We start from the raw sequence: 112,154 nt of genomic DNA, 5'->3' as shown, positions 1-112,154 counted from the left end.
AGAAATGAAGATGTCACAGACCAGTTCCAGGATCTGCAGCTCCTCCCACTAATCAAAGAGCGCTCAGACATGCAGAAGGTCACCTGACCCCAGAGAGCAAGTTACAGACCTAGAGGGAGAAAGTGAGGGGTGTCTCTATAGGGTACCCCAATATTACACACTGTAGACCAGGGGGCGGGGACTGCCACTCTCCACACCTTCCGCCATACATTCCCGACAAATCGCCATCCGCAGGATCACCATCAGAGAAGCTCCGCCTCTTATCAGTAATAATCCATCCTTCAGCTCCAGTCCAAACTTTGCCTAGGCTGAGATGATGTCTTCAGTCTGCTGCAGGCAGCATTTCCTCAGTCTCCCCTCCCCCAGTGATCAGACTGTACATTGTAACTTTGTAGAAGGAGGAGGGGTCATTTCCTCAGTCTCCCCTCCTCCAGTGAGCATACTGTACATTGTAACTTTGTGGAAGGGGGAGGAGTCATTTCCTCAGTCTCCCCTCCTCCAGTGAGCATACTGTACATTGTAACTTTGTAGAAGGAGGAGGAGTCATTTCTCAGTCTCCCCTCCCCCAGTGATCAGACTGTACATTGTAACTTTGTAACTTTGTAGAAGGAGGAGGAGTCATTTCCTCAGTCTCCCCTCCCCCAGTGACAGTTCCCCTTTAATGAAAGCAATCAGTATGTTGTGGACGGTGCAGACAGTCAGGCGGTGCGCTGAGAAATGTCCTCCCCCTCCCCCCCTGTACATTTCTGAGAAGTTACATTTGTTTCCATGACAGTAATAAAAATATAAAACGTTACATAATATCATCTTCTGGAGTCGGAGGATTATGGATCCGTCATACTAAAGTGGACCTGTCACAGCAGCTTGGGGCGCACATCAACAGCAATCAATATTTCAACCGATCCGAAGAGCTGACAATCTAAAAGGCAGGAGGCCAGCAGCTCTAATTTCACAGGAAATAAAGGGGATCCATCAGAGCAGAGGTGGCGAATCTGTCAGTTTCAGACCAGAGGCCCCCCCTACACGCTTATATAGGTGACCCCCCCACACACACACACACACCTATACAGGTGACACTCCCCCCCCAATACACACCTATACAGGTGACACTCACCCCCCCCCAATACACACCTATACAGGTGACACCCCCCCCAATACACACCTATACAGGTGACACTCTCCCCCCCAATACACACCTATACAGGTGACACTCCCCCCCCCCCCAATACACACCTATACAGGTGACACTCCCCCCCCCCAATACACACCTATACAGGTGACACTCCCCCCCCCCCAATACACACCTATACAGGTGACACTCCCCCCCCCCCAATACACACCTATACAGGTGACACTCCCCACCCCAATACACACCTATACAGGTGACACTCCACCCCCCCAATACACACCTATACAGTGACACTCCCCCCCAATACACACCTATACAGGTGACACTCCCCCCAATACACACCTATACAGGTGACACTCCCCCCCCAATACACACCTATACAGGTGACACTCCCCCCCCAATACACACCTATACAGGTGACACTCCCCCCCCAATACACACCTATACAGGTGACACTCCCCCCCCAATACACACCTATACAGGTGACACTCCCCCCCCCAATACACACCTATACAGGTGACACTCCCCCCCCCCCCAATACACACCTATACAGGTGACACTCCCCCCCCAATACACACCTATACAGGTGACACCCCCCCCAATACACACCTATACAGGTGACACCCCCCCCCCCAATACACACCTATACAGGTGACACTCCCCCCCAATACACACCTATACAGGTGGACACCCCCCCCAATACACACCTATACAGGGACACCCCCCCCCAATACACACCTATACAGGTGACACCCCCCCCAATACACACCTATACAGGTGACACTCCCCCCCAATACACACCTATACAGGTGACACTCCCCCCCAATACACACCTATACAGGTGACACTCCCCCCAATACACACCTATACAGGTGACACCCCCCCAATACACACCTATACAGGTGACACTCCCCCCCCAATACACACCTATACAGGTGACACTCCCCCCCCAATACACACCTATACAGGTGACACTCCCCCCCCAATACACACCTATACAGGTGACACTCCCCCCCCAATACACTCCTATACAGGTGACACTCCCCCCCCCCCCAATACACACCTATACAGGTGACACTCCCCCCCCAATACACACCTATACAGGTGACACTCCCCACCCAATACCACACCTATACAGGTGACACTCCCCACCCAATACACACCTATACAGGTGACACTCCCCCCCCAATACACACCTATACAGGTGACACTCCCCCCCCCAATACACACCTATACAGGTGACACTCCCCCCCAATACACACCTATACAGGTGACACTCCCCCCCCCCCCAATACACACCTATACAGGTGACACCTTCCCCCCCCCAATACACACTCTATACAGGTGACACTCCCCCCCCAATACACACCTATACAGGTGACACTCCCCCCCAATACACACCTATACAGGTGACACTCCCCCCAATACACACCTATACAGGTGACACTCCCCCCAACAGGTGATCCCCCAATACACACCTATACAGGTGACACTCCCCCCCCCCAATACACACCTATACAGGTGACACTCCCCCCCAATACACACCTATACAGGTGACACTCCCCCCCAATACACACCTATACAGGTGACACTCCCCCCCAATACACACCTATACAGGTGACACTCCCCCCCAATACAGGTGATCCCCCAATACACACCTATACAGGTGACACTCCCCCCCCCCAATACACACCTATACAGGTGACACTCCCCCCCAATACACACCTATACAGGTGACACTCCCCCCCAATACACACCTATACAGGTGACACTCCCCCCCAATACACACCTATACAGGTGACACTCCCCCCCCCAATACACACCTATACAGGTGACACTCCCCCCCCCCAATACACACCTATACAGGTGACACTCCCCCCCCCAATACACACCTATACAGGTGACACTCCCCCCCAATACACACCTATACAGGTGACACTCCCCCCCCAATACACACCTATACAGGTGACACTCCCCCCCCAATACACACCTATACAGGTGACACTCCCCCCCAATACACACCTATACAGGTGACACTCCCCCCCCCAATACACACCTATACAGGTGACACTCCCCCCCAATACACACCTATACAGGTGACACTCCCCCCCAATACACACCTATACAGGTGACACTCCCTCCCAATTACACACCTATACAGGTGACACTCCCCCCCAATTACACACCTATACAGGTGACACTCCCCCCCAATTACACACCTATACAGGTGACACTCCCCCCCATACAGGTGACACTCCCCCCCATACACAACTATACAGGTGACACTCCCCCCAATACACACCTATACAGGTGACACTCCCCCCCAATACACACCTATACAGGTGACCCACTACACACCGGTGACCCCCCCCTCCATACACACAGGCGACCCCCCTCCATACACACAGACGACCCCCCCTCCCTCCATACACACAGACGACCCCCCCTCCCTCCATACACACAGGTGACCCCCCTCCCTCCATACACACAGGTGACCCCCCCTCCCTCCATACACACAGGTGACCCCCCCTCCATACACACAGGTGACCCCCCCCTCCATACACACAGGTGACCCCCCCTCCATACACACAGGTGACCCCCCCTCCATACACACAGGTGACCCCCCCCTCCATACACACAGGTGACCCCCCCTCCATACACACAGGTGACCCTCCCTCCATACACACAGGTGACCCCCCCCTCCATACACACAGGTGACCCTCCCTCCATACACACAGGTGACCCCCCCCCCTCCATACACACAGGTGACCCCCCCCCCTCCATACACACAGGTGACCCCCCTCCATACACACAGGTGACCCCCCCTCCCTCCATACACACAGGTGACCCCCCCCCATACACACAGGTGACCCCCCCTCCCTCCATACACACAGGTGACCCCCCCCCTCCATACACACAGGTGACCCCCCCTCCCTCCATACACACAGGTGACCCCCCCTCCCTCCATACACACAGGTGACCCCCCCCCTCCATACACACAGGTGACCCCCCCCTCCATACACACAGGTGATCCCCCCCCTCCATACACACAGGTGACCCCCCCCTCCATACACACAGGTGACCCCCCCTCTCCATACACACAGGTGACCCCCCCTCTCCATACACACAGGTGACCCCCCCTCTCCATACACACAGGTGACCCCCCCTCTCCATACACACAGGTGACCCCCCCTCTCCATACACACAGGTGACCCCCCCTCCATACACACAGGTGACCCCCCTCCATACACACAGGTGACCCCCCCTCCCTCCATACACACAGGTGACCCCCCCTCCCTCCATACACACAGGTGACCCCCCTCCCTCCATACACACAGGTGACCCCCCTCCCTCCATACACACAGGTGACCCCCCCCCCCTCCATACACACAGGTGACCCCCCCCTCCATACACACAGGTGACCCCCCCCCTCCATACACACAGGTGACCCCCCTCCCTCCATACACACAGGTGACCCCCCTCCCTCCATACACACAGGTGACCCCCCCCTCCATACACACAGGTGACCCTCCCTCCATACACACAGGTGACCCCCCCCTCCATACACACAGGTGACCCCCCCTCCATACACACAGGTGACCCCCCCTCCCTCCATACACACAGGTGACCCCCCCTCCCTCCATACACACAGGTGACCCCCCCTCCCTCCATACACACAGGTGACCCCCCCTCCCTCCATACACACAGGTGACCCCCCCTCCCTCCATACACACAGGTGACCCCCCCTCCCTCCATACACACAGGTGACCCCCCTCCCTCCATACACACAGGTGACCCCCCTCCCTCCATACACACAGGTGACCCCCCTCCCTCCATACACACAGGTGACCCCCCCCTCCATACACACAGGTGACCCCCCCCTCCATACACACAGGTGACCCCCCCCTCCATACACACAGGTGACCCCCCCCCTCCATACACACAGGTGACCCCCCCCTCCATACACACAGGTGACCCCCCCTCCATACACACAGGTGACCCCCCCCTCCATACACACAGGTGACCCCCCCCTCCATACACACAGGTGATCCCCCCTCCATACACACAGGTGACCCCCCCCCTCCATACACACAGGTGACCCCCCCTCCATACACACAGGTGACCCCCCCTCCATACACACAGGTGACCCCCCCCCTCCATACACACAGGTGACCCCCCCTCCATACACACAGGTGACCCCCCCCTCCATACACACAGGTGACCCCCCCTCCATACACACAGGTGACCCCCCCTCCATACACACAGGTGACCCCCCCTCCATACACACAGGTGACCCCCCCTCCATACACACAGGTGACCCCCCCCCTCCATACACACAGGTGACCCCCCCCCTCCATACACACAGGTGACCCCCCCCCTCCATACACACAGGTGACCCCCCCCCTCCATACACACAGGTGACCCCCCCCTCCATACACACAGGTGACCCCCCCCCTCCATACACACAGGTGACCCCCCCCCCTCCATACACACAGGTGACCCCCCCTCCATACACACAGGTGACCCCCCCCTCCATACACACAGGTGACCCCCCCCCTCCATACACACAGGTGACCCCCCCTCCCTCCATACACACAGGTGACCCCCCCCTCCATACACACAGGTGACCCCCCCTCCATACACACAGGTGACCCCCCCCCTCCATACACACAGGTGACCCCCCCCCCTCCATACACACAGGTGACCCCCCCCCTCCATACACACAGGTGACCCCCCCTCCATACACACAGGTGACCCCCCCCCTCCATACACACAGGTGACCCCCCCCCTCCATACACACAGGTGACCCCCCCCCTCCATACACACAGGTGACCCCCCCTCCATACACACAGGTGACCCCCCCCTCCATACACACAGGTGACCCCCCCCCTCCATACACACAGGTGACCCCCCCCCTCCATACACACAGGTGACCCCCCCCTCCATACACACAGGTGACCCCCCTCCATACACACAGGTGACCCCCCCCTCCATACACACAGGTGACCCCCCCCCTCCATACACACAGGTGACCCCCCCTCCATACACACAGGTGACCCCCCCCTCCATACACACAGGTGACGAGTCCTCTGTAGATGGACGCACACGGAGTTTCCTCACCCGGATGACACGGCTGCCAGTAATGTGTGTGAGCCAATCAGGATTTCACCATGGGGGGGGGGGGGGGGGGGCAGTGATCACCCTGGGGTGTAAAAGGGGCCCCAGAATACAACAAACACCTCTGGGGGCCCCTCAATGATGGGAGTGTTACAGGATAAAGACTGCGGGGCCCCAACACCACTACTACTCTTGGGGGCCCCAACACCACTGCACCCCATATACTGAGAGCAGAGCCAGAGGGGCCCCGGATAATGCATAGAAGAGCAGCACAGTGTGGCCCCCAGGGGCCCCAGCATACAATATAGTAAGACAAAGTTAGAGTGGCCCCCAGGGGCCCCAGCATACAATATAGTAAGACAAAGTTAGAGTGGCCCCCAGGGGCCCCAGCATACAGTACAGAGGAGAAGCACAGTGTGGCTCCCAGGGGCCCCAGCATACAGTACAGAGGAGAAGCACAGTGTGGCTCCCAGGGGCCCCAGCATACAGTACAGAGGAGAAGCACAGTGTGGCCCCCAGGGGCCCCAGCATACAGTACAGAGGAGAAGCACAGTGTGGCTCCCAGGGGCCCCAGCATACAGTACAGAGGAGAAGCACAGTGTGGCCCCCAGGGGCCCCAGCATACAGTACAGTGAAGCACAGTGTGGCCCCCAGCATACAGTACAGAGGAGAAGCACAGTGTGGCTCCCAGGGGCCCTAGCATACAGTACAGAGGAGAAGCACACTGTGGCTCCCAGGGGCCCCAGCATACAGTAGAGTGGAGAAGCACAGTGTGGCCCCCAGGGGCCCCAGCATACAGTACAGAGGAGAAGCACAGTGTGGCTCCCAGGGGCCCCAGCATACAGTACAGAGGAGAAGCACAGTGTGGCTCCCAGGGGCCCCAGCATACAGTACAGAGGAGAAGCACAGTGTGGCCCCCAGGGGCCCCAGCATACAGTACAGAGGAGAAGCACAGTGTGGCTCCCAGGGGCCCCAGCATACAGTACAGAGGAGAAGCACAGTGTGGCCCCCAGGGGCCCCAGCATACAGTACAGAGGAGAAGCACAGTGTGGCCCCCAGGGGCCCCAGCATACAGTACAGAGGAGAAGCACAGTGTGGCCCCCAGGGGCCCCAGCATACAGTACAGTGAAGCACAGTGTGGCCCCCAGGGGCCCCAGCATACAGTACAGAGGAGAAGCACAGTGTGGCCCCCAGCATACAGTACAGAGGAGAAGCACAGTGTGACTCCCAGGGGCCCCAGCATACAGTAGAGTAGAGAAGCACAGTGTGGCCCCCAGGGGCCCCATAATCTGCCCCTCCCCCCACATTCCAGCACTGTCAGTCTCACCTGGATGAATTGTATGGTGAGGGCGGACTTCCCCACCCCGCCTCCTCCCACCACCACCAGCCGGTACTTCTCCTGCACGGCGCCGTCCCTCCCTCCGGACATCCCGCCGACCGACCGACCGACCGGAGCCTCACCGACTGAGCTGGGCCGCTCCGGGGGCGGGGCCTCACTGCGGGCTGGAGAGCGGAGCAGGGCGGGGCCTACAGCTTTGAGTGAGTGTGAAGGCGGAGCGGGACCGCCTACTTGGTGCCAGTCTATAACTGGAGGGGAGTGTGAGGGCGGGGCGGAAGCTGGCCACATAAGGCCAGTAAGCAACGGGAGGCGGAGTGTAAGTGCGAAGGAGGGGCTTGCCACCTCCGATATATAAAAAGGAGGCGGGACTTTCGCCTAACTTAGAACTAGGGAAGGATCATGGGCGGAGCGGGAAGGGAATAGAGGCGGAGCTGGAAGAGGAAATATTTGGGTCCCTCCCTCCTGTCACCACAGCCTGTGGGGCATCAAGGGGGCGGAGTCGGTGAGTGAAAACAACCAGTCACATTCCAGCTGTCACTCCAGCCAGGAGGGGCGGGGCTTGTGTGTTCCCATAGCAACCCAAGGCAGCTCCTCAGGCCGCTCACTGATTGGTTGCCAGGAGAAGATCCAAGGCTGACCGAACCCGGAAATAAATCCCCTCCCCCCCACACTGACTGCACCCCAAAATAAAACCCCCTCCCCCCACACTGACCACACCCCAAAATAAATCCCCTCCCCCCACACTGACTGCACCCCAAAATAAATCCCCTCCCCCCACACTGACCACACCCCAAAATAAATCCCCTCCCCCCACACTGACTACACCCCAAAATAGATCCCCTCCCCCCACACTGACCACACCCCAAAATAAATCCCCTCCCCCCACACTGACTACACCCCAAAATAAATCCCCTCCCCCCACACTGACCACACCCCAAAATAAATCCCCTCCCCCCACACTGACTACACCCCAAAATAAATCCCCTCCCCCCACACTGACCGCACCCCATAATTAATCCCCTCCCCCCACACTGACCACACCCCAAAATAAATTCCCTCCCCCCACACTGACCACACCCCAAAATAAATCCCCTCCCCCCACACTGACCACACCCCAAAATAAATCCCCTCCCCCCACACTGACCGCACCCCATAATTAATCCCCTCCCCCCACACTGACCACACCCCAAAATAAATCCCCTCCCCCCACACTGACCACACCCCAAAATAAATTCCCTCCCCCCACACTGACCACACCCCAAAATAAATCCCCTCCCCCCACACTGACCACACCCCAAAATAAATTCCCTCCCCCCACACTGACCACACCCCAAAATAAATTCCCTCCCCCCACACTGACCACACCCCAAAATAAATCCCCTCCCCCCACACTGACTACACCCAAAAATAAATCCCCTCCCCCCACACTGACTGCACCCCAAAATACATCACCCCTCCCCCTACACTGACTGCTCCTCCCCCTCCATATATACTGTATATAATGTAGCTCCTCCCCCTCCATATATAATGTCAGCAGTTGCTGTACTGATTGCGGGAATATTCCATCATCTCCATCTTTTATCTGATGGCGCCATGCAGTGGCCGCTCTGTATTACAGCACCTCTCATCATCCTTATATGGAGGTGGGAGGGGCCTCGTCACACCAAATCATCATTTTCGGAAATTCTCCGCCCATACCTGAAAATAAACCCCACCCCCCACATGGTATCCTCATTGCCCCTGCTGAGGACATGTGCAGAAAGTTTAATGTTCTCTCATCTGAGGGGGGGGGGTGTCCTATAACCCGACCCTCCAGGATGCACATATAGGGTAGGAGGGGACCCCGAATAAAGTAAAGGTAGTGGGGACGGGTCCTCACCCTGGGGGGGTCTTATAACTGGACCCCCCAGAGAGCACATATAGGGTAAGAGGGGTCCCCAAATAAAGCCGAGGTGTGAGGAACAGATGGCGGTGGGGATGGGTCCTGACCCTGGGGGGGTCCTATAACTGGTCCCCTCAGAACACACATATAGGGTAGGATGTGAGGAAGGGTGTGAGGAACAGACGGCGGTGGGGACGAGTCCTGACCCTGGGGGGTCCTATAACTGGACCCCTCAGAACACACATATAGGGTAGGATGTGAGGAAGGGTGTGAGGAACAGACGGCGGTGGGGACGGGTCCTGACCCTGGGGGGTCCTATAACTGGACCCCTCAGAACACACATATAGGGTAGGATGTGAGGAAGGGTGTGAGGAACAGACGGTGGTGGGGACGGGTCCTGACCCTGGGGGGGTCCTATAACTGGACCCCCCAGAGAGCACATATAGGGTAGGATGTGAGGAAGGGTGTGAGGAACAGACGGTGGTGGGGACGGGTCCTGACCCTGGGGGGTCCTATAACTGGACCCCTCAGAACACACATATAGGGTAGGATGTGAGGAAGGGTGTGAGGAACAGACGGTGGTGGGGACGGGTCCTGACCCTGGGGGGGTCCTATAACTGGACCCCCCAGAGAGCACATATAGGGTAGGATGTGAGGAAGGGTGTGAGGAACAGACGGTGGTGGGGACGGGTCCTGACCCTGGGGGGTCCTATAACTGGACCCCCCAGAACACACATATAGGGTAGGATGTGAGGAAGGGTGTGAGGAACAGACGGCGGTGGGGACGGGTCCTGACCCTGGGGGGGTCCTATAACTGGACCCCTCAGAACACACATATAGGGTAGGATGTGAGGAAGGGTGTGAGGAACAGACGGCGATGGGGACGAGTCTTCTTAGCACAGACCCCTTCTCTGACATCTTGGACTCATTAGAGAGTGGTGGGGGAGGGGGAGCCCCCTGTCAGTGACCCCCCACACACAGGACAGATGTGTCCGCACTCCCGGGAGCCCCCCAGCTCTCTCTCCGCAGTATTCTGAGTCATTCTGGAGGGGCGCTTTGCCTGGCGGAGGGTGACTCATGGAATAATTGGATGATTGAGTCATGAGCCCGGCCAGCGACGTGCTAAGGGGGGGGGGGGGGGGGGGCGTCATCAGTGAGGGGGGGGGGCACTCTTTATGTTGTTACAATGGCGGATTAATCAGCGACACATTATTACACACCTGTCCGATCGATGGCGGCCATGACTCCTCCGACCGTTGCTGGAGGAACCACAGTACTGCCGGGACCTTGAAGAAGAAGACGCACCCCAAAAACTTGTCCTGAAAAATAGTTTATTATGTTCGTGCAAATCAAAAAGTATCACGATTGTCTCTGAACCGAGAAAGGGCGACTCGTCCTGACCGCACACCGAGGGGGGGGGATGGTAATAGGGGACAGTCTGTATATGGGGGGGCGTCAGGGGACAGGAAAACAGAATCTGATTGGTTGTTATCTGCAACACAGACAGTGAGATGTCCTCTGATCCCACCAATCGGCCAATCTGCTGACCATAGAAAGGCTTGTGTCAGATCAGTGATGGTCAATTTTTTTGATATAAGGGACATTAAGGGGTTGATTTACTAAAGGCAATAGACTGTGCACTTTGCAAAGTGCAGTTTCCCTCTGCAAGAGCAGTTGCTCCAGACTTTAGTAAATGAGCAAAAGCTCCGCTGACCTCCATCATCCAATCACGTGCAAATAAAAATGCTGTTTTTTTTTTTTTTTTATCTTCCTTGCATGTGATTGGGCATTCTTTGCAAAGGGAATCTTTGCCTCATTTACTAAGCTCTGGAACAACTGCACTTTGCACAGTCTATTTGCCTTTAGTAAATCAATCCCTAAGTGTGGCCCCTGAGAGCCCTGATAGGGCCACACATAGTATGCAGTAAATGTAATTCTACAGAAAGCTGGAAGAGACTGCAAACATGCAACAGGAGATGACTGGAGACTGGGGACATGCTATAGGAGGTGTTCTAGACTGGGGACATGCTATGGGAGGTGTTCTAGACTGAGGACATGCTATAGGAGGTGTTCTAGACTGGGGACATGCTATAGGAGGTGTTGGAGACTGGGGACATGCTATAGGAGGTGTTCTAGACTGGGGACATGCTATAGGAGGTGTTGGAGACTGGGGACATGCTATAGGAGGTGTTCTAGACTGGGGACATGCTATAGGAGGTGTTCTAGACTGGGGACATGCTATGGGGGTTGATGGTGACTGGGGACATGCTATGGGGGTTGTTGGAGACTGGGGACATGCTATGGGGGTTGATGGTGACTGGGGACATGCTATAGGAGGTGTTGGAGACTGGGGACATGCTATAGGAGGTGTTCTAGACTGGGGACATGCTATAGGAGGTGTTCTAGACTGGGGACATGCTATGGGATTTGATGGTGACTGGGGACATGCTATGGGGGTTGATGGTGACTGGGGACATGCTATAGGAGGTGTTGGAGACTGGGGACAAGCAACAGGAGATGACTGGAGACTGGAGACATGCTATAGGAGGTGTACAAGACTGTGGACATGCTGTAGGTGTTGTTGGAGACTGGGCATGTTCTGAGGTGTTGTTGGAGACTGGGGACAAGCTGGAGGTGTTGTTGGAGACTGGGGACATGCTGTAGGAGTTGTTGGAGAGTGGGGACATGCCATGGGAGTTTTTGGAGACTGGGGACATGCTACAGGAGTTGTTGGAGACTGGGGACATGCTATGGGAGTTGTTGGAGACTGGGGACATGCTGTAGGAGTTGTTGGAGAGTGGGGACATGCCATGGGAGTTTTTGGAGACTGGGGACATGCTGTAGGAGTTGTTGGAGAGTGGGGACATGCCATGGGAGTTTTTGGAGACTGGGGACATGCTACAGGAGTTGTTGGAGACTAGGGACATGCTATGGGAGTTGTTGGAGACTGGGGACATGCTGTAGGAGTTGTTGGAGAGTGGGGACATGTTATAGGAGTTGGAGACTGGGGACATGCTATAGGAGTTGTTGGAGACTGGGGACACACTGTAGGAGTTGTTGGAGACTGGGGACATGCTATAGGAGTTGTTGGAGACTGGGGACATGCTACAGGAGTTGTTGGAGACTGGGGACATGATATAGGTGTTGGAGACTGGGGACATGCTATGGGAGTTGTTGGAGACTGGGGACATGCTATAGGAGTTGTTGGAGACTGTGGACATGCTATGGGAGTTGTTGGAGACTGGGGACATGCTGTAGGAGTTGTTGGAGACTAGGGACATGCTATAGGAGTTGTTGGAGACTGGGGACATGCTATAGGAGTTGTTGGAGACTGAGGACATGCTATAGGAGGTGTTGGAGACTGGGGACATGCTATGGGAGTTGTTGGAGATTGGGGACATGCTATAGGAGGTGTTGGAGAATGGGGACATGCTATGGGGGTTGATGGAGACTGGGGACATGCTGTAGGAGTTGTTGGAGACTGGGGGCATGCTATAGGAGGTGTTGGAGACTGGGGACATGCTATAGGAGTTGTTGGAGACTGGGGACATGCTATGGGAGGTGTTGGAGACTGGGGACATGCTATGGGAGTTGTTGGAGATTGGGGACATGCTATAGGAGGTGTTGGAGAATGGGGACATGCTATGGGGGTTGATGGAGACTGGGGACATGCCATGGGAGTTGTTGGAGACTGGGGACATGCCATGGGAGTTGTTGGAGACTGGGGACATGCCATGGGAGTTGTTGGAGACTGGGGACATGCCATGGGAGTTGTTGGAGACTGGGGACATGCTATAGGTGTTGGAGACTGGGGACATGCTATAGGTGTTGGAGACTGGGGATATGCTATAGGTGTTGTTAGAGACTGGGCACATGCTATAGCAGTTGTTGGAGACTGGGGACATGCTATAGGAGGTTTTGGAGGCTGGGGACATGCTATGGGATTTGTTGAAGACTGGGGACATGCTATAGGAGGTGGTCATAGACTGGAGACACATTACATGAGACTGCTAGAGACTAATGCTTTTATTGGATAATATCCAATCTGTCTGGACAGTGTGATCACCTGCTGACTTGGCGACATCCACAAGCAGCTTAACTCTCCAATAAGACAGAAATTAAATTTAATGCATTTTTACTTCTGCTAATCGCAGTACAGAGGATTGATTTTCAGTCTTTTGAAGCGTAGGAAGAAGTTTCCTTAGCCCCGTCTCTGTGAATAATGAACATGGAAGAAACATAGAGGGCCTAGCTACAACTAAACTAACTAGCACTAAACAGGGAGGAGAACAGAGGAAGATACAAAAAACATATTACTAAACAGGTTGCAGTTGCCCAAAACCACCACTAGATGTCAGCATACTACAGAGAAATGATAACCTCATGCAGTTCAATACAAGCCGTAAAAAAATAGAAGGCTGTTTGTTCTCTTTTTATATACATTTTATTTTATCTTTTTTGTGTCTGTTTATTATGTTCCTTTCTGTGACAAGAGCATTAAAAAATACCGGGACGTTTTTTGGCAAAAGATCAGGTCCAGGAGAGGTTAAAGGTCTGTAACCTTCAGGAGACATTTACAGCCCATTATACCCTTTAAAACACAAAAACCACCTAAATCTCACCTTCCCCATTGACTCTCAGGACTTTCAGGTAATTTAGGATCATCATTTTCGCTGGCCCCTGTTGGAAACTGGCTGGTTGCATTTTGTCAGATAGAGAGCCAATCAGAAAAGGAGAATTTCTGGCATCTACAGGGATTTGGCTAAAAGGACAGCCAGGTGCCACCTGCGGCTGTCAAAACACAATAGCTGTCATCCGCTGCTTTAGTGTGCATGTATCATGGAAGTGGTTGTAGGCCAAAGTGGTGAGTCGCTCCCCCCCCCCCTTCCCGTTGCTCTGGTTCAAACAACCCCGGAAGTGATGACAGCACAAAAAAGGGTGCTGAGAGTCCTGTCTGCTGGTGGCTGCACCAGAAGATGCTTTGAGGTGAAGAACTGGAGGAGAGCGGTGCCAAGGTCAAAGGCCAAGCTGAGGTTGTAGACGCATTATTGGTTGGATGTAGGAGGGGTAGTAGGAGTTGGAAGTCAAGGTCATACATGGGTGGTCAGTAGGAAAGAAGATGGTGAAGTGTTCATGAGCCAAGCCAAGGTCATACACAGGTGGTCAGTAGGAAAGAAGATGGTGAGCCAAGACAAGGTCATACACAGGTGGTCAGTAGAGTTGAAGATAATGGACTGGTCTGGAGCCAAGTCAAGGTCATACACAAATGGTCAGTATGATAGAAGATGGTGGAGTGGTCAGGAGCCAAGCCAAGGTCATACACAGGTGATCAGAAAGATAGAAGATGGTGGAGTGCTCAGGAGCCAAGCTGGGTCATACATAGGGGGTCAGTGGAGTTGAAGAGACTGGAGTGGTCAGGAGCCAAGCCAAGGCTTTTTACACTGATGGTTAGTAGGATAGAAGACAGGGGAGTGGTCAAGAGCCAAGCCAAAGTCATACACGGGTGGTCAGTAGGATAGAAGATGGTGGCGTGGTCAGGAGCCAAGCCAAGGTCAAACACTGGTGGTCAGTAGAATTGAAGACAGTGGAGTGGTCAAGAGCCAAGCCAAAGTCATACACCGGTGGTCAGTAGGATAGAAGATGGTGGAGTGGTCATGAGCCAAGCCAAGGTCATACACAGGTGGTCAGTAGAGTTGAAGAGAGTGGAGTTGTCAAGAGCCAAGACAAAGTCATACACCAGTGATCAGTAGGATAGAAGATATTGCAGTGGTCAGGAGCCCAGCCAAGGTCATACACAGGTGGTCAGTAGTATAGAAACAGTGGAGTGGTCAGGAGCCAAAGTCATACACCGGTGGTCAGTAGGATAGATGGTGGAGTGGTCAGGAGCCAAGCCAAGGTCATACATGGATGGTTAGTAGAGTTGAGGATGTTGGAGTGGTCAGGCCAAGGTCATACACTGGTGGTCAGTAGAAACAAGTCCTTAACAAGCCAGGGTCAAAACCAGGAATGAGACTTAAATGAATCTAAGGGCAAGTCAAACCAGTAATAGGAATCCAGGAGACACGGAGATGAGGTCCTCAGACAAGCTGAAGATCATCTGGCAACCATCAGTCCTTACTCCACACACACTGCTGCTGGCCTCTATGGTTACCGGGGTTTCCTGTGCCGCCAGGGACAGCAGTAAATACATTCAGGATGGAGAGTGGGAGCGGCTCAGAAACATCCTTCTCTCATCACCTGTCACCTGCGGGTTCAGAGCCATCATTTTCTGGGTACTGTAAACAGGGAAGCAGCAAATCAAGCATTATCTGCCCTCATTAGCTGCAGTGGTAGACTGGGGATACATTGGAGGCCAGGTGTCTTTATAAAAAGAACCTGTCACCTACCTTTACATCACCAACATCACCTACCTTACTGGAATATCCAAAGTAGTGATGAGCTGAAGTGCCCTAGGTTCGGTTTGAGGCAAGTAGTGTTCAGATGCTGAACCCGAACTCTGAGTGTCCCCTTAATGTTAAAGGGGGCTTTCAGATTCCGAATAGCCCACCGGCCAGGGTTGTGGGGAAGAGGCCCTTGTCCACATTAATTGGAGTGCTTTGCCAGGATGGTTTGGAGGGGGCACCTGCTCATTCCCCAATTCCTAGCTGGCCAAGCTGCATGCTTGGATTGAGGATCTGGTGTAGATTTTTAGGGGGGTCCCTGTGCTTTTTTTTTTGTGAGGTCATCTTTGATCTGTATCAGACCCAAAGGAGGCCTCATGCTTTCTTTCTTGTTTTTTTTTTGCATGTGGAACCCCCTTAAAATCAAAACCAAATTCAATGGACCTGCTATGAAAAAATTAGGGAACCCCACGCCGTCTTTTTTTTGTTAAAATATCCCACCCTCTTTGCTTCCATACATTCTATACATGATGTTCGGCTCCCGTCAAACATCCGAAATGCCAAAGCCAAAGATGTGTTCGGTTAGAACCTTGAGCTCATCCCTAATCCAAAGTTACCACCATTCCCCCCCCCCCCCATGCAGAGCAAAGCAACAGGTTAGTACTAAATTGTCCCCTGTAAGCAGTGGCGGCCCATCCATTAGGGGCACACAGGGGCCACCCCCCCCCCCATCCATGTGTCCAGCCCCCTAATCTATATGCGGGGCACCGGAAGCATGGATTTCAATCTGGGTTTTTTGGTTTTTTTTAAGCACGTGATTAGAGCCAGAGGCTCTAATAGGCTTCAAAAAAGGATGGGCTCGAGGCGCAGAGCACTGCGCACCAAGTCCACCCAGCTGTGTGACAATAGCGAATGAATATTTGCTATTATAACACTGATTCTCCTCCCGAGGCTCGTCACCCGATTGGCTGAAAGGAGATCCAATCGGATTGGCCATAAGGAAGAGGAGGGAGGAGATGCAGGTGAAGCAGCTGGAGAGAACAGCCCGGAGAGAAGCCGCCCGCCGCGCTGCTCGTGTTATGGGGTAAGTGCGATGCCCCGACTACTGACTGACTGACCTGGGGGGGGGGGGTGCTGCCCGTGGCCCCCCTGACCTGACCGGATGCCACTGCCCGTAAGTTCCCCATCGCAGCAACCAATCAGATCCACAGCTGCCCTGGAAGTTTGGATATGATTGGTGTTCCAGAAATAAGAGAGGCTGGGAGTCACACAACACAGAATTCATTGGCTGCTCTGTAAAATGCCCAAAATCTGTTTAGAAAACAAAACATTTAGTGGATGATCGGTGGAGTGACTCCCATGTAAAGTCACCATCTCTGCTACATTGTTTCCATCCAATTGTATGACCTGGGTTTTTTTCAGAGGTAATGTGGGGGGGAACGAAGCACCTCCAGCATTGAATGTATGGAAAGGCAAGGGGGCAAGGGGTGCTGGGTCTATTGCTGGGTCTATTAAAGCTAGCTGCTGGGGGATCTATTGTTGGAGGGGATCTATTTTTGCAGGGGGGGTTATTATTGCTGGATGTGGGTCTTCTGTTGCTGGGGGGGGTCAGTTGTTGCTGGGAGCAATCTACTGTTGAGGGAGGGGTCTATTGATGCTGGCTGCAGTGAGATCTGTTGGGGGGGTCTATGGTTCCTGGGGGTATTTTGTAGCGGGTGGTCCATTGTTGCTGGCTGCTGGAGAGCCTATTGTTGCTGACTGCTGGAGAGTTTATTGTTGCTGGCTGCTGGAGAGTCTATTGTTGCTGGCTGCTGGAGAGTCTATTGTTGCTGGCTGCTGGAGAGTCTATTGTTGCTGGCGGCTGGAGAGCCTATTGTTGCTGGCTGCTGGAGAGTCTATTGTTGCTGGCTGCTGGAGAGTCTATTGTTGCTGGCTGCTGGAGAGTCTATTGTTGCTGGCTGCTGGAGAGTCTATTGTTGCTGGCTCCTCGAGAGTCTATTGTTGCTGGCTGCTGAAGAGCCTTTTGTTGCTGGCTGCTGGAGAGTCTATTGTTGCTGGCTGCTGGAGAGTCTATTGTTGCTGGCTGCTGGAGAGTCTATTGTTGCTGGCGGCTGGAGAGCCTATTGTTGCTGGCTGCTGGAGAGTCTATTGTTGCTGGCTGCTGGAGAGTATATTGTTGCTGGCTGCTGGAGAGCCTATTGTTGCTGGCTGCTGGAGAGTCTATTGTTGCTGGCGGCTGGAGAGCCTATTGTTGCTGGCTGCTGGAGAGTCTATTGTTGCTGGCTGCTGGAGAGTCTATTGTTGCTGGCGGCTGGAGAGTCTATTGTTGCTGGCGGCTGGAGAGTCTATTGTTGCTGGCTGCTGGAGAGTCTATTGTTGCTGGCGGCTGGAGAGTCTATTGTTGCTGGCGGCTGGAGAGTCTATTGATGCTGGCTGCAGGGAGATTTGCTATTGCTGCTGGGGATCTTTTCTTACTGGGGGAGGGGGTATCTTGCTGTGGGTGGTCCACTGTTGCTGGGGGGGAACTATTGTTGTTGGCTGCATGGGATATATTCTGATTTCCATACAAATTACTTAGTACCATAATTGTTACTTGGTTCTGTAATCTCTAAAAGGGGCAGTACTGGGAGGTATGTAAGGGGTGACTTGGAAAGGGTGACCTATTGTCAGAGAAAAAAAGCCCTGAAGATGACATGTATCAGTTAAAGGGAGCAGAACATTCCATGTGGGCGGAGCCTGAATACAGTGTAGGTGTCAAAAAAGGATTTCGTCAATCACTGCAGACTATGTGATCTGAGACAAAAATGGGCCCCGCCCACCTTCACCCCAGATAATCTGCATGGCAGCGGCTGGACGCGGTCGGGAATGCCGCAGCTCGCCATGTGCACCAAACCAGAAACTATGGCGGCTTCCGCCCTTCTATGGTCCTCATGGAGGGTCATCTCCGGAATTCACTGGAGGATGTTTTGTTGTATCTGAAGGAAAGTTTTCGCCTGAGGCCTAAAGTCTTCCAGGAGAGGATCCGCTCCTCAGACATGAGGGGGAGTTGGAGGATAAAAATAAAAAGACGTTCCGAAAGCGGGAAATGTCATATTTTCTCCTCTAATTGTTGACATTTTAAGCAAAATTGGTTTTGTCCTGTTCCCATAGCAACCTTCTGTTTCATGGCTTCGTTTTCCAGCGACCGCTAGACACATCAGGAGCCCAGCTGTCTGTCCAGCCAATTAGTCGCTGCGTCCGGTGACAGCGCGGTCATTGTCCGACTGTATAGATGACTGGATATAAGATTGTATGTTATAACATGATGATGTATTGTACTGTGTATTACAATATGAGGATACATTGTATATTATAATATGACGATACATTGTATATTATAATATGACGATACATTGTATACTATAATATGAGAATACATTGTATATTATTTTATGAGGATACATTGTATATTAAAATATGAGGATACATTGTATATTATATTATGAGGATACATTGTATATTATAATATGAGGATACATTGTATATTATAATATGAGAATACATTGTATATTATAATATGAGGATACATTGTATATTATAATATGAGGATACATTGTATATTAAAATATGAGAATACATTGTATATTATAATATGAGAATACATTGTATATTATAATATGAGGATACATTGTATATTATATTATGAGGATACATTGTATATTATAATATGAGGATACATTGTATATTATAATATGAGAATACATTGTATATTATAATATGAGGATACATTGTATATTATAATATGAGAATACATTGTATATTATAATATGAGGATACATTGTATATTATAATATGAGGATACATTGTATATTATAATATGAGGATACATTGTATATTATAATATGAGGATACATTGTATATTGTAAAGAAGGAAAAAACACAATGTGGGAGCCCCCAAAGCTGCATAACCCAAATGTATACAAAAAAATAGGAAGTTCCCCCAGGGGGTTTTTTAGCAGCAGAGAATTTGTACAAAAGTAGTTGATATAAAAAATCATTTATTAACAGACAATGATAATTTCAAATGAACAATGATAAATCAATATAGGTGGTGCGACACAAAACCAAACATGGAACATCAATCATAGCAAGGAACACCCTATGTACAAGCATGGTTCGCCAATTGTATTTAAGACGTATGTATCCACATGAAAAACCCCCGATGCATTTCGACCCTTGTGATTTTTCAGTCTCTTCAGGGGGATTTATATTCTAGGAAAATATCAAAGTTTCTAATTAAAGTCATTGGACAATATAAAGAATGTGAGTATAGCATTTTGAATTGAGCAAATTGATATCTCCATCCACATAGAGGTCTAGTTACCAATGGGTGGATGAAGACATGAAGATGTATCACACAGATCAGCATTGCAGGATTGTAGTTGTCCAAAGATCCCATCGCTGCCGCACCCTCCCCTCCGCGCGTCCCCCGGGTGGGCTCATATCAAGCGTTAATAGCCTATATAGAAAGGCACCTGCAATTGGCTCAGACATGTGGAATCACTGTTTGAGTATAGGAGCAAATCCTTTTTCTTGGGGTGCAAAAAGCTATTTTCTTCCCCCCCCCCCACACTTTTTTTATTTGATGGCACTGTATATGCCCTTGGCTCTTCCGACCAACCATATACTTATATATAATATATGAATATTTGTAAATCATTTTATTTTGTTCATCACTTTGCATGCATTGCAGTGCTTCACTTTGTCCATCCTCCCGGTGCGGGCCGCTGTGTTCAGCCCTGCGACATTGGGTGGGTGCCTCCTTTCCGCCCCGCTTCCCGGCACGGGGGGGGGGGGGATGCGGATGCCTTCTGCGATTCTCCTCAATGCGTGTTTCCCTACAGTTGAGTCCCCCCCTGGGCCACTGTGGGGAGCCCCTCCCATGCCGGCGGCGTCCAGTGATCGCCACCGAACTGTCAATGACGTCGCGCTTTTGCTTCGGAGGCGACGGCTCATGCCGGGGCCATGCCTTCCGGAACGCCGAGGGGACCACGCGGACCACGCCTTTTTTGGCGCGGCAGACCCATTGGGAGGGTGGATGGGGAGGGGCCTGACACCTGCAGACAATGGACAATCATGCAGACACTTTAAGACCCCCCAGCTCCCAGGAGATCCTGAGGTGTTCCCTGGTAATGCTGTTATATACTAATACAAAACTGATGGAGTGCTTGGTAAGTGCAGCTTTTTGGAATGCTGTTTGACTGGCTAATCTATGTACTTGTGTTATACCCATTTATTTTCATTTTCCAACATCGTGATTTTTTTTACCTTACACCATCATCCCTATGTAGTAAAAACCTTAATCATATCCTCTTACCTTACGTACCGTATATACTATTCAGGGTCACATCACTTTTTTTGGCACCTACATCTATCTCACTTTCATCATTTTATCTTCTCACTCCACATATACAATTGTTTACACTTTTAACACTTGTTTTTCAGTGTTTTTTTTTTTTTGTTTTTTCACTTTTACACTTTTTTTGCCCCATCATCAGTCAATCCCACATCATGCACTTTCACTTCACTAATCACATAACTGCACACCATCCCCCACCCAACCTTTCTTCACTGCTTTCCAACCCTTTTTATAACCAATCCAACTAACGAACAAACTACGCTATGTTATGTATAACTTAATTAATTTTTCTATAACATGAATCCACTAGTGACCAAATAACAACCAGCCTACATTCGCCAAGCACTTCTATACACTCCTCCTATATTATCTAAACGACTCTTTACAAAAAGTCTTTGCATGTCCATCTGCAGGCGTTTTACCCCCCATACTCCTCTCCGGGTCCTAGAAGGTGGCCCCCTGCAAGCTCAGTGGACTATGAGCCCACCCGGAGGACACGGGGGGGGGGGGGGGGATGTGCGGCAGCGATGGGATCTTTGGACAACTACAATCCTGCAATGCTGATCTGTGTGATACATCTTCATGTCTTCATCCACCCATTGGTAACTAGACCTCTATGTGGATGGAGATATCAATTTGCTCAATTCAAAATGCTATACTCACATTCTTTATATTGTCCAATGACTTTAATTAGATACTTTGATATTTTCCTAGAATATAAATCCCCCTGAAGAGACCGAAAAATCGCAAGGGTCGAAATGCATCGGGGCTTTTCATGTGGATACATACGTCATAAATACAATTGGCAAACCATGCTTGTACATAGGGTGTTCCGTGTTTGTTTTTGTGTCGCACCCCCTATATTGATTTATCATTGTTCATTTGAAATTGTCATTGTCTGTTAATGATTTTTTATATCAACTACTTTTGTACAAATTCTCTGCTGCTAGAAAAACCCCCGGGGGAAACTTCCTATTTTTTTACATTGCATATTATAATATGAGGATACATTGTATGGATACATTGTATATTATAATATGATCAGGGATAGGCATGGACCAGGGCTGTGGTGGACATTTTCCAAAGTACAGACCTGAGTGAAGGACACCGAGGTACATTTCAAATTAAAACCATCAAAAAACACTCTGTCTGTATATTTCCCAGGTTTTCCTGCAGCAGACTCCAGGCTCTTCCCCTGCAAAGAATATATACAGGCATACCCCACTTTTAGGTACACCATGGGACCAGAACATGTATGTAAAATGAAAATGTACTTACATTTGAAGCAATACCTTTTTTCCCTTCTCAATGCATACAAATACACTGGCTTTATGGGAAATCTTGGCGAGCTTGACCTAGCACTGCTCCCAGTATTTAAAATTTAACATTGGTGTCCATGGGAAATCTTGGTCAAATTGACATGGCACTGCTCCTGAACCATAAGTGACAGGGACACCAAACTTAGGGAGCACGTAAAGGGACCCAGGACTATGACTGGGTCCCCAAAGTCTGGATATGTTGTAGTCCTTGGTCCCCTCTCAGTGCTCCCCAAGTTTGGTGTCCCTGTCACTTATGGTTCAGGAGCAGTGCCATGCCAAGCTGACCAAGATTTTCCATAGATGCCAATGCTAGAAACTGGGAGGAGGGCTATGCCAAGCTGATCGCGTTTTAAGAACCGCTCATGGACACCAGTGTCTGTGTATGGACACCTTGCCGATCCCTGAATATAATGATACATTGTATATTATAATATGAGGACACAGATTGTGAATTATCATTTGGTAATGCATTGTATATTAGAATTTGATGCATTGTATATTATATGACAATACATTGTATATTATATTATAGGATATTTTTAACATGAGGGCATGTTGTATATTATAATATGATGATGCAATGGGGTTTATTTACTAAAACTGGAGCATACAGAATCTGGTGCAGCTGTGCATGGTAGCCAATCGGCATCTATCTTCAGCTTGTTCAATTAAAGTGATTGTAAAGGCAGAAGGTGCATTCTATGCAGTGAGATAAAAAGCCTTCTGTGTCCCCCCCCCCCCTCAGCCCCCCCTAAACTTTACCTGAGCCCCCTATTTATCCATCGATGTTGCACGAGAGTCTCGGCTTCCCAGGACTCTCCCTCCTCATTGGCTGAGACAGCAGTGGGGCACCATTGGCTCCCGCTGCTGTCAATCAAACTCTGTGAGCCAATGAGGCGAGAGAGAGGCGGGGCCAAACCACGGCTTCGTGTCTTAATGAACACACCGAGCAGCGGCTCGGCTCAGGGGCCCTCATAGCAGCTTGCTGTGGGGGCACGAGGGAGGGGCCAGGAGCTCTGGCAAGGGATCCGAGAAGAGGAGGATCAGGGCTGCTCTGTGCAAAATCATTACAGAGGAAGTAAGTATAACATGTTCGTTATTTTTAAATATATATAAAAAAAGAGACTTTAGTATCACTTTAAGCTTTGGCAATAAAACCTGGAAGCTGATTGGCGGCCATGCACAGCTGCACCATATTTTGTACTCCAGATTTAGTAAATCATCTGTATATTATATTATGAGGATACATTGTATATTATAATATGAGGATACATTGTATATTATAATATGAGGATACATTGTATATTATAATATGAGGATACATTGTATATTATAATATGAGGATACATTGTATATTATATTATGAGGATACATTGTATATTATAATATGAGGATACATTGTATATTATAATATGAGGATACATTGTATATTATAATATGAGGATACATTGTATATTATATTATGAGGATACATTGTATATTATAATATGAGGATACATTGTATATTATAATATGAGGATACATTGTATATTATAATATGAGGATACATTGTATATTATATTATGAGGATACATTGTATATTATATTATGAGGATACATTGTATATTATAATATGAGGATACATTGTATATTATAATATGAGGATACATTGTATATTATATTATGAGGATACATTGTATATTATAATATGAGGATACATTGTATATTATAATATGAGGATACATTGTATATTATAATATGAGGATACATTGTATATTATAATATGAGAATACATTGTATATTATGAGGATACATTGTATATTATATTATGAGGATACATTGTATATTATATTATGAGGATACATTGTATATTATAATATGAGGATACATTGTATATTATAATATGAGGATACATTGTATATTATAATATGATGATGCATTGTATATTATAATATGAGGATACATTGTATATTATAATATGAGAATACATTGTATATTATGAGGATACATTGTATATTATAATATGAGGATACATTGTATATTATATTATGAGGATACATTGTATATTATAATATGAGGATACATTGTATATTATAATATGAGGATACATTGTATATTATAATATGAGGATACATTGTATATTATGAAGATACATTAGGAGCCCAGCTGTCTGTCCAGCCAATGAATCGCTGTGTTCAGGTCTCAGCGCAATTATAGCACAAATTGATCTGGTTGTTATATGTGGACATTTATAATGTATGAGGACACATTGTATATCATATGAGGGCAGAAAGGTCTTATCTATACAGTATATACTAATGATGGAAAGGATTGTATCTTTTCTTTATTTATCATCTGATTGTCGTTACGTTACGTCACAGCGCCATGTTTATCGATTGTGGGGGCAGAAAATGGCCAATATATTACCTTCTGGGAATAAAGAATTCCCTACTAACCCCCAAAAAGGTAATCAATACTCTGATCGAAAAAGTTCCACAATATCTTTGGATAAATCTAAAGAGATTCAGCTTTTTTTTCATTGTTGGGGGTCACGAGGGATGATGGCGGATACACAACAACGGTGTATCATCATCGCAGTGTAACCGCACGCCGCGTTTCCCTCCAGAGGTCATGTGACAAACACAAACTGTTGGCAGATGTGGAGAGAGCCGCGGTCAGCTGGCGTGCCGTCACTCTGCGGGAACAATAAGTACATTGTAAGTGACGCTGTGCCAGTCTCCGAGCCCCCGCCGGGACCGTCGATCGCCGCGCACTGAGCCATTGGACATAAACCATATTTTAGGGGTGAATGTTTGCAGCTGAGACTTCTGGGTGTTATGAAAAAAAAAAAAGGTTCTCAAACCTTGTCAATGCTCGTTTAGAACTTTAACGTTCATATAGAGTATCTGACAAAAGTAAGTACACCCCTCAGTCACATTTCTGTAAATCTTTTCTTCTATCTTTTCATGTGACAACACTGAAGAAATGACACTTGTCTACAATGTAAAGTAGTGAGTGTACAGCTTGTATAACAGTGTAAATTTGCTGTCCCCTCAAAATAACTCAACACACAGCCATTAATGTCTAAACCACTGGCAACAAAAGTCAGTACACCCCTAATGCCCCGTACACACGGTCGGACATTGATCGGACATTCCGACAACAAAATCCATGGATTTTTTCGGACGGATGTTGGCTCAAACTTGTCATGCATACACATGGTCACACAAAGTTGTCGGAAAATCCGATCGTCCTGAACGCGGTGACGTAAAACACGTACGTCGGGACTATAAACGGGGCAGTAGCCAATAGCTTTAGTCTCTTAGTTTATTCTGAGCATGCGTGCCACTTTGTGTGTCGGATTTGTGTACACACGATCGGAATTTCCGACAACAAATTTTGTTGTCGGAAAATTTTATAGCCTGCTCTCAAACTTTGTGTGTCGGAAATTCCTATGGATAGTGTGTGATGGAGCCTACACACGGCCAGAATTTCCGACAACAAGGTCCTATCACACATTTTCCATCGGAAAATCCGACCATGTGTACAGGGCATAAGTGAAAATGTCCAAATTGGGGACAATAAGACATTTTCCCTCCCCGGCGTCATGTGACTCGTTAGTATTACAAGGTCTCAGGTGTGAATGGGGAGCAGGTGTGTTAAATTTGGAGTTATCGCTCTCACTCTCTCATACTAGTCACTGGAAGTACAACATGGCACCTCATGGCAAAGAACTCTCTGAGGATGTGAGAAAAAAGAATTATTGCTCTACATAAAGATGGCCTAGGCTATAAGAAGATTGTCAAGACCTTGAAACTGAGCTGCAGCACGGTGGCCAAGACCATACAGCGGTATAACTTTAGATTAGGGAAGTAAACAAGTGGCTGAAGAGCTGGTGCAGTAAGGAGGGGTTTGGGTTCCTGGAGGACTGGGCCGACTTCGGTAACTGGTACTATGAAAGGGACGGACTGCACCTAAATGAGGAGGGTGCAGATCAGCTGAGAATGAAGATGGCTAAAAAGTTAGAGGGGTTTTTAAAACTAGGCGATGGGGGGGGGGGGTCCAGAGGTAGAGGTATACAGCACAGAACATATTCCAGAGGGTAGTATTGGGGGCATTAGTGGTAGGTTGGACAAAGAACATAAACCTGAGGTAAGTATAGTAGCAAGTCCTAGTTGCAATCTCGGAACACCCAATAAGAGGATAGTATGCGACCGGTCTAAACTATGTGGCATGTTCACCAATGCCAGGAGCATGGCGGACAAGATGGGTGAACTAGAGATACTGTTGTACAAGGAGGATTTGGATTTTGTGGGAATTTCAGAGACCTGGTTTAACAGCTCTCATGATTGGCTGGCAAACATTCAAAGGTATACCCTATACCGCAAGGATAGAGAGGGTAAAAAAGGGGGAGGGGTATGCCTATATATCAAGAATAATGTACAAGTGAATGTGAGAGATGACATCACTGAGGGAGCTAGGGAGGAGGTGGAATCCTTATGGGTAGAGCTCCAAAGGGATGAAGCTAAGGGGAAAATAATACTGGGAGTATGCTATAGGCCCCCTAACCTGAGGGAGGAAGTGAAGACGGACCTCCTATCACAAATTGGATTAGCAGCAAGGATGGGAAGTGTTATCATAATGGGGGATTTTAATTATCCAGACATAGACTGGGCGGAGGGAACCGCACATTCATTTAAGGCTCGCCAGTTCCTTAATGTCTTGCAGGACAATTTTACGGGTCAGATGGTAGACGCACCAACTAGAAATAAAACATTACTAGATCTACTGATTACCAACAATACAGACCTGATAACAGATGTGGAAATACGGGGCAATTTAGGTAACAGCGATCACAGGTCAATTAGTTTCAGTATAAATCACACAAATAGGAAACATGAAGGGAATACAAAGACACTGAATTTCAAAAGAGCCAACTTCCCTAAACTACAAACCTTGCTAAAAGGCATAAATTGGGGTAAAATCTTAGGAACAAAGAATACAGAGGAGAGATGGGTTTGCTTTAAGAGCATATTAAATAAGGGCATTAGCCAATGTATCCCATTGGGAAATAAATTTAAAAGAGCGAACAAAAATCCTGGATGGCTTAACTCCAATGTAAAAATGCATATAAAAGCAAAGGAGAAGGCCTTCAAAAAATACAAGGTTGAGGGATCATCCTCAGCATTCAGACTTTATAAAGAATGCAATAAGAAATGTAATGGTGTAAAAAGGACGGCTAAGATAGAACACGAAAGATACATAGCGGAGGAGAGCAAAAAAAAAACCCCAAGAAATTTTTTAAGTATGTAAACAGTAAAAAAGGGAGGACAGACCATATTGGCCCCATAAAGAATGAGGAAGGACATCTGGTTACAAAGGATGGGGGGATGGCGAAGGTATTGAATTTATTCTTCTCCTCAGTCTTCACGAGTGAATCGGGGGGCTTCAGTAACCAAAACTGCAGTGTTTATCCTCAGGACACAACACAGGAAGCACCTCCATGGTTAACAGAGGACAGAATTAAAATTAGACTTGGGAAACTTAAAGTGGTGTTCCGGCCGAAATTATACTTTTTAAATAAAAATACCCCTATAATACACAAGCTTAATGTATTCTAGTAAAGTTAGTCTGTAAACTAAGGTCTGTTTTGTTAGTTTATAGCAGTAGTTTGTTATTTTATAAACTTACAGCAGGCCGTGGCCATCTTAAGTGTGGGCATCTGAAGCCAGACTGTATTTCTTCCTGGATCTCATCCTTGCAGATCTCGCACATGCTCAGTGTAACACAAGCAGTGTAATAGGTTTCAGGTCAGGTTTCCATAGCAACGGCAGTTTCAGAGGAAGTTGCCGCCCCTTCCCAGAAGGCATTGCTAACAGGAAATGATGCGATGGGCCGCGGCCAGGGAGGAGGAAGTGAAAAATGAATACAGCAAATATACAGTAGGTGCTGAGAAAAAAAATAAAAAATATCCAATTTGTTTACAGTGCACAGTTTAGTGAGGGATGCTGAAGAGTTGTAAAAGTGGGTGGAACAAATCACCGTGACCAGATGTCTTGCACCCGAGGGTACTTAGGGAGCTCAAGTCAAGTAATTGCCAGACCATTGTTCCTAATTTTTACTGACAGTCTACTGACTGGAATGGTACCCTATTTTGAAGCCTATTACAGCCTATGGCTCTAATCAGGTGCTTAAAAAACACCCCCCGCAGCTGTAATTCAGGCGCCCGGCATCCTGAAAGGGGCCGGACGCATGAATAGGGGGTGGCCACGGCGGCCACGGATAGATTCATGCTATGCATGAATCTATCCAATAAGCATATAGAGGGGTGGCGTGGATAGAGAGGATGGCGCCCCTGCGCCCTTAATGGATGGGCTGCCCATGGTGCAAAGTCTGTTTTCTTTGGAAGACAGTCTGAGTAGAGAAGCCTGTCTCCTGCCAGCAGTCTGTAGGGAAGGACCCTGGCTCTTTGTGTGGAAGCAGTGATCTCTCTGAATAAATGAATAATTTGTACAGCGCTACATATGCAAACTAAATCGCCTCGGGGCACTTTTGCCGCCAGTGTCCATATGGGTCTTCAGAAGAGATGGGTCTTGAGCTTCTTCCTGAAGGCCAGATGGTTTTCTTCCGAGCGGATGTCCGCGGGTAGAGCGTTCCATAGCCGTGGTTCTAGGACTGCGAACCTTCGTTTGCCTTTTGATTTATAACGGGTCTCTGGGATGTGGAGGAGGTTCTGGTTAGTTGACCGGAGGGGGTGACCTGGGGTGTAGTGCTTTATTTTGTCGCAGAGGTATTGCGGGGCTTTTCCTTGTGTACGTTTGTGAGTGAGGCAGAAGGTCTTGAATGTAACCCGGTCCTTCACGGCTAGCCAATGGAGGGTCCTCAGGGACGGGGTGATCGATTCCCAGGGTTTTTTTTCCAGTTACCAGTCAGGCTGCTGTGTTCTGGACGACTTGTAGATGTGAAATTTGGTATTTGGAAAGTCCTAGGTAGAGGGAATTTGCGTAGTCGAGTCGGGAATTGATAACTGTTCCAACTACTGCTGCTGTATCTCCTTCCGATGGGCGAAGAAGGTGGCGGGATCCACTGACTACTGATCCTATTTGTGCATCCATCGTCATGTCTGAGTCAAAGATGACTCCGAGGCTTTTGGCTTTAGTGCTGGGGGCGATGGGTTGTCCAAGGATGGTGAGTGGTGTGGATGTCTGACGCCCTTGGGAGGTGTTATGCAAATATCAAAATGCCTTGATGGGCGGTTGTCAGTCTGGAGGAATGGGCATCCCTAGGCGGGCTGTTTTTGAATACAGAACACCCCCCCATGTGATGCTGAGCCTCCATGATAAAAATAACTGAAATCCAATGAAAGGGGCGGGGAGGGGCAGGCTGGGGAGGAAACCACTAGATCAGGGGTTCTCAACTCCTGTCCTCAGGACCCACTAATGCCTCGTTTCCACTGAGCAGATCGGTTTGGTTCGGTACGCTATTTTGAGTGTTTCCATTATGAAAGCGGCCCATACAACCGAACCGAACCGCACCATTCTGGGTCCTGCTTCAGATGTGGGGCCATAGAATATGGTACGGTTCGGTTAGGGCGGAGCTACGATACATTCCACTGATTGGCAGACGTGTGACGCCATGCTAGGCATTTTTTCTGAACCCACGTATGGCCCCTGGCGGTCCCACTTGCAGTGGAAACGCTCACCTGAATAGGCCGGACCTTTCTAGGCCTTCCAGACAGTACCGACCCAAACCGATCCGCTCAGTGGAAACGAGGCATTACAGGCCAGATTTTAAGTATTACTTTGGGGGAGATGCAGACTAGAATACTGCAATCACTGAGCAGCATATCATATCACCTGTCATGTATTTCAGTTATCTTGCAAACCTGGCCTGTTAGTGGGTCCTGAGGACAGGAGTCGAGAACCGCTGCGCTAGACGATACTGTACATCCTCCAGCCAGGAAATGGGGAGGAGCTCTATCTGACTTGCTGCAGCTTCTAATGCACATGGTGAGAAGCTCACAGTGTGCAGTGAAATCGGGGGAAGCCGTTTCAGCCCAGAAGAGGAGCCGGTACACCTGTGCAAGACTGAAGGGAGGGCTGGAGGTCAGATATAAGTATTACATTGGCTGTACAGGAAACTTTCACGTTCTTGTTTCAGATGTTTTTACAGATTCTTCCAAAAAGGGGGAAATCAGCTGATATAAATCTGGGCAGAATTGGAGTAAAATATTCTATGCAGTATTTATAGACCCTGCAGTACAGGTTTTGTATTTTAGGGTTTCCAGTGGTGACAAATGACTGGATGTGATTAAACCTCATTGGAGGAATGGTGATGGATCGGCGGACGGCCGTCGGGACTTTCTCTGTCGGCTGGCGGTGAGTAATGACCCCCACTAATGTGATTCTGTGTCTGGGGACGGAGCTACGGGGAGTCTAAGTGATTCTTTTCTTTAATATAATGTGTATGAGGTAATGAGCGCCGGGGGGGATCATCATTCAAGATGCGGTAAGTGCGTAGAGTCATCTGACAAAGAGTCACAGTGGGTTTAGTATGGGTGGAGCTGTGACCACAGCAGGAGAATTCATCATTAAATTGATCTGGACGCCTTCACAAAAGTGCAAGAACATTAAATTATATATATATATACACTTAGCAATCAGTCAAAATATTATGACCACCCACCTAATGCTGATTAGGTCCCCCTTTCCTGACCCACCCAGACATGGACTCCACTAGACCTCTGAAGGTATTATGTGGCACCAAGCCGTCACTAGCAGATCCTTTTTGTCCTGTAAGTTGGGAGGTGGGGCCTCCATGGATCAGAATTGTTTCTCCAGCACATCCCACAGATGCTCTGTTGTATTGCGATCTGGAGAACTTGGAGGTCGAGTCAACACCTCAAACTCGTTGTGTTCTTCAAACCATTCTTGAACCATTTTTGCAGCGTGGCAGGGCGCATTATCCTGCTGAAAGAGGCCACTGCCATCAGGGAATACCGTTTCCATGAAGGGGTGTACTTGATCACCAACAATGTTTAGGTAGGTGGTACATGTCAATTAACATCCACATGAATGGGAGGAGCCAAGGTTTCCCAGCAGAACCTTGTCCAAAGCATCACACTGCCTCTGCCGGCTTGTCTTCTTCCCAGCCTGGTGCCATCTTTTCCCCAGGTGACGCACACGCACCCAGCCACCCACATGATGGAAAAGAGAACGTTCCTCAGACCAACCATCTTCTTCCATTGCTCTGTGGTCCAGTTCTGATGCTCACATGCCCATTGTAGGCACTTTTGGCTGTGGACATGGGTCAGTATGGACACCCTGACCGGTCTGACACTACACAACCCCATACACAACAAACTGTGATGCTTTGTGTGTTCTGACACCTTTCTATCACAACCAGCATTACCTTTACCAGCAATATAAGATCCAGTAGCTCTTCTATTGGATTGGACTACATGGACCAGCCTTCCCTCCCCCACCTCCATCAATAACCCTTCACCCCGTTCATCAATGAGCCTTCCCTCCCCCACCTCCATCAATGAGCCCCCACCTCCATCAATGTGCCTCCCCCCCTCCATCAATGTGCCTCCCCCCTCCATCAATGTGCCTTCCCTCTCCACCTCCATTAATGAGCCTTCCTTCCCCACCTCCATCAATGTGCCTTCCCTCTCCACCAATGTGCCTTCCCTCTCCACCAATGAGCCTTCCCTCCCCACCTCCATCAATGTGCCTTTCCTCCCCCCCTCCATCAATGAGCCTTCCCCCCTCTATCAATGTGCCTTCCATCTCCACCTCCATCAATGAGCCTTCCCTCCCCACCTCTATCAATGAGTCCCCCCCTATCAATGGTGCCTTCCCTCTCCGCCTCCATCAATGTGCCTTCCCCCCCCTCCATCAATGAGCCTTCCCTCGCCACCTCCATCAATGAGCCTCCCCCCCCACCCATCAATGTGCCTTCCCTCCCCGCCTCCATCAATGTGCCTTCCCTCCCCGCCTCCATCAATGTGCCTTCCCTCCCCCCCTCCATCAATGAGCCTTCCCTCCCCACCTCCATCAATGAGCCTTACCTCCCCACCTCTATCAATGGGCCTTCCCTCCCCACCTCCATCAATGAGCCTTCCCTCGCCACCTCCATCAATGAGCCTCCCCCCCCACCCATCAATGTGCCTTCCCTCCCCGCCTCCATCAATGTGCCTTCCCTCCCCCCCTCCATCAATGAGCCTTCCCTCCCTACCTCCATCAATGAGCCTTCCCTCTCCACCACCATCAATGTGCCTTCCCCCCCCCCCTCCATCAATGTGCCTTCTTCACCCTCCCTATCAATGTGCCTTCCCTCCCCACCTCCATCAATGAGCCTTCCCTCCCCCCCATCAATGAGCCTTCCCTATCCACCTCCATCAATGAGCCTCCCCCCCCCCAATCAATGTGCCTTCCCTCCCCCCTCCATCAATGAGCCTTCCCTCCCTCCTCCATCAATGAGCCTTCCCTCTCCACCTCCATCAATGAGGTTTCCCTCCCCCCCTCCATCAATAAACCTTCTCCCTCCACCTCTTTTAATCAGCTTTCTTTCCCCACCTCCATTAATGAACCTCCCTCCTTACCTCCATCAATAAGCCTTCTCCCCCTACCTTCATCAATGAACCTCCCCTCCTTATTCAATGAGGCCCCCCCCCCCCCCTCCATCAATGGGTATTCCCTTCCCACCTCCATCAATGTGCCTTGGCTGCCCATGACCCTGTCCCGTTAGCCAGTTCTCCTTCGTTGGACCACTGCAGACCGGGAACATCCCACAAGAGTTGCAGTTTTGGAGTTGCTCTGACCCAGTCGTCTAAACATTACAATTTGGTCCTAGTCGAAGTCCTACAAATCCTTTACACTTGTCCATTTTTTCTGCTTTCACCACATCAAATTTAGAGACAACATTTTCACTTGCTGCTTAATATATCCCATCCACTTTCAGATTTCATTGAAAACAAATAAAGTTATTAACTTTAGCTGCCAGTGGTCATAAAGTTATGGCTGATTGGTGTATAAAAAAAATCAAGAATATAAGGCAGCACTTATGGGGCTTGAAAAGTGAAGATTTAGTGACCCATAAGATGGAAATCAACTGAACTGTAATAATGTTACATTTAACTGATGCAATCAGGGTTAAAAACATCAGCTTTATTTAACCCAGAGATAGATGTCCTCATGAGCACGCTACTCATACAACCCCAACAGAGAGTGGGTGTATGCAATCCTGATAAAGAGGTTCGCCTGGAGGTAGCTATAAAGTACCTGGTGCCATTTAGCCACCTATTGTTGGGGCCCTTCTGTAAAGTGGTGCACACAGAGATGTCCCTTTAGGAGTGTGCAATGGATGGCTGATGGCCTGTTAAGTAAGGAGCAGTTTCTATTACATTACCTGTGTGCAGCAAGGGATGAGGCTTTGTAGTTCCTCTCATCACTCCTGGCATGCAACAGGTTTGGTCCCTCTTGGTGGTCAGTTGTCCCAGAAGTCTTAGCCCTCACAATCAGGTCGGCGCACACAGCAACGGGTCCCAGCACAGCAAGAGGACTTTCAGCATCTCAGTCCTTTGGTCTTTGGTGTGGGCACAGACACACCAGCAATAGGTCTGCACTCTCTCAGGCCCCCTTGGCAAAGACTACTATGGCCCCTGGTCTGCACAGTCCCAGCAAAGGCCTTGACTTCCTCCCGTGGAAAACCCTGACCTCTCTAGAATTGCTTGGAAAAAAGTTCGGCCTCTACGCTTTTCGTCAGCAGGGAGTCCTGGTGGCTGTAGTTTTTCACTGTATTCATTCCCACTCCAGGACTACATCTCCCAGGATCTCAGACTTAATGGCATCATCAGTTGGGAGGGGAGATGAGCAGTTGCTTCAAGTCTCACCCCGCTGAATGTGACCGTTGTCACCTCCAAGCAGAGGGAGGAGAGATCACATACACAGCCAACAGAGGAAGGGGAGGGAAGCTGACTGAAGTACACAGCCCGCTCTGCAGAACAACAGTGGTGAGGGGGGGAAGGGAGAGCGGGCACAGAGCGCACAGCCCGCTCACCTACCTGGCTACACATTGCTCACCAACCAGGCCCATTTTTTTCTCCGGGAAACCTGTGCAGTTACAACCACTGGGCTATACATTTCCACTCCCATGTCTGCAGACAGTACAGGCGCTCCAGCTGGCCAAATTAACAAACTTTTTTTTTTTTTTAACAAAATTATACCATTCCGAAATATTTATAAGTTGGAGAAAAATGGAGGAGATTTGATCACCCGCAGGCTGCATTTCTTTATATATTATCGCAATCAGAATACGCGCACCAACACTGACCGTTCCATAGGGTCAGCTCAGAACCTTTTCCTGGTAGGGAAATCGTTTTTGGGAAATGTTGGACGTCTTTGCGGTGGGAAGGTCTCTGGCCCCCTGCGGAGAGTGAACTTTAGAAAGAAAGGTGACAATCACGATGGATATCGAGGCAGACAACATGAAATGTAACGGGACGAAACCACATGGGGGAGTCTGTTTTTTTTTTTTCCTCAAATAAACTACAGGTGAGTTTTTCCCACCAATGTTCTTCCCCCTGTAGTCAGTAAACCACGAGAATGTACATCTGCCCCTCCAGCATTACAAGCCATATACTGGATATTTTAGGTATAGGTGGAGGTGGAGTCTGCTGGGCTGAGGCATCAATTTGCTCCCAACAGATCTTGCTGAGGTGATTTAATGGAAAAGTCATCAATAAAAATCAGAAACCACAAAAAAGTCTGGGGTACAATATTGGGCAGTTGTAGAGGGATAGGTGGATGGGGGGGGGGGTACAGTACAGGGGCCGCTGTGGAGGGACAAAAGGGTCTGGGGTAAAATACAGGGACAGCTGTGGAGAGAAGAGAAAGAATTCTTGGGTACAATATATGGGCAGTTGTGTTAGGACAGAGGCTCTGGGGTATAATACGGGGCTGTGATGGAAGGATGGAGGCTCTGGGGTATAATACGGGGCTGTGATGGAAGGATGGAGGCTCTGGAGTACAATACAAGGACAGTTGTGTCTAGAGCACAATACATGGATCTTTGTGGAGAGACAGGGGGTATGGGGTACAATACAAGGGGCAGTTGAGGAGGGACAGAGATTCTGAGATACAATACAGGGGCAGTTGAGGAGGAACTCTGGGGTACAATACAGAGGGGCAGTTGTGTCTAGGGCACAATACAGGAAACGCTGTGGAGAGACAGAGGGTATGGGGTACAATACAAGGGGAAGTTGAGGAGGGACAGAGGTTCTGAGATACAATACAAGGGGCAGTTGAGGAGGGACAGAGGCTCAAGGGTATAATACAAGGACAGTTGAGGAGGAACTCAGGGGTACAATACAGAGGGGCAGTTGTGTCTAGGGCACAATACAGGAAACGCTGTGGAGAGACAGGGGGTATGGGGCACAATACAAGGGGAAGTTGAGGAGGGACAGAGGTTCTGAGATACAATACAGGTGCCAGTTGAGGAACAGGGGCACAATACAGGGGACAGTGGAAGAGGAACTCTGGGGTACAATACAGAGGGGCAGTTGTGTCTAGGGCACAATACAGGAAACGCTGTGGAGAGACAGGGGGTATGGGGCACAATACAAGGGGAAGTTGAGGAGGGACAGAGGTTCTGAGATACAATACAGGTGCCAGTTGAGGAACAGGGGCACAATACAGGGGACAGTGGAGGAGGAACTCTGGGGTACAATACAGAGGGGTGTTTGTGTCTAGGGCTCAATACAGGGAATGTTGTGGAGAGACAGGGAGTATGGGGTACAATACAAGGGGAAGTTGAGGAGGGACAGAGGTTCTGAGATACAATACAGGGGGCAATTGAGGAGGGACAGAGGCTCAAGGGTATAATACAGGGACAGTGGAGGAGGAACTCTGGGGTACAATACAGAGGGGCAGTTGTGTCTAGGGCACAATACAGGGAATGTTGTGGAGAGACAGGGGGTATGGAGGAGGGACAGAGGTTCTGAGATACAATACAGGGGGCAGTTGAGGAGGGACAGAGGCTCAGGGGTACAATACAGGGACAGTTGTGTCTAAGGCACAATGCAGGGAGAGATAGAGGGTATAGGGTACAATACAGGGGGCAGTTGAGAAGGAACAGAGGCTCTGGGGCACAATATAAGGGGGGGGGAGAGTCATGGAGAGACAGCGTGTGGGGTAAGATACTAGGGGCAGTTGCAGAGGGATGGAGGCTCTGGGGTACAATACAAAATGGGCTGTAGAGGGATGGAGGCTCTAGGGTAGAAACCAGGGGTAGCTGTGGATAGATTAAGGACCGAGTACAGTACGGGGACAGTTATATAGGCATGGAGGATCTAGGGTTCAGTACAGGGGTAGCGGAGGAAAGATTTAAGGACCCGGGGGCAGTTTTGGGGGGACAGAGGCTCTAGCATACAATAAAAGGGGCAGTTGATGGGGTATGAATGGTTCGGGGAGAGAGAGACTTTGATGTACAATAAGTGGATAATACGGGGCGTGCACCGCGCGGTGTTCTGGATTATTCAGACATTCTGCGGTGGGTGGAGGAAGACATATAGAAGTTTTGTTCTGTTTTATGTCACTGAACAGGAAATGCTTCAGCTGTTACATTGTTACTTCTCAGCAGATGTTGTGGAAGAGAAGAGAAGAAATTTCCATAATAAATGTGATTTATGGAAGGACAGAAAACATTTCTCTAATAGAGAATATAAACATATAACAATAATAATAGTGTGTGATCTCTGTACAGCACTGCAGTATATGTCAGAGCTATATGAATGTATAATAAGTGTGTGACTGTGGGGGGAGGGGACATTAGAGTGTAAGCTCCTCTGTACAGAGACTGATGTGACTGTGGGGGAGGGGACATTAGAGTGTAAGCTCCTCTGGTACAGAGACTGATGTGATTGGCTCAGTGATCTCTGTACAGCACTGCAGTATATGTCAGAGCTATATGAATGTATAATAAGTGTGTGACTGTGGGGGGAGGGGACATTAGAATGTAAGCTCCTCTGGTACAGAGACTGATGTGACTGTGGGGGAAGGGGACATTAGAGTGTAAGCTCCTCTGTACAGAGACTGATGTGACTGTGGGGGGAGGGGACATTAGAGTGTAAGCTCCTCTGTACAGAGACTGATGTGACTGTGGGGGAAGGGGACATTAGAGTGTAAGCTCCTCTGTACAGAGACTGATGTGATTGGCTCAGTGATCTCTGTACAGCACTGCGGTATATGTCAGAGCTATACAGAGAACATTTTGTCAGTGTGGTGCGGTTGTCTTTCCTTGTATATCTATAGAAGGAGACAGCTGTCCATCTTTAAGAGAACCTGTCACTATTTATTCAGGGACAAGAGTCTCTTTAAAAGCCCATCCCCCATCCCAGTTATACTTACCTTCTCAAAGACCCCCTCCTCCGCTCCTTCCTGTCTCTGCATTGGTATCAGAGCTTACAGGGAGCCAAGACCCCGCACCCAGCATCATGTGATAGTGATAAGGCCTAGCGATTGGTCACTAGACCGCGGGGAATATATAATGGTTCTCATACAGAAATGCGATCGGCTCCACCAATCACAGAATGTGAGAATCGCACAGATCCCAGGGGGGCGGAGCCGCTTCAGCTGAGAGTTTGTTGAGGGTGGCAGACACACCGCACTCCACCGGCCTGCTGACGCTTCCCTCCCCCACCGCCCCCCGGGAGTCACACATCCACTCCACTATTAATCAAAAGAGAGATTTATTGTTGAAGTCGGTTAGTGAACTGATAAAACACAAAAAGAGAAAAATTTGGGAATGACGAGGAATTCTCCGCCAGGAACTCTACACTCTATGAAGCACACGGGTGGAGCACAGCGGGGCCCGAATCATGATGGATGATGATTGGTGGCTGGAGTCAGAGAGGAGGATTCTGGGTACGGCTCCACCTATACTGTCGGCTTCTTCTGAGACAGATTGATCTTATCGCCGAGGCTCAGCGCCATCCCCTGCAGGGAAGACAAAACTCGTTACACATACCGCCTGCTTTTACTGCCCCCCGCCCCCCCCGACCACCAATGTGAATGACAAGATGGAGAAGCATCATTGCAGGAGAGATGTGTACGCGGCCCAGTGGCCCCTCACCTGGCTCTTGGCTCTGATCCGTATGTGACCAGTAACTGGAGCGTCGGGTCCGAGGTGGATTGGCTTCTCTATGCTGACGTTGGCAAGGGCGTCCTCACCGAATATGGAGCGGGCGTAGAGATTGGCGGCCATGAAACCACATGACCCGGACAAGGCCTGTAGGCGGAGCAAACAAAACAGATGAGTTTATCCACCAAACACATTCATACACCCGGTACCGGCACCCGATACACAGCGGCAGCAGAGTGTCATGTGACCCCCCACCCCCCCCAAGGAGCATCAGGTGCAGAATTTACAGACTTTAGGTAACTCACAGCCTGTGAGGCCTGAGCACACGACTGTCCGAGACCACGCCCCCCCCCCCCCCCCCACACCACCAGCCCAGGACTGTCCGAGACCCCCTCTATCCCCCTCTCCAGCCCAGCCTGGGACTGTCCGAGACCCCCCTATCCCCCCTCTCCAGCCCAGCCTGGGACTGTCCAAGACCCCCCTATCCCCCCTCTCCAGCCCAGCCTGGGACTGTCCGAGAGCCCCCTATCCCCCCTCTTCAGCCCAGCCTGGGACTGTCCGAGAGCCCCCTATCCCCCCTCTTCAGCCCAGCCTGGGACTGTCCGAGAGCCCCCTATCCCCCCTCTCCAGCCCAGCCCGAGAGTCCTAAATACACAACTGTCAGAAAACACCCCTCCCCCACTCGGGGACCATCAGCCCAGCCCAGGAGCCCTGAACACACGACTGTCCGAGACCCCACAACCAGCCCAGCCTGGGAGCCCTGAGAACGTGACTGAGACATGAATGAGCTAATTTGCATACACTTCCCAGGGAGCATTGCATGAAGCAGAACTCTGCCTGTGTGGGGGGAGGGGGGGGGGTCACTCACCTTCTCGGGCGTCAGACATCTCATATTTGTGGACTTCTGGATGTGAAGCAAATACTCGTTTAGATCCAGGATATTCGTGTTCACCGTCACCTGAAGGGAGAGCGGAGTCAGTGAGCGGGAGGATTATTACAAGAACAGAGAAAGGAGGAGCAAACTGGCAAAACCCGCCTCAGCCAATCAGATATCAGCATTAAGGAGACAGAAAGATGGATTCTAACATGAGAGATCGGAGCGGCTGCAACTCGGAATGGAAATTATTTGCAGTTTTATTTCAACAGAGAAAAGGAGATTGGAGGGAATCTGAGAAACTGCAGCCGTCTGTCTTCATACAAATATCGGGGTGCAAATATAACACCCCAAATCAGTCCATCCAGGGGAATCCCCCCCAACATGACACCTTCCCAATCCATGCCATTTGTTATCACCGTTATCTGACTGCCAGATTCCACCCACAACACAGAAACGGCTTAGATATGCCCAGATCCCGCCCACAATAGACCCAACACTCCCAAACCCCGCCCACAATAGACCCGACACTCCCAGACCCCGCCCACAATAGACCCAACACTCCCAGATCCTGCCCACAACAGACCCACTACTCCCAAATCCCGCCCACAATATACCCAACACTCCCAGATCCCGCCCACAATAGACCCAACACTCCCAGATCCCGCCCACAATAGACCCAACACTCCCAGATCCCGCCCACAATAGACCCAACACTCCCAGATCCCGCCCACAATAGACCCAACACTCCCAGATCCCGCCCACAATAGACCCAACACTCCCAGATCCCGCCCACAATATACCCAACACTCCCAGATCCCGCCCACAATAGACCCAACACTCCCAGATCCCGCCCACAATAGACCCAACACTCCCAGATCCCGCCCACAATAGACCCAACACTCCCAGATCCCACCCACAATAGACCCAACACTCGCAGATCCCGCCCACAATAGACCCAACACTCCCAGATCCCGCCCACAATAGACCCAACACTCCCAGATCCCGCCCACAATAGACCCAACACTCCTAGATCCCGCCCACAATAGACCCAACACTCCTAGATCCCGCCCACAATATACCCAAAACTCCCAGATCCCGCCCACAATAGACCCAACACTCCCAGATCCCGCCCACAATAGACCCAACACTCCCAGATCCCGCCCACAATAGACCCAACACTCCCAGATCCCACCCACTAGGGACCTGACATGCTCAGTTCCCACCAAACATGGACCTCTATAAAAAACCCAAACCCCGGCCTACAAAGATCTCCCACTATAGACCCAACGTGTCCAGATCCCGCCCTCCAAAAGACCTCTCTGACACCTCCAGATGCCACCCACCATAGACCAGACATGCCCAAATCCCACCCACCATAGACCCGAAATGCCCAGATGCTACCCACCATAGACAAGAAACGCCCAAATCTTACCCATCATAAACATGAAATGCCCAATCCCTACTCACCGTAGACCTGAAATGCCCAATTTCTACCCACCATAGTCCTGAAATGCCCAAATCCTACCCACCATAGTCCTGAAATGTCCAATTCCTACCCACCATAGACCTGAAATGCCCAAATCCTATCCACCATAGATCTCTCTGACACACCCAGATACCGAACACCAGATCTTGTCCACTACTGAGGTCTCGCTATCACCAGATCCCACTTATAGGCTTCTATAGGACACACCCAGATCCCCCCCAGACATGTCTTATAGTGGTCTGATGGGCAGAATATGGATGTCCGATATGCCACCTTCCCATAAGTACGAGTATCTGACTATCACGTGAAGGGCCTCACAAGTGGTAAGTACATCTGGCACAATTCAGGCAGAAGAGACGCCACTTACAGGCGGCTCCACACTGCAGGGCTGGTGGAGGGAAGTTACAGATCACAGCCCGCTTCATTCCTAATCTACATCCTCCAGCTGCAGCACAAAGACGGTTGATATTGGAGGACACAGAAATGGACGCTGTGGGATTTCTCTGTGCAGTGAATAGCAGTGGGAATGGCGCCCCCATGTGGAGAGTACACAGAGACACACACTAACCTTGTTCTCCCACTCAAACTCCGCCCACATTTGCCTGAACTCTGTGTCTGTGCAGGCGGCGGGCTGGATGTAATCCATGATGTCGATGTGGATATCGCTGAGGACCACACAGTTCCGGTCACTGGCGGCTCCCGACACGTCGTACACTGCGGGGACACAAAGTCACAAATCAGATTGTACGACACAGCGCATCACTTAGACATGGCGGCTGCCTTAGTTTTCACCTGGTGATCCTGCCAGTTACAGACTTCCTGTCCCCGGGTGACAAGGCTCCTCCCATCCACACGATACGCGCAAGTCAAAGAGAAGGCGGTGTCACCAAGACATTAACCTTTACCTGTCCACCATGGCTCTCTGTCCCTGAGGGGTGGAGTCTCATTGGACGGGTGAAGACGATGTCTGAGGGACCTTGCTTGTTCTTTGGCTTGTCATGTTTGCTGTCGATAAAGTGTATTGGAATTTGAATACACTGTGGGGGAGGAAGCGGCAACCCCCCGAGAAACTGGGCACCTGCAGCCAGTTACTGCATTGTACTGGGTTGGCCCTGGTACCATGTGATCGCTGTGACCAATCACACGTCAATAGTACAGAAAGGCTTTCATTTATAGGCATTCATTGTGTATTATTGTGATCTGTTATTCGTCACAGTGATCCTATGGTACAGGGGCCAATGACAGCAGACCTGTATCATGTGATGGCTGTGGCCAATCACAGCTATCATAATTGTACACAATGGCGCATGAATGGATGGCCATTCATAAAAATGATTGCTTATACAGAGGACTCATTACACAAACCCCTCTGATGGCGGACCACACCCACCTATATTCCCGAATATGATGCCGTTCTCTGTGGAGGCCACCTTCACGTTGGCCTTGATGTTGGCGAAGTCGTGCGGAGCGAGAGTGAGAGGAGACGGCTTCTCCACCAGCTTCAGATCACCTGGAATTAGAAGATCAGTTGTTATATTGTCGCTTTTATCGGGAGCTGAGGAAACTCAACAGCAACCAATGAGATGTCAGGATTCGCCATCTAACTCCAGTGCAGAGGTGAAGGTTTAACCTCATTGGCTACGTCTACAAGCGGCACAGAAGCTTTCACCTGCCAATTGTGACTAAGCTTCATAATGTGTAATGTGTGCAAAAGGACGCTACCGCCACCTGGTGTCAGCACAGAGGAACTACAACTACTGAGATGCAGAAAAACAGATTAGATCTACAGACCCCTTCACTGTACTGAACCATTCCGCCCACAACTGACAATTCAATGATTACTGGGTAATGGAATGCTAAACCCCCTGGCAGATCTGCTACCTTGAAATCAGGATGGACGTGTCTACTGACATTTATAGACAATTCTTTCCGAAGATCTCTGGTTGGACATTCTGAGCAGCCAAGCCTTGCCCATCCCCTAACCTAACCCACAAGCCAGGGGCGGCACCCCCCTTCCCACTAGCCAGGGCCCCCCCCTGCCCACAAGCCAGGGGCCCCGGGGCTCGCCCCCCACTGCCCACTAGTGGTCATCCTCACCCAGTGTAGCGAGTTCCAGCGTACAGTTCTGTAGAGTGTCGTTGGTCTGATTGACGACTAACACATCCAGGACAATGTCGTACTGGTTAACATGTACATAGGCCTCTGCGTACACGGGATCTGAGAAGCCGGTCAGCTGTGTCACCTGGAACAAAGCACAGAACATTCATCACCTTTATAAAAAAAAAAAAAAAAAAAGAAAAAAAAAAAAAAACGGTATACACACACAATGGCTACCTCCTCAAAATTTAAAAACCCCTATCCAGTCCAGCCTATTGTAAAATGACGGCTGAGCGAGAGCACGGTCATTCTCCGGCGTGATCAGTCACCATATCCACCAGACACAGCCGATAACAGATCACATTGTGCCAGCCTGCTGCCGGTACCATGTGATCGCTGTGGCCAATCACAGCAGATCACAATGAAAGGGATTCATGCAATTCATTGTATTCTATTGTGATGATCTCTGTGATTGATCACAGTCATCACATGGTACAAACAGGGCCAACCACAGCCCATCTGTACCATGTCATTAGCTGTGGCCAATCACAATAGTAAACACTGAATGAGTAGTTTTTATTCAGCAAAAAAAAAATGGCTGCTTTTAACGGTAAATTTCACAGTTATAAGCAATCACCGTGTGAAAAAAAAAAAAAAAATCTGGATCCCCTCCCCATAGTACAGTGTTACTGTGGTAACATATTGCTCTGGTCACTGTATGTAAAAATATAATAATAATAATAACAACAATAAAAAAGTAATAAATAAAAATAAATAGTAAAACTTTTTTTTAAATTATATACATACTGTCACCAGTGTCCCTGATCTGCCACACCAGTCATAAGACGATGCTGTACTGCCCTGGTGACAGTATGTAAAAAATTTCATTTTTTAAATTTTTTTATTTCATTTTCCAAAAAATTGTGAAAAATAAATAAATAAATAAATTACGACTTAAAAAAAAAAAAAAAACTCGCCACACCTCTTACTAAATCCCTTAGACTGTCTACTTTCCAAAAAGGGGTCATTTGTACTGTTGTGGCGTTTTCGGGCCTCAAGAAATTAGATCGGCCGTCAGGACATCAGGATTGACCAATTTTCAGACATATAGTTAGGTCCGGATATATTTGGACAAAGGCACAATTTTAAGTTTTTTTCAGGTATTTACCAAAAACATATTCAAGCTATAGTTATATAATGGATATGGGGTGAAAGGTAATTGAGGGTATGTACATACAAATCGGAGGAAGGGTTTAGGAATTACAGCTCTTAAAAATAGCGCCCCCCCCTTTTTCAAGGGACCAAAAGTAAAAGTAATTGGACAATTGAATCAAAAAGCAGTTGTGGGAGACTCCTTTGTTATTTCTTCATCAATTAAGCAGGTAAAAAAAAAAAAAAAAAAAAAGGGTCTGGAGTTGATTCGAATTCCTTGTACACACGATCCGAACATCGGACGACAGATCGTCTGTTTTTTTTTTTTGCACGCTAGTCGCATAGCAAAAAAGGGAGGTTACTAAAGTACGACAGAATAAAAAGAAAAAAAAAAAAAAACAAAAAAAACAACCAGAAGTGATGTGATGTGTTGTAATGTATTTCTATTGTAGTTTTGGACGACAACTGTACTGATTAAATGAAAATCATACGATCTGATATCGTACGTGAATAATTGCCGCTTTTCTCCGATCGGATAATACCGGATGAACTGTCGTGATCGGCTCTCAAAACCTCTCTACTAACGATCCGATTATCATACAATAGCTTTGGAAGCGATATTTTTTGTCCGATTTTCGGATTGTGTGTACGGACCATTAGTGTGGTATTTGCATTTGGAATCTGTTGCTGTGAACCTACATCATGCGTTTAAAAGGAGCTGTCCATGCAAGTGAAACAGGCCATTGTAAGGCTTCAAAAACAAAACCAAGCCATCAGAGAGATGGCAGCAACATTAGGAGTGGCCAAATCAACAGTCTGGTACATTGTGAGGAAAGAAGAATGCACTGGTGAGCTCAGCAACATAAAAAATAGACTGGACGTCCACGGAAGATGATGATCGCAGGGGTCCTATCTCTATGGTAAAGAAAAACCCAGTCACAACATCCAGACAAGTAAAGGACCCACTCCAGGAGGTGGAGACAAAGTGAAGGACCCACTCCAGGAGGTGGAGACAAGTAAAGGACCCTCTCGAGGAAGTGGAGACAAGTGAAGGACACACTCCAGGAGGTGGAGACAAGTGAAGGACAGACTCCGGGAAGTGGAGACAAGTGAAGGACAGACTCCGGGAAGTGGAGACAAGTGAAGGACGCACTCCAGGAGGTGGAGACAAGTGAAGGACACACTCCAGGAGGTGGAGACAAGTGAAGGACCCACTCCAGGAGGTGGAGACAAGTGAAGGACACACTCCAGGAAGTGGAGACAAGTGAAGAACACACTCCAGGAGGTGGAGACAAGTGAAGGACACACTCCAGGAGGTGGAGACAAGTGAAGGACACACTCCAGGAGGTGGAGACAAGTGAAGGACACACTCCAGGAGGTGGAGACAAGTGAAGGACACTCTCCAGGAGGTGGAGACAAGTGAAGGACACTCTCCAGGAAGTGGAGACAAGTGAAGGACACACTCCAGGAGGTGGAGACAAGTGAAGGACACACTCCAGGAGGTGGAGACAAGTGAAGGACACACTCCAGGAGGTGGAGACAAGTGAAGGACACTCTCCAGGAAGTGGAGACAAGTGAAGGACACTCTCCAGGAAGTGGAGACAAGTGAAGGACACACTCCAGGAGGTGGAGACAAGTGAAGGACACTCTCCAGGAAGTGGAGACAAGTGAAGGACAGACTCCGGGAAGTGGAGACAAGGGAAGGACACACTCCAGGAAGCGGAGACAAGGGAAGGACACACTCCAGGAGGTGGAGACAAGTGAAGGACCCACTCCAGGAGGTGGAGACAAGTGAAGGACACACTCCAGGAAGTGGAGACAAGTGAAGAACACACTCCAGGAGGTGGAGACAAGTGAAGGACACACTCCAGGAGGTGGAGACAAGTGAAGGACACACTCCAGGAGGTGGAGACAAGTGAAGGACACTCTCCAGGAGGTGGAGACAAGTGAAGGACACTCTCCAGGAAGTGGAGACAAGTGAAGGACACACTCCAGGAGGTGGAGACAAGTGAAGGACACACTCCAGGAGGTGGAGACAAGTGAAGGACACACTCCAGGAGGTGGAGACAAGTGAAGGACACACTCCAGGAGGTGGAGACAAGTGAAGGACACTCTCCAGGAAGTGGAGACAAGTGAAGGACACTCTCCAGGAAGTGGAGACAAGTGAAGGACACACTCCAGGAAGTGGAGACAAGTGAAGGACACTCTCCAGGAAGTGGAGACAAGTGAAGGACACACTCCAGGAAGCGGAGACAAGGGAAGGACACACTCCAGGAAGCGGAGACAAGGGAAGGACACACTCCAGGAAGCGGAGACAAGGGAAGGACACACTCCAGGAAGTGGAGACAAGGGAAGGACACACTCCAGGAAGCGGAGAAAAGTGAAGGACACACTCCAGGAAGCGGAGACAAGTGAAGGACACACTCCAGGAGGTGGAGACAAGTGAAGGACACACTCCAGGAAGCGGAGACAAGTGAAGGACACACTCCAGGAAGCGGAGACAAGTGAAGGACACACTCCAGGAAGCGGAGACAAGTGAAGGACACACTCCAGGAAGCGGAGACAAGTGAAGGACACTCTCCAGGAAGCGGAGACAAGTGAAGGACACTCTCCAGGAAGCGGAGACAAGTGAAGGACACTCTCCAGGAGGTGGGTGTATCGTTGTCAAAGTCTACAATCAAGAGAAGACTTCACAAGAGCAAATACAGAGGGTTCACCACAAGGTGCAAACCATTCAAAAGCCTGAAGAACAGAAAAGCCAGATTAGACTTCGCCAAAAAACAAAAAAACACATCTAAAAAAGCCAGACCAGTTCTGGAAAAGCATTCATTGGACAGCTAAAACTAAGATTAATCTGTAGCAGAATGACGGGAAGAAAAAAGTGTGGAGGAAGCTTGGAAGAGCTCATTATCCAAAGCACACAACGTCATGTGTGGTCACATGGTGGAGCTTGCAGTGTGATGGCATGGGCATGCATGGCTTCCAGTGGCACTGGGTCATTGGTTATTGATGATGTGACAGATGACAGAAGCAGCCGGATGAATTCTGCAGTTTAGAGATATACTATCAGCCCAGATTCAGCCAATGATTGGACAGCGCTTCACAGTACAGATGGACAATGATCCAAAACACACTGCAAAAGCAACCCAGGAGCTTTTGAAGGAAAAGAAGCGGAATATTCTGCAATGGCCGAGTCAATCATCTGATCTCAACCCACTTGAGCATTTCACTCGCTTTACTGGCAAAAATTTGCCAGTAAAGGATTCTCAACAAAATATTAAAAATGAACAACATTTAGTATTATATTCATTTGTCCAATTACATTTGAGCCCTTGAAAATGGGAGGGGCCGTGTATAAAAATGGTTGCAGTTCCTAAAATTTGTACTCGATATTCATGTTCAACCCCTTGAAGTAAATCTGAAAGTCTTCACTTTAAATTCATTTGGATTGTTTCCTTTTAAATTTTATTCTGGTGGCATACAGAGCCAAAAGTATGAAAATTGTGCCCGTGTCCAAATATATATGGACCTAGCTGTATATCCCATGGTTTGTGAACTCTATAACTTTCCTACACACTAAATAATATACACTGATTTGGGTAATTTTCAACAAAAAAAATGCAGAATACATTTTGGCCTAAATTTATGAAGAAAGATTTTTTTTTATGAAAAAGAGAAAACCTCAAAAGGTGGGATTTTACGGGCAATTATTAAAAAAAAAAAAAAAAAAAAAATGAAAAATTAGATAAAATATTAAAATTTATTGATACAAAAAGTTCATAAAACCATAATTTCAATGGAAACAACCACATTCATATAAACAACAATAATAATACATTCAAAGTTGACAGAGGTGGTAAAAATCCCACTTTTTGTATCAATAAATTTAATATTTTATCTAATTTTTCATATATTTTTTTCTAATAATTGCCTGTAAAATCCCACCTTTGAGGTTTTCTTTTTCAAAATTTTGAGGGATGTTGGCAATTTACACGCCAACCTCTTAATTTCAAAAGTTATTTATTTTTATTGGCAAATTTTTAAAACAGAAACAAAGAAACAAAGAAAAACGCGTTTCTTTAAAAAAAAAAAATTCCTTTATTTAGCAAAAAAATAAAAAACTCCAGGTGGTGATTAAATACCACCAAGAGAAAACTATTTGTGTGAAAAAAATGATAAAGACTTCATGTGTACAGTGTAGCATGACCACGCAATTGTCAAAGTGCGACAGCGCTGAAAGCTGGCCTGGGCAGGAAGGGGGTGAAACTGCCCGGAATTTAAGGGGTTAATGGATTGGCCCCCTCTTGTTTATCCCGCACTTGTATTTGAATATAAAGATGAGATAAGGAGGCGGGGTCATTATCAGGTGGACCGTTTTCCAGGATGAGCCCCACATAGAACTAAACTTTGAAGACTAACTGCCAATGTACAGGTCAGTCATGTGACCGTCATTCCCCATCCAGACACAAGGCGGGGCACTTACTTTATTCAGTTTGGATGCCAGAGGGTCAGCCGCCTCCTTCCTCTGGGTGGTCCCCATAGCGGCCAGCAGACTCAGCTGGAACTGATCCTCCTTAGACGACATCTCGCTCTTGGCGGTGAGCTGCATGAAGGAGATGGGATCGTCCGCCTGAACCGTCACATTGCGCTTCTCTGACTCCTTCTGTGGAGAGTAAAGGGGACAAAGGTGAGACAACCATGTCAAGTCTTCTCCTACATACCTCCTCCAGCTGAGCCTAGACCCCCAACAGAAGTCCCTGGGAAAGGGGACCTGTCAGGAGGGATGGAATCCAAAACAGAGGTCCATGGACACCCATAAAGGGGACCTGTCAGGAGGGATGGACCCGCATAAAGGGGACCTGTCAGGAGGGATGGACCCCAACAGAAGTCCATGGACACCCATAAAGGGGACCTGTCAGGAGGGATGGACCCCAACAGAAGTCCATGGACACCCATAAAGGGGACCTGTCAGGAGGGATGGACCCCAACAGAAGTCCATGGACACGCATAAAGGGGACCTGTCAGGAGGGATGGACCCCAACAGAAGTCCACGGATACACATAACGGGACCTGTCAGGAGGGATGGACCCCAAACAGAGGTCCATGGACACCCATAAAGAGGACCTGTCAGGAGGGATGGACCCCAACAGAAGTCCATGGACATGCATAAAGGGGACCTGTCAGGAGGGATGGACCCCAACAGAAGTCCATGGACACACATAAAGGGGACCTGTCAGGAGGGATGGACCCCAAATAGAGGTCCATAAACACGCATAAAGGGGACCTGTCAGGAGGGATGGACCCCAACAGAAGTCCATGGATACACATAACGAGACCTGTCAGGAAGGATAGACCCCAAACAGAGGACCATGGACACGCATAAAATGGACCTGTCAGGAGATCACCTTCTGGGAGAGCTTCTCCTCCTCCAGCTTGGCATGCAGCATGTTGGAGAGTGACTGACGGCACTCTTTGTTGAAGATTTCGCTCATCAAGGGAGAACATTCGGAAAGAACCTTCAGACACAGAGAAATCCGGTCCACATCGTCGTCTGTAATTTGCTTCTTGGGCAGGGAGGATTTCCCCACGTGCAAGATGGTCGCCATCAACAACATGGCTTCTGATACAAAGGACTGCGGGAGGAGAGAAGCAATTATAGAGTGTGAGAGACCAGGATAGAATTTAGACATGGGATTAGATCATGTTCTATGAAGACTTCCCTCCTCAGCATAACTCGTATGGTCACACCGTCTCACATGCATGCAAATACATATCACTTACCTATAATAAAACTAGTGATCTTCCCTCTTTGTGAATGTAGAAGAGGGAATCTCTAATTTGTGTACATCCCACCGCAAAACACCACGGGTGATTACTGGCTTTGCAAACGAGTATGAATAGCTGCAGCTGCCGACAGCCTGTCACTGCAGTGTGCGGGCTTGTCAGCCGCTGCTTTATGCACACAGCCGTCGATCCCAGCAGCAAGAATCAGTCGATTCCTGCTGCTGAAATTCACATCATTGCAAAACGCTCCATGTGAATGGTGCCTTACTGTCAGGACCCGGGTCTGAACCTCTGCTGTGTCTAGCAGTATCTCTTCTTGCTGATCCTCCTGAGATGCTGGACAGCCCCCTGCCTGAGTCCTTAGACAGCTTTGTCTTCTCTCTTGAACTCTTTGCTCCTCCCATGAGCTTCCTATTTTAGCCATGCCTTTGCACTTCCTGTTTGCCAGATTATTGTCTCCTCTCCAGCCAACATCTCGCTCTCGTCGCTCCTGCTGCCACCTGCATCTTCGCTACCACTTGTTACTGACCTCTGGCTTGTTTCCGGACTATGTTTTTGCTTGATCCCCACCTGCTATAGCATCCCGGCTTGCTCCCCTCCTGGTGGCGTGATCCTGAGGACTGCGACCTGGTACTAACAAGCAGCAAAACCCATCCCCACCATCAGGGGCTCTGGTGAACACCAGTTAGTACATAGACCCCGCACCTTAGATAACCTGCTTGTACTTATCCTGCTGGTCGGTGGGAGCCGCTCTACTGCTATAGCTACTGGTCTCCAAGCCTGACCCCTGACCGGGACACTTACTCTGCGGCAGCTCAAGACATCCGCATAATGACTACTCCGTACAATACAAGGCCGTTACCAGGTCTAACGCATCACTTCCAAAAGCAGACAGATTCTTTCCAGAACTAAATGTCAGACTTACATTCTGCAACTTCTTCTCTGGGACCAAGGCCACGTAGCGCAGTGCAATCTTAGTAAGCGTAGTTGCGAGAGCGGCAGCGACAAAGAAATCTCCCTCCAATAAAAATCCTCGGAGAGGCGGCCTACAGGAGAGAGATATAATATATAGCTTTATTGAAGAAGCTAAAAAAGTAGAACCTGATTGGCTGCCATCACCAGAATTTGCACAACCCCCAAGACATTTGCCCAGACATACACCAACCCCCCCCCCCCCCTCTACAAAGCCAAATGAGCCCCTATCAAGGATTGCAGAACCTCAACAAACCTCTCCTCCTCTTTCTTTGTGGGCCTGGCACTGCTGAGGGCGCTCTGGGTGGCGTATGTGCCCATTTCGGTCACCAGCCTTTGGGTGGAGCCGACCGTCACCTCCTCCTCCGGTTTCGTCTCCCCGGATTCCTTCTTGATCTCCGTCTCCACGATGGGAACCTACAGACAAGGGAACGCCCTCATGTTATGAGGTCTGCCTCTGTACAAGGGGGGGGAAGGGGGGAACGGAATCTTTTGGACGATACCCACCTCTCCCAGAGACCTGCGCACTTCAGTCATCACGCTCTGGATATCTTCCTTCGTGCTGCAATATTCTCCCAAAATCCACAACGCTCCTCGATAAATTCTGAAATAGGATCCTGTATTAGATCTCCTCTATTGGCTGTGTGCAGAAATGCTCTTATTTTATGACTGGAAATTAAAGCCGAAGATATCAGCTAATATATTCTTCTCTGGTCATCTCCATCGGATCATTTCGAGAATCACCGTCGAGACGGGGAAATGATCCGATGGTTCGCATGGCCAGTCACAGATGTGAGGCTAGATCGTCTCTGCACACCTCTGTGATCTAGGAGGACTGGAGCGACATCATGACGTCACTTCCTGTTTAGTGCGAAAGTAAACACATTTTTTTTTTTTTAAACAAAAAGATACTTTTTGTTTTTGTTTTTTTTTATCTGATGCTTTCAAAAAGGGAGGAGGAGAGATTTGGGATCTCTCCATAAAGAGGACCTGCCACCCCTTATTACTATTACAGGGGATGTTTACATTCCTTGTAATAGGAATAAAAAAAGTTATTAAAAAAAAAAAAAAAAAAAAGAAAAAAAAGAAAAATAAAAAAAAACAAAAAAAAGGACAGTGTAAAACAAAACAAAACAAAAATTGAAGCACCCCCAACCCTCCATGCTCGCGCAGAGATACGTAGGTTGCGCGCACATATGTAAATGGTATTTGCACCACGCGCGAGTATGGCATATCACTACGAACGTTATAGCGAAAGCAATAATGCTACAGCTCCTCTGTAACTCTAAACATTTTTAAAGCGTCGCCTACAGAGATTTTTATTTACCGTAGTTCTGTCGCCATTCCATGAGGGTGCGCAATTTTAAAGCGTGACATATTACGTATCTATTTACGTAAAATCTTTTATAGTTTACCAAAAGATTGGGTTATATATTGTGTTTTCTTGCATGAAAATTCATTAAAGTGTTTTTTTTTTTTTTTTTAACCGCTGCGCAAATACCTTGTTACATAAAAAAAGGCAACTAATTTATTCTCTAGAGCAGGGATATGCAATTAGCGGACCTCCAGCTGTTGCAGAACTACAAGTCCCATGAGGCATAGCAAGACTGACAGCCACAAGCATGACACCCAGAGGCATGATGTAGCTTTGCAACAGCTGGAGGTCCGCTAATTGCATATCCCTGCTCTAGGGTCTCTGCAAATAAAATTATATATATATATATATATATATATATATATAGGGGTTCTAAGTAATTTACCACCAAAAATACAGATTTTAAGTGGCAGAAATGGTGGGGTCTTTAAGTGGTTAAACATTTTTATACATTTTCAATATTTAGAGAATATGTAATTTTCAGTGACAAAGTGACCGAAAACCCTTTGCAATGTCTGGGGATTTTAATAAGGAAAAGTGTGAGAACACAGAGTCGCCCCTAATCCACCATCAATGGCTTTTCACTTACTTGACTGTCTTTATGGCGTGGAAAACTTCCAGCATTTTCTCCACTATTAGTGTTCGTAAATTATCGAATCGCTGAACGGCCTCCCGAACGAACTCCAGGACATCGGCCGCTGCGGCCTCATTACTGTCACTCAGGAATTCCATCAGCTGCAAAATATTAAATAGGAGAGGATTACTCAGGAAGAAAACGTTCATCCAGACACAGGAGGGTCGGTGTCCCCACCAAGATCATCCACCAGACACACAGGAGGGTCAGTGTCCCCACCACGATCATCCAGACACACAGGAGGGTCAGTGTCCCCACCACGATCATCCAGACACACAGGAGGGTCAGTGTCCCCACCACGATCATCCAGACACACAGGAGGGTCAGTGTCCCCACCACGATCATCCAGACACACAGGAGGGTCAGTGTCCCCACCACGATCATCCAGACACACAGGAGGGTCAGTGTCCCCACCAAGATCATCCACCAGACACACAGGAGGGTCAGTGTCCCCACCACGATCATCCACCAGACACACAGGAGGGTCAGTGTCCCCACCAAGATCATCCACCAGACACACAGGAGGGTCGGTGTCCCCACCACGATCATCCAGACACACAGGAGGGTCAGTGTCCCCACCACGATCATCCAGACACACAGGAGGGTCAGTGTCCCCACCACGATCATCCAGACACACAGGAGGGTCAGTGTCCCCACCACGATCATCCAGACACACAGGAGGGTCGGTGTCCCCACCACGATCATCCAGACACACAGGAGGGTCAGTGTCCCCACCACGATCATCCAGACACACAGGAGGGTCGGTGTCCCCACCACGATCATCCAGACACACAGGAGGGTCGGTGTCCCCACCACGATCATCCAGACACACAGGAGGGTCGGTGTCCCCACCACGATCATCCAGACACACACGAGGGTCGTTGTCCCCACCACGATCATCCAGACACACACGAGGGTCAGTGTCCCCACCACGATCATCCAGACAAACACGAGGGTCAGTGTCCCCACCACAATCATCCAGACACACAGGAGGGTCGGTGTCCCCACCACGATCATCCAGACACACAGGAGGGTCGGTGTCCCCACCACGATCATCCAGACACACACGAGGGTCTGTGTCCCCACCACGATCATCCAGACACACACGAGGGTCGTTGTCCCCACCACGATCATCCAGACACACACGAGGGTCAGTGTCCCCACCACAATCATCCAGACACACAGGAGGGTCTGTGTCCCCACCACAATCATCCAGACACACAGGAGGGTCAGTGTCCCCACCACGATCATCCAGACACACAGGAGGGTCAGTGTCCCCACCACAATCATCCAGACACACAGGAGGGTCAGTGTCCCCACCACGATCATCCAGACACACAGGAGGGTCGGTGTCCCCACCACAATCATCCAGACACAGGAGGGTCAGTGTCCCCACCACAATCATCCAGACACACAGGAGGGTCGGTGTCCCCACCACAATCATCCAGACACACAGGAGGGTCAGTGTCCCCACCACGATCATCCAGACACACAGGAGGGTCAGTGTCCCCACCACAATCATCCAGACACACAGGAGGGTCGGTGTCCCCACCACAATCATCCAGACACACAGGAGGGTCAGTATCCCCACCACGATCATCCAGACACAGGAGGGTCAGTGTCCCCACCACGATCATCCAGACACCCAGGAGGGTCAGTGTCCCCACCACCATCATCCACCAGACACACAGGAGGGTCAGTGTCCCCACCACCATCATCCACCAGACACACAGGAGGGTCAGTGTCCCCACCAAGATCATCCACCAGACACACAGGAGGGTCGGTGTCCCCACCACAATCATCCAGACACACAGGAGGGTCGGTGTCCCCACCACGATCATCCAGACACACAGGAGGGTCGGTGTCCCCACCACGATCATCCAGACACACAGGAGGGTCGGTGTCCCCACCACAATCATCCAGACACACAGGAAGGTCAGTGTCCCCACCACGATCATCCAGACACACAGGAGGGTCGGTGTCCCCACCACGATCATCCAGACACACAGGAGGGTCAGTGTCCCCACCACGATCATCCAGACACACAGGAGGGTCAGTGTCCCCACCACGATCATCCAGACACACAGGAGGGTCAGTGTCCCCACCACAATCATCCAGACACACAGGAGGGTCAGTGTCCCCACCACGATCATCCAGACACACAGGAGGGTCAGTGTCCCCACCACGATCATCCAGACACACAGGAGGGTCAGTGTCCCCACCACGATCATCCAGACACACAGGAGGGTCGGTGTCCCCACCACGATCATCCAGACACAGGAGGGTCGGTGTCCCCACCACGATCATCCAGACACAGGAAGGTCAGTGTCCCCACCACGATCATCCAGACACACAGGAGGGTCGGTGTCCCCACCACGATCATCCAGACACACAGGAGGGTCAGTGTCCCCACCACGATCATCCAGACACACAGGAGGGTCAGTGTCCCCACCACGATCATCCAGACACACAGGAGGGTCAGTGTCCCCACCAAGATCATCCAGACACACAGGAGGGTCAGTGTCCCCATCACGATCATCCAGACACACAGGAGGGTCGGTGTCCCCACCACGATCATCCAGACACACAGGAGGGTCAGTGTCCCCACCACGATCATCCAGACACACAGGAGGGTCAGTGTCCCCACCAAGATCATCCACCAGACACACAGGAGGGTCGGTGTCCCCACCACGATCATCCAGACACACAGGAGGGTCAGTGTCCCCACCACGATCATCCAGACACACAGGAGGGTCAGTGTCCCCACCACAATCATCCAGACACACAGGAGGGTCGGTGTCCCCACCACGATCATCCAGACACACAGGAGGGTCGGTGTCCCCACCACGATCATCCAGACACACAGGAGGGTCGGTGTCCCCACCACGATCATCCAGACACACAGGAAGGTCAGTGTCCCCACCACGATCATCCAGACACACAGGAAGGTCAGTGTCCCCACCACGATCATCCAGACACACAGGAGGGTCTGTGTCCCCACCACAATCATCCAGACACACAGGAGGGTCAGTGTCCCCACCACGATCATCCAGACACACAGGAGGGTCAGTGTCCCCACCACAATCATCCAGACACAGGAGGGTCAGTGTCCCCACCAAGATCATCCAGACACACAAGAGGGTCGGTGTCCCCACCACGATCATCCAGACACACAGGAGGGTCGGTGTCCCCACCACAATCATCCAGACACACAGGAGGGTCAGTGTCCCCACCACAATCATCCAGACACACAGGAGGGTCAGTGTCCCCACCACAATCATCCAGACACACAGGAGGGTCAGTGTCCCCACCACGATCATCCAGACACAGGAGGGTCAGTGTCCCCACCACGATCATCCAGACACACAGGAGGGTCAGTGTCCCCACCACGATCATCCAGACACACAGGAGGGTCTGTGTCCCCACCACAATCATCCAGACACACAGGAGGGTCAGTGTCCCCACCACGATCATCCAGACACACAGGAGGGTCAGTGTCCCCACCACGATCATCCAGACACACAGGAGGGTCAGTGTCCCCACCACGATCATCCAGACACACAGGAGGGTCAGTGTCCCCACCACAATCATCCAGACACACAGGAGGGTCAGTGTCCCCACCACAATCATCCAGACACACAGGAGGGTCAGTGTCCCCACCACGATCATCCAGACACACAGGAGGGTCAGTGTCCCCACCACAATCATCCAGACACACAGGAGGGTCAGTGTCCCCACCACAATCATCCAGACACACAGGAGGGTCTGTGTCCCCACCACGATCATCCAGACACACAGGAGGGTCGGTGTCCCCACCACGATCATCCAGATACACAGGAGGGTCGGTGTCCCCACCACGATCATCCAGACACAGGAGGGTCAGTGTCCCCACCACGATCATCCAGACACACAGGAGGGTCAGTGTCCCCACCACGATCATCCAGACACACAGGAGGGTCAGTGTCCCCACCACGATCATCCAGACACACAGGAGGGTCAGTGTCCCCACCACAATCATCCAGACACACAGGAGGGTCAGTGTCCCCACCACAATCATCCAGACACACAGGAGGGTCTGTGTCCCCACCACGATCATCCAGACACACAGGAGGGTCGGTGTCCCCACCACGATCATCCAGATACACAGGAGGGTCGGTGTCCCCACCACGATCATCCAGACACAGGAGGGTCAGTGTCCCCACCACGATCATCCAGACACACAGGAGGGTCAGTGTCCCCACCACGATCATCCAGACACACAGGAGGGTCAGTGTCCCCACCACGATCATCCAGACACACAGGAGGGTCAGTGTCCCCACCACAATCATCCAGACACAGGAGGGTCAGTGTCCCCACCAAGATCATCCAGACACACAGGAGGGTCGGTGTCCCCACCACAATCATCCAGACACACAGGAGGGTCTGTGTCCCCACCACGATCATCCAGACACACAGGAGGGTCGGTGTCCCCACCACGATCATCCAGATACACAGGAGGGTCGGTGTCCCCACCACGATCATCCAGACACAGGAGGGTCAGTGTCCCCACCACGATCATCCAGACACACAGGAGGGTCGGTGTCCCCACCACAATCATCCAGACACACAGGAGGGTCAGTGTCCCCACCACAATCATCCAGACACAGGAGGGTCAGTGTCCCCACCAAGATCATCCAGACACACAAGAGGGTCGGTGTCCCCACCACGATCATCCAGACACACAGGAGGGTCGGTGTTCCCACCACGATCATCCAGACACACAGGAGGGTCGGTGTCCCCACCACAATCATCCAGACACACAGGAGGGTCAGTGTCCCCACCACAATCATCCAGACACACAGGAGGGTCAGTGTCCCCACCACAATCATCCAGACACACAGGAGGGTCAGTGTCCCCACCACGATCATCCAGACACAGGAGGGTCAGTGTCCCCACCACGATCATCTAGACATACAGGAGGGTCGGTGTCCCCACCACGATCATCCAGACACACAGGAGGGTCGGTGTCCCCACCACGATCATCCAGACACAGGAGGGTCAGTGTCCCCACCACGATCATCCAGACACACAGGAGGGTCAGTGTCCCCACCACAATCATCCAGACACACAGGAGGGTCAGTGTCCCCACCACGATCATCCAGACACACAGGAGGGTCAGTGTCCCCACCACGATCATCCAGACACACAGGAGGGTCAGTGTCCCCACCACGATCATCCAGACACACAGGAGGGTCAGTGTCCCCACCACGATCATCCAGACACACAGGAGGGTCGGTGTCCCCACCACGATCATCCACCAGACACACAGGAGGGTCAGTGTCCCCACCACGATCATCCAGACACACAGGAGGGTCGGTGTCCCCACCACGATCATCCAGACACACAGGAGGGTCAGTGTCCCCACCACGATCATCCAGACACACAGGAGGGTCAGTGTCCCCACCACGATCATCCAGACACACAGGAGGGTCAGTGTCCCCACCACGATCATCCAGACACACAGGAGGGTCGGTGTCCCCACCACAATCATCCAGACACACAGGAGGGTCAGTGTCCCCACCACGATCATCCAGACACACAGGAGGGTCGGTGTCCCCACCACGTTCATCCAGACACACAGGAGGGTCAGTGTCCCCACCACGATCATCCAGACACACAGGAGGGTCGGTGTCCCCACCACAATCATCCAGACACACAGGAGGGTCAGTGTCCCCACCACGATCATCCAGACACACAGGAGGGTCGGTGTCCCCACCACGTTCATCCAGACACACAGGAGGGTCAGTGTCCCCACCACGATCATCCAGACACACAGGAGGGTCAGTGTCCCCACCACAATCATCCAGACACACAGGAGGGTCAGTGTCCCCACCACGATCATCCAGACACACAAGAGGGTCGGTGTCCCCACCACGATCATCCAGACACACAAGAGGGTCGGTGTCCCCACCACGATCATCCAGACACACAAGAGGGTCGGTGTCCCCACCACGATCATCCAGACACACAGGAGGGTCGGTGTCCCCACCACAATCATCCAGACACACAGGAGGGTCAGTGTCCCCACCACAATCATCCAGACTCACAGGAGGGTCAGTGTCCCCACCACAATCATCCAGACACAGGAGGGTCAGTGTCCCCACCACAATCATCCAGACACAGGAGGGTCAGTGTCCCCACCACAATCATCCAGACACAGGAGGGTCAGTGTCCCCACCACGATCATCCAGACACACAGGAGGGTCAGTGTCCCCACCACGATCATCCAGACACAGGAGGGTCAGTGTCCCCACCACAATCATCCAGACACAGGAGGGTCAGTGTCCCCACCACAATCATCCAGACACACAGGAGGGTCGGTGTCCCCACCACAATCATCCACCAGACACACAGGAGGGTCAGTGTCCCCACCACGATCATCCAGACACACAGGAGGGTCAGTGTCCCCACCACAATCATCCAGACACACAGGAGGGTCAGTGTCCCCACCACAATCATCCAGACACACAGGAGGGTCGGTGTCCCCACCACAATCATCCACCAGACACACAGGAGGGTCAGTGTCCCCACCACGATCATCCAGACACACAGGAGGGTCGGTGTCCCCACCACGATCATCCAGACACACAGGAGGGTCGGTGTCCCCACCACAATCATCCAGACACACAGGAGGGTCGGTGTCCCCACCACAATCATCCAGACACACAGGAGGGTCAGTGTCCCCACCACAATCATCCAGACACACAGGAGGGTCAGTGTCCCCACCACAATCATCCAGACACACAGGAGGGTCGGTGTCCCCACCACAATCATCCACCAGACACACAGGAGGGTCAGTGTCCCCACCACGATCATCCAGACACACAGGAGGGTCGGTGTCCCCACCACGATCATCCAGACACACAGGAGGGTCGGTGTCCCCACCACAATCATCCAGACACACAGGAGGGTCGGTGTCCCCACCACAATCATCCAGACACACAGGAAGGTCAGTGTCCCCACCACGATCATCCAGACACACAGGAGGGTCAGTGTCCCCACCACGATCATCCAGACACACAGGAGGGTCAGTGTCCCCACCACAATCATCCAGACACACAGGAGGGTCGGTGTCCCCACCACAATCATCCAGACACACAGGAGGGTCAGTGTCCCCACCACAATCATCCAGACACACAGGAGGGTCAGTGTCCCCACCACAATCATCCAGACACACAGGAGGGTCAGTGTCCCCACCAAGATCATCCAGACACACAGGAGGGTCGGTGTCCCCACCACAATCATCCAGACACACAGGAGGGTCAGTGTCCCCACCACAATCATCCAGACACACAGGAGGGTCAGTGTCCCCACCACAATCATCCAGACACACAGGAGGGTCAGTGTCCCCACCACAATCATCCAGACACACAGGAGGGTCAGTGTCCCCACCACGATCATCCAGACACAGGAGGGTCAGTGTCCCCACCACGATCATCCAGACACACAGGAGGGTCGGTGTCCCCACCACGATCATCCAGACACACAGGAGGGTCGGTGTCCCCACCACGATCATCCAGACACACAGGAGGGTCGGTGTCCCCACCACGATCATCCAGACACACAGGAGGGTCAGTGTCCCCACCACGATCATCCAGACACACAGGAGGGTCAGTGTCCCCACCACAATCATCCAGACACACAGGAGGGTCAGTGTCCCCACCACGATCATCCAGACACACAGGAAGGTCAGTGTCCCCACCACGATCATCCAGACACACAGGAGGGTCAGTGTCCCCACCACGATCATCCAGACACACAGGAGGGTCGGTGTCCCCACCACGATCATCCAGACACAGGAGGGTCAGTGTCCCCACCACGATCATCCAGACACACAGGAGGGTCAGTGTCCCCACCACGATCATCCAGACACACAGGAGGGTCAGTGTCCCCACCACAATCATCCAGACACACAGGAGGGTCAGTGTCCCCACCACAATCATCCAGACACAGGAGGGTCAGTGTCCCCACCAAGATCATCCACCAGACACACAGGAGGGTCGGTGTCCCCACCACAATCATCCAGACACACAGGAGGGTCGGTGTCCCCACCACAATCATCCAGACACAGGAGGGTCAGTGTCCCCACCAAGATCATCCACCAGACACACAGGAGGGTCAGTGTCCCCACCACAATCATCCAGACACACAGGAGGGTCGGTGTCCCCACCACGATCATCCAGACACACAGGAGGGTCGGTGTCCCCACCACGATCATCCAGACACACAGGAGGGTCAGTGTCCCCACCACGATCATCCAGACACACAGGAGGGTCGGTGTCCCCACCACGATCATCCAGACACACAGGAGGGTCGGTGTCCCCACCACGATCATCCAGACACACAGGAGGGTCAGTGTCCCCACCACGATCATCCAGACACACAGGAGGGTCGGTGTCCCCACCACAATCATCCAGACACACAGGAGGGTCAGTGTCCCCACCACGATCATCCAGACACACAGGAGGGTCAGTGTCCCCACCACAATCATCCAGACACACAGGAGGGTCAGTGTCCCCACCACGATCATCCAGACACAGGAGGGTCAGTGTCCCCACCACGATCATCCAGACACACAGGAGGGTCGGTGTCCCCACCACGATCATCCAGACACACAGGAGGGTCGGTGTCCCCACCACGATCATCCAGACACAGGAGGGTCAGTGTCCCCACCACGATCATCCAGACACACAGGAGGGTCTGTGTCCCCACCACAATCATCCAGACACACAGGAGGGTCAGTGTCCCCACCACGATCATCCAGACACACAGGAGGGTCAGTGTCCCAACCACGATCATCCAGACACACAGGAGGGTCAGTGTCCCCACCACAATCATCCAGACACAGGAGGGTCGGTGTCCCCACCAAGATCATCCACCAGACACACAGGAGGGTCGGTGTCCCCACCAATATCATCCACCAGACACACAGGAGGGTCGGTGTCCCCACCACAATCATCCAGACACACAGGAGGGTCGGTGTCCCCACCACAATCATCCAGACACACAGGAGGGTCGGTGTCCCCACCACAATCATCCAGACACACAGGAGGGTCGGTGTCCCCACCACGATCATCCAGACACACAGGAGGGTCAGTGTCCCCACCACGTTCATCCAGACACACAGGAGGGTCAGTGTCCCCACCACGATCATCCAGACACACAGGAGGGTCAGTGTCCCCACCACGTTCATCCAGACACACAGGAGGGTCAGTGTCCCCACCAAGATCATCCACCAGACACACAGGAGGGTCAGTGTCCCCACCACAATCATCCAGACACACAGGAGGGTCGGTGTCCCCACCACAATCATCCAGACACACAGGAGGGTCGGTGTCCCCACCACGATCATCCAGACACACAGGAGGGTCGGTGTCCCCACCACAATCATCCAGACACACAGGAAGGTCAGTGTCCCCACCACGATCATCCAGACACACAGGAGGGTCAGTGTCCCCACCACGATCATCCAGACACACAGGAGGGTCAGTGTCCCCACCACGATCATCCAGACACACAGGAGGGTCAGTGTCCCCACCACGATCATCCAGACACACAGGAGGGTCGGTGTCCCCACCACGATCATCCAGACACACAGGAGGGTCAGTGTCCCCACCACGATCATCCAGACACACAGGAGGGTCGGTGTCCCCACCACGATCATCCAGACACACAGGAGGGTCGGTGTCCCCACCACGATCATCCAGACACACAGGAGGGTCGGTGTCCCCACCACGATCATCCAGACACACACGAGGGTCGTTGTCCCCACCACGATCATCCAGACACACACGAGGGTCAGTGTCCCCACCACGATCATCCAGACAAACACGAGGGTCAGTGTCCCCACCACAATCATCCAGACACACAGGAGGGTCGGTGTCCCCACCACGATCATCCAGACACACAGGAGGGTCGGTGTCCCCACCACGATCATCCAGACACACACGAGGGTCTGTGTCCCCACCACGATCATCCAGACACACACGAGGGTCGTTGTCCCCACCACGATCATCCAGACACACACGAGGGTCAGTGTCCCCACCACAATCATCCAGACACACAGGAGGGTCTGTGTCCCCACCACAATCATCCAGACACACAGGAGGGTCAGTGTCCCCACCACGATCATCCAGACACACAGGAGGGTCAGTGTCCCCACCACAATCATCCAGACACACAGGAGGGTCAGTGTCCCCACCACGATCATCCAGACACACAGGAGGGTCGGTGTCCCCACCACAATCATCCAGACACAGGAGGGTCAGTGTCCCCACCACAATCATCCAGACACACAGGAGGGTCGGTGTCCCCACCACAATCATCCAGACACACAGGAGGGTCAGTGTCCCCACCACGATCATCCAGACACACAGGAGGGTCAGTGTCCCCACCACAATCATCCAGACACACAGGAGGGTCGGTGTCCCCACCACAATCATCCAGACACACAGGAGGGTCAGTATCCCCACCACGATCATCCAGACACAGGAGGGTCAGTGTCCCCACCACGATCATCCAGACACCCAGGAGGGTCAGTGTCCCCACCACCATCATCCACCAGACACACAGGAGGGTCAGTGTCCCCACCACCATCATCCACCAGACACACAGGAGGGTCAGTGTCCCCACCAAGATCATCCACCAGACACACAGGAGGGTCGGTGTCCCCACCACAATCATCCAGACACACAGGAGGGTCGGTGTCCCCACCACGATCATCCAGACACACAGGAGGGTCGGTGTCCCCACCACGATCATCCAGACACACAGGAGGGTCGGTGTCCCCACCACAATCATCCAGACACACAGGAAGGTCAGTGTCCCCACCACGATCATCCAGACACACAGGAGGGTCGGTGTCCCCACCACGATCATCCAGACACACAGGAGGGTCAGTGTCCCCACCACGATCATCCAGACACACAGGAGGGTCAGTGTCCCCACCACGATCATCCAGACACACAGGAGGGTCAGTGTCCCCACCACAATCATCCAGACACACAGGAGGGTCAGTGTCCCCACCACGATCATCCAGACACACAGGAGGGTCAGTGTCCCCACCACGATCATCCAGACACACAGGAGGGTCAGTGTCCCCACCACGATCATCCAGACACACAGGAGGGTCGGTGTCCCCACCACGATCATCCAGACACAGGAGGGTCGGTGTCCCCACCACGATCATCCAGACACAGGAAGGTCAGTGTCCCCACCACGATCATCCAGACACACAGGAGGGTCGGTGTCCCCACCACGATCATCCAGACACACAGGAGGGTCAGTGTCCCCACCACGATCATCCAGACACACAGGAGGGTCAGTGTCCCCACCACGATCATCCAGACACACAGGAGGGTCAGTGTCCCCACCAAGATCATCCAGACACACAGGAGGGTCAGTGTCCCCATCACGATCATCCAGACACACAGGAGGGTCGGTGTCCCCACCACGATCATCCAGACACACAGGAGGGTCAGTGTCCCCACCACGATCATCCAGACACACAGGAGGGTCAGTGTCCCCACCAAGATCATCCACCAGACACACAGGAGGGTCGGTGTCCCCACCACGATCATCCAGACACACAGGAGGGTCAGTGTCCCCACCACGATCATCCAGACACACAGGAGGGTCAGTGTCCCCACCACAATCATCCAGACACACAGGAGGGTCGGTGTCCCCACCACGATCATCCAGACACACAGGAGGGTCGGTGTCCCCACCACGATCATCCAGACACACAGGAGGGTCGGTGTCCCCACCACGATCATCCAGACACACAGGAAGGTCAGTGTCCCCACCACGATCATCCAGACACACAGGAAGGTCAGTGTCCCCACCACGATCATCCAGACACACAGGAGGGTCTGTGTCCCCACCACAATCATCCAGACACACAGGAGGGTCAGTGTCCCCACCACGATCATCCAGACACACAGGAGGGTCAGTGTCCCCACCACAATCATCCAGACACAGGAGGGTCAGTGTCCCCACCAAGATCATCCAGACACACAAGAGGGTCGGTGTCCCCACCACGATCATCCAGACACACAGGAGGTCGGTGTCCCCACCACAATCATCCAGACACACAGGAGGGTCGGTGTCCCCACCACGATCATCCAGACACACAGGAGGGTCAGTGTCCCCACCACGATCATCCAGACACACAGGAGGGTCAGTGTCCCCACCACAATCATCCAGACACAGGAGGGTCAGTGTCCCCACCAAGATCATCCAGACACACAAGAGGGTCGGTGTCCCCACCACGATCATCCAGACACACAGGAGGGTCGGTGTCCCCACCCACAATCATCCAGACACACAGGAGGGTCAGTGTCCCCACCACAATCATCCAGACACACAGGAGGGTCAGTGTCCCCACCACAATCATCCAGACACACAGGAGGGTCAGTGTCCCCACCACGATCATCCAGACACAGGAGGGTCAGTGTCCCCACCACGATCATCCAGACACACAGGAGGGTCAGTGTCCCCACCACGATCATCCAGACACACAGGAGGGTCTGTGTCCCCACCACAATCATCCAGACACACAGGAGGGTCAGTGTCCCCACCACGATCATCCAGACACACAGGAGGGTCAGTGTCCCCACCACGATCATCCAGACACACAGGAGGGTCAGTGTCCCCACCACGATCATCCAGACACACAGGAGGGTCAGTGTCCCCACCACAATCATCCAGACACACAGGAGGGTCAGTGTCCCCACCACAATCATCCAGACACACAGGAGGGTCAGTGTCCCCACCACGATCATCCAGACACACAGGAGGGTCAGTGTCCCCACCACAATCATCCAGACACACAGGAGGGTCAGTGTCCCCACCACAATCATCCAGACACACAGGAGGGTCTGTGTCCCCACCACGATCATCCAGACACACAGGAGGGTCGGTGTCCCCACCACGATCATCCAGATACACAGGAGGGTCGGTGTCCCCACCACGATCATCCAGACACAGGAGGGTCAGTGTCCCCACCACGATCATCCAGACACACAGGAGGGTCAGTGTCCCCACCACGATCATCCAGACACACAGGAGGGTCAGTGTCCCCACCACGATCATCCAGACACACAGGAGGGTCAGTGTCCCCACCACAATCATCCAGACACACAGGAGGGTCAGTGTCCCCACCACAATCATCCAGACACACAGGAGGGTCTGTGTCCCCACCACGATCATCCAGACACACAGGAGGGTCGGTGTCCCCACCACGATCATCCAGATACACAGGAGGGTCGGTGTCCCCACCACGATCATCCAGACACAGGAGGGTCAGTGTCCCCACCACGATCATCCAGACACACAGGAGGGTCAGTGTCCCCACCACGATCATCCAGACACACAGGAGGGTCAGTGTCCCCACCACGATCATCCAGACACACAGGAGGGTCAGTGTCCCCACCACAATCATCCAGACACAGGAGGGTCAGTGTCCCCACCAAGATCATCCAGACACACAGGAGGGTCGGTGTCCCCACCACGATCATCCAGACACACAGGAGGGTCGGTGTCCCCACCACAATCATCCAGACACACAGGAGGGTCAGTGTCCCCACCACAATCATCCAGACACACAGGAGGGTCAGTGTCCCCACCACAATCATCCAGACACACAGGAGGGTCAGTGTCCCCACCACGATCATCCAGACACAGGAGGGTCAGTGTCCCCACCACAATCATCTAGACACACAGGAGGGTCGGTGTCCCCACCACGATCATCCAGACACACAGGAGGGTCGGTGTCCCCACCACGATCATCCAGACACAGGAGGGTCAGTGTCCCCACCACGATCATCCAGACACACAGGAGGGTCAGTGTCCCCACCACAATCATCCAGACACACAGGAGGGTCAGTGTCCCCACCACGATCATCCAGACACACAGGAGGGTCGGTGTCCCCACCACAATCATCCAGACACACAGGAGGGTCAGTGTCCCCACCACGATCATCCAGACACACAGGAGGGTCAGTGTCCCCACCACGATCATCCAGACACACAGGAGGGTCAGTGTCCCCACCACGATCATCCAGACACACAGGAGGGTCAGTGTCCCCACCACGATCATCCAGACACACAGGAGGGTCAGTGTCCCCACCACGATCATCCAGACACACAGGAGGGTCGGTGTCCCCACCACGATCATCCACCAGACACACAGGAGGGTCAGTGTCCCCACCACGATCATCCAGACACACAGGAGGGTCGGTGTCCCCACCACGATCATCCAGACACACAGGAGGGTCAGTGTCCCCACCACGATCATCCAGACACACAGGAGGGTCAGTGTCCCCACCACGATCATCCAGACACACAGGAGGGTCGGTGTCCCCACCACGATCATCCACCAGACACACAGGAGGGTCAGTGTCCCCACCACGATCATCCAGACACACAGGAGGGTCGGTGTCCCCACCACGATCATCCAGACACACAGGAGGGTCGGTGTCCCCACCACAATCATCCAGACACAAAGGAGGGTCTGTGTCCCCACCACGATCATCCAGACACACAGGAGGGTCGGTGTCCCCACCACGATCATCCAGATACACAGGAGGGTCGGTGTCCCCACCACGATCATCCAGACACAGGAGGGTCAGTGTCCCCACCACGATCATCCAGACACACAGGAGGGTCGGTGTCCCCACCACAATCATCCAGACACACAGGAGGGTCAGTGTCCCCACCACAATCATCCAGACACAGGAGGGTCAGTGTCCCCACCAAGATCATCCAGACACACAAGAGGGTCGGTGTCCCCACCACGATCATCCAGACACACAGGAGGGTCGGTGTTCCCACCACGATCATCCAGACACACAGGAGGGTCGGTGTCCCCACCACAATCATCCAGACACACAGGAGGGTCAGTGTCCCCACCACAATCATCCAGACACACAGGAGGGTCAGTGTCCCCACCACAATCATCCAGACACACAGGAGGGTCAGTGTCCCCACCACGATCATCCAGACACAGGAGGGTCAGTGTCCCCACCACGATCATCTAGACATACAGGAGGGTCGGTGTCCCCACCACGATCATCCAGACACACAGGAGGGTCGGTGTCCCCACCACGATCATCCAGACACAGGAGGGTCAGTGTCCCCACCACGATCATCCAGACACACAGGAGGGTCAGTGTCCCCACCACAATCATCCAGACACACAGGAGGGTCAGTGTCCCCACCACGATCATCCAGACACACAGGAGGGTCAGTGTCCCCACCACGATCATCCAGACACACAGGAGGGTCAGTGTCCCCACCACGATCATCCAGACACACAGGAGGGTCAGTGTCCCCACCACGATCATCCAGACACACAGGAGGGTCGGTGTCCCCACCACGATCATCCACCAGACACACAGGAGGGTCAGTGTCCCCACCACGATCATCCAGACACACAGGAGGGTCGGTGTCCCCACCACGATCATCCAGACACACAGGAGGGTCAGTGTCCCCACCACGATCATCCAGACACACAGGAGGGTCAGTGTCCCCACCACGATCATCCAGACACACAGGAGGGTCAGTGTCCCCACCACGATCATCCAGACACACAGGAGGGTCGGTGTCCCCACCACAATCATCCAGACACACAGGAGGGTCAGTGTCCCCACCACGATCATCCAGACACACAGGAGGGTCGGTGTCCCCACCACGTTCATCCAGACACACAGGAGGGTCAGTGTCCCCACCACGATCATCCAGACACACAGGAGGGTCGGTGTCCCCACCACAATCATCCAGACACACAGGAGGGTCAGTGTCCCCACCACGATCATCCAGACACACAGGAGGGTCGGTGTCCCCACCACGTTCATCCAGACACACAGGAGGGTCAGTGTCCCCACCACGATCATCCAGACACACAGGAGGGTCAGTGTCCCCACCACAATCATCCAGACACACAGGAGGGTCAGTGTCCCCACCACGATCATCCAGACACACAAGAGGGTCGGTGTCCCCACCACGATCATCCAGACACACAAGAGGGTCGGTGTCCCCACCACGATCATCCAGACACACAAGAGGGTCGGTGTCCCCACCACGATCATCCAGACACACAGGAGGGTCGGTGTCCCCACCACGATCATCCAGACACACAGGAGGGTCGGTGTCCCCACCACAATCATCCAGACACACAGGAGGGTCAGTGTCCCCACCACAATCATCCAGACTCACAGGAGGGTCAGTGTCCCCACCACAATCATCCAGACACAGGAGGGTCAGTGTCCCCACCACAATCATCCAGACACAGGAGGGTCAGTGTCCCCACCACGATCATCCAGACACAGGAGGGTCAGTGTCCCCACCACAATCATCCAGACACAGGAGGGTCAGTGTCCCCACCACGATCATCCAGACACACAGGAGGGTCAGTGTCCCCACCACGATCATCCAGACACAGGAGGGTCAGTGTCCCCACCACAATCATCCAGACACAGGAGGGTCAGTGTCCCCACCACAATCATCCAGACACACAGGAGGGTCGGTGTCCCCACCACAATCATCCACCAGACACACAGGAGGGTCAGTGTCCCCACCACGATCATCCAGACACACAGGAGGGTCGGTGTCCCCACCACGATCATCCAGACACACAGGAGGGTCGGTGTCCCCACCACAATCATCCAGACACACAGGAGGGTCGGTGTCCCCACCACAATCATCCAGACACACAGGAGGGTCAGTGTCCCCACCACAATCATCCAGACACACAGGAGGGTCAGTGTCCCCACCACAATCATCCAGACACACAGGAGGGTCGGTGTCCCCACCACAATCATCCACCAGACACACAGGAGGGTCAGTGTCCCCACCACGATCATCCAGACACACAGGAGGGTCGGTGTCCCCACCACGATCATCCAGACACACAGGAGGGTCGGTGTCCCCACCACAATCATCCAGACACACAGGAGGGTCGGTGTCCCCACCACAATCATCCAGACACACAGGAAGGTCAGTGTCCCCACCACGATCATCCAGACACACAGGAGGGTCAGTGTCCCCACCACGATCATCCAGACACACAGGAGGGTCAGTGTCCCCACCACAATCATCCAGACACACAGGAGGGTCGGTGTCCCCACCACAATCATCCAGACACACAGGAGGGTCAGTGTCCCCACCACAATCATCCAGACACACAGGAGGGTCAGTGTCCCCACCACAATCATCCAGACACACAGGAGGGTCAGTGTCCCCACCAAGATCATCCAGACACACAGGAGGGTCGGTGTCCCCACCACAATCATCCAGACACACAGGAGGGTCAGTGTCCCCACCACAATCATCCAGACACACAGGAGGGTCAGTGTCCCCACCACAATCATCCAGACACACAGGAGGGTCAGTGTCCCCACCACAATCATCCAGACACACAGGAGGGTCAGTGTCCCCACCACGATCATCCAGACACAGGAGGGTCAGTGTCCCCACCACGATCATCCAGACACACAGGAGGGTCGGTGTCCCCACCACGATCATCCAGACACACAGGAGGGTCGGTGTCCCCACCACGATCATCCAGACACACAGGAGGGTCGGTGTCCCCACCACGATCATCCAGACACACAGGAGGGTCAGTGTCCCCACCACGATCATCCAGACACACAGGAGGGTCAGTGTCCCCACCACAATCATCCAGACACACAGGAGGGTCAGTGTCCCCACCACGATCATCCAGACACACAGGAAGGTCAGTGTCCCCACCACGATCATCCAGACACACAGGAGGGTCAGTGTCCCCACCACGATCATCCAGACACACAGGAGGGTCGTGTCCCCACCACGATCATCCAGACACAGGAGGGTCAGTGTCCCCACCACGATCATCCAGACACACAGGAGGGTCTGTGTCCCCACCACAATCATCCAGACACACAGGAGGGTCAGTGTCCCCACCACGATCATCCAGACACACAGGAGGGTCAGTGTCCCCACCACGATCATCCAGACACACAGGAGGGTCAGTGTCCCCACCACAATCATCCAGACACACAGGAGGGTCAGTGTCCCCACCACAATCATCCAGACACAGGAGGGTCAGTGTCCCCACCAAGATCATCCACCAGACACACAGGAGGGTCGGTGTCCCCACCACAATCATCCAGACACACAGGAGGGTCGGTGTCCCCACCACAATCATCCAGACACAGGAGGGTCAGTGTCCCCACCAAGATCATCCACCAGACACACAGGAGGGTCAGTGTCCCCACCACAATCATCCAGACACACAGGAGGGTCGGTGTCCCCACCACGATCATCCAGACACACAGGAGGGTCGGTGTCCCCACCACGATCATCCAGACACACAGGAGGGTCAGTGTCCCCACCACGATCATCCAGACACACAGGAGGGTCGGTGTCCCCACCACGATCATCCAGACACACAGGAGGGTCGGTGTCCCCACCACGATCATCCAGACACACAGGAGGGTCAGTGTCCCCACCACGATCATCCAGACACACAGGAGGGTCGGTGTCCCCACCACAATCATCCAGACACACAGGAGGGTCAGTGTCCCCACCACGATCATCCAGACACACAGGAGGGTCAGTGTCCCCACCACAATCATCCAGACACACAGGAGGGTCAGTGTCCCCACCACGATCATCCAGACACAGGAGGGTCAGTGTCCCCACCACGATCATCCAGACACACAGGAGGGTCGGTGTCCCCACCACGATCATCCAGACACACAGGAGGGTCGGTGTCCCCACCACGATCATCCAGACACAGGAGGGTCAGTGTCCCCACCACGATCATCCAGACACACAGGAGGGTCTGTGTCCCCACCACAATCATCCAGACACACAGGAGGGTCAGTGTCCCCACCACGATCATCCAGACACACAGGAGGGTCAGTGTCCCAACCACGATCATCCAGACACACAGGAGGGTCAGTGTCCCCACCACAATCATCCAGACACAGGAGGGTCGGTGTCCCCACCAAGATCATCCACCAGACACACAGGAGGGTCGGTGTCCCCACCAAGATCATCCACCAGACACACAGGAGGGTCGGTGTCCCCACCACAATCATCCAGACACACAGGAGGGTCGGTGTCCCCACCACAATCATCCAGACACACAGGAGGGTCGGTGTCCCCACCACAATCATCCAGACACACAGGAGGGTCGGTGTCCCCACCACGATCATCCAGACACACAGGAGGGTCAGTGTCCCCACCACGTTCATCCAGACACACAGGAGGGTCAGTGTCCCCACCACGATCATCCAGACACACAGGAGGGTCAGTGTCCCCACCACGTTCATCCAGACACACAGGAGGGTCAGTGTCCCCACCAAGATCATCCACCAGACACACAGGAGGGTCAGTGTCCCCACCACAATCATCCAGACACACAGGAGGGTCGGTGTCCCCACCACAATCATCCAGACACACAGGAGGGTCGGTGTCCCCACCACGATCATCCAGACACACAGGAGGGTCGGTGTCCCCACCACAATCATCCAGACACACAGGAAGGTCAGTGTCCCCACCACGATCATCCAGACACACAGGAGGGTCAGTGTCCCCACCACGATCATCCAGACACACAGGAGGGTCAGTGTCCCCACCACGATCATCCAGACACACAGGAGGGTCAGTGTCCCCACCACGATCATCCAGACACACAGGAGGGTCGGTGTCCCCACCACGATCATCCAGACACACAGGAGGGTCAGTGTCCCCACCACGATCATCCAGACACACAGGAGGGTCGGTGTCCCCACCACGATCATCCAGACACACAGGAGGGTCGGTGTCCCCACCACGATCATCCAGACACACAGGAGGGTCGGTGTCCCCACCACGATCATCCAGACACACACGAGGGTCGTTGTCCCCACCACGATCATCCAGACACACACGAGGGTCAGTGTCCCCACCACGATCATCCAGACAAACACGAGGGTCAGTGTCCCCACCACAATCATCCAGACACACAGGAGGGTCGGTGTCCCCACCACGATCATCCAGACACACAGGAGGGTCGGTGTCCCCACCACGATCATCCAGACACACAGGAGGGTCGGTGTCCCCACCACGATCATCCAGACACACACGAGGGTCTGTGTCCCCACCACGATCATCCAGACACACACGAGGGTCGTTGTCCCCACCACGATCATCCAGACACACACGAGGGTCAGTGTCCCCACCACAATCATCCAGACACACAGGAGGGTCTGTGTCCCCACCACAATCATCCAGACACACAGGAGGGTCAGTGTCCCCACCACGATCATCCAGACACACAGGAGGGTCAGTGTCCCCACCACAATCATCCAGACACACAGGAGGGTCAGTGTCCCCACCACGATCATCCAGACACACAGGAGGGTCGGTGTCCCCACCACAATCATCCAGACACAGGAGGGTCAGTGTCCCCACCACAATCATCCAGACACACAGGAGGGTCGGTGTCCCCACCACAATCATCCAGACACACAGGAGGGTCAGTGTCCCCACCACGATCATCCAGACACACAGGAGGGTCAGTGTCCCCACCACAATCATCCAGACACACAGGAGGGTCGGTGTCCCCACCACAATCATCCAGACACACAGGAGGGTCAGTATCCCCACCACGATCATCCAGACACAGGAGGGTCAGTGTCCCCACCACGATCATCCAGACACCCAGGAGGGTCAGTGTCCCCACCACCATCATCCACCAGACACACAGGAGGGTCAGTGTCCCCACCACCATCATCCACCAGACACACAGGAGGGTCAGTGTCCCCACCAAGATCATCCACCAGACACACAGGAGGGTCGGTGTCCCCACCACAATCATCCAGACACACAGGAGGGTCGGTGTCCCCACCACGATCATCCAGACACACAGGAGGGTCGGTGTCCCCACCACGATCATCCAGACACACAGGAGGGTCGGTGTCCCCACCACAATCATCCAGACACACAGGAAGGTCAGTGTCCCCACCACGATCATCCAGACACACAGGAGGGTCGGTGTCCCCACCACGATCATCCAGACACACAGGAGGGTCAGTGTCCCCACCACGATCATCCAGACACACAGGAGGGTCAGTGTCCCCACCACGATCATCCAGACACACAGGAGGGTCAGTGTCCCCACCACAATCATCCAGACACACAGGAGGGTCAGTGTCCCCACCACGATCATCCAGACACACAGGAGGGTCAGTGTCCCCACCACGATCATCCAGACACACAGGAGGGTCAGTGTCCCCACCACGATCATCCAGACACACAGGAGGGTCGGTGTCCCCACCACGATCATCCAGACACAGGAGGGTCGGTGTCCCCACCACGATCATCCAGACACAGGAAGGTCAGTGTCCCCACCACGATCATCCAGACACACAGGAGGGTCGGTGTCCCCACCACGATCATCCAGACACACAGGAGGGTCAGTGTCCCCACCACGATCATCCAGACACACAGGAGGGTCAGTGTCCCCACCACGATCATCCAGACACACAGGAGGGTCAGTGTCCCCACCAAGATCATCCAGACACACAGGAGGGTCAGTGTCCCCATCACGATCATCCAGACACACAGGAGGGTCGGTGTCCCCACCACGATCATCCAGACACACAGGAGGGTCAGTGTCCCCACCACGATCATCCAGACACACAGGAGGGTCAGTGTCCCCACCAAGATCATCCACCAGACACACAGGAGGGTCGGTGTCCCCACCACGATCATCCAGACACACAGGAGGGTCAGTGTCCCCACCACGATCATCCAGACACACAGGAGGGTCAGTGTCCCCACCACAATCATCCAGACACACAGGAGGGTCGGTGTCCCCACCACGATCATCCAGACACACAGGAGGGTCGGTGTCCCCACCACGATCATCCAGACACACAGGAGGGTCGGTGTCCCCACCACGATCATCCAGACACACAGGAAGGTCAGTGTCCCCACCACGATCATCCAGACACACAGGAAGGTCAGTGTCCCCACCACGATCATCCAGACACACAGGAGGGTCTGTGTCCCCACCACAATCATCCAGACACACAGGAGGGTCAGTGTCCCCACCACGATCATCCAGACACACAGGAGGGTCAGTGTCCCCACCACAATCATCCAGACACAGGAGGGTCAGTGTCCCCACCAAGATCATCCAGACACACAAGAGGGTCGGTGTCCCCACCACGATCATCCAGACACACAGGAGGGTCGGTGTCCCCACCACAATCATCCAGACACACAGGAGGGTCAGTGTCCCCACCACAATCATCCAGACACACAGGAGGGTCAGTGTCCCCACCACAATCATCCAGACACACAGGAGGGTCAGTGTCCCCACCACGATCATCCAGACACAGGAGGGTCAGTGTCCCCACCACGATCATCCAGACACACAGGAGGGTCAGTGTCCCCACCACGATCATCCAGACACACAGGAGGGTCTGTGTCCCCACCACAATCATCCAGACACACAGGAGGGTCAGTGTCCCCACCACGATCATCCAGACACACAGGAGGGTCAGTGTCCCCACCACGATCATCCAGACACACAGGAGGGTCAGTGTCCCCACCACGATCATCCAGACACACAGGAGGGTCAGTGTCCCCACCACAATCATCCAGACACACAGGAGGGTCAGTGTCCCCACCACAATCATCCAGACACACAGGAGGGTCAGTGTCCCCACCACGATCATCCAGACACACAGGAGGGTCAGTGTCCCCACCACAATCATCCAGACACACAGGAGGGTCAGTGTCCCCACCACAATCATCCAGACACACAGGAGGGTCTGTGTCCCCACCACGATCATCCAGACACACAGGAGGGTCGGTGTCCCCACCACGATCATCCAGATACACAGGAGGGTCGGTGTCCCCACCACGATCATCCAGACACAGGAGGGTCAGTGTCCCCACCACGATCATCCAGACACACAGGAGGGTCAGTGTCCCCACCACGATCATCCAGACACACAGGAGGGTCAGTGTCCCCACCACGATCATCCAGACACACAGGAGGGTCAGTGTCCCCACCACAATCATCCAGACACACAGGAGGGTCAGTGTCCCCACCACAATCATCCAGACACACAGGAGGGTCTGTGTCCCCACCACGATCATCCAGACACACAGGAGGGTCGGTGTCCCCACCACGATCATCCAGATACACAGGAGGGTCGGTGTCCCCACCACGATCATCCAGACACAGGAGGGTCAGTGTCCCCACCACGATCATCCAGACACACAGGAGGGTCAGTGTCCCCACCACGATCATCCAGACACACAGGAGGGTCAGTGTCCCCACCACGATCATCCAGACACACAGGAGGGTCAGTGTCCCCACCACAATCATCCAGACACAGGAGGGTCAGTGTCCCCACCAAGATCATCCAGACACACAGGAGGGTCGGTGTCCCCACCACGATCATCCAGACACACAGGAGGGTCGGTGTCCCCACCACAATCATCCAGACACACAGGAGGGTCAGTGTCCCCACCACAATCATCCAGACACACAGGAGGGTCAGTGTCCCCACCACAATCATCCAGACACACAGGAGGGTCAGTGTCCCCACCACGATCATCCAGACACAGGAGGGTCAGTGTCCCCACCACAATCATCTAGACACACAGGAGGGTCGGTGTCCCCACCACGATCATCCAGACACACAGGAGGGTCGGTGTCCCCACCACGATCATCCAGACACACAGGAGGGTCAGTGTCCCCACCACGATCATCCAGACACACAGGAGGGTCAGTGTCCCCACCACGATCATCCAGACACACAGGAGGGTCAGTGTCCCCACCACGATCATCCAGACACACAGGAGGGTCAGTGTCCCCACCACGATCATCCAGACACACAGGAGGGTCAGTGTCCCCACCACGATCATCCAGACACACAGGAGGGTCGGTGTCCCCACCACGATCATCCACCAGACACACAGGAGGGTCAGTGTCCCCACCACGATCATCCAGACACACAGGAGGGTCGGTGTCCCCACCACGATCATCCAGACACACAGGAGGGTCAGTGTCCCCACCACGATCATCCAGACACACAGGAGGGTCAGTGTCCCCACCACGATCATCCAGACACACAGGAGGGTCGGTGTCCCCACCACGATCATCCACCAGACACACAGGAGGGTCAGTGTCCCCACCACGATCATCCAGACACACAGGAGGGTCGGTGTCCCCACCACGATCATCCAGACACACAGGAGGGTCGGTGTCCCCACCACAATCATCCAGACACACAGGAGGGTCTGTGTCCCCACCACGATCATCCAGACACACAGGAGGGTCGGTGTCCCCACCACGATCATCCAGATACACAGGAGGGTCGGTGTCCCCACCACGATCATCCAGACACAGGAGGGTCAGTGTCCCCACCACGATCATCCAGACACACAGGAGGGTCGGTGTCCCCACCACAATCATCCAGACACACAGGAGGGTCAGTGTCCCCACCACAATCATCCAGACACAGGAGGGTCAGTGTCCCCACCAAGATCATCCAGACACACAAGAGGGTCGGTGTCCCCACCACGATCATCCAGACACACAGGAGGGTCGGTGTTCCCACCACGATCATCCAGACACACAGGAGGGTCGGTGTCCCCACCACAATCATCCAGACACACAGGAGGGTCAGTGTCCCCACCACAATCATCCAGACACACAGGAGGGTCAGTGTCCCCACCACAATCATCCAGACACACAGGAGGGTCAGTGTCCCCACCACGATCATCCAGACACAGGAGGGTCAGTGTCCCCACCACGATCATCTAGACATACAGGAGGGTCGGTGTCCCCACCACGATCATCCAGACACACAGGAGGGTCGGTGTCCCCACCACGATCATCCAGACACAGGAGGGTCAGTGTCCCCACCACGATCATCCAGACACACAGGAGGGTCAGTGTCCCCACCACAATCATCCAGACACACAGGAGGGTCAGTGTCCCCACCACGATCATCCAGACACACAGGAGGGTCAGTGTCCCCACCACGATCATCCAGACACACAGGAGGGTCAGTGTCCCCACCACGATCATCCAGACACACAGGAGGGTCAGTGTCCCCACCACGATCATCCAGACACACAGGAGGGTCGGTGTCCCCACCACGATCATCCACCAGACACACAGGAGGGTCAGTGTCCCCACCACGATCATCCAGACACAGGGGTCCGGGTGTCCCCACCACGATCATCCAGACACACAGGAGGGTCAGTGTCCCCACCACGATCATCCAGACACACAGGAGGGTCAGTGTCCCCACCACGATCATCCAGACACACAGGAAGGGGTCAGTGTCCCCACCACGATCATCCAGACACACAGGAGGGTCGGTGTCCCCACCACGATCATCCAGACACACAGGAGGGTCAGTGTCCCCACCACGATCATCCAGACACACAGGAGGGTCGTGTCCCCCACCACGTTCATCCAGACACACAGGAGGGTCAGTGTCCCCACCACGATCATCCAGACACACAGGAGGGTCGGTGTCCCCACCACAATCATCCAGACACACAGGAGGGTCAGTGTCCCCACCACGATCATCCAGACACACAGGAGGGTCGGTGTCCCCACCACGTTCATCCAGACACACAGGAGGGTCAGTGTCCCCACCACGATCATCCAGACACACAGGAGGGTCAGTGTCCCCACCACAATCATCCAGACACACAGGAGGGTCAGTGTCCCCACCACGATCATCCAGACACACAAGAGGGTCGGTGTCCCCACCACGATCATCCAGACACACAAGAGGGTCGGTGTCCCCACCACGATCATCCAGACACACAAGAGGGTCGGTGTCCCCACCACGATCATCCAGACACACAGGAGGGTCGGTGTCCCCACCACAATCATCCAGACACACAGGAGGGTCAGTGTCCCCACCACAATCATCCAGACTCACAGGAGGGTCAGTGTCCCCACCACAATCATCCAGACACAGGAGGGTCAGTGTCCCCACCACAATCATCCAGACACAGGAGGGTCAGTGTCCCCACCACAATCATCCAGACACAGGAGGGTCAGTGTCCCCACCACGATCATCCAGACACACAGGAGGGTCAGTGTCCCCACCACGATCATCCAGACACAGGAGGGTCAGTGTCCCCACCACAATCATCCAGACACAGGAGGGTCAGTGTCCCCACCACAATCATCCAGACACACAGGAGGGTCGGTGTCCCCACCACAATCATCCACCAGACACACAGGAGGGTCAGTGTCCCCACCACGATCATCCAGACACACAGGAGGGTCAGTGTCCCCACCACAATCATCCAGACACACAGGAGGGTCAGTGTCCCCACCACAATCATCCAGACACACAGGAGGGTCGGTGTCCCCACCACAATCATCCACCAGACACACAGGAGGGTCAGTGTCCCCACCACGATCATCCAGACACACAGGAGGGTCGGTGTCCCCACCACGATCATCCAGACACACAGGAGGGTCGGTGTCCCCACCACAATCATCCAGACACACAGGAGGGTCGGTGTCCCCACCACAATCATCCAGACACACAGGAGGGTCAGTGTCCCCACCACAATCATCCAGACACACAGGAGGGTCGGTGTCCCCACCACAATCATCCACCAGACACACAGGAGGGTCAGTGTCCCCACCACGATCATCCAGACACACAGGAGGGTCGGTGTCCCCACCACGATCATCCAGACACACAGGAGGGTCGGTGTCCCCACCACAATCATCCAGACACACAGGAGGGTCGGTGTCCCCACCACAATCATCCAGACACACAGGAAGGTCAGTGTCCCCACCACGATCATCCAGACACACAGGAGGGTCAGTGTCCCCACCACGATCATCCAGACACACAGGAGGGTCAGTGTCCCCACCACAATCATCCAGACACACAGGAGGGTCGGTGTCCCCACCACAATCATCCAGACACACAGGAGGGTCAGTGTCCCCACCACAATCATCCAGACACACAGGAGGGTCAGTGTCCCCACCACAATCATCCAGACACACAGGAGGGTCAGTGTCCCCACCAAGATCATCCAGACACACAGGAGGGTCGGTGTCCCCACCACAATCATCCAGACACACAGGAGGGTCAGTGTCCCCACCACAATCATCCAGACACACAGGAGGGTCAGTGTCCCCACCACAATCATCCAGACACACAGGAGGGTCAGTGTCCCCACCACAATCATCCAGACACACAGGAGGGTCAGTGTCCCCACCACGATCATCCAGACACAGGAGGGTCAGTGTCCCCACCACGATCATCCAGACACACAGGAGGGTCGGTGTCCCCACCACGATCATCCAGACACACAGGAGGGTCGGTGTCCCCACCACGATCATCCAGACACACAGGAGGGTCGGTGTCCCCACCACGATCATCCAGACACACAGGAGGGTCAGTGTCCCCACCACGATCATCCAGACACACAGGAGGGTCAGTGTCCCCACCACAATCATCCAGACACACAGGAGGGTCAGTGTCCCCACCACGATCATCCAGACACACAGGAAGGTCAGTGTCCCCACCACGATCATCCAGACACACAGGAGGGTCAGTGTCCCCACCACGATCATCCAGACACACAGGAGGGTCGGTGTCCCCACCACGATCATCCAGACACAGGAGGGTCAGTGTCCCCACCACGATCATCCAGACACACAGGAGGGTCTGTGTCCCCACCACAATCATCCAGACACACAGGAGGGTCAGTGTCCCCACCACGATCATCCAGACACACAGGAGGGTCAGTGTCCCCACCACGATCATCCAGACACACAGGAGGGTCAGTGTCCCCACCACAATCATCCAGACACACAGGAGGGTCAGTGTCCCCACCACAATCATCCAGACACAGGAGGGTCAGTGTCCCCACCAAGATCATCCACCAGACACACAGGAGGGTCGGTGTCCCCACCACAATCATCCAGACACACAGGAGGGTCGGTGTCCCCACCACAATCATCCAGACACAGGAGGGTCAGTGTCCCCACCAAGATCATCCACCAGACACACAGGAGGGTCAGTGTCCCCACCACAATCATCCAGACACACAGGAGGGTCGGTGTCCCCACCACGATCATCCAGACACACAGGAGGGTCGGTGTCCCCACCACGATCATCCAGACACACAGGAGGGTCAGTGTCCCCACCACGATCATCCAGACACACAGGAGGGTCGGTGTCCCCACCACGATCATCCAGACACACAGGAGGGTCGGTGTCCCCACCACGATCATCCAGACACACAGGAGGGTCAGTGTCCCCACCACGATCATCCAGACACACAGGAGGGTCGGTGTCCCCACCACAATCATCCAGACACACAGGAGGGTCAGTGTCCCCACCACGATCATCCAGACACACAGGAGGGTCAGTGTCCCCACCACAATCATCCAGACACACAGGAGGGTCAGTGTCCCCACCACGATCATCCAGACACAGGAGGGTCAGTGTCCCCACCACGATCATCCAGACACACAGGAGGGTCGGTGTCCCCACCACGATCATCCAGACACACAGGAGGGTCGGTGTCCCCACCACGATCATCCAGACACAGGAGGGTCAGTGTCCCCACCACGATCATCCAGACACACAGGAGGGTCTGTGTCCCCACCACAATCATCCAGACACACAGGAGGGTCAGTGTCCCCACCACGATCATCCAGACACACAGGAGGGTCAGTGTCCCAACCACGATCATCCAGACACACAGGAGGGTCAGTGTCCCCACCACAATCATCCAGACACAGGAGGGTCGGTGTCCCCACCAAGATCATCCACCAGACACACAGGAGGGTCGGTGTCCCCACCAAGATCATCCACCAGACACACAGGAGGGTCGGTGTCCCCACCACAATCATCCAGACACACAGGAGGGTCGGTGTCCCCACCACAATCATCCAGACACACAGGAGGGTCGGTGTCCCCACCACAATCATCCAGACACACAGGAGGGTCGGTGTCCCCACCACGATCATCCAGACACACAGGAGGGTCAGTGTCCCCACCACGTTCATCCAGACACACAGGAGGGTCAGTGTCCCCACCACGATCATCCAGACACACAGGAGGGTCAGTGTCCCCACCACGTTCATCCAGACACACAGGAGGGTCAGTGTCCCCACCAAGATCATCCACCAGACACACAGGAGGGTCAGTGTCCCCACCACAATCATCCAGACACACAGGAGGGTCGGTGTCCCCACCACAATCATCCAGACACACAGGAGGGTCGGTGTCCCCACCACAATCATCCAGACACACAGGAGGGTCGGTGTCCCCACCACGATCATCCAGACACACAGGAGGGTCGGTGTCCCCACCACAATCATCCAGACACACAGGAAGGTCAGTGTCCCCACCACGATCATCCAGACACACAGGAGGGTCAGTGTCCCCACCACGATCATCCAGACACACAGGAGGGTCAGTGTCCCCACCACGATCATCCAGACACACAGGAGGGTCAGTGTCCCCACCACGATCATCCAGACACACAGGAGGGTCGGTGTCCCCACCACGATCATCCAGACACACAGGAGGGTCAGTGTCCCCACCACGATCATCCAGACACAGGAGGGTCAGTGTCCCCACCACGATCATCCAGACACAGGAGGGTCAGTGTCCCCACCACGATCATCCAGACACAGGAGGGTCAGTGTCCCCACCACGATCATCCAGACACAGGAGGGTCAGTGTCCCCACCACAATCATCCAGACACACAGGAGGGTCGGTGTCCCCACCACAATTATCCAGACACACAGGAGGGTCAGTGTCCCCACCACAATCATCCAGACACACAGGAGGGTCAGTGTCCCCACCAAGATTATCCAGACACACAGGAGGGTCAGTGTCCCCACCACAATCATCCAGACACACAGGAGGGTCAGTGTCCCCACCACAATCATCCAGACACACAGGAGGGTCAGTGTCCCCACCACGATTATCCAGACACACAGGAGGGTCAGTGTCCCCACCACGATTATCCAGACACACAGGAGGGTCAGTGTCCCCACCAAGATCATCCACCAGACACACAGGAGGGTCAGTGTCCCCACCACAATCATCCAGACACACAGGAGGGTCAGTGTCCCCACCACGATTATCCAGGCACACAGGAGGGTCAGTGTCCCCACCACAATCATCCAGACACACAGGAGGGTCGGTGTCCCCACCACGATCATCCAGACACACAGGAGGGTCGGTGTCCCCACCACAATCATCCAGACACACAGGAGGGTCAGTGTCCCCACCAAGATCATCCACCAGACACACAGGAGGGTCGGTGTCCCCACCATGATCATCCAGACACACAGGAGGGTCAGTGTCCCCACCACCATCATCCAGACACACAGGAGGGTCGGTGTTCCCACCACGATCATCCAGACACAGGAGGGTCAGTGTCCCCACCACAATCATCCAGACACACAGGAGGGTCGGTGTCCCCACCACGATCATCCAGACACAGGATGGTCAGTGTCCCCACCACAATCATCCAGACACACAGGAGGGTCGGTGTCCCCACCACGATCATCCAGACACACAGGAGGGTCGGTGTCCCCACCACAATCATCCAGACACACAGGAGGGTCGGTGTCCCCACCAAGATCATCCACCAGACACACAGGAGGGTCAGTGTCCCCACCACGATCATCCAGACACACAGGAGGGTCAGTGTCCCCACCACCATCATCCAGACACACAGGAGGGTCAGTGTCCCCACCACAATCATCCAGACACACAGGAAGGTCAGTGTCCCCACCACGATCATCCAGACACACAGGAGGGTCAGTGTCCCCACCACAATCATCCAGACACACAGGAGGGGGAGTGTGGATGGAAACCAACATATCACAAGGATTTAACTTTTGGGGGGAAACTGCTGCACCCCACATAAACTTGGGGAACACGGAGCCTAATTATGAGGCAACAGTGTCACTTTAGCCCCTAATCACATAAAAAAGGCAAATAGCGCCATCCCTGCCCACACCCGGGACTGAGGACTGTGAATGTGGTACCTACCACCGGGATGACGTTAGCAGCCATATCTGGGAATCTGACGCTGCAGGAGTGGAGAGTGCGCACCAGAAGCTGCCTGTACTTGTCTGTGTCTTCGTGTTCCGTCACGTTGTTTGTCTTTATGACTTCCTTCTTCAGGACGATCACCAGCTACAAAAAGAACGGGACAACCATGAGACCTCCAAACCACCATGAAGACACTCCAGAGACTCTCCAGACAACGAAGGGCCCCACCTCTTCCACGTTCCGGGAGGACACCAAATCCAGAGCCAGCTGTAGAGTTTTCTTGCGAACCTCCAGATCCGGCGTGGTGAGGACCCTCAAGATGTCCATCACCAGATCCTGGGAGAGAGAGAGAAGAGCGGAAACTGAACCATCTGAACACCCAGCACATATGTAATCACCAAACCAGACTAGGAATCCGACTTCCAACTGCAACATGCTCATCGTACAAAACATGAGAACCCACCTGCAGGACGCGCTCATGGGAGGGATGGTCCTTCAGTTCCACCAGACGATCCAAAACGATAAGTTTGACATTGTTGTCGCTCTCCTTAATGATTAGATCGATGTAGCACTGAGCGGCAGCCTGAGGACAAGAGACAGCTAGTGACTCAAGTGAGACAGAGGAGCGACCCAACCCGAGAGTCAGCCCACCCAACCCAGAGTCAGCCCACCCACCCAACCCAGAGTCAGCCCACCCAACCCAGAGTCAGCCCACCCACCCAACCCAGAGTCAGCCCACCCAACCCAGAGTCAGCCCACCCAACCCAGAGTCAGCCCACCCAACCCAGAGTCAGCCCACCCAACCCAGAGTCAGCCCACCCAACCCAGAGTCAGCCCACTCAACCCAGAGTCAGCCCACTCAACCCAGAGTCAGCCCACCCAACCCAGAGTCAGCCCACCCAACCCAGAGTCAGCCCACCCAACCCAGAGCCACATTGGGGCTGCAGCCACGCTAGCGCGGCTTGTTTAAGCGGCCCTTTTCGGCTGCTAGCGGGGAGCTTGTAACACCAAAGGGGGGTTAAAAACTCCCGTGTTGCGGCGCTTCTGAAATGCTGCCCATTTTTTTGCAATGGGCAGGGGCGTTTTAGGAGCGCTGCATACATCATTTCCAACCTGCCCCAAGATGCTGCTTGCAGGACGTTTCCGAACGTCCCGCAAGCACGCCACCCGGGTGTGAAAGCAATCATTGTAATGAATAGTAGGCGGTTTTCAGGTGCTTTACAGGGTTTATTTCTAGCGCTAAAACGCCTGAAAACTGCCTCAGTGTGAAAGGGGTCTTAAGCAATTGGCCATCATAGGACTGAGCCAATAGGAAGGGGTAAAAGAAGCGGACCGAAACATGAAACTAACTACAAGTGTCAAAAAAGACAGTTATAGTGAGACACTTGTGCTGCAGAGTAATCCATCGGAGAAGGAGCATTGCAGTCCATCTCTTATCGCCATCTGTGTTCACTTCCCTTCGTTTCCTCAACAGGCAGCACCAAAACAGGAAGTGAAGGAGATTTTCTGTCTTCCCGTCACCTCACATTTCCCCTTTACAATTTTTCTTTACTAAAGTTTTAAAAATTGACTGATTATTAAACAAAAAGGAAAACCATTAATATTCAGCGATTTACAGATCTTCAAAATGAGGTCGCTCAGCATTAATGGAAACACAAACGCCCCCTTATAAATGTCTGTGTATATCTAAAATGGAACCGACTTGCTCCTGAACTCTGTAGTTATTTGGGGTTTACCTTGATAGCGGTGGGAGCGCTGGACAGAGTGACCAATGTCCCGGCTGCTTCGTATTTCACAGCAGGACTGGAGGACTGGAGGAGGTTGTAGATACAGCGGATGAAGCGGGCTCGCTCTGAGGGATTGGCATGACACACCTGATGGAAAAGAGAGAGGGGGTCAGTCCTGAATAAAAACGATGAAGATAAATGATTTTTTTTGTGAAATAACCGTGGATAGTGACATCAGCCTTTGCTATGAACGAACTCCCCGTGTACCTTCACACCCCCAATACCTTCTACTCAAAGAGCAATCAGTTCACCCGCCCAACAATATTCACGGAATTTTACAACCGGTATGAGCACCGAGTGCTGGGCTGTATAATGAAGGGGGTAGGAGATGCGAGCAGTAGAATGGACGGTGAAGGAGATGCGGGCAGTAGAATGTACGAGGTAGGAGGAGATCCGGGCTGTAGAATGGACGGGGTAGGAGGAGATCCGGGCTGTAGAATGGACGGGGTAGGAGGAGATCCGGGCTGTAGAATGGACGGGGTAGGAGGAGATCCGGGCTGTAGAATGGACGGGGTAGGAGGAGATCCGGGCTGTAGAATGGACGGGGTAGGAGGAGATCCGGGCTGTAGAATGGACGGGGTAGGAGGAGATCCGGGCTGTAGAATGGACGGGGTAGGAGGAGATCCGGGCTGTAGAATGGACGGGGTAGGAGGAGATCCAGGCTGTAGAATGGACGGGGTAGGAGGAGATCCGGGCTGTAGAATGGACGGGGGAGGAGATGCGGGCTGTAGAATGGACGGGGGAGGAGATGCGGGCTGTAGAATGGACGGGGGAGGAGATGCGGGCTGTAGAATGGACGGGGGAGGAGATCCGGGCTGTAGAATGGACGGGGGAGGAGATGCGGGCTGTAGAATGGACGGGGTAGGAGGAGATGGGGGCTGTAGAATGGACGGGGGAGGAGATCTGGGCTGTAGAATGGATGGGGGAGGAGATCTGGGCTGTAGAATGGACGGGGTAGGAGATACAGGCTGTAGAATGGACGGGGTAGGAGATCCGGGCTGTAGAATGGACGGGGTAGGAGGAGATCTGGGCTGTAGAATGGACGGGGGAGGAGATCTGGGCTGTAGAATGGATGGGGGAGGAGATCTGGGCTGTAGAATGGACGGGGTAGGAGATACAGGCTGTAGAATGGACGGGGGAGGAGATCTGGGCTGTAGAATGGACGGGGGAGGAGATCTGGGCTGTAGAATGGATGGGGGAGGAGATCTGGGCTGTAGAATGGACGGGGTAGGAGATACAGGCTGTAGAATGGACGGGGTAGGAGATCCGGGCTGTAGAATGGACAAGGTAGGAGGAGATCCGGGCTGTAGAATGGACGGGGGAGGAGATGCAGGCTGTAGAATGGACGGGGGAGGAGATGCAGGCTGTAGAATGGACGGGGGAGGAGATGCAGGCTGTAGAATGGACGGGGTTGGAGGAGATCCGGGCTGTAGAATGGATGGGGGAGGAGATCCGGGCTGTAGAATGGACGGGGGAGGAGATCCGGGCTGTAGAATGGACGGGGTAGGAGGAGATCTGGGCTGTAGAATGGACGGGGGAGGAGATCCGGGCTGTAGAATGGACGGGGTAGGAGGAGATCCGGGCTGTAGAATGGACGGGGTAGGAGGAGATCCGGGCTGTAGAATGGACGGGGTAGGAGGAGATCCGGGCTGTAGAATGGACGGGGTAGGAGGAGATCCGGGCTGTAGAATGGATGGGGGAGGAGGAGATCCGGGCTGTAGAATGGACGGGGGAGGAGATGCAGGCTGTAGAATGGACGGGGGAGGAGATCCGGGCTGTAGAATGGACGGGGTAGGAGGAGATCCGGGCTGTAGAATGGACGGGGTAGGAGGAGATCCGGGCTGTAGAATGGACGGGGGTAGGAGATCCGGGCTGTAGAATGGACGGGGGTAGGAGATACGGGCTGTAGAATGGACGGGGTAGGAGGAGATCCGGGCTGTAGAATGGACGGGGTAGGAGGAGATCCGGGCTGTAGAATGGATGGGGGAGGAGATCTGGGCTGTAGAATGGACGGGGGAGGAGGAGATCCGGGCTGTAGAATGGACGGGGGTAGGAGGAGATCCGGGCTGTAGAATGGACGGGGGGAGGAGGAGATCCGGGCTGTAGAATGGACGGGGGTAGGAGGAGATCCGGGCTGTAGAATGGACGGGGGTAGGAGGAAATGCGGGCTGTAGAATGGACGGGGGGAGGAGATCCGGGCTGTAGAATGGACAGGGGAGGAGGAGATCCGGGCTGTAGAATGGATGGGGGAGGAGGAGATCCGGGCTGTAGAATGGACGGGGGAGGAGATGCAGGCTGTAGAATGGACGGGGGAGGAGATCCGGGCTGTAGAATGGACGGGGGAGGAGGAGATCCGGGCTGTAGAATGGACGGGGGTAGGAGGAAATGCGGGCTGTAGAATGGACGGGGGGAGGAGATCCGGGCTGTATAATGAAGAGGGCAGTTTCTCACCCACCTTGTAAATGAGCTCCACGATGACCAGCTGTAGGATGTCCCCGAAGGTCTGGACCTGGTCTATACAGGTACTCAGGTAGTCCAGAGCGCGGTCCTGTGGGGGGAGGGGAGCAGAGACGAGGTTACACTCACTGTATATACAATCAGACAATCAATACCTACAAGGTGTGAGCCGCCCCCTGTCACTGCGCTTATTGCTGCCGTACCCAGCGGGACAGGAGGGGCCACCATACAGGTCTGGTAAAGAGACCCTGCCACCAACTTAAAGAAATATCAGGAAAAAACAATCATCTAATATCTACAGATGGAACTCCAAGGACATTTTTATTTCTTTAGTTCCCGCCTCCTTCCTCCCTGACCAATGAACGGTCTGGTAGCGGCAGGAGAAGTACAGGAGCACCATACCTGGTCAGCATGGATCAGCATCATGAAAGCGTTCCTCTTGCAGCTGGAATCCTTCTCATTCACCAGGAAGTCGTGGATGAGCTCCGGGGCGTCCGGGATGAGGTGCTCAAAGTTTCTAAAAAAATAAGGTTTATGTGTCAAGGCTCAGAGAGATTGCACTACAAGACAGGACCTCTTCAACTGCCTGGTCTGCAGCAGATCACACACCTTACAATCTTCCCAAAACATCTCACTAGAACAAATTAGATGTATTACATGATCGATATACAGGAAGCCCCTCCCTGAGGGGAGGGGTCAGACATCTCTAGTGGATGCTCTCACATCTCACCTGTATATTGCAAGTGTGATACATATCAGGACAGGAATCTCCGCCCTAAGGGGAGGGGTCAGACATCACTAGCAGATGTACTATTGTCTCACCTGTATGTGGTATTTATGACCCATATATCAGGACAGGAAGCCCTGCCCTGAGGGGAGGGGTCAGACATCACTAGTTGATGCGCTCAAGTCTCACCTGTATATGGCATATATGACCTCCAGAATATATCAGAATAGGAACCCCCGCCCTAAGGGGAGGGGTCAGACAATACTGGTTGATGCTCTCATGTCATAGAGATAGATATATATCTATCTATCTGGACAGGAAGCCCCACCCTGAAGGGAGGGGTCAGACATCACTGGTAGATGTAGTCACACCTCACCTATATATGGTATATATAACACCGAGGGGAGGGGTCAGGCATCACTAGTAGATGCTCTCATGTCTCACCTGTATACGGTATACAGTGACGGAAAGAAAAAGTATTTGATCGGCTGCTGATTTTGTACATTTGCCCCACTGACAAAGAAACAATCGGTCTATAATTTTATTGGTCGGTTTATTATAACAGTGAGAGACAAAACAACAACAAAAATATCCAGAAAAACGCATTTCAAAAAAGTTATAAATTGATTTGCATTTTAATGAGTGAAATAAGTATTTGATCGCCTATCAATCAGCAAGATTAGGAGCACTCTCTCTCTCTCTTAAAGGGAGTGCTCCTAATCTCAGCTTGTTACCTGTATAAAAGACACCTGTCCACAGAAGCAATCAATCAGATTCCAATCTCTCCACCATGGCCAAGACCAAAGAGCTGTCCAAGGATGTCGGGGACAAGATTGTAGATCTACACAAGGCTGGAACGGACTACAAGACCATCGCCAAGCAGCTTGGTGAGAGGTGACAACAGTTGGTGGGATTATTTCACAAATGGAAGAAACACAAAATAACGATCGATCTCCCTCGGTCTGGGGCTCCATACAGGATCTCACCATGTGGAGTTTCAATGATCATGAGAACGGTGAGGAATCAGCCCAGAACTACACGGGAGAATCTTGTCAATGATCTCAGCTGGGACCATAGTCACCAAGAAAACAATCGGTAACACACTACACCGTGAGGGGCTGAAATCCTGCAGCCCCCGCAAGGTCCTCCTGCTCAGGAAATCACATGTACAGGTCCATCTGAAGATTACTTATGAACATCGAATAATTCAGAGGAGAACTGGGGGAAAGTGTTGTGGTCAGAGGAGACCAAAATCAAGATCTTTGGCATCAACTCAACTCATCGTGTTTGGAGGAGGAGGAATGCTGCCTATGACCCCAAGAACACCATCCCCCACCGTCATACATGGAGGTCCTATGACCACAAGAACACCATCCCCCACCGTCATACATGGAGGTCCTATGACCCCAAGAACACCATCCCCCACCGTCATACATGGAGGTCCTATGACCCCAAGAACACCATCCCCCACCGTCATACATGGAGGTCCTATGACCCCAAGAACACCATCCCCCACCGTCATACATGGAGGTCCTATGACCCCAAGAACACCATCCCCCACCATCATACATGGAGGTCCTATGACCACAAGAACACCATCCCCCACCGTCATACATGGAGGACCTATGACCACAAGAACACCATCCCCCACCGTCATACATGGAGGTCCTATGACCCCAAGAACACCATCCCCCACCATCATACATGGAGGTCCTATGACCCCAAGAACACCATCCCCCACCGTCATACATGGAGGTGGAAACTTTATGCTTTGGGGGTGTGTTTCTGCTAAGGGGACAGGACAACTTCACTGCATCAAAGGGAGGATGGACGGGGCCATGTACCATCAAATCTTGGGTGAGAACCTCCTTCCCTCAGCCAGGGCATTGAAAATGGGTCATGGATGGGTCTTCCAGCATAACAATGACCCAAAACACACGGCCAAGGAAACAAAGGAGTGGCTCAAGAAGAAGCACATTAAGGTCCTGGAGTGGCCTAGCCAGTCTCCAGACCTTAATCCCATAGAAAATATGTGGAGGGAGCTGAAGGTTCGAGTTACCAGACGTCAGCCTGGAAACCTTAAAGAGGAGTTCCAGTCAAAAAAAAAAAAATTAAAAAAGTCAGCAGCTACAAATACTGCAGCTGCTGAATTTTAATTGGACACTTACCTGTCCCTGGGTCCAGCGATGCGGGGGATCGAAGCCCCGCTCATCTCCCCCTCCGTTCGGCATTGCAACTGTGGGCGCCGGGCTGTGGCTTCACAGCCTGGCACCTACTGCGCCGAGTGCCGCGATTGGCCGCTCAGTCACCTGGGACCTGTAATGGGTCCCAGATGATTGACAGGAGGGAGGGAGCAGAGCTGAGCCCTTCCTGTGCCGAGGGGGAAGCGATGTCACCAGCCCAGGCAAAGGAACAGGCAGACTACGAGGGACCCCCCTAGCAACAGGCATTTAGAGGTAAGTAAAAAAAAAAATATCCAAATGTTTTTTTGTATTTTTTTTTTTTTTTTAGGATTTTTCATGTAGTTTTTTTTTTTTTTCTTTTGAGTGGAACCCCACTTTAATGACTTGGAGAAGATCTGCAAAGAGGACAAAATCCCTCCTGAGATGTGTGCAAACCTGGAGGCCAACTCCAAGAAACGTCTGACCTCTGTGATCACCAACAAGGGTTTCTCCACCAACTACTAAGTCATGTTTGGTGCAGGGTTCAAATACTTATTTTACTCATTAAAATGCAAATCAATTTATAACTTTTATGAAATGTGTTTTTCTGGATATTTTTGTTGTTCTTCTGTCTCTCACTGTTATAATAAACCAACCAATAAAATTATAGACCGATCGTTTTTTGTCAGTGGGCAAACCTACAGAATCAGCAGCCGATCAAATACTTTTTTTTCCCCCTCACTGTATAAGACGCATATATCAGGACAGGATGCCCGCCCTGAGGGGAGGAGTCAGACATCACTAGTAAATTGCTCTCACCTGTATATGGTATTTATAACCAACATGTCAAGACAGAAGACAGCAGGAAGCCCCACCCTGAGGGGAGGGGTCAGGCATCACTAGCACATGCTCTCAACTGTACATGGTATATATGACCTACATATCAAAAACAGGAGACAGCAGAAAGCCCCTCCCTGAGGGGAGGGGTCAGACATCACTAGCAGATGCTCGTCTCACCTGTATATATGACCTATAATTCAGCAAAGGAAGCCCCGCCCTGAGGGGAGGAGTCAGACATCACAAGTAGATGCTCTCACCTGTATATGGTATAAATGGCGAGCACAGCGTTCCGTCGGACATAACTGTGGCGGTGCTCCAGACACGCCCGGATGGCCGGCATTAGGGGTTCCAGCAGCTCCGCTTCCTTCAACTTACACAGGAAACGCAGGGTGGAGCCACGGATGAACTCGTTGGGGTGTTGGAGATCCTAGTGGGGGGGGGGGGATACAATAAGTACATTGTATAAAGAGAAGATCTTTCCTCCCCAGCTTGACTGTCCCGCCTCTTTTAATGCATTGGATTTCAGTTCCTCCAATCATGAAAGTTCAGCATCACAGGTGGGCGGTCTGCATGCAAATACAGCTTGCCTAGCAACGCCCACTCCCCCTGACACCCACCCATCAAGGCTTTTTATTATTTGCATAGCTCCTCCCACTACCCCACCCACTGCTTGCATCAGGACTGAAAGCTCTTGAGAGGAGTACTGAGATGTATTCAGGATGCTCTGTACAGCCCCCTGCCGGCCCCTCCCACCAGCCATGATCTGCCTGCATTGCCTAGAGAAGCCCAGAGACCCGGTGATGAGGAGTCCATGGTAGGTGGGACTCACCTTCCTGTAGGCGTCACAGACGAGAATCATCTCCTGCAGCAGTTTCCCGTCTGGGGTGGTTTTGGGGACGATCTCCCAGAAGACGAGGAGAAGCTTCTTGATGGTGTGATCCTGGAGGGGGAGGACGAAGCGGATGATGGTCATCAGGAGTCCCGGGAGCTTCTCTCCATTCAGGATCATAATGATCACCTTCTTCAGAGCCTCCGTCTTGGACTTCACATCTCCCTTCTCTGCAGAGAGACAGAAAAACATCACAATCCCATCTGTCACCCCTCTGGGGGAGATTTCCCTTCACATCCTGTCCAGGACACACAACAGGAAGTGACAGGAGAACTTCCCCTTAGATGAGGTGTCCCCATTGGAGGATTTCACCTCTATTGCTGTTCTGGTGACAACTGTATCATTTTTGATTGCCATTCAATTTCTGTTTGGGTGACACCCCCCCCCCCCCCAGCGGGGGACACAGCCTATACAAACTATAATATGTAAGAAGCAATAATTATACAACACAGTCCTGCCTCTTATTACACTATAGAAAAAAAAAGAAAAACACATTCTGGACTCTATCACTCTGACACCATGTGACCTCTCCCAGCCAATGCAGTGAGAGCTGGAGGTCTGACACCATGTGACCTCTCCCAGCCAATGTAGTGAGAGCTGGAGGTCTGACACCATGTGACCTCTCCCAGCCAATGTAGTGAGAGCTGGAGGTCTGACACCATGTGACCTCTCCCAGCCAATGCAGTGAGAGCTATCATTCCTCTGATAGGGGGCGGTCCTTACCCAGGTCGGTCTTCAGGCTGATCTCAGACGGAGGCTCGGAGTCCATGGGGACATTGATGAGGGTGTAACAAACATTCTCTGCTGCCGTCATGGCTGCCACTTCTCTACGCCGTCCAATAGGGATCGCTGTGCGGCAGGTCGGTGGCCCTGGAGGACAGACAAGATAAGAAAAGACAAACTGTCACTGAGTACAAGACCACTTTACAAGCCTGATCACCCCTCCCCCCCCCCCACCTTACAAATAGGCCGGACCCCTCCCCCCCCATCCAACTTTACTACACATCTCTAGTCTCTGCCAGTCTCTTATCACACATCCCTAGTCTCTGCCAGTCTCTTATCACACATCTCTAGTCTCTGCCAGTCTCCTGTCACACATCCCTAGTCTCTGCCAGTCTCTTATCACACATCTCTAGTCTCTGCCAGTCTCTTATCACACATCTCTAGTCTCTGTCAGTCTCTTATCACACATCTCTAGTCTCTGCCAGTCTCTTATCACACATCCCTAGTCTCTGCCAGTCTCTTATCACACATCCCTAGTCTCTGCCAGTCTCTTATCACACATCCCTAGTCTCTGCCAGTCTCTTATCACACATCTCTAGTCTCTGCCAGTCTCTTATCACACATCTCTAGTCTCTGCCAGTCTCTTATCACACATCCCTAGTCTCTGCCAGTCTCTTATCACACATCTCTAGTCTCTGCCAGTCTCTTATCACACATCCCTAGTCTCTGCCAGTCTCTTATCACACATCTCTAGTCTCTGCCAGTCTCTTATCACACATCTCTAGTCTCTGCCAGTCTCTTATCACACATCTCTAGTCTCTGCCAGTCTCTTATCACACATCTCTAGTCTCTGCCAGTCTCTTATCACACATCTCTAGTCTCTGCCAGTCTCTTATCACACATCTCTAGTCTCTGCCAGTCTCTTATCACACATCCCTAGTCTCTGCCAGTCTCTTATCACACATCTCTAGTCTCTGCCAGTCTCTTATCACACATCTCTAGTCTCTGCCAGTCTCTTATCACACATCCCTAGTCTCTGCCAGTCTCTTATCACACATCTCTAGTCTCTGCCAGTCTCTTATCACACATCTCTAGTCTCTGCCAGTCTCCAGTCACACATCCCTAGTCTCTGCCAGTCTCTTATCACACATCTCTAGTCTCTGCCAGTCTCTTATCACACATCCCTAGTCTCTGCCAGTCTCTTATCACACATCTCTAGTCTCTGCCAGTTTCTTATCACACATCTCTAGTCTCTGCCAGTCTCCTGTCACACATCCCTAGTCTCTGCCAGTCTCTTATCACACATCTCTAGTCTCTGCCAGTCTCTTATCACACATCTCTAGTCTCTGCCAGTCTCTTATCACACATCTCTAGTCTCTGCCAGTCTCTTATCACACGTCTCTAGTCTCTGCCAGTCTCACACATCTCTAGTCTCTGTCAGTCTCTTATCACACATCTCTAGTCTCTGCCAGTCTCTTATCACACATCTCTAGTCTCTGCCAGTCTCTTATCACACATCTCTAGTCTCTGCCAGTCTCTTATCACACATCTCTAGTCTCTGCCAGTCTCTTATCACACATCTCTAGTCTCTGCCAGTCTCTTATCACACATCTCTAGTCTCTGCCAGTCTCTTATCACACATCTCTAGTCTCTGCCAGTCTCTTATCACACATCCCTAGTCTCTGCCAGTCTCTTATCACACATCTCTAGTCTCTGCCAGTCTCTTATCACACATCCCTAGTCTCTGCCAGTCTCTTATCACACATCTCTAGTCTCTGCCAGTCTCTTATCACACATCTCTAGTCTCTGCCAGTCTCCAGTCACACATCCCTAGTCTCTGCCAGTCTCTTATCACACATCTCTAGTCTCTGCCAGTCTCTTATCACACATCCCTAGTCTCTGCCAGTCTCTTATCACACATCTCTAGTCTCTGCCAGTTTCTTATCACACATCTCTAGTCTCTGCCAGTCTCCTGTCACACATCCCTAGTCTCTGCCAGTCTCTTATCACACATCTCTAGTCTCTGCCAGTCTCTTATCACACATCTCTAGTCTCTGCCAGTCTCTTATCACACATCTCTAGTCTCTGCCAGTTTCTTATCACACATCTCTAGTCTCTGCCAGTCTCTTATCACACGTCTCTAGTCTCTGCCAGTCTCTTATCACACGTCTCTAGTCTCTGCCAGTCTCTTATCACACATCTCTAGTCTCTGCCAGTCTCTTATCACACATCTCTAGTCTCTGCCAGTCTCTTATCACACATCTCTAGTCTCTGCCAGTCTCTTATCACACATCTCTAGTCTCTGCCAGTCTCTTATCACACATCTCTAGTCTCTGCCAGTCTCTTATCACACATCTCTAGTCTCTGCCAGTCTCTTATCACACATCTCTAGTCTCTGCCAGTCTCTTATCACACATCTCTAGTCTCTGCCAGTCTCTTATCACACATCTCTAGTCTCTGCCAGTCTCTTATCACACGTCTCTAGTCTCTGCCAGTCTCCAGTCACACATCTCTAGTCTCTGCCAGTCTCTTATCACACATCTCTAGTCTCTGCCAGTCTCTTATCACACATCTCTAGTCTCTGCCAGTCTCTTATCACACATCTCTAGTCTCTGCCAGTCTCTTATCACACATCTCTAGTCTCTGCCAGTCTCACACATCCCTAGTCTCTGCCAGTCTCTTATCACACATCTCTAGTCTCTGCCAGTCTCTTATCACACATCCCTAGTCTCTGCCAGTCTCTTATCACACATCTCTAGTCTCTGCCAGTCTCTTATCACACATCCCTAGTCTCTGCCAGTCTCTTATCACACATCTCTAGTCTCTGCCAGTCTCTTATCACACATCTCTAGTCTCTGCCAGTCTCTTATCACACATCTCTAGTCTCTGCCAGTCTCTTATCACACATCTCTAGTCTCTGCCAGTCTCTTATCACACATCTCTAGTCTCTGCCAGTCTCACACATCTCTAGTCTCTGTCAGTCTCTTATCACACATCTCTAGTCTCTGCCAGTCTCTTATCACACATCTCTAGTCTCTGCCAGTCTCTTATCACACATCTCTAGTCTCTGCCAGTCTCTTATCACACATCTCTAGTCTCTGCCAGTCTCTTATCACACATCTCTAGTCTCTGCCAGTCTCCAGTCACACATCCCTAGTCTCTGCCAGTCTCCAGTCACACATCCCTAGTCTCTGCCAGTCTCTTATCACACATTCCTAGTCTCTGCCAGTCTCTTATCACACATCTCTAGTCTCTGCCAGTCTCTTATCACACATCTCTAGTCTCTGCCAGTCTCTTATCACACGTCTCTAGTCTCTGCCAGTCTCTTATCACACATCCCTAGTCTCTGCCAGTCTCTTATCACACATCTCTAGTCTCTGCCAGTCTCTTATCACACATCTCTAGTCTCTGCCAGTCTCTTATCACACATCTCTAGTCTCTGCCAGTCTCTTATCACACATCTCTAGTCTCTGCCAGTCTCTTATCACACATCTCTAGTCTCTGCCAGTCTCTTATCACACATCTCTAGTCTCTGCCAGTCTCCAGTCACACATCCCTAGTCTCTGCCAGTCTCTTATCACACATCTCTAGTCTCTGCCAGTCTCTTATCACACATCCCTAGTCTCTGCCAGTCTCTTATCACACATCTCTAGTCTCTGCCAGTCTCTTATCACACATCTCTAGTCTCTGCCAGTCTCCTGTCACACATCCCTAGTCTCTGCCAGTCTCTTATCACACATCTCTAGTCTCTGCCAGTCTCTTATCACACATCCCTAGTCTCTGCCAGTCTCTTATCACACATCTCTAGTCTCTGCCAGTCTCTTATCACACACCCCTAGTCTCTGCCAGTCTCTTATCACACATCCCTAGTCTCTGCCAGTCTCCTGTCACACATCCCTAGTCTCTGCCAGTCTCTTATCACACATCTCTAGTCTCTGCCAGTCTCTTATCACACATCCCTAGTCTCTGCCAGTCTCTTATCACACATCTCTAGTCTCTGCCAGTCTCTTATCACACATCTCTAGTCTCTGCCAGTTTCTTATCACACATCTCTAGTCTCTGCCAGTCTCTTATCACACATCTCTAGTCTCTGCCAGTCTCTTATCACACATCTCTAGTCTCTGCCAGTCTCTTATCACACATCCCTAGTCTCTGCCAGTCTCTTATCACACATCTCTAGTCTCTGCCAGTCTCTTATCACACATCTCTAGTCTCTGCCAGTTTCTTATCACACATCTCTAGTCTCTGCCAGTCTCTTATCACACATCTCTAGTCTCTGCCAGTTTCTTATCACACATCTCTAGTCTCTGCCAGTTTCTTATCACACATCTCTAGTCTCTGCCAGTCTCTTATCACACATCTCTAGTCTCTGCCAGTCTCTTATCACACATCCCTAGTCTCTGCCAGTCTCTTATCACACATCTCTAGTCTCTGCCAGTCTCTTATCACACATCCCTAGTCTCTGCCAGTCTCTTATCACACATCTCTAGTCTCTGCCAGTCTCTTATCACACATCCCTAGTCTCTGCCAGTCTCTTATCACACATCTCTAGTCTCTGCCAGTCTCTTATCACACATCTCTAGTCTCTGCCAGTCTCTTATCACACATCTCTAGTCTCTGCCAGTTTCTTATCACACATCTCTAGTCTCTGCCAGTCTCTTATCACACATCCCTAGTCTCTGCCAGTCTCTTATCACACATCTCTAGTCTCTGCCAGTCTCTTATCACACATCTCTAGTCTCTGCCAGTCTCTTATCACACATCTCTAGTCTCTGCCAGTCTCTTATCACACATCTCTAGTCTCTGCCAGTCTCTTATCACACGTCTCTAGACTCTGCCAGTCTCACACATCTCTAGTCTCTGCCTGTCTCTTATCACACATCTCTAGTCTCTGCCAGTCTCTTATCACACATCTCTAATCTCTGCCAGTCTCTTATCACACATCTCTAATCTCTGCCAGTCTCTTATCACACATCTCTAGTCTCTGCCAGTCTCTTATCACACATCTCTAGTCTCTGCCAGTCTCTTATCACACATCTCTAGTCTCTGCCAGTCTCTTATCACACATCTCTAGTCTCTGCCAGTCTCTTATCACACATCTCTAGTCTCTGTCAGTCTCTTATCACACATCTCTAGTCTCTGCCTGTCTCTTATCACACATCCCTAGTCTCTGCCTGTCTCTTATCACACATCCCTAGTCTCTGCCAGTCTCTTATCACACATCCCTAGTCTCTGCCAGTCTCTTATCACACATCTCTAGTCTCTGCCAGTTTCTTATCACACATCTCTAGTCTCTGCCAGTCTCTTATCACACATCTCTAGTCTCTGCCAGTCTCTTATCACACATCTCTAGTCTCTGCCAGTCTCTTATCACACATCTCTAGTCTCTGCCAGTCTCTTATCACACATCTCTAGTCTCTGCCAGTCTCTTATCACACATCTCTAGTCTCTGCCAGTCTCTTATCACACATCCCTAGTCTCTGCCAGTCTCTTATCACACATCTCTAGTCTCTGCCAGTCTCCAGTCACACATCTCTAGTCTCTGCCAGTCTCTTATCACACGTCTCTAGTCTCTGCCAGTTTCTTATCACACATCTCTAGTCTCTGCCAGTCTCTTATCACACATCTCTAGTCTCTGCCAGTCTCTTATCACACATCTCTAGTCTCTGCCAGTCTCTTATCACACATCTCTAGTCTCTGCCAGTCTCTTATCACACATCTCTAGTCTCTGCCAGTCTCTTATCACACATCTCTAGTCTCTGCCAGTCTCTTATCACACATCTCTAGTCTCTGCCAGTCTCTTATCACACATCTCTAGTCTCTGCCAGTCTCTTATCACACATCCCTAGTCTCTGCCAGTCTCTTATCACACATCTCTAGTCTCTGCCAGTCTCTTATCACACATCTCTAGTCTCTGCCAGTCTCTTATCACACATCCCTAGTCTCTGCCAGTCTCTTATCACACATCTCTAGTCTCTGCCAGTCTCTTATCACACATCTCTAGTCTCTGCCAGTCTCCAGTCACACATCCCTAGTCTCTGCCAGTCTCTTATCACACATCTCTAGTCTCTGCCAGTCTCTTATCACACATCCCTAGTCTCTGCCAGTCTCTTATCACACATCTCTAGTCTCTGCCAGTTTCTTATCACACATCTCTAGTCTCTGCCAGTCTCCTGTCACACATCCCTAGTCTCTGCCAGTCTCTTATCACACATCTCTAGTCTCTGCCAGTCTCTTATCACACATCTCTAGTCTCTGCCAGTCTCTTATCACACATCTCTAGTCTCTGCCAGTCTCTTATCACACGTCTCTAGTCTCTGCCAGTCTCACACATCTCTAGTCTCTGTCAGTCTCTTATCACACATCTCTAGTCTCTGCCAGTCTCTTATCACACATCTCTAGTCTCTGCCAGTCTCTTATCACACATCTCTAGTCTCTGCCAGTCTCTTATCACACATCTCTAGTCTCTGCCAGTCTCTTATCACACATCTCTAGTCTCTGCCAGTCTCTTATCACACATCTCTAGTCTCTGCCAGTCTCTTATCACACATCTCTAGTCTCTGCCAGTCTCTTATCACACATCCCTAGTCTCTGCCAGTCTCTTATCACACATCTCTAGTCTCTGCCAGTCTCTTATCACACATCCCTAGTCTCTGCCAGTCTCTTATCACACATCTCTAGTCTCTGCCAGTCTCTTATCACACATCTCTAGTCTCTGCCAGTCTCCAGTCACACATCCCTAGTCTCTGCCAGTCTCTTATCACACATCTCTAGTCTCTGCCAGTCTCTTATCACACATCCCTAGTCTCTGCCAGTCTCTTATCACACATCTCTAGTCTCTGCCAGTTTCTTATCACACATCTCTAGTCTCTGCCAGTCTCCTGTCACACATCCCTAGTCTCTGCCAGTCTCTTATCACACATCTCTAGTCTCTGCCAGTCTCTTATCACACATCTCTAGTCTCTGCCAGTCTCTTATCACACATCTCTAGTCTCTGCCAGTTTCTTATCACACATCTCTAGTCTCTGCCAGTCTCTTATCACACGTCTCTAGTCTCTGCCAGTCTCTTATCACACGTCTCTAGTCTCTGCCAGTCTCTTATCACACATCTCTAGTCTCTGCCAGTCTCTTATCACACATCTCTAGTCTCTGCCAGTCTCTTATCACACATCTCTAGTCTCTGCCAGTCTCTTATCACACATCTCTAGTCTCTGCCAGTCTCTTATCACACATCTCTAGTCTCTGCCAGTCTCTTATCACACATCTCTAGTCTCTGCCAGTCTCTTATCACACATCTCTAGTCTCTGCCAGTCTCTTATCACACATCTCTAGTCTCTGCCAGTCTCTTATCACACATCTCTAGTCTCTGCCAGTCTCTTATCACACGTCTCTAGTCTCTGCCAGTCTCCAGTCACACATCTCTAGTCTCTGCCAGTCTCTTATCACACATCTCTAGTCTCTGCCAGTCTCTTATCACACATCTCTAGTCTCTGCCAGTCTCTTATCACACATCTCTAGTCTCTGCCAGTCTCTTATCACACATCTCTAGTCTCTGCCAGTCTCACACATCCCTAGTCTCTGCCAGTCTCTTATCACACATCTCTAGTCTCTGCCAGTCTCTTATCACACATCCCTAGTCTCTGCCAGTCTCTTATCACACATCTCTAGTCTCTGCCAGTCTCTTATCACACATCCCTAGTCTCTGCCAGTCTCTTATCACACATCTCTAGTCTCTGCCAGTCTCTTATCACACATCTCTAGTCTCTGCCAGTCTCTTATCACACATCTCTAGTCTCTGCCAGTCTCTTATCACACATCTCTAGTCTCTGCCAGTCTCTTATCACACATCTCTAGTCTCTGCCAGTCTCACACATCTCTAGTCTCTGTCAGTCTCTTATCACACATCTCTAGTCTCTGCCAGTCTCTTATCACACATCTCTAGTCTCTGCCAGTCTCTTATCACACATCTCTAGTCTCTGCCAGTCTCTTATCACACATCTCTAGTCTCTGCCAGTCTCTTATCACACATCTCTAGTCTCTGCCAGTCTCTTATCACACATCTCTAGTCTCTGCCAGTCTCCAGTCACACATCCCTAGTCTCTGCCAGTCTCCAGTCACACATCCCTAGTCTCTGCCAGTCTCTTATCACACATTCCTAGTCTCTGCCAGTCTCTTATCACACATCTCTAGTCTCTGCCAGTCTCTTATCACACATCTCTAGTCTCTGCCAGTCTCTTATCACACGTCTCTAGTCTCTGCCAGTCTCTTATCACACATCCCTAGTCTCTGCCAGTCTCTTATCACACATCTCTAGTCTCTGCCAGTCTCTTATCACACATCTCTAGTCTCTGCCAGTCTCTTATCACACATCTCTAGTCTCTGCCAGTCTCTTATCACACATCTCTAGTCTCTGCCAGTCTCTTATCACACATCTCTAGTCTCTGCCAGTCTCTTATCACACATCTCTAGTCTCTGCCAGTCTCCAGTCACACATCCCTAGTCTCTGCCAGTCTCTTATCACACATCTCTAGTCTCTGCCAGTCTCTTATCACACATCCCTAGTCTCTGCCAGTCTCTTATCACACATCTCTAGTCTCTGCCAGTCTCTTATCACACATCTCTAGTCTCTGCCAGTCTCCTGTCACACATCCCTAGTCTCTGCCAGTCTCTTATCACACATCTCTAGTCTCTGCCAGTCTCTTATCACACATCCCTAGTCTCTGCCAGTCTCTTATCACACATCTCTAGTCTCTGCCAGTCTCTTATCACACACCCCTAGTCTCTGCCAGTCTCTTATCACACATCCCTAGTCTCTGCCAGTCTCCTGTCACACATCCCTAGTCTCTGCCAGTCTCTTATCACACATCTCTAGTCTCTGCCAGTCTCTTATCACACATCCCTAGTCTCTGCCAGTCTCTTATCACACATCTCTAGTCTCTGCCAGTCTCTTATCACACATCTCTAGTCTCTGCCAGTTTCTTATCACACATCTCTAGTCTCTGCCAGTCTCTTATCACACATCTCTAGTCTCTGCCAGTCTCTTATCACACATCTCTAGTCTCTGCCAGTCTCTTATCACACATCCCTAGTCTCTGCCAGTCTCTTATCACACATCTCTAGTCTCTGCCAGTCTCTTATCACACATCTCTAGTCTCTGCCAGTTTCTTATCACACATCTCTAGTCTCTGCCAGTCTCTTATCACACATCTCTAGTCTCTGCCAGTTTCTTATCACACATCTCTAGTCTCTGCCAGTTTCTTATCACACATCTCTAGTCTCTGCCAGTCTCTTATCACACATCTCTAGTCTCTGCCAGTCTCTTATCACACATCCCTAGTCTCTGCCAGTCTCTTATCACACATCTCTAGTCTCTGCCAGTCTCTTATCACACATCCCTAGTCTCTGCCAGTCTCTTATCACACATCTCTAGTCTCTGCCAGTCTCTTATCACACATCCCTAGTCTCTGCCAGTCTCTTATCACACATCTCTAGTCTCTGCCAGTCTCTTATCACACATCTCTAGTCTCTGCCAGTCTCTTATCACACATCTCTAGTCTCTGCCAGTTTCTTATCACACATCTCTAGTCTCTGCCAGTCTCTTATCACACATCCCTAGTCTCTGCCAGTCTCTTATCACACATCTCTAGTCTCTGCCAGTCTCTTATCACACATCTCTAGTCTCTGCCAGTCTCTTATCACACATCTCTAGTCTCTGCCAGTCTCTTATCACACATCTCTAGTCTCTGCCAGTCTCTTATCACACGTCTCTAGACTCTGCCAGTCTCACACATCTCTAGTCTCTGCCTGTCTCTTATCACACATCTCTAGTCTCTGCCAGTCTCTTATCACACATCTCTAATCTCTGCCAGTCTCTTATCACACATCTCTAATCTCTGCCAGTCTCTTATCACACATCTCTAGTCTCTGCCAGTCTCTTATCACACATCTCTAGTCTCTGCCAGTCTCTTATCACACATCTCTAGTCTCTGCCAGTCTCTTATCACACATCTCTAGTCTCTGCCAGTCTCTTATCACACATCTCTAGTCTCTGTCAGTCTCTTATCACACATCTCTAGTCTCTGCCTGTCTCTTATCACACATCCCTAGTCTCTGCCTGTCTCTTATCACACATCCCTAGTCTCTGCCAGTCTCTTATCACACATCCCTAGTCTCTGCCAGTCTCTTATCACACATCTCTAGTCTCTGCCAGTTTCTTATCACACATCTCTAGTCTCTGCCAGTCTCTTATCACACATCTCTAGTCTCTGCCAGTCTCTTATCACACATCTCTAGTCTCTGCCAGTCTCTTATCACACATCTCTAGTCTCTGCCAGTCTCTTATCACACATCTCTAGTCTCTGCCAGTCTCTTATCACACATCTCTAGTCTCTGCCAGTCTCTTATCACACATCCCTAGTCTCTGCCAGTCTCTTATCACACATCTCTAGTCTCTGCCAGTCTCCAGTCACACATCTCTAGTCTCTGCCAGTCTCTTATCACACGTCTCTAGTCTCTGCCAGTTTCTTATCACACATCTCTAGTCTCTGCCAGTCTCTTATCACACATCTCTAGTCTCTGCCAGTCTCTTATCACACATCTCTAGTCTCTGCCAGTCTCTTATCACACATCTCTAGTCTCTGCCAGTCTCTTATCACACATCTCTAGTCTCTGCCAGTCTCTTATCACACATCTCTAGTCTCTGCCAGTCTCTTATCACACATCTCTAGTCTCTGCCAGTCTCTTATCACACATCTCTAGTCTCTGCCAGTCTCTTATCACACATCTCTAGTCTCTGCCAGTCTCTTATCACACGTCTCTAGTCTCTGCCAGTCTCTTATCACACGTCTCTAGTCTCTGCCAGTCTCTTATCACACGTCTCTAGTCTCTGCCAGTCTCACACATCTCTAGTCTCTGTCAGTCTCTTATCACACATCTCTAGTCTCTGCCAGTCTCTTATCACACATCTCTAGTCTCTGCCAGTCTCTTATCACACATCTCTAGTCTCTGCCAGTCTCTTATCACACATCTCTAGTCTCTGCCAGTCTCTTATCACACATCTCTAGTCTCTGCCAGTCTCTTATCACACGTCTCTAGTCTCTGCCAGTCTCTTATCACACATCTCTAGTCTCTGCCAGTCTCTTATCACACATCCCTAGTCTCTGCCAGTCTCTTATCACACATCTCTAGTCTCTGCCAGTCTCTTATCACACATCTCTAGTCTCTGCCAGTCTCACACATCTCTAGTCTCTGCCAGTCTCTTATCACACGTCTCTAGTCTCTGCCAGTCTCACACATCTCTAGTCTCTGTCAGTCTCTTATCACACATCTCTAGTCTCTGTCAGTCTCTTATCACACATCTCTAGTCTCTGCCAGTCTCTTATCACACATCTCTAGTCTCTGCCAGTCTCTTATCACACATCCCTAGTCTCTGCCAGTCTCTTATCACACATCCCTAGTCTCTGCCAGTCTCTTATCACACATCCCTAGTCTCTGCCAGTCTCTTATCACACATCTCTAGTCTCTGCCAGTCTCTTATCACACATCTCTAGTCTCTGCCAGTCTCTTATCACACATCTCTAGTCTCTGCCAGTCTCTTATCACACATCTCTAGTCTCTGCCAGTCTCTTATCACACATCTCTAGTCTCTGCCAGTCTCTTATCACACATCTCTAGTCTCTGCCAGTCTCTTATCACACATCTCTAGTCTCTGCCAGTCTCTTATCACACATCTCTAGTCTCTGCCAGTCTCTTATCACACATCTCTAGTCTCTGCCAGTCTCTTATCACACATCTCTAGTCTCTGCCAGTCTCTTATCACACATCTCTAGTCTCTGCCAGTCTCTTGTCTCCCTCGTCTTCTGATTGGACACATTCTGTACTCGGACAGTCTCCTATCACAGGCCTCTCCCTCCTCTCTGGTGACCCAGAACCGGATCTCCCGGCCTGAGGGGCCCCTGAGGCTTCTATTCCCGGAGGACACACATCCGGTACACGGGAGGGGGGGTGAATGTGAAGGGCCCCGGGCCCTATACTCTACCTGCTCCCGCCCGGTGTCTGCAGGTCTCGGCTCGGTGACGTGGAAGAGCTCCGGACACATCGACTGTGCGTAACCCCGCCCACAAAGCGCCGGAACTTCCGTCACCCCGGAACGCAGAAAAGCGGAAGTACAGACACGCTGGAACGCAGAATGACGGATATCCGCGTTAGGTGACCGGAAGTTTTTAAAAAACCGCAGGAAGTGACGTCAGGAGTCCGGACCACACCCTGTGCCGAACTCAGCGCTGATTGGCACCAGTATTATCCAACCAGAGACCCGGAGAGTGAAAGGTGACACCTGATTGGCCGCGGCGAGGACAGCTCAACTCCATACTAATAACCAGGATTATATTATATTATTATTATACAGGATTTATATATCATTATTTTAGTTTAGGATCTATGATAATAATTCGAATAATAATATATAAATCCTGAATAATAATAATAACAACAATAATATTAATATAAATCATGATTATTATTATTCAGCATTTATATATTGTTATTATATGTATTATTAATATTTTAACCCAGAATAATACTAATAATAATATATACATCCTGTATAATAATAATATTTATAATGTACTGTATAAAGCCAGAATAATAATAGTAGTAATAATATATTATTTAGAAATTATATATTATTATTATTCAGGATTTATGTTAACAATCAAAATAATAATTCATAATATGAATAATAATATAAATCCTGAATAATAATAACAACAATAGAAATCCTCATTAGTATTATTCAGGATTTTGATATTATTTTTATGATTATTATTAATATTTAAATCCAGAATACTACAGCTACAACTATTATTAATAATAATATATAAATCCTGTATAATAATTATTATAATATACCATTCAAATTGTGAATAATAATAGTATAAATCCTGAATAATACTAGTATTTATAATATATTATATTATTTTGAATGTATATATTATTATTATTGTAGCATCATCTAGACGTGTGCCAGAGTTAGTGTAGGTCTGTAGAACAGGCAAAACATACAGTGCCTTGAAAAAGTATTCATACCCCATGAAATTCTCCACATTTTCTCATGTTACAACCAAAAACGTAAATGTATTTTATTGGGATTTTATGTGATAGTAGGGTTGCCACCTGTCCGGGATTCACCTGGACAGGTCGGGTTTGGAATCATGTGTCCGGGTTTCAGACTGCCTGAAACCCGGACACTTTATTTAGACTGGACTATGGCTTCCCAGCAGGGTTGCTGGCTGCAGTTGTCTAAGCTGAGAGTGTCTGTTACACTCTTTTTCACACTGCCCAAAGCCGACACTAACAATCCCCCCCCCCCCTCCCAAACACATCACACAGATGGAAGAGGAGAGAGCTCGATCTGCATCTCTTCCCCCCCCCCCACCCCTGCCCACACTCCAATCCCCAGGGATGTGTCTCAGAAAAGGAAAGTTGAGGCCAGAAATTTGAAGTCCAGCCGCCTCAGATACATCTGGATGAGAGGTGCCAAGGGGTGAGTGAGCTCACCATCCATCCCTGTCTGTGATTGAAGTCTCTCCCTTCTCTCTTCTGCCTCTGAGTACACAAAGGTAAATCAGGGTCCTCAGAGCACCCCTTACATCAGATTTCCCCTTTACATCAGAGTTCTCAGTAACCCCCTTAAATCAGGATTTCCAAAGCATCCCTTATGTTAGAGTCCCCAGAGTTCTCCCTTACATCAGAGTCTGCAGAGTCCCCCCTTACAGTGAAAGGGAACTCTGCGAGTTCAGATGTAAAAGGGGAACTCTGTGGACTCTGATGTAAAGGGAGACTCTTGTTATTAACTTCATACACTTAGAAATGTTATTTATTAGCAAAATATATGGATAGTTTATACTATAAAAAAAATTGCTGTGTGCCGCTAAAGTGTTCGGGTTTGACTTGAAGAAAAGGTGGCGACCCTATGTGATAGACCAACACAAAGTGGCACATAATTGTGAAGTGGAAGGAAAATGATAAATGATACAAATAAATATGTGAAAAGTGTGGGGGGGGGGGGCATTTGTATTCAGCCCCCTTTACTCTGATACCCCTAACTAAAATCTAGTGGAACCAATTGCCTTCAGAAGTCACCTAATTAGTAAATAGACTCCACCTGTGTGTCATTTAATCTCAGTATAAATACAGCTGTTCTGTGAAGCCCTCAGAGGTTTGTTAGAGAACCTTAGTGAACAAACAGCATCATGAAGGCCAAGGAACACACCAGACAGGTCAGGGATAAAGTTGTGGAGAAGTATAAAGCAGGGTTTGGTTATAAAAAAATCTCCCAAGCTTTGAACATCTCACGGAGCTCTGTTCAATCCATCATTGGAAAATGGAAAGAGTATGGCACAACTGCAAACCTACCAAGACATGGCCGTCCACCTAAACTGACCGGCCGGGCAAGGAGAGCATTCATCAGAGAAGAGCCAAGAGGTCCATGGTAACTCTGGAGGAGCTGCAGAGATCCACAGCTCAGGTGGGAGAATCTGTCCACAGGACAACTATTAGTCGTGTTCTCCACAAATCTGCCCTTTATGGAAGAGTGACAAGAAGAAAGACATTGGTGAAAGAAAGTCATAAGAAGTCCTGTTTGTAGTTTGTGAGAAGCCATGTGGAGGACACAGCAAACATGTGGAAGAAGGTGATCTGGTCAGAGGAGACCAAAATTCAACTTTATGGCCTAAAAGTAAAACGCTATGTGTGGGGAAAACTAACACTGCACATCACCCTGAACACACCATCCCCACCGTGAAACATGGTGGTGGCAGCATCATGTGGTGGGGATGCTTTTCTTCAGCAGGGACAGGGAAGCTGGTCAGAGTTGATTGGAAGATGGAGACAAATACAGGACAATCTTAGAAGAAAACCTGTTAGAGTCTACAAAAGACTTGAGACTGGGCGGAGGTTCACCTTCCAGCAGGACAACGACCCGAAACATCCAGCCAGAGCTACAATGGAATGGTTTAGATCAAAGCATATTCATGTGTTAGAATGGCCCAGTCACAGTCCAGACCTAAATCACATTGAGAATCTGTGGCAAGACTTGAAATTGCTGTTCACAGACGCTCTCCATCCAATCTGACAGAGCTTGAGATATTTACAAAGAAGAATGGACAGAAATGTCCTCTCTAGATGTGCAAAGCTGGTAGAGACATCCCCAAAAAGACTTGTAGAGAAAGGGGGTTCTACAAAGTATTGACTCCGGGGGGCGCCACACAAATGCCCCTCCCCCACACTTTTCACATATTTATTGGTATCATTTATCATTTTCTTCCACTTCACAATTATGTGACACTTTGTGTTGGTCTATCACATAAAATCCCAATAAAATACATTTACATTTTGGTTGTAACATGACAACATGTGGAAATCTCAAGGGGTATGGAGAATAGAAGGGGGTCCGGTGAGGAAACCTTGGGGGACCCCTCCAGGAAGAGGAGAAGAGGCAGTAGAATTATAAAAGACTCTACAGGAGATCTGAGATGGGAAGGAGGAAAACCAAGAATGAGCAGAGCCTTGGAAGCCACATGAGGTTATCAACTGACCAAGGGAGAAGGAGATAGAGGATTGAAGGGGTCTGAGGACAGAACATTGGGAGACCCCTGTGGAGAACAGATCCAAACATGCAGAGGGGGGCAGAGCGGTGGGGGGGGGGGGGATCAGGCGGTGGGGGCCGGCAGAGCGGGAGGTCAGAATGGTAGAGGTTCCCCCGCTGGCTACTGCTCACTGGCAATCCTGGGGTATCTGGGGGTTTGATCAGGGTGGGGGTATCTAGAGGATGTAATCAGAGTGTGGGGGGGGGGGGGGGGGGGGTTGGGGGGGTTTGATTAGGGTGGGGGGGTATCTGGGAGATGTGATAAGAGTGGGAGGTATCTGGGGGGTGATCATGGTGGGGGGTGGGGGTCTGGGGGTGTGAGTAGAGTGTGGGGGGGGTATCTGGGAGTGTGATCAGAGTGGGGGGTGGGGTCTGGGGGTGTGATTAGAGTGATGGGGTATCTGGGGGGGGTGATCAGAGTGGGGGGTGGGGGTCTGGGGGTGTGATTAGAGTGATGGGGTATCTGGGGGTGTGATCAGAGTGGGGGGGTGGGGGTCTGGGGGTGTGATTAGAGTGATGGGGTATCTGGGGGGGTGATCAGAGTGGGGGTGGGGGTCTGGGGGTGTGATCAGAGTGGGGGGTGGGGGTCTGGGGGGTGTGATTAGAGTGATGGGGTATCTGGGGTGTGATCAGAGTGGGGGGGTGGGGGTCTGGGGGTGTGATTAGAGTGATGGGGTATCTGGGGGGTGATCAGAGTGGGGGGTGGGGGTCTGGGGGTGTGATCAGAGTGGGGGGTGGGGGTCTGGGGGGTGTGATTAGAGTGATGGGGTATCTGGGGGTGTGATCAGAGTGGGGGGGTGGGGGTCTGGGGGGTGTGATTAGAGTGATGGGGTATCTGGGGATGTGATCAGAGTGGGGGGTGGGGGTCTGGGGGGGTGTGATTAGAGTGTGGGGGGGGTATCTGGGGGGTGTGATTAGAGTGTGGGGGGGGGGGTATCTGGGGTGTGATCAGAGTGGGGGGGGGGTATCTGGGGTGTGATCATAGTGGGGGGTTGAAGCCCTCCCCCCTCAGATTCCGGGTTCAGGTGCGGAGACATGGGGGGGGGTCCCCTCATTGTATAGATTTGATTATTGTTGCCCTCGGGTGGCATTCCTGGAAGGGTCGGTGTCACCCGGATGAGGGCGGCTCCTTCGGTGGTGAAGGTCACACGTCTCATTGGTGGGATTTAGGGGGGAGGGTTTCTGTGAACTGTTGCAGGCAGAATTTGGGACTGTAGGGGCATCCTCCCCCCTCCCCCCCTTACTGTTCATGATGTGTGAGCTGCACCTCCCCCCGGCTCTCTCCTCACTGCTCTGGGCTGACAAGAGTAGTGATTCTGCTGTCACTACTTCTGCAAGCCTTATATAAGAAGGAAAAATTATATATAAAACAGCGCTCGCAAATGAATTCATGTAATATAGTGATCTTTAAAAATCCTCTTGCAGCTGCAGGATAAAAGTGTTTACACTTTGATGATATATAACAAATAAACCTGCGCTAGCAAATTGACTACAAAAAATTGATTAACTGTACCAAAACCAAATCATAAATAATCTATACAAATACTAGTGAATGTGAGAAAGTGTAAGAAATATTGGTAATATATACCATACACAATTAGCCGCACACTGGGTGAAATTGTGCATGAAATGCACTAATAAGAAAAAAATATACAAAGTGAAAAGGACAAATCGCAAATATATGTGATGAACAAGCGCGACTTTGAAGTGATATAGTGTCATTAAACTAATACAGAAATTATATAAAATAAAGCACTCTCATAAATAGTGAATGACAATGAAGTGAGCCTCTAAACAAACATAGACGCCAAGTAAAAAAATGAAGCAAAAACAGTCAATTGCATCCAAATTTACAAATGATGGAATATCCATAGCTTTAAGAAACTCCTTCACAGAAGGGACAGATGGCAAACTTCCAGCATATTCATCCGCAGGATGATAAATGGCTACCGATATGCTGATGTTAAAGATGGTTGGGACCATAGAACTCGTGTTCCACCAAAAAAAGAAGGGAAAAATATATGGCATAAAACCTTAGGATATCATAAGGTCACCTGCGCACAATATGCGCTACTCACAAGACCGGCATGCAGAGCAGGCATTCAGATAGTTGGTCGGTTCGCCGCTGGTCGGCGTGCGTTCCACCAAAACAGGAAGTGATGTCACTGGTATTGGTTAGCAGGCGTAGGCAGGATGTTACGTCGACGCGTTTCGCCCCTCCCCCAGGCGTTATCAAAGACAGGAAGTGATGTCACTGGTATTGGTTAGCAGGCGTAGGCAGGATGTTACGTCGACGCGTTTCGCCCCTCCCCCAGGCGTTATCAAAGACAGGAAGTGATGTCACTGGTATTGGTTAGCAGGCGTAGGCAGGATGTTACGTCGACGCATCCCCCCAGGCGTTATCAAAGACTTTTGGTGGAACACGAGTTCTATGGTCCCAACCATCTTTACATCAGCATATCGGTAGCCATTTTATCATCCTGCGGATGAATTTGCTGGAAGTTTGCCATCTGTCCTCTTCTGTGAAAGGAGTTTCTTAAAGCTATGGATATTCCATCATTTGTAAATTTGGATGCAATTGACTGTTTTGCTTTCAATTTTTTACTTGGCGTCTATGATTGTTTAGAGGCTCACTTCATTGTCATTCACTATTTATGAGAGTGCTTTTATTTTATATAATTTCTGTATTAGTTAATGACACTATATCACTTCAAAGTCGCGCTTGTTCATCACATATATTTGCGATTTGTCC

General features: G+C 51.3%; 1 protein-coding gene across 1 annotated transcript; it reads right to left on the bottom strand.

Moving 5' to 3' along the window:
- Nucleotides 1-38,278: 38,278 nt before the first annotated feature.
- On the bottom strand, nucleotides 38,279-106,020 carry COPB1 (COPI coat complex subunit beta 1; the record flags this gene model as incomplete). The annotated part of the gene is given in 22 exon segments (XM_073603968.1): nucleotides 38,279-38,542; nucleotides 38,679-38,834; nucleotides 39,556-39,645; nucleotides 41,619-41,764; nucleotides 42,441-42,560; nucleotides 43,148-43,292; nucleotides 48,783-48,962; nucleotides 49,705-49,932; nucleotides 51,009-51,129; nucleotides 51,312-51,472; nucleotides 51,563-51,659; nucleotides 53,020-53,165; nucleotides 84,169-84,315; nucleotides 84,400-84,507; nucleotides 84,635-84,754; nucleotides 85,908-86,045; nucleotides 88,414-88,506; nucleotides 88,818-88,932; nucleotides 92,402-92,571; nucleotides 92,974-93,203; nucleotides 93,757-93,903; nucleotides 105,794-106,020. Coding segments are annotated over 21 exon segments (2,862 nt in total). The 3' UTR covers nucleotides 38,279-38,482.
- Between the last annotated feature and the right edge of the window lie 6,134 nt (nucleotides 106,021-112,154).

The sequence above is a fragment of the Aquarana catesbeiana genome, linkage group LG11, assembly GCF_042186555.1.
Source record: "Aquarana catesbeiana isolate 2022-GZ linkage group LG11, ASM4218655v1, whole genome shotgun sequence".
In the NCBI taxonomy this organism is placed as follows: Eukaryota; Metazoa; Chordata; class Amphibia; order Anura; family Ranidae; genus Aquarana; species Aquarana catesbeiana.
The sequence above is the reverse complement of the archived record's forward strand: the minus strand, read 5'-3'. Positions and strand labels throughout refer to the sequence as shown.